This window comes from Meles meles, chromosome 9 (assembly GCF_922984935.1).
Source record: "Meles meles chromosome 9, mMelMel3.1 paternal haplotype, whole genome shotgun sequence".
Taxonomy (NCBI): domain Eukaryota; kingdom Metazoa; phylum Chordata; class Mammalia; order Carnivora; family Mustelidae; genus Meles; species Meles meles.
In genome coordinates this window covers 92,720,685-92,864,863 of record NC_060074.1, presented here as the reverse complement: position 1 = coordinate 92,864,863, position 144,179 = coordinate 92,720,685, and the positions used below count along the sequence as shown (strand labels likewise).

The 144,179-nt window shown below is 39.9% G+C and overlaps 1 protein-coding gene and 1 pseudogene across 1 annotated transcript; both read right to left on the bottom strand.

Moving 5' to 3' along the window:
- Positions 1–1,299: 1,299 nt before the first annotated feature.
- On the bottom strand, positions 1,300–1,768 carry LOC123950446 (annotated as a pseudogene).
- A 21,905-nt stretch (positions 1,769–23,673) lies between these two features.
- NXPH2 (neurexophilin 2) lies at positions 23,674–136,803 on the bottom strand. The gene is made up of 2 exons (XM_046018097.1): positions 136,654–136,803; positions 23,674–26,158 (listed from the first exon to the last, which is right to left on the bottom strand). Exons 1-2 carry the CDS (start codon positions 136,702–136,704, stop codon positions 25,415–25,417), a joined length of 795 nt encoding a protein of 264 aa, XP_045874053.1. The 5' UTR covers positions 136,705–136,803; the 3' UTR covers positions 23,674–25,414.
- Between the last annotated feature and the right edge of the window lie 7,376 nt (positions 136,804–144,179).

The window sequence follows — 144,179 nt, the reverse complement described above, 5'->3', positions numbered from 1 at the left end:
TTCTCTTTCTATCATAGCCAGATGTTCCCTCTCTCCATATATTTTGTGCTGTTGTAGCACTTCTCAAAGTGTGACTCACAGGCTACCTGCTTTAGCGTACGTGGGGAACTTTTAAACAATGTGGAGTTTGAGGTGACATTCTAGATGCCCTGAATCAGAAACTCTAGATGTCACTCTATTTTCAATTAGGTCTGTAAGTGATTTTTTTTTTTTTACTTTCTTTAATATTTATTTATTTATTTATTAACATGTAATGTATTATTTGGTTCAGGGGTACAGGTCTGTGAATCATCAGTCTTACACGATTCACAGCACTCACCAGAGCATATACCCTCCCCAATGGGGATTTTTGAATACTCCACAACATGGAAAATTCTTTGCTAAGACCACCTAATAGAAAAATTAAAATCGATTATTTAAAGGCATTTCTCATCCACTTCCATACCCCATTGGACCCTCATTGCATTGCTTTGAAGTCGTTTTGTGTGTGTGTGTGTGTGTGTGTGTGTGTGTGTGTGTGTGTGTGTTTAAGATTTTATTTATTTATTCGATGCAGAGAGAGAGATCACAAGTAGGCAGAGAGGCAGGCAGAAGGAGAGAGGGAAGCAGGCTCCCCACTGTGCAGAGAGCCTGATGGGGAACTCAATCTCAGGACCCTGAGATCATGACCTGGGCCGAAGCCACATCTTGTCTCTCGGTCCTCTTCAGGAACTCAACTTAAGGCAAAGACCCAGCTTTTAAACATGGCTTTTGAATTTCTAGTGACAGAAACACAAATCATGCAGTGATAAAAACAACAGAAACTAATGCACGTAGCTGAGAAGTCCAGGTACAGACCTGGCCTCTGACATGGTCAGCTGCTCACACGCAAAGGACGTTAACCTTTCTGTGGCTCTCTCTCTGGCTCTTCACCTCTCTCCCAGCCCTAACTTCTCTCTGTTTTGTTTTTCTTCATATCATTTTATTCTCAGGAAGAGAATTACCTGAGGCAAAAGGAAAAGTGTGCCCCCATTAATCCATATTTGTATACATTTTTAATGTCTAAATTTTTTTTCCAGAATTAGATTTTTATTTTTACTTTTTTATTGCTATTGTTTAGGTTTTTTTTCATAATCATAAATTTAACTCTGCAATCCAGCTAGAAGACTTGGAAGGGAATAAGGAAAATATGGAAGCCATAGAACGGTAGCAAGAGTACAAAGATTATAGGTTGTTTTGAGCAGATGGGGCTAAAGGGGTACTTTCCTGAGCAGCAGAAGGAATGGTTTTGTAGTTAAGATTAAACACAAGTCAAATTTGTTACATTTGTCCACAGTCAGCAATGGTGATCTTCTTGCTGATCTTCTTGCTATTCCTGGACCCAAACTGCTTCACGGCTTTGGTAATATTCATGTTGTCTTTCACTTTGCCAAAGACTACATGCTTTCCATGCAGCCACTCAGTCTTAGCAAGGCAGATGAAAAACTGGGAACTGTCTGTGTGGGGTTCAACACTTGTCACAGACAAGATGCCAGGACCATGGGCTTCAGGATGAAATCCTCATCATCAAACTTCTCCCCATTGATGGACTTGCCACTGGTGCCATGATGGCCTATGAAGTCACCACCCTGACACAGAGATCCCAGAATAATCCTGTGAAAGTAGGAACCTTTAAAACCAAATTCTTCTTGCCAATGCTTAGAGCATGAAAGTTCTCTGCTGTCTCTGGAACTTTATCCCAAGAGCTCACTGTCCACAATGATGTTGAAGAACATGGTGGGTTGACCATGGCTGGGAGGAGCAGGTGACTCTGGGATGGTGGTGTTTGCAAGGTCTGGAAGTAGATGTTTAAAATATTGATGAGGAGTTTGCTTCTGCTAGAGTTCAATTGTAATAAATTATCTTCAGAGCAAATAAAATACTTATACTTAAAATATTATTCTGAGTTTTAATACATATGCTTTTCAATTTTTTCAAGATTTTTCCAACTATTCTAATATTCTGGGGAAAAAATGGCCATTAAAAATATATAGAGAGGCACTTAGGTGGCTCAGTCAGTTAAGTGTCTGCCTTCAGCTCAGGTCGTGATCCCAGAGTTCTGGGATCGAGTCCCACATTGGGTTCTTTGCTCAGCAGGGAGCCTGCTTCTCCCTCTGCCTACCTCTCTCTTTCTGACAAATAAATAAATAAAATATTTAAAACATATATATCAAGGGAGAACATTTTTCCTTTTACCTGAAGCTCCAATAGAGCTCAATATGATATTATCTTCATTTAAAATTTTGATATTTTGTCCTAAGTTATTTTAATTAATTTTTATTTTTTAAATGTAAATTTAAATTATAATCTATATATCTGAATCTTTTTGGCACATCCTCAAATTTTGCAAACTGGTGCAGCCACTGTGGAAAACATCTGGAATTTCCTCAAAAACCTAAAAATAGAACTATCCTATGATCCGGTAATCACACTATTGGATATTTACCCAAAAAAATACAAAACACTATTCAAAGGGATACATGCACCCCTATGTTTATTGCAGCATTATTTACAATAGCCAAATTATGGAAGCAGCCCAAGTGTCTGTCGATAAATGAATATATAAGAAGTTATGAAAAAAAGAATGAAACCTTGTACCCCTGGGGCTAATAATACATTATATGTTAATAAAAAGATAAAATAAAATAAAAGAATGAAACCTTGTCATTGCAACAACATGGAGTGAGTTAAGAAATACGCTAAATGAAATAAGTCAATTAGAGAAAGAGAAACACCCTATGACTTCACTCATATACGGAATTTTAGAAACAAAACAAATAAGCAAAGGGAAAAAAACAAGAGAGACAGAAAGAGCAACTAAGAAATAGACTCTTAATTATAGAGAATCGACTGGTAGTTACCAGAGTGGAGGTGGGAGAGGGCGGTGAGGGAAATAGGTGATGGGGATTATGAGTACACTTATTGTGATGAGCACTGAGTAATGTATAAAATTGTTGAATCATATATTGTACACCTAAAATGAACAAAACTCTATATGCTAAGTATCTGGAGATTAAAAGATCAATATAAATTAAATTAAAGTAAATAAATAGGTGCTCTTTTCTTAGGACCACTTCAAGAGCATCAACCACATCTCTCCGATGGCATGATCTGTCCGGTGGTTGATCTTGCTGCTAATTTGGCCACATGGTTAGCAGCCCAGTCCTCTGCTGATGAGGACTGTTGTACCCTACCTGTAAGAGGCTTGCTCATAGCCTCCTCCATACTATCCAGGCACTCACAACTTGAGTATATTTGGGAACGGGGAACCGGGATCTCTTCTAATCAGAATGGTAGCTGAAGCTGCTCTCACTGAGCAGCTTATTTCAGCAAAAAGATTTCAACCTAGGACTCCCTCCTCTTGAGTTGTAGAATTCTCTACATGAGGGCCAGAATTGCTCAGATTGTCTCATCCCCTCAAGACCTCACTGCCCATCTTCTTCCTGCCTTTGAACTTAGTATGTAGCCCAGGGCTCCTCAGAAGACTCTGCACTGGTTCCTTTAAGAGGGATAATAACTGATACTTTGCATTAAGCTGATCTCTCCAGTGGAAGTAACCATCTCTTACCCATGGGATCACTTCTTACACATCCAGGGCCACCAGGCACCCCAGTGCCCTAGCCCACTCTCCTGAGCACAGGAAAAAGACTGTCAGTTACCTAGGGCTCTCCATAACAAGTCCTACTAACCATCTTCTTTCTCAAGGACTACTGCATTTCCTAGAATCTAACGTCTTTTCAGAACTCCATTTAGTTTTCTTGGACACATGGTGAGTGAGAATATTTTTTAAAAATAAATTGTATTTTTATATCCTAGTAGCCAACAGTCAAATTTAATTTAAGAAAATAATGCCATTTACAAAGAAGAATATGAAATCCTTAGGGATGACTCTGACAAAAGCTGAACAAGACCAATACCCTAAAATCTAAACATTATTGAGACAAAGTAAAGACTTAAAAACATGGAGATGTGGAGCGCACTTATGGATCAGAAGACTCACTGTTGAGGAGTCCATTCTCATATCTATAGATTCAGCACAGTCCTTTTCAAAACTCCAACAGGGTTTTCTTTTTCAGAAATTTAAAAGCTGATTCTAGGGCATCTGGGTGGCTCAGTTGGTTAAGTGTCTACCTTCAGCTCAGGTCATGATCCCAGGGTCCTGGGATCAAGTCCTTCATCAGGCTCCCTACTCAGCTGGGAGTCTGCTTCTCCATAAGCCCTTCCCCCTGCTTGTTCTTGCTCTCTCTCTCTCTCTTAAATAAATAAATAAATAAATAAATAAATAAATAAATAAAACCTATTTGCAAAATAGTTGAACCAAATATTAGCTTGGAAAAATATTTATAACTACAAAATAAAAAGAGCCTTTTTAAAAAAAACATATTGACCAGGAGGCCTAGGTGGCTGAGTCCGTTAAGCATCTGTCTTCGGCTGAGGTCATGATCCTGGAGTCCTAGAACAGGGTCCCACGTCAGGGTCCCTGCCCAGAACAGTGTTGGGAACATAGTATCTTCTGTTTTGTTTTGTTTTAAGATTTTATTTATTTATTTGCCAGAGAGAGAGAGAGCAAGAGAGCACAAGCTGGGGGAGTGGCACTCAGAGGGAAAGGAACAAGCAGACTCCCAGCTGAGCAAGGAGCCCAATAAGGGACCCCATCCCAGGATCCTGGGATCACGACCTGAGCTAAAGGCAGACGCTCAACCGACTGTGCCACCCAGCCCTCCCTTCTGTTCATTTTTTTAATATTGTATTTTAAGGATGTATCAATTCATAAGCGCTTGAAAATTAGAAAAACAAAAAGTGTTAGACAAAAAACTGGACCTTTACCACAGGTAGTTTGAGGGACACTGACTTAATGGGTCTTGTTTATCTTTTCCACACATGTATAAACTGAGCCATAGGAAAACTCAGCTAAGAGGTGGCTAGATCATAGGACTGGCAGATCCCTGCATCCCCTCCTTGTGTTCTCAGTCCCCTTCTGCTGTGCAATCTCTCGCTGTTAGCTTGCTAATACACGAAGCTTAGGTCGTTCAAGTGTGTGAGGTGTTAAACTGGCTCACAGGGGACCAACAGTGTGCCCTTACTCTGAACGTTTCCCCAGACCACTGTGACAGATGACACCCCAGAAGTTGTGCAGTGGGGTTCTCACCCTGACTGGCTGGCAAGCAAGGCCTGGAGTTTCATTAGTACTGGATTCGCCTTGCTAAGTAAACATGCTTATTTGGTTTTAATATATTAGGCTTTGCTATTCAGAGCTAGATTAAACTGTCAATCATCTCCCCCATATTTCATATTGTTTCCTCTGGGCAGGGGCATGCGTGATGTTACACATGTCTCGCCAATAAAACAGCCCTCTGGATTGAAATCTGTTCGGGACTTAGAGCAAGATGTCAAATTAATTGTACCGAAATAATGAGTTAGCACCAAATGCTAATTAAATATTGATGAAAGTCATACTTTCAATTATCTTCATTATGGCCCCATGTTTTATGTAGGCATTAAATGCTTGCAGAATGGCTACGTCTGGTAATTAGCTCAGCACTATTAAAAAAAAAGGAAGAAGACGCCTGTGTTATTGCCCTCCATATTAAAAGCACTTAGAAACCACTTGGAAAATGGAAACTCTGAAAAGAGGCAGTACTTTTTTTCTGAAAATGTTTGAAGTTCTATGAATTCTGTACTTCCTGTTCGTAGTAATGGATACTCTCTCTCTCTCTTTTTCATTTTTTCAGCTGGACGGATTAGAAGTCAGAAGGCTCCTCGGAGTCCCCACTGAGCTCTGCTGAATCATGGCTTTTTCCACTCTGGTTAACTTCTGGCAGCCTGTCCTTTTAAACACCTATCCGGCCTTTTACCCTTTTCCTGCCTGGAGGTACGATGGCTGCTTATGGCCAATACGACCGCTGCTTCCATGTATGGAATCGTGTTCAGATGTTCCTCAGAGCACAGTCCTGGCGCTACGGGCTTCAGAATCACCTGGGTTACTATTTAACGTGTAGACTCTCCAGCTCCCGCCCCCCCCCCCCCCGCCCCCAGGTGACCCGGCACAGGAGGAGGAGGCCAGGCCTGTGGATGGTACAGTTTGACAACTAATACGTCACGGCATTTTCCATCCTGGTTGCATAGTAGAACAGACCTGGGGTTTTTTAATAGAGACTTCCCCGATCTTACTAAGGGCCACGGTAAACATGGGTACGTGTGAACATACGAGCACACGCACAAACACGTGTTATGTGATTCTAATGTGTCATTAGGGTGGGGAACCAGTATCATGGGGCCTTAAACAGTATGTAAGCTCTGCCGTCCTTTCTGCTTAGAAAGTTCTTCCCACTTCTATGCTTGAAGATTTCCCTTTCCTTTCATTGTTAGTGATGCACCTTTCTTGGAAATGTGAACATACTCGTGCTGGTTGGTCATTTGTCTGTCTGTTTTCAGATCCACTCCTTTGAATAGAAAGCACCCTCAGGGGAGGAATTTAGTGCCACGGCGGCGACATCTTATCACGGAGCCATTGAAGCAAGCCTTGGGTACAGGTGGGGAATCCTGACTCTACCATTTATTGTCTGTGTGACTTTACATAAGATATTTAACTTCTCTGACCCTTAGTTTCCTCATCTGGGAAAGGGAGGTAAGAAAATCCACTTCCTTGGTTGACATGAACAGCAAATGAGATACTGTTAAACCAGGTGAGCCCAGTGATTGGTCTCCAGGCGAAGGTATAACGCAAAGAGACTGCCATCTGAACCGCTTGACATGTGGGAAAGGACTGGGAAGAGATTCATAGTAAATACTCCATAAATGCCACTTAAAAAAATTAATTGGATTCTACAGCTGTTCTACATTCATTCACTGAGTTGGGGTAGAAATGTAGAAATGGAAAAAAGAAAAAGGAGCATTAGAGAGAGCCGGTTCTGTTGATGAAGTTTCTTGCTAAGGGCACAGGCTAAAACATTCTGTCCTGTAGAACGTGGCTCTTTTCATCCCCAGCTCACAATCCTCCAGTAGCTTCCATGTGAAAGTCGAAGTCCTTACCTTATATGGTCCAGTCCTGGCCACTTGTTTAAATCAGCTTCACCAGGATCCCCTCACTCACTGGTTTCAAGCCACATAGGTCTTTGTGCTAGTCCTAGTACAAGCCAAGCAATGGCCTCTCAGGGTCTTCATGATTTCCCGCCCCTTCTGCCTGGACCCCTCTCCACCATCATTGCACTCATGGCTTCCTCAATTCACTCCAGTCGATGCTTAACTGTCACCGCCCCAGAGAGAATTCCTTGGCATCTCTCCTCCTCACCCTGCCTTGTTCATCTTCACAGCATTTCCCCAGAGTACTGTCTGCTTATATCATCATCAGTCTATCTTTCTAGAAAGTAAGCCCCATAACAACAGGGACTTTATGGGACTTTATGGGTTCATGCATGGATCTGGAAGACGGCTTGACAGGGATAGAATGAATTAATGACCGAAGGCTGGAAGTGAGAAGGGAAAGAGAAGTACTGTTGCTGAGCATTTTCAGGCTTTCTAGTCACTCTTCAGGACAGTCATGTTCTCACTATTCCTGTACTCACAGGCAGGAAGCGGCTGCCGCTGCAAAGTCGCAATGTCCAAAATCACAGTTATGATCTTTCCCCTCAGTAGGCCCTGCTCACTTTGAGTGGTGGACCTGCTGGGATTAGAACTTGGCTTTGAACCTAAGACTGTCCAACTCTTAACTACAGTAATTTCCTTCAACCAAGGGGCCAGAGAGGAGTAGGGGATAGAGAGTTCTGCCTGGAAGTACGAACTGGGAAGCATCTTCTGCAGGGGCCTGTCTCGGCCCAAGTGCTTGGAGGCTGCTGTGTTCCCGTTCGTCCCCGTCGACTCCCAGACCGCTTAGATTCTCACTCTTAGAGTTTACGTTTGTTGTTTTGCTTCTTTCAACTTCTAAAGCCATGACAGTATATCACTTTTCAGGAAGCATGCTGCCTCATTTGGAGCTGTTAAGATAAGGGAAGCGAAAGCTTAATTGTTGGAGAGTGACGAGGTAGGTGTTGCTGTGGATCTGAAAATGAGGTGTGCGATCCAAAATTGGATTTGTGAGCATAGTCGCAGCTGAAACAGGGCTACGCTGCTAAAGGGCAGCTAAAATTCGTTCATTCACTCACTCATTCATTCATTCTCTCCTTCAGGTAGTGATAGAGCTCCTGTTATGTGTGAGGCACTGATCTAGCATGAAATATATAACAACGAAAAAAAAAAAAGAAAAAACGGCTAACACTGTCCACATATCTGATATTGTAGTGTGAGAGGGCAACAAACACATAAAAATTAAATATCTAACAATATTAGGTGATGATAAGCACTTTGAAAAAAATTAGTTTAAGGTAAGGAGCTAAGAGGGAAATGGGACTAGGTTAATTTATGTTTTGTTTGTTTATTTGTTTTAGGTTAGTTTAAATGAGTAGTCAGAAAAGGGCTTTTGGAGGAGGTGACATTTAAACAAAGATCTAATGAAATGGGCCACATGGATACAAAAAGAAATTTCCAAGCAAATGAAGTAAGTAACATAGGAAGAAGTTTGGTTCACTGTTCAGTCAGCGGAGGCTAAATGTTTCAACAAATGTTGGAGGAGGTCACTGAGCTTATATGAACACTAGGTAACCTTGGAACTGGACCCCCCCAACAGTCAGACACTTCTCACTCCCTTCCCTATCCTTGAAATGTGCATTCTGTTTGCCCTCTCCAGTCCCAGAAACTGTCCAAGGACACAGCCTTAAGACAGCAATGTGGTGCTGAGACTATCTGGATGGTCTCCATCCAGACCATTAGTATACCATCCATTTAGTATACATGACTAAACCCAGTTAAGACTGCTAGATAAACTTCCAAGATTTGACAAGTGGAGGCAGAGATCTACTTGCGATGTGGGCTCCCAAGACAAACCTCGTAAGTAAGTTCCCTTGCTTATTAAACCTACCACCTACCAATCTGGAGTGGCCTGCCTCTCTCTTTGGCCTCTCCCTGTCCTACATATGAGCTGTTTAAGATTATTAACAGGGAAGTTCCTGAGGAGACTGGAAACCCATACCCGTACCACCTGTCCTCATCATGGAAACTCAGTAGTTTCACATAAAAAGACTTATATCTTGCTCACTGTGGAGGTCAGTGTGGGTCTAGTGGATGTGCTTTCCCAGACTGTTTCCAGGACCCAGGACCCTTCCCCTGGTGGCTCTACTGCCCTCCAGCATCCTGGCTCCTCTCTATCCTAATGGCAAGTGATAGAAATGCGTCATATGGCAGGTTTTTATTGGCCAGGTCCTGAAAATGGCACATATCGCTCATTTCCTTGTTTCATCAGCAAGAATCCAGTCACATGCCCATCCTACCAGCACAGGAGGCTGGAAAATGCAACTTAGCTGTGTGTTTGGGAAGAAGAGAATCCAGATTTGGGAAGCAGCTAGCCCGTCTCTTTCCAGCATACATAAAGGACATCCAGGAGGAGCCAGAGTGACTGTTCCTGAGGGAAGGTGACATTTGAGAGGTGGGCATGTGCCAGGGCAGGTAAGTCTTCGGGTCATAGAATGGACTTTGTGTTATTTTCCTGAGTATATTGGCATGCTACCGGAGGATTTTAAACAAGGGAATGATATGCTTGGATTTCAATTTTCAAAAAGAACTTGAAAGCTCCTTGGAGACTATAAAGTAGGGACAAGAAAGGCTATGATAATAATTCATGGGAGAGGTGATGAGAGCAGGGACTAACTCGTGGCTATGGTGAAGTGCTGAAAAGTGGTCTGACGAACATAGTTTTGAAGGAAAAGCAAACAGGAGTTACTGTTAAAATGGATGTGGAGCTTGACAGAAAGAGAGGAATCAATGATACTTGCTCAGTGTTTTGTCTGAGACACTTAGTAAATGGTTTTGCCCTTTACTGAGATGGCAGAGACCGGAGAAGGACAAAGGGTTAGAAATGGAGACTTCTCTTCCAGATGTTGTGTTTATAATGCCTGTTGAACAGCCAAGTGAAGCTATCAACCAGGCAATTTGTAGATAGGAAGCTCATGGTGGGAGGGAAGGAAGGAAGGATAGGGACTGGAGGTATAAAATTTGGGGTTATCATAGAGTTAGTATATGAAACCAAGAGATTTTCAGGAAGTCACTGATGTCAGTAAAGAAGAAAGAATTTTTACGACCACACTCAGGAGCAGTTATTAATATCCACACTCAGGAGACTCAAGGACTCAGAAATAGAAAGGCTGTAAGAAGTTATTAGGTCAAACCTCTCATTTTTCAGGGAAGACACTAAGCTTGTATGATTCCATTGTTTACCTAAGATCACATCATTTGTGTTCACTGAATTCAGCTGCAATCCAGATGCTAAAGGCGACTCACCCACAGCTTCCTCATCTATCTTATAATCAAAATACTAATTCCTGTGATTAAAGATAAGAGAGGGGGCTCAGTGAGAATCAAGAAAAAAGGAGGGAAAAAAACTGTGCTGGAGAATATGTTTGCCCCCCATCCTGCTCTTCATTGTTCTAATCATGGCAGAACACATTCTATGAAAGGGATAAAGTATTAGGTCACTTTCATATTCTTTCAACTCTGAAGAGACTGAACAGTAGCCAATCCTGAAACACATTTCAGATGAAAGGGGGGAAAATATGATGAACTACTGGAAGAAAAAAAGGGGGGGGGAACTGCATCCATTGTCCTTACATCAGAAAGCAGAAGTTAATCAGTTTTGCCTTTTTTTCTGGGAGCTCTGGATTTGGGCTGTGGCTGGGGATTTGGGCTGAAGGAAGGGAAAGCAGGCCAGACACATGGTGGAAGTAATGGGGGAGCCCAAAGGAGTAGCACAGTCTCAAGGGCAGGCCCCATTCAACCATACTGGGAAGGCATCAAATTGGGGGACTGAAAAATAATACAATGGTGGAAGTATAGATGATCTGAGAAGACGATATCCAGAATGATAAAGAAACTACATATAGTGAAGAAAAAGATGAACCTTGCCAAGAGAGTGTCCCTTTACCTTAGTGGTTGAAACACACCATGCTGAATGGTGGTTTTCTGACTCCATCATCCCTTCTAGACTTACTAATTGGCAATCTAGTATAAGGTAAAACTTTCCCTTATTCCTTTGTTTATTCATCTTTATCAGCATTATTTTACTTAAGGGGTTTCAGTATGTTAAAATGATAATTTTAACATTCAAACTGTCCTGAGTTATACCAATGGGAGCCCCTTTAAACTGATTTGGGTGGCCTTCTGATATCTCCTCTCCATCATTCTTGAGTGTTTCAGTACTTTCTGACACAAAAAATTTTAGCTTTATTTTGTATTTTTCTTGTCTTAGTCCTGGAGAAAGCCATTTCTTCAAGAACGCTGGTTCCTTTTAATGGAGAATGATAATAAGAAATCAAGATCTAACCTTCAGAGTGTTCTTGCTTCTAGAGCCTCTCATAGGACCTCACGAGGAAATCTATGTACATATGTAGACATATATATTTGCATCTCTTTATCTCTTTGTCTCTCTATCACAAGATGGTTCAGTCCAGCACTATTAATATTTATTAGCATTCCCCTCTCCTTAATTGTAACTCCTCTCTCTGGCAATAAAATACCTGGCTTCCATTATTCTCAATATATTTATTTTTATGCTCAATCTCCTGACCATATCAGGTGAAAATTTGACCCTGGACACATTGTTCCCTCCTATTATATCTCAAGCCCCACTGAGAACTCTAGCCCAAAACTTGGACTCAAAGAAGGGGAAGAAGGAAGTCCCCTATGTCTTCCAGGAGAGGAGTCATTGAAGAGGTTTCTCAGATTTGTTGTCAGCTATAGTGACAACATATAGTGAGCTATGCCCTAGTTACCATCTGTGGTTCCTCCTCTATTGTCTACTTTTGTTGCCTACAGAGCCACTTGCCAAGTCCTCACTGTTTACAATGACCACAAGGTGCATAAGAGCTTGTCTGTCAGCAGTCAGTGTTGCTCAGTGAGCCCCCTGCAGCCATGGGGCACAATGCCCACCAGTACTTCTCTGCCTTTGTCCACCACTTAACCCCAAGGCCATTCAGCTTAAGCTCAGAGGTGAAGGGGTCCATCAGTTTCTGGTTATCGCCAATGCCCTGATGACTTTTCAAAACTCTCATTAAATAACAAACACTAACAAAGACAGTTCTGTCTTTCCTGCCTTTACATTTTTATCATAGAGATGCAAGTATAGTTTTTGGCTGAATGGGGAGTGATGCCTTTCTGCTCCTTGTTTTCTGACTTCCCCCTCAGGTTTCCCCATCCACTCCCCACTTTTATAAAGTTCAAAGTCTCCTGTTTTTCTGAATAACAAGATATGTGCCAAGTATATTGATGAATGTGAACAGGTCCTGAAAGAAAGAGGTTGGAAAGACATCTGGTCTAGAGCTCAATCAATCCTCACACAGGTCCCCATCTCCTTAATCCGATGCTCTCTTCTATTATTTTTTTTAAAAGATTTTATTTATTTATTTATCAGAAAGAGAGAGAGAAAGGGCACAAGCAGGGGTTGCTGCAAGCAGAGGGAGAACCAGGCTCCCCGCTGAGCAGGGAGCCCAATTTAAGACTCAATCCCAGGATCATGACCTGAGCCAAAGGCAGACGCTTAACTGACTGAGCCATCCAGGTGTCTTTGATCTCTTTTACTTGTAATACTCAAAGAACAGGCTAACAACAGCTCCTAAAGAATGGGCTGGGTAGCTTCTTATAACTGGCTGGGCTCTGAGGAATTCTCAAGAGAAATGTTCTTCTCCAGAGCTGTGCCAGCCATATGGGACTCGCACTAGAACCAGGCTAAGTGGTACAACAACGGTGTGGGGATTGATGGATCATCCTTGGGTCATACGACAATGGTGGTCAGCTTCCATATCTTTTTCATTTAAAGCATAGCTCTGTGTATGTCCTACATTTCAGATAGTGCTAAGTAGTGAGGTTACAGAGTTGAATATTTTTACTACCACTATTAATAAATCATCCTTTTCCTCAATAATAATTCACTGCCTAGTTTAAGAGACAAACAAGTGAAGAAATGATTGCAACACATTATGCTTGGTCAGGTGCCAGGAGGATGATAGAAATGTAGAACAAATAGGAACTGTCAGAGATGGGTGAGGAAGACAAGGTCATGAGTATTAGGAGGACAGCAGAGTTAGCTAGCATATAAAAGAGATAAATAGAATACATATATACAATATAATAGAATATAAAGAATATAATAGAATATTATAATATAAGGAATATAAAGAAAAGAATATAAAGAATATAATAGAAATAAAGTCATTGAGGTGATAGAGAACTTAACACCTGGAGGCAGGGGTGTTAATTAGCAAGAATGTCAAGAAATAGCACCGTCATACACCAAGATTCTGTTGTACAGTATAAACTGGTACACTTTTCCTGGAGGGCTAGTCATATGTCAACACTCTTGGCCTGTGACCCATCAGTTCTACCATTATGAATATATCCTAGGAAAATAATCAGAGAGGTAGAAAAACATGCACAAGATGTTTATCTAATTCTTATTTTCAATAGCCATTTATAATAGATAAATGAAGTGCATAAATTGAAGAGAGTTGTTGGGGTATTTCTTTCCCTGTTTCCTTCTGCTCCAGGCTAAGTCTTTCGTGTGTCTTCATCCCAGTAGGGCTCCAGCTCTTATTCAACATCTCTTCTTCTGTAGTTCCAACTCACTGGGTTTGTGTAACACTGTTCCCTTTCCTTCCCCTTCAGGATGAGAAGTAGTAGGAATTTCCCACTGATGCCTTCCCTGGGTGCCTCAATATCCCTTGGTAGCTCCTCTCCCCTTGCAATACCTCCAAAAACAGCCCACTTAATAAATTTTCTTCAAAATACCTCTTTAGGGTATCTTCTGTTTCCTGCTAGAATACTGACTAATAGATACATCTCTTTAGCTTTTAAAGAACCATTTGAAAGCTAGAGTTTTAATAGTTCTACAATTATGGCCCTAAATGGATGGACCCAAAAGGTAGTCTCTCTTATTCTCAGTTGACTATAACACAAGTAAGTGAGCACACCAGGGTTTGGGAGCTTTGGTAAGTGATAGGGAAGAGCAACAAACAAGAACAACTAAGAAAAGGTCCGTGGTCTGAACAAGCTGTCGGTCTAGTCACAAGGACAGTGCTTTGCTTATACAAATTATTTATCCCTTCTTTATCATTGCATCCATATTGTACCCTGCCCAGATATCATGTAACGAAGGTTGCATCTCAAGACAACATCTATTAACAAGCACATGGTCTTTAGACACAGCTATTGTGCTATAGACTGTTATATTCATTATTGCCTCATAGAAAATCAAGTAAAAACAATATTTGATGATTTGTAGTTTCATGGGCCTGTCTTTGGACTAAGGTGCTCATATTCAGCATGGGGTTTTCTATGTTGATACTCAGACAGGATCTATGTATTTAAAGGAATTGAAAGCAATTATTTAGACAGATAATATTTTCTTTTGACCTCTTGCTTCTACTCAATAGGCTAGTGTTTGGGTATTCTAAGTGTTTGTGGAGGAGTCTGAACACCTGGGTATTCAGAACCATGCCAAACTCATGGGAGGATATAAAGGGGAGTTGAGTCTTTCTACATTATAGTTCAGAAATAGGAAGCAGTGATTCATGAATTTGCACAGTAAGTACAAATCTTCAGGAAGCAAAATGTTCTTCAGCAGAATTCGAGAAATTAAAGTAAAGGGAACATGGTCCATGGACCCTAGAAGTAAATTATCAGGATTACGGCCTTTGTGAGTTACAGAAATTTGTCTTCGACATTCAGTTTTGATCATTCTCTTCCTTCCTCTTGTAACCTACCAGCTTCCTATTTAACATACAATATGCTGATGCCTATTAAGATTTTCCTTCTTACTTTTCTTAGAATGGCAAACAAAGAAGCAAGGCAGATGTAGATAGACGTAAAATATAAAGGAAGTACTTTTTAAAAGTATACATTCTGTAGTCATTTTCAAGGTTTAATTTATATTATTGGGCCCTGAAAGGAAATGCCTAGAAAACCACTAAAGCTTCTCTCTAGCTAGTATCTGCCACTGTGCTGCTCCTCAAAGATGAGTGGCTGGCTGCTCTGATGTTATCGATGGTGATACCACAGCATAAAGTAGGAAGAAATAAATGGGACTGGGCCTCATTGGTTTAACCTCTAGAAGAATCATGGAGCTAAGAAGAGAGGTTGTGGGAGGGGATCAATAGTTGACAAATGAAAAGAGTCTCGGTCAGTTGGAAAGGACATTTATTTTCCCATGACGTAGCAGAATAAATCACTAGTAGAAGTCCACATCTCAGGATTGTCTTTTGCAAAAGAATGCTCTCTGTTTTTCTTCACCTAAAATCTTTGGGTACTACTCTACAAAGTTTTTTCTATGTTGAGTAATCAGAGAAAATAGAAAGACACCACCTAAACTGATGCTGGAAGGGAAGAACATCTGTCATCGAAGTCATTGTCCTGATCAAGTACTTACGTAACATATAAAGTATGTGGAACAATGGTGGCTATCATGGAATCTGCTTAATACAATGTGATTCCTGTTCCCATCAAGTTGCTTTCCCCCAGTAAGGTAGCTGATAGCTCAGTAGTAACCTGTGGTCTCTATGTTCTTTTTTATTGAGAGATTTATCTGAAATCATTGTTTCTCTCACTTACTCATTATGTAAGTCAAATTTATCTTTCACGTTAAGACGGCTCTTGGTCGGGGCGCCTGGGTGGCTCAGTGGGTTAAGCCTCTGCCTTCGGCTCAGGTCATGATCCCAGGGTCCTGGGATCGAGCCCCGCATCGGGCTCTCTGCTCAGCAGGGAGCCTGTTTCCTCCTCTCTCTGCCTGCCTCTCTGCCTACTTGTGATCTCTGTCTGTGAAATAAACAAATAAAATCTTAAAAAAAAAAAAGAGGGCTCTTCGTTGCATATAGAATAATCTATTTGAGCTATTTCTTGATTTATTCTACACTTGCCATTCCCACTCTCTATCAATCCAAAATCTTTTTGGTTAGTGGCTATTGTCTGCTACTGTGTTGCTCTATGCTCTGGGATGCTGAGCCCTGGGGACTCATTCTCTTGGACTATCTTGTTGATTGACTTCTGGTTGGGTTTGGCAATGGGAGGCACTGTCAGATATGAATGAGGGCAAGAAGAGAGTGAGAGCTGGTTGTCCATTTATTCCCTCTGTTCTTTGAGTGGTGGTTGCATTCTTTTGACCGCTGCTCCCACCAGGCTACAAGCCCTTTCTTTACTATTCCAGCTCTCTCTGGCTGTCAGCATACTCTGTCTTTCCTTATTTCTTTAGCCTAATGATGGTGATGGCTTCTAGCTGTTGTGCAGCTATGGGTGCATCACGGTCTTTGTCAGCTTAATGTGGCAACAGACAACTGCAAAATCTCAGCATCTTAATAGACTTCTGCTTTTTGCTCACGTAACATGAGGGCTCTAGATCAGCTGTGGCTTAGATGCTGGGTGTCTTTGCATTCTAAATCCTGGGCTTGATAGAATATGATCTTTTCATGATAGAGGGGAGAAACTCAAGGGAAAGCCCAACCCAAACTCCAGAATTACATGTAAAGCTTCTGCTTAGATAGGGCAAATGTCAAGTCCTTTCACATTTGAGTGGCCAATGCATATAACTTGACCATGTCTAAAGTCAAACTAGTCACGTTTTTCCCACAGGATTCTTGCACTGAGTGATTTCTGGTTTCTGCTGGGGCACTGACTAATACAGTTATCTCTACGGGAAAAAAAAAAGACATTTATTACAATGATATATAGAGTAGACTTACTGAACCCAAAGGCAGAGATTGCAGCCTTCCCCGGTAATAAACCAGAATGAGACCTGAGTATTCTCAGGACTTGCCTTTTCTCTTCTCTGTTCCCTTGTGTTTGCTTTTCTCTTTCTCTTTCTGTAGAATAGTTTCATTTGCTTCTTTCCTGTATGTTGGAAAACATCATGGCCAACAGTCTTTAAGTGTAGTATTACACAATGAACTGTCCCTTTGTCCTAACTCTAAATTCCTAGAGATGTTTTCTGACTGGCCTAGTGTGCAAGAGATGCTCATTCCCAGTGCTACTGAAACAATCCAACGGGCAAGGTCATATCATACAAAATAGTTGTTGGGATCCAGTGATCTCACTAGGTAGATTATGCCAAAATAACATTATTAGAAAAGAAGGTATTGGCAAGATCACCCACCAGGTGCCCACATCTGGACATCATTTCAGTTAAAAATTTTCTTTTGTGATGATAATTTTTTAAATAGCTTTTATTCATTAAGTAAAATTACTTCTGTTAAGGGCAATATTGATTCTCTATTTAAAAGAAATCTGGGCTTTATATTTATTGTGAAGACTATTATCTCCAGTTCTTAAAATCTTTGATTTTCTTTATGCAAGACACTATGTCTACATTTAATTTTTTTGCTAAAATAAAGAAAGAAAGAATACACCTTAAGTAGACATTGCTCTGAAGACACCTGAGAAGTCCAACTACCAGTCTAGGTGCATATACAGTTTCAAGCCTCAAAGTAAGGAGGTTCTCACTGATATGCCAGGTAAGTTTGGAAATAGATTTTGGAAAAAACAAAACAAAACAGTGAAGTCTAATTATTTGCACTGACTTTGATATATCCACAATGTATAAAAGTATTGTTTGCAAATAAAAAAAATCATAAAAAGTGTTGTCTTTTCTTGTCATCCCTTACTGTTCACAATCTATGAGATATTTACATTCACCTCAACACCACTTTGAGCCAGGCATGCAACTTCATTTTGCAGATAAAAACCCCCAAGCTCAGAGAGGTAGAGTAATTGGTTCAAGTTCACACAGCTGCGTGTGAATTTGCTAGTGGCAACTTCAAGTCATAAATCCAGGTTACACTAACTCAAAGCTCTGTGCTTATTTATAAATTATGTCAGATGGTACTGGACCCATAGTAGACATGGGTGGACATTAACTCTCGTTCTCTGTAAAGACTCTTTCACTTCCTTAATACTACGATTTGCATGGTTCTTTCAGAAAGGGAGTGGGGTGGAACTATGCTAATGACAAGCTCCACTTGCCATATTAGGTGTCACAGGGGCTCTGAGAGTGAGTTGGCTTCCTAGATTCTACTGTGAGTGGGATCCTCTTAAATAAGTTTTGTAATATAATCTTTGACATAGCAAGTTCTACAAAACTGTTCTATGATTCAGGGACTAGAATCATTCTATGCTCTATTTGTCATAGGGTAGATGACAAAAAGAGAGAAGGTGGAGGGCATCCCCTTACTCACATAGTTCCAGGGTATCCTATTTTTGAGTCCATATCAAGCCATACACTAAATCTTAGATGGTTTGCTCAGGAAATGTTCTAGGTGTCTTTTTATTCCAGCCAAGAGTTATGATTATACATAAGATATAATGCTTTATTTATTAATTAATATGCTGGACATAATTACAACTACATAAAAGTTATTCTTATATATACACACATACTCATATATGTGGATAAAGATGAGAAGGAAAATAGAAGAATAAATAGATTTATCAGTGATGGAATTATGGATAGCATTTTTAATTTTAAAAATTTGGGTATTTGAAAGTGAGTTATTAAATTAAAAAAAGAAACAATAACAAAGAAATGCATCATAATGCTTTAGCTAATCAAAATGAACACCAAAGGGAGCATCATGAAAAACTGTAGAAAACATTTGTAATCACTTAAAACATTCCAACACATATTAATATATCCCTGCCAGGATGCACAAGAAATTTATATTATGATTTTCCTTTTGAAATGGGAAAGGCTGCATATAGAAAAGGTGCAGGAGAGAGATCTTGCACTGTCTACTGTGTCGGTAGATTGGGAATTATAAATTCATGTAAGTGGATAACTAACAAAAAAAAAAATAGAAAAGAAAACCGATAGACTTCTTCCCTGTCTCGGTAGGTGAAGTAGAATTAGCATGACTCTTAAATTGTTGTTTCATTCTCTTTTAAGACTTTTCCATCACTATTTTATATGGGTCATTCTTTTTTTTTTTTCCATTTTATTTATTTTTTCAGCGTAACAGTATTCATTCTTTTTGCACAACACCCAGTGCTCCATGCAAAACGTGCCCTCCCCATTACCCACCACCTGTTCCCCCAACCTCCCACCCCTGACCCTTCAAAACCCTCAGGTTGTTTTTCAGAGTCCATAGTCTCTTATGGTTCATTCTTAAAGCTAGTTTTTCAAGTAAATAACTTCCTATGTTATCTTCCAATGCAACTTATCATGTGTATACCACTTAAAAGGCAATGGCTTTATCTGAGCGTTGTGGGACATTCAAATTAAGTACAAAATGTAATCTCTGGCTTTCCCAGAAAGATTTTCTTTCTAGGACACATGAAGAAGTATAAATAATAAGACACTCTAAAAATGTATGTATGGAATTATTACTGCAATGCCTAGCATAGACTGAAGACACGATTTAAACAGACGGAGATCAGAGTGGGCTCAAATCCACAGAGAAGATTTTATGCAACATTTGTATTCATTAGGCCAAGCAGTAATGAATCATTAATCATTCAGTTATCACTAAGAATTCAGTTACTTCAAGAGTGATATATTGGTTTCTTTCTTTTTTTTCTTTAAATATTTTATTTATTTGAGAGAGAGAATGTGAGAGAGAGAGAGAGAGCAAGCGAGCACACAAGAGGGGGAGAGGGGCAGAGGGAGAGGAAGAAGCAGGCTCCCCGCTGAGCAGGGAGCTGACACAGGGCCTGATGCCAGGGCCCTGCGATCATGACTCAAGCCGAAGACAGACGCTAAACCAACTGAGCCACCCAGGCACCCCTATGTTGGTTTATTTCTTATGTAGCCCTCCAGGGTGGGTTTTCTGTTGGCAGGGTTGCTCTGCTCCATGGTCGAAAATGCACTCGGACTGGCAGTTGCTTTGCCTCCTTCATTGTCCAGTATCTCAGGACCCTCAGGTCATTTCTCTGAGATAGCCAAAGGGCAGAGAATGCAGAGATCCCCGAGTGCACTTTTATTTGAGTCTACTCCTGGAATGAACACATTCCTTCCTCCCGTATTTCATTAACTGTAGCTCACTGCACGAGAGGCAGGGGCATGCAATCTAGTTGGCCAGCCACATATTGATCTTCTAGTGCAATGGGAGAAAGAAGAAAGTCCATTCTGGTGGGCAGCTGAGTCTCTGTAACAGACGTGGGTAACGTCAATGATTGGGAAGAATAAAAGAGAATGAATGCCTTTGCCCAGGCAGGAAGGACAATAACACCCATGTTGTTAAACTTCATCAGGCCTCCATTTCTTTATCTAAGAAACAAAACTTATTCCAGATGATTCTAAAATTGTTTCCAGCTTTTATGTTTCTGTGGTTCTGGGAACTAGCATTCAGTGGGCGTTGTGTTTAGCCGGAGCGACGTGTTCATGTTGGAAATGGTGCATGGTAACTCTTGTGTTATGTGGGTAGAGTGGGTCTAGACAAATCCTTGGATTGTGCTTGAAATTTTAAAAAAAATCAAATGACAGATATTGATCAAGTAACCACTCTATTCCAGACACTTTGAGCCGGGTGCTGTGGAGCATACAAAGGAATTGATTCATTCTTTTTGAGAACAGATTACATCCTATTTATGAAGGAGCTGAGCTGGATGAAGAAAGGGGAAGATTAAAAATGAAGTAGAAGAGGTTACATGCCTAGGATTCCAGACTTCACAGTATGGAGTAGGAGATGAAGGCAAGTATGAAATGACCCTTTATCTTCTGTAATATTTTTGTGAAGAAAATCATCTCCAATGAAACCTTGATTCCCTAGATTTGTCTCTTACAATTGGACACATTACATTTCCATTCACTGAAAGTTTTGATTAATTAAGCTGGGGTTAACTATAGCTTTACTGCAAGTAAAAATGCATGACTTCATTCTCTATTTTATAGACCAATTAATTTAAGATTCTTTGTAAGGTAAAATTGGACCTCCAGGCAATTAAAGTATTCCACACAATTTACCTAGTTCTATGAAAATATATTTTCAGGTGTTATAATCACTGGAAAATTCTGCCAAATGTGGTGTTTTACCGCTGTTAATTCTTAGCCAGTCATACCTCTAATATATCCCAGGGCTCTTATCTTTGGATATAATGACTCTATCTTGATTTTATTTTTCTATAGTGGTTAGTTTTTAAAAATTTTATGTTCATAGGGAAATTATAACCCCGAAGGTTTTGGAGGGAGAGCATTTCATGTTTGGTTTGCCTTCTGCATCATGTCTTGTTATACATCCACTGCAGTTTTTTTTTTTTTTAAGATTTTATTTATTTATTTGACAGAAAGAGATCACAAGTAGGCAGAGAGGCAGGCAGAGAGAGAGGAAGGGAAAGCAGGCTCCCTGCTGAGCAGAGAGCTCGATGCGGGGCTTGATCCCAGGACCCTGGGATCATAACCTGAGCCGAAGGTGGAGGCTCTAACCCACTGAGCCACCCAGGTGCCCCAACGGCAGTTATTTTTGTTTCGTCTTGAACATCTGTCCCAATTTACTTTTCTTATGTAACACAAAGCCTGAGATTAGGAATCGGGTGACATGCATTTCAGTTGGGTCTGCCGCGTATTCTTTTTTATGATGGTGCCTTGGTCTTCTTGTCTGTCCAATAGGGAGCTGAACTAGAAGATAGGTTGCACTCTCTTTGAAGTTCTACTACTCTTCTATATCTTAATATTAGGTTATCACTTTTTATTTGATTATCAATCTATTACTTTAATTTTTGTTGTTAAAAGGGCCTGTTACTTTTTTTTTGGAAAGTATTTTCAGAAGCTTACTTGAACCAGCATAACCTAGGATGCTTATTAAGATGTAGATTCCTCTAGTCAATGATACCGTAATAGCATTCCATGATGACAGATGGTAGCTACAGTCATAGTGAGCATAACATAATGTATAGAGAAGTTGAATCACTATGTTGTACATCTGAAACTAATGTAACACTGTGTGGCAACTATGCTTAAATTAAAAAAAAATTTAAAGGTTAAAAAAATGTAGATTTCCCATAAAAAGTATATGATCCCTGTAGCACATTCACTAAATCGGGCTTTCTAGGGAAATAGTTCTCTTAGTCGCTAAATGTGTATACGGGCCACATGGGGACCTTGTTAAAAAGGAAAACTCCTAATTCAGTGTGTCTGGGGGTAGGACCTGGGATTCTATTTCTAACAAACTTAGAGGTAACACTGCTGATCTGCCCACCACACTCTGAATGGCAGGGCTCTCAGAGCTGGGACTGCCGCGCCAACCCGGCAGAACCATGTCTTGAGTGAAGACAGAATTAGCCAGATTGTGGAATGTTTAAAATGTAGCACTCATGCCTAAAATGTAGCATGTAGCATCCAAGTCATATAAAGTAAAGAAGAAAGGTGTTGCAGAATAAAGATCAAAGACTATAATGCAATATGCATCAGGTGCTCTTATGGGTGGTCATTTCAGAGAACTATACCCTTTGTTGCTGTTATTGTAATCATGAGAATGCAATGAAATTCCAAGTACCCAGCAATAAGAAAGAAATTGTTTCCTTTTTACTGTTGTGGTTTTGCTGGATGCTGTCCACAGGCTCTTTCTCTCATTGCCCTTCCACAGATCTTACAGAGTCTGTGGCTGGTGTGATCACATTCTTAGTCATGGAAATATGGTTTCTTTCCTGATTCAGTGTGATGAGTAAAAAGATTGTTTATGCTGAGAGTGAAAAGGTCTTCAAACTAATTTGCTTTCTAGTAAGCAGCAAGCCTGCAGGGCCCCTGGAAAGACGCCTGACATCTCCCTGAAGATTAAATTTCTGCTAAGTTTTTTTTTTAACTTAAAAAATGTTTATTGAAGTATAATTGACATATAACATTATAGTAGTTTCAGGTGTACCATGATTACATTTTCATTTTTAAAAGTGTCTATTCTTTAACTTTTGAAGAATTTGTAATTGCCTGTAAAGTTAGCTTACATGAATGTCCTTTCTCTCAACTGCAATATTCAAAGGCAAAAATGGTTTTGTAGAAATGTATGCATTTGCATGTTTAAATGGGATCTGATTTATATTGTGCCAAGTATCATTACTGGCAATTATGTAGTCTTTGAAATGAAATTATGACTTAAAAATGTATGTGGCATATGTTCTACTCCAATTAAAAAAATATGCCTAGGGAAACTTTCTTTTCCTTTTTTTTTTTTTTTAAATTCCACAAATCCTGCTAAAATCTAAGAATTGTATAAACCGATCTCCATTTTTACCCTTTCCATGGATATGTTTATATTACTCAACATTTGAACATTAGAGTTCTTAATCATATTTCATGTTGTAATAATAATAAGAAGAAGAATAATTAATATCAATCATAACAGAACCTCACACTCGTAGAGGTCTCATCAGGTTTCAGGCTACATGCCAAGTGCTTTATATGAATTATCCTTTTATTCTACATTAATGTCTTCACAGTCAAGGTGCTTTGTTTAATATACATAAGGAAAATCTTAAAGCTCATTTGGGGCTGCGTGCACGTGCGCACGCACAAACACACACACACACACACAAAACCCTTGTGAGAACAAAACCAAGAAGAGTCTTAAAAAAAAAACAACAACCCTGAAGTCGTGTGACAGATTTAACAAATTCTTTTTATTTACATAGAAATGTGTACACATACTTTCTCTGTACACAGAAAATTCTAAGTATATATACATATATGGTTCCCACATATTTTACAATAAATAGTATTTTAATCCTGTCTATAGATGAAAATAAAAGGATGCCTCAAAATATTTCACACCAACCACAAAATTACGAAAGCACCTGATGAACTCAGAGCAAAAATTTCAAGCCTGTACTACCACACACTAAGCCTAGTACATTTTTTTTACAAAAGACAAAATCAAACACTGTACAGAGATCACCAGTAAACAGAAAGGAATGGAGATGCAAAATAGAGAAGAGAGCCGTTGGCTCTTCAAACAATGTAGAAAGAGCATTTTTGTTGGTGAGACTGGTCTTAAGTTTAATGTTTTACTTCAACTGGTATTTTACAGATAAGGGGGAAAAGTGAACACCTACTGTAAGAGTAACCATTCCATGAGTCTTACGAGTTCTAGAAACCTTATTGCTGGCCAGCCAGACCCTCTTTCTGTGTTGATGCAAAGATCATTCAGATCTATGTTGCAGGATGCCTGTCCACACCACCCGCCCCTCTCCCCGCCAGAGAAGATGGCAATGACTCCAACTGTGAAGCCGCTTTAATTTGGAAGTGATTTCAAAAGACTGGTGAGTCAGGTTGTTGACACTTAATAACAATCAGTCATGTTTAAATATACTCTTTATCTCCAGGTAGTGTTTGATCCCCCACCCAAATAATTAACTAAATGCAAAGAGGACTTAATCTGGGAGGCTAGAAATAATGAATCCATAATCCTGGAATTTTGTCAGTCCACTTCCAATTATTTTCTCTGTTCTTGCCTAGGGAACAAAATCACTTTCTCTCAATTTCAGAGTTGTTCTATGCGTGTATATAAACTCACACTATCACATGAATAGCATGAAGTTATAGGTTACAGGGTAGAATGCAGATTTTATGGTATTTTTGGCAATCTCGTGAGATTGAATTTGGCAAAAGAATCTAAAAACATCATGATCTTCATGATTGTGGGACTGACTTAAAATATATTCGGATTCGCTTTCCCAATGCCCCAATATTACTACCCAGATGAGAATCCTAAAGATGGTGACCAACCCAGGACTAAGTGCTTAACTCTCATCCCAGCCTAACTCAGATAATAATGTGTTTAGTTCCACTGTGGCACTGTAACCTCACACATGAGTTTTGAAACAAATTTTACCCCTTCATCTCTCATATCAATAACAGCACAGATGTGGGGGGAAAGACGGAGATAAGAAAAGAATTCAATGTCAGAAATGTGATTTATCTATCAAATGCAATCTTTTCAGTTACTTTACTGAATCTGCTATTTTTAAGGTAACCTTCCAAAACAAATTTCAAAGGCAGGCTCATTTCAAGAGCAATGTTTATCATGCATAATTCGGTTCTTTTTCGTTGCATGTTTCTACCATTGATGTTGATTTTAGAGAAACAACAATATTTCTAGGACTTAGCCATCCTACATGAAAGTGATGGCTTCATACACAGTTTGACTTTTCAGATTAAGGTACAAGCAAAACAAACACATTTCACATTTAAAAATGTTTCTTTTTCTTTTTTTTTTTAATTTGAAAACCTAATAGGAAACTAAGGTTCACTGCCAGAAACAAAAGGGATCCTTTACCACGAAGAGTTGGCCTTGGTTCTTGGTCATTCTAATGAAATATGTATTCACCCTCATTTATATCACTGTGGAAAGATTCAGCCAGAAGATAAATATGGAGTCTCACTATGGTAATTGTAGTCAGGACAAACTTTTTGCACAAGTTTATAATCAACACTGTAAAAGGCAATGTAAATGCAAATGACCTTGAAGGGTTTGGAACACAACCAAGACACATGGCTCTGAGTCTGCTCCTGGTAGCAGATCTTCGATGGGTCAAAGTTGCACAGGGCAGTCTTCTTCGCCCGGTCTGTTTTTTCATATTCAATGCGACAATTGAAAGATTTGGATTCCTTGGTCTCCAAGGTAGACTGCGGGGAAACTTCAAATTCCACCACTTTGGAGGGGGGTACCAAACTCACTGAAACGTTGCCTAGGCCTGTGGAATTATGTCGGAAATAAACACTGAAGGTTCCATTTCCATGGTCAACGATTTTTCCTGTGATGAGGAGATTGAGTTTAACAGTTTTAATGTTGGAATGGAAGTCGCCCCACCCAAACATCTTCTTAAATTTTCCCGTCTTTACTATTGGCCTCCGTTTAGTTCTTGCCAGTGGCTCCTGAACCTCCGTGACATTGGCCAGCCAATCCCAAAAGTTTTCCATGCTGTCCGCATATGCCAAGTGTCCAGGCTTTGGGACAGGAGACTGTTTAACAAACAGGCGCAGAGGATTGATGATCCTTGAGTGCACCACGTTTCCAACCAAGGTCCCGGGAGCATCTTTGTCTTCCCAGTCCAACCCCTCTGTGGCATGCACCGCCTTCTTACTGTCACAAAATAGCTGTTTGAAAAGAAGAAAGAGAAATAAACTTGAGGTTAGGCTTTGAGCACACACACTAAAGCCAAAGCAAAGGGGAAGTGCTTGCAGTATTATTTCAATTCTTGACAAATAGCATTTCACACACACAGCTGGGCTCAACAGCATAACAAGATGAGCATCTATTCAAGCAATGTAAAATTGTGAACACAAAATTTAAATTAGGAAGAAAGTATTTCATTTTAATGGGTTAATGTGGTTTTCATCCCTGCTTCCTCATATTTATAATACTATCTTTCCAGATTGGAGGAAGTAATATATTTTGGTATCTCATTTGATAAAAACATTCCATTTGTGAGGTCTTCTCTTTCAGGTAGAAGACGACTCCAGAATGCTGAAGGTTTCTACCAAGAAGCTAGAAGCCAACTGAATGCAAAATATTGATATGTCTTTTAAGTATACATGGAAATATTAAGGGTATTATATTCAAAGGCTTATGTCAAATAATTTCATAGTTTTTGATATAATTCCATCTCAAACTCTGAAATAAAAAAAAAAGAGTATGAATAGTAAGAGAAAGTTCTACAAAAGTTTTAGTTGAAAAAAATTTCAAATGTTGTGGTTCTTACAGAAACAAAAACAAGTTGGAAATGTCTATTTTGAATTAATAACAGACCATAGATTATCCAATAAATTTTATTATAACTGAATTCTATACCCTGAAAGAATTGCTAAGAAAGAATGCAAATTAGTTTTATGGATTCCACAGAATGTGGTTCAGATCACACCCACTGAAACATGGTACTGTATCTGGATCTGATGTTTCTTTTTATTCTTTTTGTACTGCAAGAGTCCCCATAATTTCTAAAAATCAATTAGTTAAGCCAATATTGATTTTGAGGGATGGAATCATAATATATGAAACTGTTGCCTGGAGTGAATATTTATGGATGAGTTATAAAGTCCGGAAAATAGAGGTTTCTAGTGGAAACACAGATAGCCTCTTATCTCTAATGACACAAACCACTCTGGTAATGATTCTCCAGAAAACTGTCAGCATGACGAAAAGGATGAGAGAGAAGTGAAGCTGTATTTATGAACTGTTTCCCCAATCCTTTCAAACTTGGCAAAGTACCTGGTAAAACTAGTCTCAGATTATTACAAAAATTATTGCTTTCAATCCAATTTTTGAGAAAAAAAAAAAAAGAAGACACAGCTTGGATTATAAATATTGTACTCCACATATGGTAGAGCTTAATAATAATATGAGGTTATCTTCTAACGATTTATGAGAGTTTAGAAGTTTAAGTTCTAATAGAGCTTCGTGAAAAGTGTTTTCACCTATACCCCAGCCCCTAAGATCACGTTAGAGTCAGAAACCAAGGACTTCAATGCATGGGTTTTTCCTTTTTGTGTACTTTGGGTGAGGAGGTGGGGTAGGGTGCATAATATATTTGCCTCTGATTAATTTCTTGACGGCTTTTCTTCTTCATGTCTAGTATTTTTAAAAATTCTTTTCCCTTAAAATTACTAAGGTTTGGCAGAAGGTCAAATTGAAACAATGCACCGTCTTACTATTTTGAGAATCTAAATCTGTGCTACCTTCTTAGGCGTTTAGGTATCCTGAGTTGATACTTCTTTCCTCTGCTGATGTTGAAAGGTGAGTATATTCACCAGGAAAAGAAGAATCCTTACTCTGGATTTCTGGCTCAAAATATTCTGGGTTATCTCTGACAGTGTGACTAGCTTTCTGATTTTGAATATTCTTTTTTTTTTTAAGTTTTTATTTATTTGTTTGTTTTAAAGATTTTTATTTATTTTGACAAAGAGAGATAGAGTGAGAGAAGGAACACAAGCAGGGGGAGTGGGAGAGGAAGAAGCAGGCCTCCCACAGAGCAGGGAGCCTGATGAGGAACTTGATCCCTGGACCTTGGAATCATGATCTGAGCTGAAGGAAGACGCTTACAACTGAGCCCCCCAAGTCCCTTATTTATTTATTTGAGAGAGAGAGAGAGCAGGAGTAGAGGAGGGGGAGGATAGAGGGAGAAGGAGAAGCAGACTCCCCGATGAGCAGGGAACTGGAGGTGGGTCTCAATCCCAGGACCCTGGGATTATGACCCAAGCACCCCCTATTTTGAATACTCTTAATAACGATGTATAAATCGCATTCAAATCCTTTGGTACTCGCCCATGGGGTTCAGTGGTGGCTTCAGTTATGACTTAAGTTCCTGAGAGCTGACTGAAGAAGCCTGGTCCAACTGACATGCCACTCTCTCCCCAGCAAGACGTCCGAGGACGTCTTGGATCAAGGTCCAATTTCTCTTTTCTGTGGTTGTGATTCTTGTTGCCCAGAGTCTACTATCTGTCTTTCATCCATTTCCAGTATTTCATGAGATGTGCTTTGCTTGGTCCATGCTGACAGACCAAGACACACCTTCCACTTACGGAGAAGCTTGTGCATAAGAACTTTACTTCCTGATCTCTACTCCCAGACTCGGTATAACTTACAAACTTCTTTTCTCACGCCTGCCTTCCTTTCTCTCTTTGATAGAGTAAATCCTTTCCAACACTTTCCCCTTATAAATTTTTTTTTTTTTTTTAAATCTCAGATCTTACCTTTATACACCATGCTGTCAATCAATGTTTTATTAGCAGGACTAAGACTGATTTTCCATTCAAAAAAATTTTTTATAATAATTTTTACTTGTTTTTCAGAAATGTCTGAGGATAGTCAAGAGGAAAATAAAATTCTTTTGAGCTCAAAAGAAAAAAAAATATTTTTTTTGCTCAGAAGTATGAGAACATTCTTTGCTCCCAGGGGTAACATGATCTTTTTTAGCTCCCTTAAAATGTTTGTTTTACATTATACATTTTCCTGAATTTTTTCTACCTGGATCATTTTTTCTCATTTAGTGCTTGGCCGGATTTTCTCCTTACTTTTCCATTATTGAAAACTTATAATAAAAGTGAATCCATCATTAAATGACAAGTAAGTTTGCAAGTTAACTGGTATTGGCCTTTTACTCATTATAGATGCCATTATGAGAGAGATGTTAAGAAATCCTCTTATCTCTAGGACTTCTGCTGTGCTGGTTCTGAGATTATTCAATAGTAATAAGAAAAACAAGAATAATAATACTAAAAAATCATTTACTGAGTGTCAAAAAAAAAAGAAAACTTTCTTTGTAATAATTTATGTCATAACAAACTGACTCAAACGTATGTGACTAACCCTAAGAAATGAAAGTGTAAAAACAAAAACTAAGTTTATCAAACAGATAACTTATATGCAATTATTTGGTTTTAGAAAGGCTCTTCAACCCTCCAGAAAAGATTTTTCATATGAAAATTTAAAATGTAATTTGACTTTTAAAAAGTATATTCTAACACAATACTCTATAGGTTCAAACCCATTCAAGGAGCTCATGATTTTAAGGTAGGCTTATATAAAAAAATAGTAAAATTTAACTAATAGCACAGGCCTGTAATTGGTCCCTGCTCTTGGGAAAATGCTAATAGTATTTTAGATAAAAAGTAGATATACATGTATTTTAATTTTTTTGCTTTGCCCTAGACCATCACATTACTTTGACAACAGTATTAAACAAGTTGAGCACACCTGTGTATAACTTCGTCTATTTATTACTTTATTTTCTTTTAAAGATTTCATTTATTTATTTAAAAGAGAGAGACAGAGAGTATGAGCAGGGGAGGAGGCAGAGGAACAAGCAGGCTCCCCACTGAGCAAGAAGCTCGATGCTGGGCTCAATCTCAGGACTCTGAGATCATGACCTGAACCAAAGTCAGACACTTAACCAAGTGAGCCACCCAGGCAGCCGTATCTTACTTCAAAATACATGACAGTTATCACAAATACTGATTTCCAAATCTAAATCCAAATCTCAAAAAGTTAATCAAATAATAAGAAAAGTGTAATTAAATCGGTAAATATATTGCTAATTGTCCTACAAAACCGACAATTGTACCTCCTCTCCCAACTCACTGTCCCTTTGGTATAACATGTTCAGCGTTCCCCCTGGAATATTTTGTTAAGATGAATGCATCACTGCTGAGAGGGTACCCCCTCCTAGACCAGGCCTGCAAAGATGGTTGTATGATCTAAGTCTCCAAGGCTCATGCTTAACCTCAAAGATCTAAAGAAGGATGACTAGGGGTTGGATGAACTATAACCCTGCCCCACACTCATCCATACACTCCCAGTATGGAAGCAGAACAGTGGAAAAGGCAGAGGCATCCGGTGCCTGACGACCTCACAGGCTTTACTTGAGTGTTTGATGTGAGCCCATTTTCTCACCTATATCTCCCTTGCTGATTGATTGTAAGGACCAAATTTAAAAAATGGATGGAAATTACTGAGCCCAATTTCTGGCAAAAGGCATCAATGACTGATGGGTCTCGCATGGTCCAATGGCTAGTACCATGTTTCTTATTCAAGAACTGTCTTCAAAGGGTTGTATGACTCTTGGGCCTTCAGGAAGCTGATTAATGTTTAATCAAGCAATTTGTTCAGTGCCATATAATAAATTAGTGACTGAGTAGAAAACACCTTTCTCAACCCCAGAACATGAATCAATCGTTTTCTCACGTTTCCACTTTCACTGGCGTCGGAGTCACAGCCAGGTCATAGGCACAGGTGAGCTCTCTTTGCCAACAGAACGTGTTTGTGGATCTTTGATTCCAGCCTACCGAATGAGTCAGCGAAAGGACATGCTGCGAGAATCTGGAGGTGGTTCTGAATCTGTTGGCAAACACTCTGTCCAAGTCAGTGTTGCTGGATGTTATCTGCAAAACACATGGCTGTATCCCTTTGCTTACTTTTATATTTGCTGTGGCTTTCTATGGCTATCACTGCTTCCTTTGGTCCCATTGTATTACAATAATAATGCAAAAACATTTAACCGCAAGCAAGCCCCAAATGGAGTTTCGAAAAAGGGAGAAAAAAGAGGAATTGCTGTGCTTTATCTGTTTGAACATTCTCTGATTTCCACACATTTATCAAAGTTTAAGTAATTTATGTCTTGGCAGGGTGTATCAATTTCACAAAGCACACACATTAGCGAGATACAATGATATCATATTAGCTTTTTCTGCATCTTACAGAGGAGCTCAAAAAGATTAATAAAAGCTCAAACCTTCATCAATTAAGTGAAGCAGGTGGAAGGAAGGGAGTAGAGAAAGAAGACTGTATTTCATTTCAGTTCTTTGTTTTTAGGGGGGAAAAAGCTGACAGGTTCAAATCATTCATCATAACAAGCTGGAGTTGAATTTTGCTGATAATTAAATGCATTTTTTCCCAAGAGACAAAGAAGCTGCAATGAATTTTATAGTAGCAGATGTGAGAACTGTCACGAATTATGGAAATAATTTATAAACTAAAAAGCATTTCCCTCTGCAAATACTATATCAGAAGATCCTTTTAAAAACTATATCTGTCATATACTTTTCAATAAACGGTTTAGAGTAATTTTAGTTTTATAGAAAAATTTTGTCATACAGAGAGTTACCATATACCCTGTATCCCATTGCCTGTACTGCTAACATCTTACATTATAGTGTGCTTGTAACAACTAATGAACCAACACTTGACACATGATTATGAAATGAAGTCTCTACTTGACTCGGATTTCCTTTGTTTTTCCTTAGTGTCCTTTATCTACTCGAGGATCCCGTCTAGAACCCCACATTATGGTCATCATGTATCCTTACGTTTGTCTTGGCTGTGACAGCTTCTTAGTCTTTCCTTTTTTTTTTTTTTTTTTTTAAGATTTATTTATTTATTTGAGAGATAGCAGGGGGAAGGGAGGGACAAAGAACCTCACGCAGGCTCCAGACCGAGCATGTAGCCTGACACAGGGCCACATCCCATGACCCTGAGATCAGGACCTTAGCTGAAACCAAGAGTCTGACACTTAACTGACTGAACCACCCAGGCGCCCCAGTCTTTTCTTATTTTTGATGAAATAGTATGTTTTGAAGAGTACTGGTTAGACATTTTGTAGAATGTTCTTCAATTTGAGTTTGTCTGATTTTTGTTCCATGATTACTCTGGGGTTATAGGTTGGGGAGGAAGTGCCATTTTCATCAGTTTATCTCAAGGGCACATGTTAGCAACATACTTCATTACTGTTGATGTTATTCTTTGTATTCTGGGAAAAAAGTTCCTTTTTTCAAAGTTTTCCTTTCAAAATTTTCGTAAGACTTGTTCATTTTTGTTATCATAAGCTTAGTTTAATTCACATCTAATTAGCGGCACTTGGCTTAGGATTATTATTATTTTTTAAATCAGGTATTCTCAAGCTTTTCAATTTATAACTATTGAATCACTGAATTATCTAAAATAACCTCAGAGTTGTTTAGGAAGTCATATGCTCCTTATAAAGTATTTCAGCAATACTGCATCCTATACATATGTCTGTCCTCGTTATTAGTTATTTTGTTTTTGTTTTTGTTTTTTTTTTTAAGATTTTATTTATTTATTTGACAGAGAGAGATTACAAGTAGATAGAGAGGCAGGCAGAAAGAGAGAGAGAGGGAAGCAGGCTCCCTGCTGAGCAGAGAGCCTGATGCAGGACTCGATCCCAGGACCCCAAGATCATGACCTGAGCTGAAGGCAGTGGCTTAACCCACTGAGCCACCCAGGCGCCCCAGTTATTTTGTTTTTATTTAATATTAATTTCTTAAAAACTTGGGTCCATTTCAGTAACTGAGAGCTCAGTCAGAAGAGCGTATTCTATCAATATCTTACATAGAATTAGATGCTGACTGTATCAGGGCCAACTGTCCCTTTTCTCAAGTCTGGAGCCGGCCCACCATACTTGACTCTAGACACCCCCAGTGAGTCTTATCAACTCTGAGATGAGGCTTTCTTGGTGTCTGTTTATCAAGGGGGCATGGAGCTAATGAAAGAAAGCCTCACAAAAGAGCATTCTATATTCATAGTACTCTGGGTGCTAAAGGATCATGAATGCTATGTGCTCTCACTTGGGATCTGGGGACAGTGAGACCTTTGGCATAATTATGAGATAACCCTTTTCTCTGTGTCCATCATTGTGACAGCTTTGCTTTTTCTCTGTAGCTCATGCTAAAGGGCTGAGAAAGGGAGATTTCTTTACACACAGTGCATAACAGAAAGGAAGTGAAGGGCATTTAAAGCTTTGAGCTTCTGGGGTTCAAATTCCATTCAATCTATACCACGCCACTATCTGTCCAGGTAGTTCTATCTTACAGCACTTTGAACAGATGGTGTTTTCATTTGAAGAAATGCCAGCAGAGGGGCGCCTGGGTGGCTCAGTGGATTAAGCCGCTGCCTTCGGCTCAGGTCATGATCTCAGGGTCCTGGTATCGAGCCCCGCATCGGGCTCTCTGCTCTGCAGGGAGACTGCTTCCTCCTCTCTCTCTGCCTGCCTCTCTGCCTATTTGTGATCTCTCTCTGTCAAATAAATAAATAAAATCTTTAAAAAAAAAAAAGAAATGCCAGCAGAAGAGATCTCTCCACCAGCCCTGCTGTCCTGGTCTAGAGTTTAACAGTTACAACTGACACATTTATTTTGTTCCCACTAACTCTTCACTGACATGACACCAGGGGAGTAGGACAGGCTTGAATTTCTTAAGTAATTGAAGCTTAGCACTTGAAGCTCACTGCTTCTATATATAGTTCTCCTGCCTTAGCAAGACCAGACTGGATGACATTAACATACCTTGCTTAAGAAAGTAGGAAGCCTGAAACAGCTTGGAAATATTTCCACAAAAATTATTTTACTTTTACAGGAGTAAATTAATTGCCTCACTGACTTTTGCCTATACCTGCAGCCAGATGAATGCGACTGGACTCCTTCCCACATTGCATTTGCAAATAACTGGACTGGGAGACAAAATGGGGAGTCCCAAACAAGTCCGTCCGTTGTAGAAAAGAATCTGTCGGCACATCCTCCAGCAGCTGAATTTGCCCAAACAGAAAAACTGTTCCAAGAGTGATGGAATGAATGAAAGAAGCAGACACAAGGAATTCAATCAGAATAGGTTAAACACTACAGCAGGAAAGAATGAGGCATGGAAACAGCAGTGCTTTGATTTGCTGGAAGGAGCTGGGGTCAGAGCCCTGGGATGGAAATCTGGCACCATCACTTATGGTCCCATCATCCTGGGCCAGTCATGACTGTTTTTTCAGTGGTAAAACAGTAGAGGCAGGGAGGGTTGGAGTTGAACTTGGGAGAGAAGGAGGTCCTGAGGCAGCTAGTGAATCAGAGTGAGGCCACTCTGTGGGCAGGACACTTGTAATGACATGAGTTCTATAGTCCAGAGGATTGAAGAGACACAGAACCGTGGCCAGAAATGCAAGCATTCATCTTTAATCACTGACTGAACACCTATTTACGGAATGCCTTCCAGACATAGCATTTATGCTCTAGGTATTGGGAGAACGTTGCTCAAGGGGCAGATAAAGTTTCTGCCTTCATGGGATTTGTAGAAGAGCAGGAAAAAGAAGAATAAATCATACATAAATCTCTCATTTATGCTTGTCATAAGGGTCAGGAAATTTATCTGTATATCCATATCTATATCTATATCTATATCTACATATATCAGCACAGCAGGAAGTCAAGAGCCCTAGTGCTCAACAGGGAGAGCAACAGCGCATAGAACCGTGTAATTAATACCTTTATTCTGATGAGAGAAATGAAATCCAAGATTTACCAGTTGATGATTGATAATGAATGAATCAGTGACAAGAAAACATATTGATCTTGGTATTTATACTCCTTTTTTCCTACTCTGAATTATGTATTGATTTGTTTATAATTACTAATGAGAGTATGATAACATTATAAGACAATAGTTATATTTCTTCTAGTGAAAGGTTAATTTTTTTTTCTTTTTCTTCTGCCCCCCTAACTTTATTGAGGTATAATTGACAAACAAAATTGTTATGTTTAAAGCATTCCACGTGAGGATTTGATACATGTTGACAGTGTGAAAGGATTCCCAGCACCCAGTTAATTAACACATCCCTCACCCCAGAGTTACCTTTTTGCGGGGAAGGCAAGTGAGAACCCTTAAGAATTCCAATTGTACACCACAGTACTATCAATTACAGTCACCAAGCCGTACATTAGATCTAAAGAACTTACCTGTCTTATAACTGAAAGTACATGACCACCTCTGTTAACCATAAGTGGACTCCAACGTTCTCAGAGCTGACTTTCTGATTAGGAAGTCTAGTGCTCTTAGGTAGCAACCCTAGCCAGCCTGGGTTTTCACCCTTAAACCTCCTACGAGATGCTGAAGGTTTATAATACCGTTGACCCTAGAACAATATGGGTTTGAACTCTGCGGGTCCATTTATATGCAGATATTTTTCAATAAATACCATAGGGTACTGTAAATGAACTTTCTCTTCCTTATGATTTTCTTAATAACATTTTCTTTCCTCTAGCTTACGTTATTTTAAGAATGTAGTATACAAGAATATATAACAGTATATAACATACAAAATATGTGTTAATCAGTTGTTTAGGTTATGGGTGGTAAGTCTTCCAGTCAATAGGTTACTAGTAGTTCAGTTTTAGGAGAGTTAAATGTTGTATGTGGATTTTTGATTGCGTGGAGGTCAGCACCCCTAACCCACTGTGTTGTTTAAGGATAACTGTATAAATTCTTGGGTTCTGGGAGAGTCAGACCTTTGCCATGATTATGTTATAGCTCTTTCCTATAATACTATATAATTAATACAATATATATTAATGCTGATTGATAATGAACTAAGTATGTTCTGGATAAGTAACAATATTCTGAAATAAGGTAGGTTTGTCTTTATGTGTCCAGGCATGTGAAAAGATGCTAGTAGACAATAAATTTGGATGGTATCTATGATTTTCACAAGAAATACTGATTGTTCTAAATAAAAGGAAGAACAAAACAAATATTTTTTTTCCCAATCATAGCACTGAAAAGACATCTATACCTCAAGAGGATGTTTTCAGTTTTCTGTGTTTACACTGAATATAAAGTATTTACAGCCCATACTGCTTTACCATGAAATACTTGCCATGATATATATAACACACAGTGCACAGATTAAATATATTCCTACCATTAACAAGGAAGGCCATACCCTTAATTGTTTTATACTGCACTAAAAACATGTAGTCCTCTGGGGGCACCTGCGTGGCTCAGTGGGTTAAGCCTCTGCCTTCGGGTCATGATCTCAGGGTCCTGGGATCGAGTCCCACGTCAGACTCTCTGCTCTGCAGGCAGCCTGCTTCCTCCTCTCTCTCTCTCTCTCTCTCTGCCTGCCTCTCTGCCTACTTGTGATCTCTCTCTGTCAAATAAATAAATAAAATCTTTAAAAAAAATGTGCTCCTCTGTCCATTAAAGGAAAAAAAAATCCAAATTTCCAGGATAAGGCAGAATGAACCAAATGCTCTAAACTTGTGGATTTGTACCAAGCTGGGAGAGTTGGCTTTTCCTTAATAACAGAAGTGGCATATGCTACAAGAGATAAATTGATACCGATCTGTACAAATATTTTTTAAAGGCAGCTGGCTTGCCCTCCCTTAGATATCCTGGAATCATTCATTAATGTTCTTTTTGAGTGACAATCACTGCAAAGTGCCAGTCTGGAAGGAGAACTGGTTTGTTTAATAGCTGTTTATAATGTTGTTCATGATGGAATCCATGTAGCTGGACATTAATTATTTTACTGAGGGTATGAGTTTACCCCAAGAACCCCCAGGGTGACCCTGCTATACAACCTACAAGTAGCCCACAGATGCCATTATAGAGCTGTATATTATAGAGCCAATAATGAAGGTGGTCTAAAGCCTTATCTTTGTTGCATATATATAGCTTATATAATTGCATTTCTTTAATTCTGTCCTGTATCTTGTAGTTAAAACTAAAATGATGACCAGCTCATCAGAAAGAAAAAAAAAATCCCTGTCATGATCAAACACAGCATCCCATTAAATTTTTTATTTTTAAAGGAATCTTGGAAAGCATTTTTTTCTGAGTAGAAATTTTACAGATTATAGTCATTGCCGACAAAATAGAAGCTCGTATCTGATGGACAACACACAATGCTATATTGATGATTAGTAGTATGGCTGGTCCTAAAGTCATATTTCTGGGGCTCTATTACTGAGCTGTCACAGCAGATTAAAAGAAGAATGACATAAAGGGAATGAAGGATGGTAGAATCAAACCTGTATCAATATATTAATTGTTCCTATTAATTTTTTGTGGCAATAAAGTGCATTGTTTCAAAATTCATTTTGCTTGTTGAAAAACAAATGATTGCTTAGGAGAAGAAAGCTAAACAGCGGACGTCCTTCCTTTCTGCTGAGTGTAGCAAATTCATTTTACCTTCCAGATATCTTTTAATAGCTACCCTTTACATTTTTCTAAATTGATACAGGAACTAACAGGAAACATAAATGTGAAGACAGAAATCTTAGCAGTAAGAGCCAAAAAGCTAGATTGCAATGCTTGGCAGTAGTTTTATTGCTAAGGTTAAATATGGCAATTCCTATTTTATCCTGATGACAGTAATCTGGAAAATCAATGACATAACTTCTGCAAAAAAATGTACACACACACACACACACACACACACAGATACACAGAAATATCATGTGTATAAACACATGTGTGCATGCACATACTATAATTTCTGTAAACGTTTAGGGGAAGGGGTGTGAAAGGAAACTTAGATTTCATTTTGTATTAGCAAGCTAAATAAAAGGGGCTCTTAAACAAGCATGAACAGGCTAGAAACAAATGTTGAGGATGTCCTGTGGAAGGGGGCTAAGTGTCACGACAAGACCATGCTTCCAGAGTGAAACGGGGTCAGATTGTAGTCTCCATTACTGCAAGTTTTGCAAAGTCAAACAAGGTATTTATTTATTTTTATTTTTTTGATAATCTAAGAGAAGAAAAATAGTCCCTTTGCAGTTAAGGAATCAATGCATCAGCATGTGAAGCGGTACTGTCTGCTTTCATCCATGTGTCCTTATAAACCCCATCCAAGTTTTTAATGAGAGAGAAAAGCTTCACGTGATAGGAACACATAAATACTTCTCAAATATAATGCCTGGGAGAAACAACATGAATCTGTGTGTGTGGGGGGGGGGTTGTTAAGATTTTATTTATTTATTTGACAGAGAGAGAGAGAATACAAGCAAGGGGAGCAGCGGGCAGAGGGAGAGGAAGAAACAGGTTCCCTGCTGAGCAGGGAGCCGGATGCGGGACTCAATCCTGGGATCCTGGGATCATGACCTGAACCTAAGGCAGCCAGTTAACCAATTGAGCCACCCAGATGCCCCGCGAATCTGTGTCTTGACCTCTAAATGTTGGCATTTGAAAGGGAAATTTATAACAAAGGGAAAAACAGTCAAATGAGGAGTGGAAATGCCAGATATCGCTATTTCTATCCCTTTAGGCAGAGTTTTGATGAGGGATGAGGAAACACAGTGTGGGGGGGGGGTACAGAGAGAGACAGGAGATGGGGGTTAGGAGAATTGCACACGTGCAGGGCTGTGTACTTTACCATCAAATCCTTTTGATATTTCAGTCTTGAGGTACAATTAGTCTGGCAATTAGCACGCACTGTCTGTGATGGTTAGTTTTAAAATTTCTTGTTTTTTTTTTTTTTTAAAGAATCTTTACACCGGTGTGGGGCTCCGACTCACAGCCTCAAAATGAAGAGTCCTATCCTCCACAGACTGAGCCCGCCAGGCACCCAGTGATGGTGAGTTTTAAGTGTCAACTCAGTGAGGTGACACTGTTCAGTTATTCAAACACTGATCGAGGTGTTGCTGTGAAGGTGTATTGTCAATGTGGTTGACATTCACAGTTAGTTGACCTTCTCTTTCTCAGTTCAACATGTTCGTGCTTATTGCTTACCTTCTCTCAACAAACATGACATTTATTCATTTAAAATAAATCTTCAAATGGTTTTAGATATATAGTTTGGTATTTCACTTAAATGTAAATGTTTACAATGTACTGGGAATGTTTACATGATCCTACATAAATGTGCTGCTTTATTATGACACAATATAAATGTTTTAGAAAATCAATGATAATTTCCATATGATAAAATATCTATTTCATAAAGAACACAAGTGTATTATTACTCATGTAAATGAAACTGATAACGGTGTTAAAATTATTTTTTGCCATAATCATTCCTAATATTTATACTGAGAATTACGGTCTTCATAAGTAATCTCATTTGATTCTTATACCTACTTTGTGAGGTGTGATGGGCAGGAGATAGCCTTGGAGAGCTTATGAGGGGTTGTCTAAGGTCCAAATATTGAAAGGCAGCAACAAATGTAGAAATCAGTTTTTTATCAAGTCACTGTTTTTTTCACACTAATACTCTAATGGGTCTGACACCAAACAACCAACTTGATCAACATAATACAAATAATATGACATAATATAAACTATTTACCTTACAAATAAAAAATTTCTTTTCACTACAAAATGTTTGTTCTAGAAAATAAAACTAAGAAAACGAAAGAAAATTAAAGTCAGGTAACTGAATATTTTAATGTATATTTATATTTTCTTCCTATGTAATACAAATGGTACATCTTTTGTATAGTATCTTTAATTACTTTTAAGAAAATACATTGTATTCAGTTGCATAACAGTTTAAATGCTTTAGAAGAAAAAATCTCGCTATTACTAAGAGTAAAAATCTGGGCCCATTTTCTCTAGACCTCCTCCTTAAACCTTCCACACTTTGTTGTTCCATCATTTGTCATCCAAGTCCAAATCAATTATTTGGATCATTTTGGGCAGAACCAAACTTGTTCTCTGGAATGACTCCATCCCTGAAGCTCACGGAGGTCTTCTGGGCTCTAGTTTTGTATCCATGGCTTTGCCTTCTTTCTTCATCTTGTCCCTTCTCTCTAAAGTGGCTTAGCCCAAGCTGGTGACATTTCTGGTGCTATGAATTTCTTAAAAACACATCAGTTTCCTGTGTTATTCACTGGGGTCCAAACCATTAACAAGAACGTCCTCCATACACCTTTTCTGGATAACTATCTTTATTCCTGGTTTTCTGCTGAGGTAGTTGATTGGATCCATGAGTCATAGACCTAAAGTCTTTAGCAAAAGCACTCATACCTTTGGTGTTCTCCCCAGAGCCCATCGTTTGACTCTAAGTAAAGGAGATTCTTCTTCTTGTTGTGGGTGGGCATTATCCAATCAGTTGAATGTCTTAAAAACAAAATTGTGGTTTGCCTGAGGAAGAAGAAATTCTGCCTCAAAATTGCAGCATTAACTCTTACCTGAAAGTTTCTGGGGCCTGCCCTACAAATGTCGAACTTGGCACCACCACAATTGCAAGAGGCAATCCCTTGAAATATGGCTTTTTAGGTTTCCATTTATCTACCCATCCACCTGTCTTTTATTTATCATCTCTCTAGCCTGTTGATTCTGTATCTCTGGTGAACTCCAATACACTACCCTTTAATTTTAATAATTATGTTCATGTTTAAATATCTTATTTCATGACTCATTTATGCCTCTTGCTTTCTTATATTGCCCATAGAACCCAACGGAGGGGATACGTGATTGTGATTTCATCATAAGTTCAGATTTAGGGTCAAGTGTCTCCATGGTCTCCCAAGAGTAACCTGTGCAAGTTCAAATCACTTCACCAGCCAGGTTTTTTGTTATTATCATTATTATTTATTTTTTACTTGACTCTTCCTCTTGTAGAGTCCTTGAAGGCAGCTGCTCTGTTTTGCTTGCCTTTTTGTCTCCAGTGCTTATCTGTGCTTGATTCACAGTAAGTGCCCAATGAAAGCTGAGTACATAAATCTGACTGGCAGTGTAACATCCTGGACCTTTCGCTACTTTTTATTTCCTTAGGCTTTCCTCTTAGGCCACTTTGGAAAATGTTCTAAATCCTAAATAAAATGGAGTCGATAAAGTAGTCAAATAGAAAAAGTAGTGGAGACAGGGAAAGAAGAGTTACACGTTGGGAGAACGGAACTGAATAAGCAGAAATGATGATGTGATAGAGGAAGAATGAAAATTAAATAGAAAAAAAATTCAAAATAATATTTGAAAGGTTTGGCAGGAATTAATGAAAAAATTTACAGAGTATTATAAAAAAAAAAAGACTGAATTCTATTACTCTCAAGGGGTACTTATTCCCGTGACTGTCTTCCCCCTAGAAGCTGAGATTTACTCACAGATCTCTACCGTTAGCCCCAACTTAACCCGGAGTTCAAGATTTATGGATCTAGCTTTCTAACAGACAGGTTCACTTTAAAGAAGGATAGTCAGGAGAAAAGCAGGCAGGGACAAGGGGCCCTGTCCTAAAAGGAAAACTACCCTTAAAAGGAAGAAGATCGCATCCTATTATTCTAGGCTTTACTCAGTGCTACAGCCTTAAGAGTTCCTACTAGGAGGCCTTACAACATGTATTTAAAATAATGGAAGGGAATGGTCTTGGGTGTTTTTACCCAGGCCCAGGGGCTTGCTGAATAGCCAGTGGGATGTTTAAACAAAGTGCTGGATTTGGTGGCCTATGGCAGGAAGATGAGCCTTAGGGCAGTGGAACCACCACCCCCTTGATCCCAGAGGCCACAGAAACACCACCCTGGAAGGAGCCCTCCACCTTTCCCACTTGAACAACCACCTGGTAAGTATGACAGGGACGTGGAGGGTTAATCAGATTAAAATAGCCCACATCAAAGAGCCCATAAAACATCCTAGATTTAAATACCAAATTGTCAATGTTTCAAGTCCCCTCCCTCTTCTGAACTTTGTACTCTCAATAAACTGCTTTGCTTCCCACCACCCTTCCTCTGCTCTACCTCTTTGTTCGTCTAAAGGGCGCAACCAAGAACCATGGGCACTAAAGGAAAAGAAATCTTGCAACAAGTTTAGCCATGGAAAGTACACACCAGTTTATAAAACTCTGTAAAACATAGTAGGATTCCTTTGTGATCGTGTAAGTAGCAATTAAAGATAATGAGGATAGGTTTTTTCAATGGGGGGAGGTCAAGGGAGCCCTTTGTTACAACTCAAATGATTACAACATTGCTTCAGATAGACTATCTGAATTCAGGTGGGCTGAATTTGTGCTCACAGGGCCCTGAGGGCTTTCGTACAATTGCAAATGGACAACTTTCAGTCACCTGATACTGGCTAAGGTCACTCACGCCTTCTTTGCGTCTGAAATCATCTGCAAATAGGTTCAAATCAAAGTCTTTTCTGTCTCTCTGGCAAACTCTTGAGTAGCCTTCCCTCAGTTCTCTCCACCTCCTTCTCCCAACATGTGGTTCAGAAGGCCTGGGGAAGGTCCAACAGGATTGTCCTGGGATCAGAAGCTGGTTGGGGCCCACAGAGAGTGGCCCTGGCTCTCTCTTGCCAACACTTTGGGTCAAGCCACACCCATCAGGTATCCCGCCCGGTACATTTTCTAAGATCTACTGGGATCTGATTGTGAGCCTTTAAAAAGCTCCCTGTTACCTAAATCATGCCTTCACAATCACAAAGCAGTGGAATGTGTTTTTGTTTTTTGTTTTGTTTTGTTTTGCCTCAAAGTAAGCTTCGGTAGAATTTTAATACATACAAGAGACACCAGTGTTATTTACTAATGCAATTATATGTGAGTTCAAATGTATAACAATTCTTACAAGCTTCATGAGAGAGAGTAATAAGGATCTTACACATATTACTTGAAATCAGAGGAAGTAGATGAGTACGACAGTCATATCAGCCTCAGAAGAGCTCAGGGCAACATCTCCACCATAGAGTATCTTCGACAATCTAGTGGACTTGGTCATTCCCCACCCCAATTAAGAAAAAAATTGAGAACTAAGTTATCTTCATTCTTTGTTGAGAGCCTTTTCTAGTATCCTTACAGACGATTAAGTATAAGTGAAGACCCAGAAGTAGTGTGGAGATGGGACTTGGTGGGCCCACCATTCTACTCCTATAATAGTGCCTGAGTTGGCTGGTGTCCCTTTGTTAGGCTGAATTATCTTAAGATACAGACATTTTCTTATCCTTCATTCTATTCTCAAAGCTTCACATTTATTTTATGTCTAAAGTGCACATGTAGTAAGCATACATTGCTGAAAAAGTGTAATCCTTCATATAAAGTGCCAATATAATTTCAATAGTAGCAGAATGACTCAGTTAAGTTTTCCCAGGAGACTTTGTATATTGTAAAATCATTCCTGGACTGTACCCAAATGACCATATAACATTTCTAGATAATTGGGGATCAAATTCAAAAAGTTTTAACTGTCTGTGGTTTTTGTAGGGAACCTGGAGAGAAAAGCCACACTTACAGAAGGAACAGAATGGGATGCTACAAACAATTTTTGATGGGATTCTGGCCACTCTGGCCCTTGGAGACTCAAGCATAATCCCAGCCTCTGGGATCCAGCAGAAGACAAGCATTGTCAGGCTTAGCTGAGGAGTATTATCAGATTAGGAAGGGATCTGGAAAAGGGATATTGTGGCTTACTCCATTTAATTAGGGAAAGGGAAAAGACTTCTGTGAAGAGTGTCCTCTAGTGACAAGGGGAGAATTAGTGCAGCATCCACTGAATTGCTAAGGAGAGAGTATACTTTTCTAGAAGTGTCCCTGCCAAATAAAGGACTAGAGAAAAAGATACTTAGGTAAGTTACAGTGTTGTGGAGAGATCCGATTTTTTTCAGACTAAAAGTGCTTTGGATCTGAACTACAGAGGTAAACGTTCCATTTCTCACTGTATTGCACTTGGCTTTTGTAGACACCTTTAACAATCTATTAAGTAAGCCAGAATACTTAATAACCAGTGGACACCTTCCCGATGTGTTATTGGGAAAGAGGAACAACCAGTGATTCACTGGGTCTTTACATACAAGTATTAAGAACTAATCAACCTGTTAATTAAACTTGGTTCAGATTGGTGCTTATTGAGCAACTATGATGTAAAGACCACTTGGGGAACATTGCCTCGTTAAGAACTTGAAGTGAAATGGATGGGTAGCCTGAGGTGGTAGCAGAGGGAGGAAGTGGTTAGAAAGCAAATATCCAGAGACTGAGAAACTTGAAATGTGAACCTATCCTCAACAGTGCCCATCCCTTATGCAATAACTGGATCATCGTACTCACTTCCTTTCTGATTTCCTTCTTCAAACATATTCTCCTCCCTTTGCTGCCTTATCTTTCCCACCTGGTGCATCTCCCTCCCTCCAAAATTCAACCCAGATTCTTGTGTTATGCTTGAAGCCTTCCCGTTTCCACCTTTCCCCATCGAATTCATCACTAATTCCTGTATTCTGTTCTCAAATCTATTTTATTTTATTTTGAAAGAGAGAGAGAGAGGGAGAGAAAGCAAGTGCACAGTTGGGGGAGCAGAGGGGAGGGAGAGAGAGAATCTCAAGCAGACTCCCCACAGAGCGTGGAGCCTGACTCAGGGCTTGATTTCACCACCCTGAGATCATGACCTGAGCGACGTCATGATTTGGGACACTTACCTGGCAGAGCCCCCTGGTCCCCCCCAAATCTATTTTAAATATGTATCCTTCTCTTCACTTCGGCTGTCTCCTCCATCAACAAAGTGATCTCTCTCCTGGACACCTTCAGAATCGCCAGTGTCCAATCTTGACCTTTCACTCCTTCTCTGCATGGTGACAATTTTACAACAAGGCCATATTCCTCCACAGTACAAACTTGTCAGCATATTCCACTGCATTAAGAATAAAATTCAGACTTCTCAAATGGTGAGCAAAGTCCTTTGGTTATGGCTCCTTTTGCCTTTCCAATGTGCATTCCACTTTCTCCTGGGCAGATGCCTTCTGTCTACTTCTCTTGAAAACCAACAGAGAACTTTGCTCATGGTCCTTATTGTAAGACATATTAATACTCTGACTCATGTTGCCTTCTCTCACTAGACTGCAAGTTTACTTTGGGTCTCCTATTACATGTATTCTACACACATTTCAGGAGCACCTGCACTGCAGGCACTCGGTTGGGCAATGAGGTGCAGTGGTGAGTAAGACAGTCACGGCTCCTACTTTCTGGAGGGTGGTGTCCAGTCGGGGAAGACTGAGATGAAATTTGTAAAGTAAATGCAAGCTGTGGGGGGGCAGGGAGTGGAGAGAAGAAAACCAACAGAAGATGCACCAGAGAATAGGGTAAGTGTCTTTAGAGGGGGTGGCATTTAAGTTCACATGGACAGAATTACAGGGACAGTGCAGAAGGGTCCAGAGTCCAGCTTGTGAAAGGCCTATGACCAGATAAAGCTTGGAGAATTCCAGGAATTATATGGAGTCAGCTAGCGGCAGGAGAAAGGGCATGAGGTGATTTTGGAGAAACAGGCAAGGGAAGGGTCAAGTCATTTGGGCATCAAGTTGAGCATCTTGCTTGTAGGAAGCGTTTAGTAAATATTTGTTGAGTTTTCATGAAGTGACTATACACCAACTACAAAATTCTACAGGTTAAGAAACTGAGATCCTTAAAATTAAGAAAAAAATTGAGAACTAAGTTCTCTTCATTCTTCGTTAAGAGCCTTTTCTAGTATCCTTATAGACTATTACGTATAAATGAAGACCCAGAAGTAGTGTGGAGATGGGACTACTCAGCATCTGCAGAGGACAACGCCAGCTTCTATCAGGCACACACTGAACGTGACTGACATGCGTGAATCAACAGTCTTTTATCAGAATGTGTGACAGCGAGTGACAGTTTCCCAGAGTCTATCCACACTCTTAACGCAAATGCTGTTCTCTGCTGAAAGCTCCCTCATCCCTAAATTCCTCTGGGCTCTTTATGCCCTGTGTTTTCTCTATCAGGGAAACCTTTCCCCACTCCTGGGACCAAATTATAACTCTCTAATATACGCACTCTTAGAACAGGCGGGTATCAAGTCAAACTACTCTGCTTGAGAGACTGTGTGTAGACACTCTGAAATTACGTGGTGAGGGCAAAGAGCCCACTGGAGGCCAAACTTCCAAGGCCCTTTCATGTGAGTAAAGCCATCCTGAGCTCTTCAGAGCTGTTCAAGTGCTACAGGGTACCTCCAAGGGATCCCAGTAATTGCCACTCAAAGCAAGATACTCCATCAACTAAGCCCTGCCCAAATCTTGGATCCACGATATCATGAGATGTAATAAAATGGCCGTTGCCTTAAGATTTCCACAAATTTTGAGGATTTTTAAAAAACAAATTATTCATTTATTTGACAGAGATCACAAGTAGGCAGAAAGGCAGGCATAGAGAGAGAGGGGGAAGCAGCCTCCCCGTTGAGCAGAGAGCCCGATGTAGGGCTCTGAGATTATGACCTGAGCTGAAGGCAGGCGCCCTTCAGCTGAGCCACCCAGCTCAGCTTCACTGAGCCACCCAGGCGCCCCAGGATGGTTTTTTATGTAGTTAATAAGGGAAACATGGAGGGCGTGTCTAAGTCTGTGAGGGGAAAGAGTAAGAGTCACAGGTGCAAGCGCTAAAAAGATAATCGGAGCTTTGTCCTGCAGATGAGGTTGTCTCTGTGTGGAGCGACCCGCAGCATTAGCCTGGCTGATTCAGCTGGAGTCAGTCTGATTTATGGATCCCACACAGAGCCTGAGGGCCTTCCAAAACTCTGCTTCCAGGATTTCACAGTCATCATTGGGACGGTTCCGGAAAAGTCCAGACTCAACCTGGGGCTCACCTAAATATGACCACCTGAGTCCAGACTGCTGGTATGACTTCCATAAGACATGTGCCTACTGCCAAGGAACCGATGCTAGCTCCCGCCAGCCAGTGCAGTTTTGGTCAATTTACATATTTCATGTAAGACAAACTCCAATGTTAAGTAACCATCCCTCTGTTTTCTTTTGCTTATGAATTCCTAGGTAGCTTGGGTCTAATCAGTCACCTTTTTGCCCTGAAAAGGATTCATAAAGGCTCATTCTGCATGGATATCTAAACAGAAGAAAATGATCAAGTATATACTGTTAAGCCAGGTCAGCAGAAACCAGGTAAAATTAAGGATCGTTGGTTTTTATTTATTTAATATATACTTACAACAGACATCACTTTTTACAGGGTTTATTTGATCTTTAATAGATCTCACTCCTCATCTTGTTATGACCTAATTCTGAAAAGTGGGTGCTTTGCAATATTTGCAGTATTTGCAATATTTATAAAGGAATCATATTTATAGAGGGTGCCAGCAGAGGAAAAAACAATTAGAAGAGGCCTGGTTTCCTAAGTCAGTTGTCAGAGTCCCAAGAAAGTCTTTTTCAAATAAGTTCAATTTTTCCCCCTCTTAACAAAGTGTATGTAGGTTGCATTTCCATTTCAGGCATATTTCTTAAAAGGTGATTCAAACAAGGAATTAATGATTAATAACATTTAAAAACCTGCCTGTTTCTTTCCCGTGGTATCTCCTTTTTACTCTTTGCTTGATTTGGTTTCATGGTTTGCCCCATGAATGTACTTATGCTTCTCATACTTTGTCTCTCAACATAGCTCAAGCACGTATGGGAAGTTACCTGCTCTGTCACCACGGTCAACAAAAAGGGGGCTAAAAAAAATAGAAATCGCCTACTTCTTCACCACCTGGGCACCTGTAGGAGAGAATTCACTGTTACAAAAGTGTGAGTGTTTCTCTATTACTAGCTTTTGGTCAAGTTAAAAATTTAAGGTAAGGGTTATGCTCGCGAGTACACTGGGTCAAATGCTGAAGATTAATTCAGATCTCCAAGAGCATGAAAATCAGAATTTGAGATTATGCTCTGAGATAACTGGTGAGGATCCAGAAAAGCATATTCAAAACTCACAAGTCCTATCACATAGCTTATTATGTGCACCTCTGAAGTATCTTCTACAACTAGTGAGAAGGTGTTTCCATATAATTTATAAATTCTTGATTGTGGCCAATTCTTGATTTCTCTCTCCCTCTCTCTCTCTCTTTTTTGCATCAAAGGTGTGACTATCTCTAAACAATGAGCTATGTATGAGGTTTTGGTATATCTCAAGGGCTGTCCAACAGAAGCCAGGTGAGATTTACAGTGGTTTGCCCTAGGTCTAAGTATGGAGACAAGAGGTAGGTAGGCAAATCATGGTTTGGTAAAAGGAAGGCATTTCTAACCAGAGGACTGCCCACCAATAGAACAGCCTGCTCCTATGAGTGTTATGGGTTGGATTGTGTCCATGGGTTATGGATTATGGGTTCAGCATGTCCAACCCATGCTGAAGTCCTAACTTCCGGTACCTGTGAATGGGATTTTATTGCAAACAGGGTCTTTGCAGATATAATCAAGTTAAAATGAGGTCACTAGGGTACACCCTAACCCAACATGACTGGAGTCTTTATGAGAAGGAAGAAAAAACACACAGGTAAAACTTGGGCAGGCAGAGACACACAGATGCAATCTCTCAATGTGGAGGCAGAATTGGAGTTCTGCTGCCACTGGCCAAGGAACACCTGAAGCTACCAGAAGAAGAAGCAGGCAAAGAAGCATCCTCCCGCAGAGGCTTCCAAGGGAGCTTGCTCTTGCCAACGCCCTGATTTCAGACCTGGAGGCTGCAAAGCCCTACATAGTCCATTTCCGTTGTTCTAAGCTACCCAGTTTGTAGCACTTTTTTTATGGCAGCCCTAGAAAACCAATGCAGACAGTGAATTCCTCTGTCCTCATCACTCCAGATATTACAGCAGAATATCTGAGGTTGTAAGGGAAATCCATAAATTAACTAAGCCTTACCTAAAACAAACTTTATGATTTTTCCAGTCTCTAATTATCTTCATTTTTAATATGCTTTCCTATGGTCTGTCAATGATACTGGAGGCTCTGAGATTATAGAGCTACTATTACTGTTATTATTTAAAATGGTTGCCAAAGTTCTGGCCAATTCAATAAGGCATAAGGGAGGTAACTGGAAAAAATCCTGGCAATGAAATGACTACATTATCACTAGTTGCTGAAAAAAATAACTTGCATAAGTAAGGAATCCAAGGGAATCAAATAAAAAGGATTCAAAATTGATACTAGTCCAACAAAGTAGCTAGATAAATGATTAATAACAAAAATAAATAATTTTCTATATTTTAGTATTAAAAGTACTAGAGTGTAATTTGAAAAAGATGCTGATCATGGTAGCAACATCAGGTTTGACACATGTAGAAATGGCTTTAACAGGAAATACCTAGGACTTCTATGGGTAAATTTACAGAACTCTACCAAGAGAAATGAGTTCTCTTGTTTCTCTGTGTGTCCAAACAAGTGGACACATAACATGTGCTTGACTGGGAAGAATGAATTGTGTGAGGACATCACTTCTGGCCAAGTAAATGTATATATTTTATGTGATTTGTTCTACAAATCCTAATGGGATTTTTTGGGAGAACATGAAAAAATGATTTTAAAGTCCACTCAGAAAAAATTACTATACACCTCTTGATATATATAAAAACACAGATTAATGAAGCTAAAATACAAACACAAACTGATAAATTGCTTTGAATAAGTATGGTAGAAAAGAGATTCATATCTTACCAAATGAAGAGATTTTAGATATCATTAAGAAAAGAGCTAAGAATCACGATGGAAACACAAAAGATAAAAACATAAATTTCACAAGAAAAGATACACAAATAGCCAATGAATATTGGGGTAAACAGGTAAATATCTACTTAAAAGTAATGACAATATTTTCCGAAAGTTAAGTTGGCATGGAGTTTTTAAGGTGACACAATCAACGTTGAAGGTTGGGAACATGCCTGGAAAAATAAATAAGATGCTATCTTTCTAGAGAGAAATTTGGGCACATAAACTAATAGCCTTAAAAGCTGTGATACCCTCAAGCCCAATATTTCATGTTTAGGAATTCAGTCCAAGGCAAAATAATGCCAAAACAATGGGCCAAAATAGGGAGCTCTGAAATAAACCCATATATATATATATATATATATGGGTTGCCTGATATATATGTATATATGTATATTTGATTTATAATAGAAGCACCAAAGTAAGTGAATCAGAAAAGAGTAGTCTTTTCAACAAAAAGTGCTGAAATATCTGGATATCCACATGGGAAAAATGAGTCTCTTACACCAAACACAATAATTAGATGAATCCAATAATTATTGGATCTAATGGATCTTAGATATAAATGTAAAAGTTAAAACTATAAGACCTCAAAAAAAGGGAAATAATCTTCAGCCAAGGTTTCTTAGGATATAAAAGCCAAGGTTTCTTAGGATATAAAAAACAAAAAGTATAAAAGAAAAAAATGTAAATTATATGTCACCAAAATTCATATGATCTGTTCTTTGGAAGATGCTTTTAAGAAAGTGAAAGACAAGCCACAGAGTAGGAAAACATATTCGCAATACATTTAACTTACGAAGGGTTCGTATCTAGAATGTAGTAAAGAATCCATTCAACTCAATAATAAGACAAACATTCCATTTTTTACAAAGGGAAATGGTTGAGCAAAAGAAGATGTATTTCACTACAGAGACACAAATGGACAATATGCTCTTTTCAAAATGTTCCACCTCCTTAGTCTTCAGGGAAATTAAAATGAAATCCACAAGAGATAGCACTACATATCCACAAGAATGATCAAAATGAAAAAGACTGACAGTATCAGATGGTAGCATTAATATCAGATGTGGACTCACTAAAATTCCTGTACATTGCTGTCGGGAATGTAAAATGTAGAATGCAACTTTGGAAGGCAATCTGAGAGTTTCAGATAAAGTTAAGGACATACCTACACTAAGGCTCAGCAATTTTACTCCTAGGTATTTATCCAAGAGAAATGAGTATGCAGGCATACCTCGAATACATCGTGGGTCCCGTTCCATACCACTGCAATAAAGCAAATACCGCAATAAAACAAGTCAAATGGGGGCACCTGGGTGGCTCAGTGGGTTGAGCCACTGCCTTTGGCTCAGGTCATGATCTCGGGGTCCTGGGATCGAGTCCCGCATCGGGCTCTCTGCTCGGCGGGGAGCCTGCTTCCCCCTCTCTCTCTCTCTGCCTGCCTCTCTGTCTGCTTGTGATCTCTGTCTGTCAAATAAATAAATGAAATCTTAAAAAAAAAAAAAAACAAGTCAAATGAGTTTTTTGGTTTTCTAGTGCATATAAAAGTTATGTTTGAAAAAAAAAGTAATTTTTATCCTCTACTGTAATCTATCAAGTGTGCAAAAGCATTATGTCCAAAAAAGGTATATGCCTTAATTTAAAAACACTTAATGGGTAAAAAATGGTAACCATCATGTGAACTTTCAGCGAGTTGTAATCTTTTTGCTGGTGGAGGGAGGGTCTTGCCTCAATATTGAGAGCTGCTAACTGATCAGGTTGTGGTTGCTGAAGGTGGGGCTGTCTGTGGCCATTTCTTAAATTAAGACAACAGTGAAGTTGGCCGTATTGATTGATTATTCCATGAGCAATTTCTGCATAGCATGCAAGCTGCTTGATGGTATTTTACCCACTGTAGAATTTCTTTCAAAATCGGAGTCGATCCTCTTAACCTCTGCCACTCCTTTAGCAACTAAGTTTACGTCATATTCTAAATCCTTCGTTGTCATCTCAGCAACTGTCGCAGCATCTTCCCCAGGAGTAGATTCCATCTCAAGAAACCACTTTCTTTTCACATCCATAAGAAGCAATTCCTTACCTGTTAAAGGTTTATCATGAGTTTGCAGCAATTCAAATATAATAATAATGAAAAGTTTTGAAATACTGCAAGAATTACCAAAATGTGACACAGAGACACAAAATGAGCAAATACTGTTGGAAAAATGATGCTGAGAGATTCGCTCAACACAGGGTTGCGTAAGCCTTCAACTTGTTAAAAAATAAATAAAATAAATAAATGCAAGTGTCTGTAAAGTGCAATAAACTGAAGTACAATAAAACGTGGTATGCCTGTGTATATCCAGACAAAGGCTTTAATACAAATATTTATAGCAACTTTACTCACAATAGCCCCAAAGTGAAAACAATCCAAATGTCTAAATAATGGACAAATATGAATAATTAAGTAGTGGATCATCAAATGGAAAATAAAACCATTAGATAAAAAAGTAATTCTCCAAGGAGGAATATAAATGGATAATTTCATACCACTTAGCATTAAAAAAACAAAATACTGGGGCGCCTGGGTGGCTCAGTGAGTTAAAGCCTCTGCCTTCGGCTCAGGTCATGATCTCAGGGTCCTGGGATCAAGCCCCACATCGGGCTCTCTGCTCAGTGGGTAGCCTGCTTCCTCCTCTCTCTGCCTGCCTCTCTGCTGACTTGTGATCTCTGTCTGTCAAACGAATAAATAAAATCTTAAAAAAAAATAACGAGAAAAATGAAATGCTAGTAAGTGGGGAAAAATGGAAAAATGACCCATTTTTGGAAGAAACCAGTTTATATACACATTAAAAAATTATTGGCAGGACCAAACAAGACATAGAGATGGCCAACAGACACATGAAAAGACACTCCACATCACTAATCATCAGGGAAATGCAGATCAAAACCACAAAGAGATCTTACTTCACACCTATTAGAATGGCTAGTATCAACAAGTCAAGAAGGAACAAAAGCTAGCATGAACATAGAGAAAAGGGAACCTTCATGTACCATCAGTGGGAATGTAAATTGGTGCAGACGCTGTGGAAAACAGTATGGTGGTTCCTCAAAAAATTAAAAATAGAAATACAGTATGATCCAGTGATTGCACTGCTGGATATTTACCAAAAGAAAACAAAACCAGTAAGTCGAAAGACATAATGTGCCTCTCTGCTTATTGCGGCATTATTTACAATAGCCAAGGTATGAAAGCAACAGAAATGCCCACTGATAGATGAATAGATACAGAAGATGTGGTATATATGTGCCATAGAATATTACTCAGCCATATAAAAAAGAATGAAATCTGTCCATTCACGACAAAATGGATGGACCTAGAGTGTATCATGCTAAGTGACGTAAGTCAGAGAGAGAAAAATACCAGATAATTTCACTTACATATGGTATCTAAAAAACAGAACAAATGAACAAATAAAAAAAAAGAGAAATAGATTCATAAATACAGAGAACAAACTGGAGGGGGCAGGGGATGGGTGAAATAGGTGAAGGGGATTAAGAGGCATAAACATCTAGTGATAAATAAGTCATGAGGATGAAATGTGCAGCATAGGGAATATAGTCAATATATTGACATAAGAACTGTATGGTGACAGATGGTAAGGACACTTAGCACGGTAAGCACTGAATAATGTACAGAATTGTCAATTCACTATATTGTATGCATTGGACACATACAACATTATATGTCAACTATACTTCAATTTAAAAAATTGGCACGAGTAGAAAAAAAAATATTGGCAGGACATGTACCAAGTCGCTAATTGGTTGTCTCAGGATAATGAATTCTTGGTGCTTCTTCTATGTAGTTGCACTATGTTTCATTTTCTACATTAAATTTGTACTACTTTTCTAATTCAGAAAAAAACTAAAAATGCAAGTATTGAAGAAAAACAAAATAAAAATTATAAACTGACAAAATAATTCTCTTTGGATTAAGTATAAATGGATAATATTAACAATTTAATAAAACATTCAACCTTATTACTAACCAAACAAGTACAAATTAAAGAACAGATGCTTTTGTGACTGACAAATCAACAAATAGAAAATGTATGAAAACAAATTGTGTTTTTAGAATGAGACTATCTACTGCTGGAAAGGATATTTTCCCTACTTTGTTATGGCAATATACATTAACAGAGTATTTCTGGAAAGTGATTTACAATATGAACAAAAAGCCTTAAAATTCCTCATTCCTTTTGATGTAATAATTGCACTTCTGAAGTACTAGCCTTAGGAAATTCTTTCAAAATACAACTGTGATGTATGTACAATGATGTTCACTACAGTGTTATTTATACTATGATAAACTACACACAACCAAAATCTCTAAAAATATATGAAAATTGCTAAGCGATTTTGATACATTTATTTAAAAGCTTATTAACTGATATTTAAAAATGATATGGATTTTAGTAATGTGAGGGAATGCTTACTTCTATAATGTTAAGTTAAAATGGCTACAAAATTGTCTATAAGGTATTATTTCAACTTTATTATATTAAAAATAAAGGGACAGAGGTTAGAATAAATATCCTAAAATACTTAGAGGTTACAACTAGGCAGAAAGGTCACTGATGATCCCCCCCCCCTTTTAAAAGATTTTATTTATTTATATTTGCACGCACGCACACAAGAGAGAGCGCGAGTGGGGCCAGGGGGTGGGGAAAGGGAGAAGCAGAAGCCCAGCTGAGCAGAGAGCCCAATGTGGGATGGATCCCAGGACTCTGGGATCATGACCTGAGCCAAAGGCAGAAGCTTAACTGACGGAGCCAACCAGGCACCCAATTATCCCCTTATTTTTAATGTATTTGTATATTTTGAAAATATTCAACAATATATATAGGTATAAATACAACTACTCCCAAATAAAATTCTGAAGTTAAAATATATCCAGACCAAGATTAACACATTCAGGCAGTTTGCTATCAAATGTAGAATCCTTTAGTCTTCTAGTGTCTGGTGAAATAGAAAAGGGCAATACATTTTGGGAATCAAACTACTTTAGTGTCTGGACAGAAAACAATAAGGCATTAAATAAATTTAGAATTGTATCTATGATGCTTAGCATAATATTTAGGACAAGATGGCTAAATAAGTGCAACTTACAATGAACAGAAATGAAAAATATATTGAAGATGTATAGGAATGTGTATGTACATAAATACACGCACATGATATCAAGCAATCTCCCATATCACTCAACAATATACAAAAGGTTTAAACCATATGTGTAGAAAACATTGGATAGAACACAACCCCTTCTGCAGTTGTCAATGAAGTGCAAGTTTAATCTTTTGTGGGCAGAAAGACGAAGTGTCTACTGAAATGCCAGTGCTGCCCCATAGTCCTGGGAGGGAGGGAGGAAGGTGCTTTTCCTCATCCAATCAGCTGGCCCACCAGGGAGCTGTTGAAAGTAGAGGAAGTCAAGGAAAAATACAACCTGGGTTACCAGTTGACACCTTGTGAACAGTTCATTAGGAAGACTCATCCTTAGCAGAGCAGAGGAAGAGGGGGCAAATATTCCCCTCTTTGCTTTGTGCTTTATCTAATCTAGAAAGTACTTCCTGTTCCAGCAGCATCAAGTCCATGGGATGAGAGCTGGCCTAGAAACATGGAGGTGAGAACAGGTGAATAGGGTTCAAGATTGAAGTAGGCTAAGGGAGCTAGCCTATGGTGGGGTGAGAATGAGGGCAGATATTGCTGTGTCCAGCTTCTGAGAAGGCAGATGACGGAAGATGGATGTCAGCACGAGGGGGCACTTTTCTGCAGGGATTAGACAGAGCTTTGGGGGAGCAAGTATCCAACTGATCCCAGTCAGTCTCCTGCTGAGGTACAGAGCAGGAGCTGTGGAAATAAGTCCATGTATTTTCTTGTTCATGGCAACCTTTAGTCCAAAATTCTACAGGAGGCCAAAATATATTCAAAGACAAACTGAAGCTTTTGTGGTAGGTCTTGTCAGTGCACACTTTGTGCAATAATCCAGACTGTTCCATGCATGTGTGGGGGTGTCCTCATGTGGGCTGGTGCTGTTGGAGGGCATTACTGAATTCCATCTTCCCTGCTTCCCAGTAAGCCACGTAGGCAAATGGTAATAGCCTAATTTTTTTAAAAAATTTATTTACTTTTTTTTCAGTATTCCAACATTCATTGCTTATGCACCACACCCAGTGCTCCATGCAACATGTGCCTTCCTTAATACCCAGCACCAACCTCACCCCACCCCCTCAACCCCCACCTTGTGTTCACACACAAGGTGTGAACAGTTGAGGTGTTGAGGGTCCACCTTTGGACCCTGAGGGTCCAAAGAAACAAACCCTCAGTTTGTTTCTCAGAGTCCACCGTCTCTTATGGTTTGTCTCCCCCTCTGATCTCCCCCAACTCACTTCTCCTCTCCATCTCCCCATGTCCTCCGTGTTATTCCTTATGCTCCACAAGTGAAACCATATGACACTTGACTCTTTCTGCCTGATCTATTTCACTCAGCATAATCTCCTCCAGTCCCGTCCATGTTGATACAAAAGTTGGGTATTCGTCCTTTCTGATGGAGGCATAATACCCCATAGTGTATATGGACCACATCTTCTTTATCTATTCATCCGTTGAAGGGCATCTTGGTTCTTTCCACAGTTTGGCGACTGTAGACATTGCTGCTATGAACATTGGGGTACAGGTGGCCCTTCTTTTCACTATGTCTGTATCTTTGGGGTAAATACCCAGTAGTGCAATTGCAGGGTCATAGGGAAGCTCTCTTTTTAATTTCTTATGGAATCTCCACACTGTTTTCCAAAGTGGGGTAACAGCCTCATTTTGAAGATGAGAGATCAAGGTGCATAGAGTTTAAGCAACTAATCCAAGTTCTGTAAGCAAGTGAGCCCCCGAAAACAAACAGAACCCTGCTCCTTTCATTGCCCCAAGGGATGCATCTAATAGTCCATTCTAATCCAGCATTCAAACCAGTTTGAACATGATTTATGCCTTTTCTTTTATTTGACTAGGTGGTCTAACACCCAAGCCTTTAGTAAAATACATATTTAGCACTATAGACATTTAAACCTTAACAATTCGATCATCTGTTCACCTACCAACATCTGGTTTCTCCTATTTCTATTTTGCTGAAATGGTTTATAATACTGCTAACAATTACTGCTGGGTATCAGGACACATAAATATTTAATGATGTCATTAATTTCTGAAAGAGACAAAGAGAACCTTGACATTAGGCTTAAATGAAGAAGGAATTTATTTCCCTAGATTTTGCACTGATATTTAATTTGAATTTCTTGGACTGAAGCCTCAGATGTATGATTGATTTGACTTTGACACTGCTCCTTAGGTATTTCCATTCACCTTTAAACATGGGCTTTTCCCTGCCTTGTGCAGCACATAAAAACTGGAACGTTCAACACTCTATCAGACCAGCACCTGCTGACCATCCGTCTGTTGTACTTCTTAGTTAATGTCCTCCCTCCTGCTCGTTTCTTGAAAGCCTGGGAGATTTCACTTTACATTTGCTAAGACTGGTTCATTAAAATACTAATTTTAAACTGTAATTATCTGTTGGTTCATATCGGCGATTGAAACGCAGTGGTGCTATCTCCTAACTGCAGGAGAATTTCACATCTGTTCTCATCCCCTGGAGCCTCGAGCAAGAGTTACCTTGGCTCTCAAAGAAGGAGGCAGTTTGAAAGAAATGTAGAGAACTGTGCTTTAAGAAAAGCAGCAAAGGCAGGCAGGAAGAATTGTAAATATGGTAAATAGGCTCAACTGTACAACTTTTCATGATCATCCCTTCTTGGGGGAAAAAACACAACAAAACAAAAGCAATCAAATAGGAAGCATAGCAGGTAATAGTCCTGTTGTCAAGTTGGGAGGATTTTAACTGTTGTTTATCAGCTGATCTAACTCCTGAAGGATTTGCGGTCTGCTGGCCCACATGGGTGGGAAGTGGGGTGAGGTGGGCTATTCCTTGTTTTGGATAGAGGTCAATGATATCTTTATATTGGGATGGCATTAGCTGGTCTAGGAAATGCCCACGGCTTGGTAGAACTGAGTGCAATTCTCAGACGTGAGGTATAAAATACATGAGGAAGGGCCAAAAAAAAAGGCAAACTAAGGAAAACAGAACAGGTTTAAGACAACGGACCGGGAACAAAAGATGGACAGCACAGGGGATGACTGCAAGGGGAAGGAGCAGCACGTCCCGAGGAGCTGCTAGTCTTCCGAGCACCCAGTACTTGCAACTCACTGCCGGAGTCAGAGCAGTGAGAAGGAGCATTTCTTGAATGTTTATTGTGAGCCTGATTAGGGTCTTTAGGTTGGATAAGACTTGGCTGCATGGTGCTGATGAGGAAACTGAGGTTTGGAGAGATGAGAATCTGCATTTAAGACCCTGGTTGTTCAATGCCACACTCTATGTGTTTTCCTTTATGTGATACTGATTTTCAATATTTCAGAGAGAAAGAGATGAGTAAGACACAGATCCTCCCTTAAAGATGTCTCAGCCTCCAGTACACATCAATTTTTTTTCTAAGATTTATTTACTTATTTTATGGGGTCGCCTGGGTGGCTCAGTCGGTTAAGTGGCTGCCTTCTGTTCAGGTCATGATTTCTCAGAGGCAGTTTCTTTATCTTTTAATATATTCCAGACTCAGGTCCTGACTTGAGTAAAATGAAAAATATAGCCTTAGCATCATATCATCTCGTGGTTCCTACCCACAGCATCCACTCCCAGAAGAATTACAGATGATTCAAAATTTTTCTTGAGTTTCCTTTCTACTCCACCCCCATGCACCCCCGAATAACCTGAATGAATGAATGAACTTGGGGAGTGAAAACTTATGATGGAAGTACAGCAATGATGGGGCCAGAGGGATAGATGACTTTCTCAGAGAATATTCAAGGCTTCAGATACAGTATAAAATGCTGCTGCTTTTGTCCACATGTGAGAAGCAAGTTCCCAGGTGCCCAGAACAAGAAATGTAAAAGATTTTTGCACAGACAAATAGGAGCTTTAACAATGGCCAACGAAAGGTAGGACAGAAAAGACTAGGAGGGCAAAAGAACCTCTCCTCTGTCGTGAGCATAGAATGTAAAGCAAGTGAAAGCTAAATCAGGCTTAATGAGAGCTAAATCAAGGAATGTTCCTTTGACAAATTAATTTGGAAATCATTTAAGAAAAACTATGCCTCAGCTCTTATTTATATCTGCCGGAGAGAATGGGCCATGTTCTCTCCCCTGTGTTAAATAACAAGTATTTAACCCAGGAACTAAAAGTCCATTTTTCTTTTATATCTCCAGGACCCAGGGACTTGGTTGTTAATAATTTAGCTAATTGAGTAAAACCTAATGCTTCAAATCTTGAAGCAGGGAAATAAAAATTCAAGATTTCCTGTAGATATGGGATGCATAATATTTAATGCTTCAGAGATCATTAGTAAAAGAAAATATTACAGCCGTACACACCCTCTGAGAGTCTAACTAATGAACGTCTCCCAGCTGCTGTTGGAAAATCAGCAGCAGCATCGGTACCAATTTCAAGACAAAGCCCAGCTGACAGATGTTGGGAGGCATACATCAGGCTGCACAGGATTAAAATAGTAAGTACCCGGCCACTTGAGTACAACAGAAAGTCGGATCCTGGGGGTCATTATCAAGCCGCCTGGTGGGTGTGTGAGCGGTATGTGACCAAAACCTAGCACAGGTTCTAACCACACCAAGTTTTCAGTGAGAGCAGCTTTTACTGTTACTCCTGTTTTAAGGGAGTCTCAAGGATTCTCCTTCAGTTACAGTGTTTGGGATCTGACATGACAAATGTGAATAGGGCCGACAGGACAGGACACACATGACAGCGATCCTTCACATGCATCGTAACGGGTGCTTGGCAGGGTGAGGCAGCCGGTGTCCAAAGGGTGGCAGACAACCTCATAACTGAGAAACACGTACTTACGGGAGATCTGTTATGTGCCTGTTCCTATTTATCATTTAACAAGGGTAGGGAGACTTTTGAAAAAAATACGCATGGGTAGGCTTCATTCCAAACATGCAGAAGCCTTGGGAGCTACGGGCCTCTCCTACCGCACCACCCTGGATAGGACTTCACTGCAACGAGTACTGCCTTGTGCTGCAACGGTGTGAAAGATGCTAGCTGTTTCCCTCGAGCACACCCCGTGAACTGACTGCGGGTGAAACGCGATCTGAGGCACCTGTGTCCCTCAGAGACTTAGACAATACCTGTGATGTAGCATATTTAATAAAGGGCTAGCATTTTCCTATGTGTCACAGTATGATGGTTCATTTTATGGTCAACTTGACTGAGCCACAGGGAGCTTAGATATATGGTCAAACATTCTGGGCATTTCTGTAAGAGGGTTTTGGGATAAGATTAGAATTTAAATTAGTAGACTGAGTAAAGCAGATGTCTCTCCCGAATGCGAGTGCACCTCATTCAGTCCACCCAAGGGCTGAATGAAACAAAAGGCTGACCCTCCCATGAGTAAGAGAGAATTCTTTCTGGCTGATACCCTTTGAACCGGAACACTGGCTTTTTTCCTGCCTTCAGACTTAGACTGGAATGTTGGCTCTTGCTGGGTCTCTTGGGTGCTGGCCTTTGGACTGGAAAGACATCTTTGGCTCTCCTGGGTCTCCAGCTTGCCGCCTCACCCTGTAGACCTTGGGGCTTACCAGCGTCCATAAAGATGTAAGCCAATTCCTTATAATAAATGGTCCTGACTAGAACATTTCTTTGGGCTATTGGAGTGTAAAATACAAGTAGATACGTAAGAAGTTACATAGAAGGCAATGGCCGGCCCGCAAGGCAGGCTCTCTAAAACCTGTGGTTCCTTATTCCAGCCTTGGTTAGAATCAGCGCTTCTTAAAGTAGGAGCCACAAACTTACTGTCCAAGATAAACATTTCAGTGTTTAGAAATTTTCATAGCCAAGATGGTGCAACAACATTCAATCACAACATTCAGTCCTGTGGTTTTTCATTTTACACAACTATTGGAACTTAAAACAAGCAAGCAAAAATCACCACTGGCCATTTACAGAGATGGTCTGAGAAAACTGACCTAGAAAGCTTGGTCACCTCAGACCAGTTAAATCAGAATGAGGGAGATGCGGAGCCAGAGCATCACCTGGGTTTTACGACCCTCGGGATTCTCAGGTGGTGCCGCTAAATAGACCTAATGGCTGGTCCCGCACCGTTCCTAACGGACCAGAGTGGAAGCTAGTCAGCGCCCACCGATCAGAACAGAGCGGGCTGTCCACAATCCTACCACCGTACCAGTAACAACTGAGGGGCAGCCTTTCCTATTACAAGATCCAAACGTCATGAAGAGCTCTGAGTTAGTATGACAGGTGTAGTCACGTGTGATGGGAAGATATTTTCCAGTCCATATAGATATGCTTTAAAGGGGTTCAAAATTGGAAATTTATAGGTACACACTGGCCGTGAGGTAGAGTAAAAGTCCATTATGGAATGGAGCGAAGATATACTGGGGCTCAAATCATATCCCTCAAAATGTGACAACCGTCCAGAGTTAGAGACTACCATAATGCTGCTGTTGTGTCTTGTCTCCTAATAACAAAATAAAGGGATGCCTATGCTTTTAAAATTCTATACTCTGGCAGCTGTAACTCTATCAAGTGGATTTTATTCAACAGAGTAGGACCCATCATAGTTTTCAAAGTAAGCATGATTAAGTTTTATTAGACTTTCATATGTCTTTTCAGATTTGTAAGTCATTTAAATTCATACGACAAATTCACTTAATGTATCTTCATGTAGTGGAGGTATAAAATTACCCTGTTCCAGGAAGCAATTATTGTTAATAATATTAAGAAGACCGGTGTTTCTTTGTTTCTTGTGCTTTGATTTGAGATATGGAATTCTCATACTGGAAGAGAATATATACACAGGTAGACTCATACATATGTGTGTATACATATAGGCATGTATATTCTTAGTTATGTTTCCGGCATCTTGACACAATAATCATTCTTTCGAAGAGAAATTTGTTTTTTAAAATTAAGCTGAAGCAAGAACAGCTGAGACTGCCCTTATTTTGGTAATGTAAAAGCTCAAGGAGAGTCTTCTGCTTAATCCTTTTTAGTAGATTGTCCTGAGTTTTGACTTCCTGGCATTGCCATTATGATTTGAGAAGCTACCATCATCTAATTGAATTTCCCACACTATCCTGTATTTGTTCTATATCATCGCTGCCAAGATGGTCATCCTGTCTGTGTTTGAACATGTCCAGTGACAGGTATCTCCTAGACAGCCTGTGTCATCTTTAAACTCTCTATTAAAATTCATACCGGTATGAGCTGAAATTTGTCTGCCTATAATGTTATTTGTGTTCATTCTTTCTTTCTCTCTTTCTCTCTCACTCTCTCTCTGGAGTCCTAGAGAAGAATCCTCCATGTAATAAACATTCCAACAGCCCCTGCGAATCAGCCCCTTTATAATTTTATTTATTTATTTATTTATTAGGGAGAAAGAAAGAGAGAGAGTGAGAAAGCACAAACGGGGAGCAGCAAAAGGAGAAGAAGTAGACTCCCCACTGAGAAGGGAGCATGATATGGGGCTTGATCTCAGGACCCTGAGATCATGACCTGAGCTGAAGGCAGAGGCTTAACCCACTGAACCACCCAGGCGCCCCATTCAGCCCCTTTTTAGACTAAATGCCTCCACTTGATCAATCATAAGCCGCCCTTCGATTCCCATACCCATCCTGGAGGCTTCCCTCTGATTACGGTCCTATTTCAAAGCACACTGACTGCTTACCTCTCGTGGACTCTTCTTGGGCACCCACCTACTTCTCTTGAGTTGTAGGGGAGACAGCTATTTGTCTCCATCTTGTTTATGTCAGTCATATTGGTCATTTTAATTATGTAATAAAATATTACATAAACCGATGAAATATGAGTGAGGAAAGAAAATCATGTAAAAATTAAGTCGACTGCTTGGAGAAATTTTTGCAGATGAGTCTCTTAAAATATTGCTGCTAAAATAAGTGAAAGCAAGAGAACTGTAAGAGGAAAAAAGGTAAAAATTTTAGAATGATTTGAATTGATTGAAAGATATCTTTAGGTATGTGCTCCATCAAAAAAAAAAAAAAAGCAGGAGTTAGGAATCTTAGATATTTCATTAAGAATGGGGTTTATTTATAATGAGAAAATGAAAACTCCAGTGACAGGACCCATGTTTAAGGGGATGATGTTGCAAATGTTGTTAAAACCAATGAGAACGCACACTGAGCCTGTGAGGATGGGAGTCCGCCACCAGCCACAGGCATGGCCATAGCTGTGTGCACTGGCTGAAGGTACGAGCCACCCCCCAAAGGAAGAGGTTTGACCCTACATCAAAAAAATCTGTGGAAGAATGAACATTCATAGTGTCATTTAAAAAGTTTAATGCACATTTGACATTTTTATGAATCACTCCTGAAGAGCTTCTACTACAGCATGAGCCAGAGATGGTATCTGAGAAAACGGTTGTCTGATCCCAAAGAGCATTTGCTTGACATCTGTGTATACTGCCTGCAAATGCTTTATGCTATCGCTGTTCTCTTACTAAATACCAGAGTCTATTAATATAGTCTAGGATTGCATAAGCATTCTGGAAAGCTCATGCACATTTGAAAAGCGCTCACCATATTGATGACTCACAACTTCAGTTTATTTCAGCTAAAACTTCTCCATACTTGCTCACCATACATCCTTCGTCCTCTGGTGGTGGTTCTTTCTGTATCCAAGTATCCGACTTCAAAATGGTCCCTCTTAACTTTCTTCCTTGTGGATTTGGCCCATCATTCTAACCTGCTGAGCTCCATTGGAATCCTGTCAGCCAACACCCTCCTGCCCCCACCCCCCAGGCCTCATGTCATCAGCTAATTTAATAAGTAAGACTTGCTTCTCCTCTGCCCTTTTAAAATCTGACCTTGTCTGAAGGCTCCCTGGTCAGTCAAGCTGATAACTACAGATACTTCCTCCATTTTCCATTTCTTCCTCACTGAAATAATTTGTGATTACAGTCACCACGCTGTCTGTCCCAAGATGCCAGGATTGTCTCGAGCACGAGTGCATGTGGTCTAAACACAGGACATTTAATAAGTGTGTTTAAAGCAGAGAATTTAACTCTTTTTCTGGCATAGGATGACAAGGAGGGCCTATTTGGGGGGGGAAAAAAAAAGAAAAAACAAAAACAAAAACAGCTGCTAACTTCCCCAGCTGTCAACCACACAAACCACTTTGCGACGATCACCTAAGCCGTGAACCTGAACATGGGAGAAGAATGAGCACAGACTAATTAAGATGCTTTAACAAGTATCTGAGCATGCAGTTCAGCCAGCGCTATTTCTTGCACCATGATTTGAATATCGGAGAAGACTGTATTGATTGCTTAAATCTAAAAATAATTTCATTAATGGAGGCAGATGTAATGTGATTTAATATGCAAATTAATGCTGCACTCACTGAAAAATACTAAACCACCCCATTTAGCAATTTGACTGAAATTAACTTATAAAATTCGAGACAACTTTGTTTTCCTTCACAATCTTACTGAAAACTCTTGAAAGACAATAAATGTCTTTGAGTGCTGAATATTTGACACAGCAGTCTAGAAATAGGCCCAAACTAATGTGAGGTATAGTGCTCATTATTCTTTGAATGTTGTCCTAAATTAAGGAGACAAGTTGTAGAAAAGTTAACTGCTGTGAACTGGAAAACCTCCAATTAAGTGGTTGGGTTCCAACCTCTCCTTGACTCTTTTTTTTTTTTTCCCCTTTTTATTTATTTTTTCAGCGTAACAGTATTCATTCTTTTTGCACAACACCCAGTGCTCCATGCAAAACGTGCCCTCCCCATCACCCACCACCTGTTCCCCCAACCTCCCACCCCTGACCCTTCAAAACCCTCAGGTTGTTTTTCAGAGTCCATAGTCTCTTATGGTTCGTCTCCCCTCCCCAATGTCCATCCTTGACTCAAAGGCTGGAGGACATTTATCAAGGCACAGGGAAATCAAGACTGAAAACAAAGGCTGGTCTGGATAACAAAAACCCCTGATTCACTCTCTCCATGTTGACAAAATAGACTTTATGCCCACAAACCTAGGCTGTGTCCACGCACCCACAAACCAATTTGAAACAAAAACAAGTATTTAAATTTAGACCAATTATGACAGCAAAAGCTGTGTTCTCTGGCATTCTACCAAACAAAAGCTGCGGAAACAGGCACTTACAATATTCCACTGGTCCCCATGTGTATTCTAGCAGCAGGGACTGGCAGTGGCGTTAACTGTAATCAATGATGAAGCTATTGAGACCCCACAGGACTGACTCTGGGAGCCACTGGAGGGAGGCCGAAATGAGGGCTGTCAGTTCCCATTGTAGGTTATGGTGGGACAGAGGGCGCCTCCCATTGTCTCAGGCAATAGGGGCAACTGTGGGGTCCGGCATTCCTGAGGCGGGCCCCTCAAGAACTGACAAGTTCAAACTGCATTTCTCTCTCACTCTTCACCCTACCAGCAGTCTTTGCAGCTTCTTTAAAAAGAAAAAAAGTTTTTAAATTGTGGTAAAATATACACAACATAGAGCTCGCCATTTAATGATATTTAAGTGTATATAATTTAGTTGCATTAAGTACATTCACGTTGTTGGGCATGCAACCATCACCAGTATGTCCAAAATCTCTTCATCACCCCGAAGAGAAGTGTTGTAACCATTAAGCAATAAATCTATTCATCTCAAGGCCTGGCAACCTACTTTCTGGCTCAAAGAATTTGCCTCTTCTAGATATTTTTTATAAGTGGATGCATACGATATTTGTCCTTTTGGGCCTGGCTTATCTTACTTAGCATAATGCTTTCAAGAATCATCCATGTGGTAGCATATATCAGAACTGTATTCATTTCTATGGCTGAAGAACATTCAATTGTACCGATGTACCATGTGTTGTTTATCCATTCATCTGGTGGCAGACACTTTAGTTATTTCCACCCTTGGCTACCATGAATCAATTTTTCAATGAACATTGGTGTACAAGTATCCGTTTGAGTTCCTGTTCTCAATTCTTTTCAATTTTCCTATTTTTCAGTATCTCGAAGTGGAATGCTGGGTCACATGGCAATTCTATGTTTAGCTGTCTGAGGAACCGCCAAACTGTTTCCACAGCGAATGCACCATTTCACATTCTCACTAGCAATGTACAAGAGTTCCAACTTGCTGCTGATCATGGGACCCAAGCAGAGGGGTTAGTTTACCCACGGGTTACTCTCAAGTTACCTGGCAAGCTTACTCCACCTTAGATTCTGGAAGATACATTTTTCTTTCTTTCTTTCTTTTTTTTTTAAATTTATTTGACAGACAGAGATCACAACTAAGTAGGCAGAGAGGCAGGCAGAGAGAAAGGAAGGGAAGCAGGCTCCCTGCCGAGCAGAGAGCCTGATGTGGGGCTCGATCCTAGGACCCTGAGATCATGACCCGAGCCGAAGGCAGAGGCTTAACCCACTGAGCCACCCAGGGGGCCCTGTAAGATACATTTTTCTATAAATTATTATCGTTTACCAGCCCCTCACCTACAGTTCTCCCCTGGAAGTCCACTCACTGAGACCTCCTTTTCTGTGTCTCAGGTGAATCACTGCCCCATGAACACAGCCTTTACTCCCTCACTCTCCATTTGAAGCGTCTAATCCACCTCAAATGCATCTAAACGGCCAGGGTTAACACTGATCCAACTTGGCACCCATCACCCCCAACCCCTCCTCAGGCTTTACCTGATCTCCCTTGGGCCACTCAGCACTTTTTGCTGAAATGCTGCCTGCTCCTTAGTTCCATTCCTCTTGCTGCCCTCTCCCTAGAGCCAGCTTCTCACTTACTAAACTGAAGTGAGATGCTCCTTTGGACTCTGATACTGCACAATGCTCCCTTATGACTGGCATAATTCTATTTAAAAATTTTAGCCAGAGAAAGGAGGCTGACTAAATTAACGAGCCCTTCCAGAGGAATTTCCTTGGTTTCTTCTAGCGTTTAGGCTTTCCTTTCAGTCATCCATCTGCCTCCATCCTACTTGAGGCCATAGTTACCTCATGACAACAGCTTCCAAACTTGTCCCAACTTGTCCCTTGACCTCTAAACTGCACCTCTGTCAGATACACCTGACCTGAGCTCAGGGAGCCGGTGCGTGTGTGTAGGTATGTGCACTGCAGAATGTCATTACACGAGTTAATTCCGTTGAATCCATCTTGTGGACGGCAATCATAGCATATCTTTTACAGCACAAATTCTTTTACTCAAACTCTTTAATTGTTCCTTAGTTCCTACTCAGTATGATTCAAACACCTAGTTCTAGCGGTTCAGTCCTCCCACAGTGGCCCAACCCACCTTTCCCACACCAGCTCCCACTATTTCCTAGCAGCTCTGATCTGCACAGCCCATGCATGTCCCTCTGCATCTGGCTCATGACATGGCCTTTGGGTTTCCATTCACCAAAGCCCTTTGCTTAATGAACCTCTACATTTGTTCAAGGGTTGAGTTACTGTGGTCATTCCAGTTAGAAGAGAAATGAGTATCATTTGCTAGTCTTGTGTCATTTGTAGCATTTCGTTTATGTTTTAGCTTGATCTGAAGCTTGATCCAGTGAGCTTGGGGTGTCACTACGGGAGAGCAGATGGCTGTCTGTCAAATGGTTTCAATCAGGAGATCTTGGGGCATTCACCAATGTCAGGGTCTAATTGTTAGTATGGTAGGTGGAGAACCTGATATTGAGCAGTGCATGCTGGGCAGAATTGTTTCTTAGGAATGGATGCACATTACCTGAGCTCACGAACCGGTGTGTGTGTGTGTGTGTGTGTGTGTGTGTGTGTGTGTGTGTGTAGGTGTGTGCGCACTGCAGAATACTATTATATTATAACCTACATGGATAGAAGCACAAGTCACATAGGTAGGAAGATTCTCCCCCTGATGGATAGAACTAAACTGGAAGCCAATTTATAATCGAATATTAAGTGAGTACAGAATCATAACAAGGTGCTGGTTCTCACGAGCCTAAATACAGTTCACCACAGTATCACCCCACCTGTCCTCCTCCCACCCTCCCTCCTCCATCTTGATATTCAGGCACCTGTGAGTCTGGTTTTACTTTCCCCAAATCCAAAGCAACATCCTATCTTTGGTTTATCCTCAAATCAAGTTCAACCCTGTGAATGTAGCTGAGTGTATCCTCCTAGGTTAACTCTGAGAAAGCAAAGCCTATTTCCCCCATTCTTTACGTTCTTAGGTATTAGTTTACTTTTCTGTTATGCATTGACTACTCTGTGCCACCGAGCAGAAAATCCATTGCACTGTAAGTACTTGGTTTCAGCCCTTATTTCCATGTATGAATGGAAAACTCCTTGAAGACAAGGTCAATGTCTCCTATATCTGTCTATACCCTACACAGCTTACCACACAGAAGGTATCCAGCCAGTACTACTGAGTAAAGAAACAACCAGAGACCATCATAGTAAACACTCTGTGATAAATTCCCTCTAATTTTTCCTTCTCGCAGCTATGTCTACCATTACTAACTGTTTGGAGACAGTTTTATATGCTGGTTGTTTAAAAAAAAATGCTCTGAATGAAAAATTAAATTAATTATCCAATGCTTCCAAGCCATACATACTTTTGATTACATACATTATCGCTGCTAATTCCAAAGCGGTTTTCTGCTGGGAGAAGACTTGGGAGGACACTCAGGATTTGCCCCCACCCTGCAAGTGTGCTCTTCCTGGGAGCTGCCGCTGACCTTGACTGCTGCCCTTCTTCTTCTTCTTTTTTTTAAAGATTTTATTTATTTATTTATTTATTTATTTATTTATTTATTTATCTGAGACAGAGAAGAGAGAGAAAGAGAGAGTGGGGAGGAGCACAGGGAGAGGGATAAGCAGACTGTGCTAAGACTGATGCTGGGTTTGATCCCATGACCCTGAGATAAGGACCTGGGCTGCTATCAAGAGTTGGACATCCAACCCACTAAGCCACACAGGCGCCCCTTCTAAGATTGAGGTCTAACCTGCCTCCATTCAAGTAGCAAGCCTCAGAAAGTGACAGGAGAGGTTGCTGAATGTTCTTGGCTCTGTGGCTGACCCAGTCTGAAGAGGAACCCTTATCCACTGGGAGTAACAGATTAAGGTTTTTTTGTTTTGTTTTGTTTTGTTTTCCTTCTGCCATCTTTAGAAGCCTGCAAATGAAGGGAGACAAAATAAAAATGGAGCAAACTCTGGTTACAGCTTTGCTGCCTAGTACTGGGTTATCCGGTGTGTTCAGTGCTCATCTCCTGATTTCAGTAAGGGAAACAGAATGAATAAGAAATGAGGGGGCACCTGGGTGGCTCAGTGGGTTAAGCCACTGCCTTTGGCTCGGGTCATGATCTCAGGGTCCTGGGATTGAGCCCCATGTCGGGCTCTCTGCTCAGCGGGGAGCCTGCTTCCCCCCCGCCTCTCTGCCTCCTTGTGATCTCTCTCTCTCTTTCTCTTTCAAATGAATAAAATCTTAAAAAAAAAAAATGAGAACATGAGAAATTTAAGAAACCCCTTCTAGAGGGTGGTTTAACTGCAGTTAAAGTCAACTATAGAAGCCTTTTTTTAAAACTTGCAAAATTAGAGCAAGCAAAATCTCCATTTGCCCAGGATCCCAAGAGAGATGGCGTCATGACGTGTGACGTATTCTGAGATGAGGCTGTGGGTCTGGCAATAGACTGGGACAGGATGGTGGGCCCAAGGGATCCTTCCCAGCCTTTTGTTTCGCAGGGACTCACAATGTACTCGCCAGGGGAATCCAATGTGTTTCTTATCAAAGCTTTCTGTTTTCAGTGTGAATTACCAAACAATCCTCCAGATACTGATTTTTATCTCCTCACAAGATAAATTTTAGTTCCTACTGGCACATTCCTAGTCAGTGCACCACTCTCGAATTATGTAAATTATGTAAAATCAAAACAGAACAAAACAAAAAAGCTACAGTCAGTAAGAACAAAATAGGCCAGGAAAATTAGTGAAAAGAGTTTCTTTCTTTTTCGTTGTTTTTATAAAAGTATAGGAGCTTAAATATACGTCCCAATGCAATAGGTCACTCATTTGGACTATAATAATTGGTTATTTCCAGCCTCAAAATTCACACTGGAATAAATTAAATTTATTTTCTATCCCTGCTTCTCTCTCTTGCTGTGTGTGTATGTAGGCATGTGGGGTGATGGGGTATACTGAATAAAAGATCTAATAAAACCTCACCATGAGATCCCTACTAGTAGGATAGTTTTAGATTATTGGTTCCCTATTTTAAAAGACTCATTTATTCATTTTTTTTTATTCATTCATTCAACAAATAATAAATGTTAAGTGTCTGTCAGGTACCCTACTCCATGCTGAATATACTCTCATTTAGTAAAATTCATATCTTTTTTTTTTTAAATTTTATTTATTTATTTGACAGAGAGAAATCACGAGAGAGGCAGGCAGAGAGAGAGGAAGGGCTCTTCGTGGAGCAGAGAGCCCGATGCGGGACTCGATCCCAGGACCCTGAGATCATGACCTGAGCCAAAGACAGCAGCTTAACCCACTGAGCCACCCAGGCACCCGTAAAATTCATATCTTGAATTTCTTTGGCTTCCTAGAAATGGAGCAACCCTTCTCACATTAATATAAGACTCCCCTATTCCCAGCACCTTAGGAAGAAATTTCAAGTCTTTTTGAAGATCATATGCTAGGAGAATGCCGGACTTTTCTAAATGCAGAGGCAGGAAGCAGGCTATGTTTGCTTCTCCACAAACTGGAAATGGCACACTTTGCTGTTAATGGCCTGATAAAAAGCAAGAGATGAGGTGCTGAAGAACTAGATCCACCTCTGAGACAATGGTGTTAAGTCATTTGGATTACTTTACTTCCACCACGTGCAAAATAGCACAAAGACAAAGGTCTAGCTCTTAGGAGAAATTAGACCATGTACTAAAAGAACCTGACTTCATGCCACATATTATAACATCTGAAGGCATACACATATACAATATAGACAGATACAAATGTGGATACTGATACTTTTCTCTTTTCAAATTGTTGATGTCCATTAGCATAACCTCTATGGTTTCTTTAACCAAAAAGACACAAAAAATCAGAGGAAGCATTACATATGTACCATAAAGTTACTTGCCAAGTCAGTTGAAAGGCTTATTAGCACATTTTTGTCACAGTTTTTAATGAAAATCCATAAGACACTGTGGCCAAACAAATTAATTTAGGAATTAATTAGAGATGTTAGAAAAAGAAATGTTGGACTGATACAAAGACATCAGACAGAAAGTTATTTTCACTATATTAATATGATAACCAACTGATTACAGATTATCCTAATCACCAAACACATTCTCCCTTGCTGCGCTGATTTACTTTTGATACAATCATGCTTGGCTCCCCAGAACAGTGCTGAAAATATTTCATCACGATAACTGCTTCCAGCAATATGGTGGACCATAATTGTTGGGAGGGACCCTCCTGCTATAGAAACGACCCTCGCTGAGGCATGCTTCCTGGTGGTCACAGAACCCCAAACCACAAGCAATTTGGGAGTGGGAATGGCAGGGAGGGGCAGGGCTGCCCTGAGGTCTCATGCCATATATTAGATCTTAGGCCAACATCGTAGACAAGCTGAGCCTGAGAATCCTGCTTTGAACTCTGACTCTCAGAGGGACCAAATGGTTCCAGGTTGGTGCAGACCCTTAGTTCACAGCAGAAGCAGATATGGATACTCTCTTGGCCAAAAGCATCCCCATAGGATCCCAACAGAGGAAGTGCAAACAAAAAGCTTAAAATCAAAGGACTCCAAGCATAAGAAAAGGCAAGCTCCAAGAAAGAGTTAGAGCAAATGACAAGGAACAGAGGTGACCCTCCAGGACCACAGAGACTAGAACTGTCAGATAAAGAATGTAGAACAGTTATGTGTGAACAATTTAAAGAATTAATATGGGAATTTAAAAAAAAAAAAAAGGCAAGAAAAAAGGAATTACCAGGAATGACTTGGTAGACTTGTAAAGGAATCAAACAGAAACTCTAAAAATGGTAAGAATTTTTGGGAAGAAAAAGGCAAAAGTGCCATTTGGATAGAGCTAAAGAGAGAAACAGGAAGAGACATCTGAAGGAAGTATCAGCATAGAGAGAAAAAAGATAGAAATATGAAAGAAAAGTTTAAAAATATGAAGTGAATAAAAAGTTCTACTGTAAGTCTAAGTAGAATTTCAGAAGGGGAGAACAGAAAGAATGGGAGAGAAGAAATATTTGAAAAGGTAATGACCGAGAATTTCCCAGACCAAATGAAAGACACTAATTTACAGATAATAACTGAAAGGAAATGAGTAAAACAATTCCAGGAGTAGACCCATCATAGTGGAATTCCCAAATCAATGACAAGGACATGAAATTTGAAGCAACAAGACTGTTCTCTCAACTCTAGGTATGCTCATCTGAACACGCTGAAAATCGTATTTCATTGTAAGTCCACTACAATCACTTTATTTTTAACTAGAGTCTCTGTATTTTGATTATAATTGACTATAAGCTAATAGCTCTCTTGGCACAAAAACACTTACCTATTAAGTAGATTTAGGATTTGATTTTTCACTCTAAACTCAATTTCAAAAGAGCAGAGAATATTTTATATTAAACACATTCAACTATTGCATTCAGTTGTTTAGAGCAGGGTTTCTCAGTCCTGGATACAACTTAGAATCACTCGGGGAGGTTTTATGAAGTAGACAATATTGCACAAATTCCTGTGCATATGAAGTGGATGAAGTGTAACAAAGCTGGATGAAGTGTAACAAAGCAACACAGTCCTGGTGCAGGCTGACTTACCAAATGCTTTCTGATCAGAGGGCAGAATTCACCTGTGACAGTGTTCAGGCTTCTGACAGGCTTCCCAGTAGGAAATGCTGGCTTGGAGTAGGAAGGAGGCTGGGCATCCCATAACAGTCAAGGAATAAAGGCCTTATTTGGATGGTTAGAGGGTTTTCCTGTTTTTCCTCTTTGTTCTCTGAAGTAGATAGACACGTAGGGTTGTCCAAATCTCCATTTCTGTTCTCTCTCAGGTCCAGTACATATATTAACACCCTTTCCCAATCCATCAGCCACTTGTTCATTAGAGAATAGGGCTTCAGTCCCTGACCAGATCGCCCTGAACGTATCCAATCTTGTCTGATACTGGAAGCTAAGCAGGGTTGAGTCTAGTTAGTACTCGGATGGTCTTCAATATTAAGGGCAAAACATCTTACGCCAGCTCTGGAGGAGCCTCTGTATATTGGCGTAGTGTGAAAGCCGGCAAGGAAGCTGATTTGGCTCTTCTAAATTTAGTTCTTAATCTAAAAATCTTGGTGTTTTTCTGATGATCTACTCTTGCCATTGTCCTAATTAGCTTAGACTTTCCTTGGAAGCTATCTTCCCTTTTTTTTTTTGAAACATTTCGCAGCATTCTTCTTCTTCTTCTTTTTTTTTAAAGATTTTATTTATTTATTTGACAGAGAGACAGAGAGATCAAAAGTAGGCAGAGAGGCAGGCAGAGAGAGAGGAGGAAGCAGGCTCCCTGCTGAGCAGAGAGTCTGATGCAGGGCTCGATCCCAGGACCTTGAGACCATGACCTGAGCCGAAGGCAGAGACTTAACCCACTGAGCCACCCAGGTGCCCCCCTTGGAAGCCATCTTGAGAAGAACTTTCGTCTCTCGTGTTTCTGGCTATAGTTCTTCCTGTCCTGCTTCCTTGCTCCAAAATTTCCTTAAACTTTCCGGTCCACTGTTAACTCCACTTTTATTTTGCTTCGCTTTCTTTTCATATCATTTTGCCTTGTTGCATTGTCTTCATATGCATATATCTGTTTTATTATTTCTGTGAGGCTATGGGGAATGGGTGGCAGGTATTTAGTGCTTTTCCAGGTACTGATTCATGATCTCTTGGCTAGCACCTGATGATCAATCAGTTCCACCAAATTACCTGACATAGCTATAGTCCCTGGTTATAGAACATAGTGAAGGAAATGTTACACAGTGAAACAAATACTGGACCAAATGTCACGAGGTAATGGTTCTATTCCCTACACGACCTTAAATTTGCTATGTACCTATTTTTAAGTCACCTCATCTTTCTGGGGAGGATTTCTCATGTTTGTTCGTTTTTTAAAATTTTTTTGAGGATTTATTTATTTATTTGAGAAAGAGAGAGCTCACAGGGGAGAGGGATTGAGGGAGAAGGAGAGAGTTAAGCACACTCCTCAATGAATTGGAACCTGCTATGGGGCTCAGTCTCAGGATCCTGAGATCACGACCCGAGCCAAAACCAAGAGTTGGAGGCTTAACTGACTGAGTCACCCAGGTGCCCCTGTTTCCTCATGTTTAAAACTGAAAGGCAATTTGTCAATACTTTTGAAAACTAAAAATATATTGTTTTAATGCAGATTCTGCCTTTAGGGGATTGATTTTGCAGGTATAACTGCACAGGTAGCAAATGACAGTTAGATAAGATTACTCATTGCAGCATTAAGGAAAGAATTCCTTCCGCCAATATTTGAAAGAACTCAAGTGCTTCAGATCGATAGGGAAATAATTAAATAACTATGGTATATCCACACAGTGGAATACCATGAAGCCTTCCCAAAGCAGGGATCTTTCTAAACATTGATAAGGAAAAATCTGCAGGCCATATTGTTAGATGAAAGAAGAACAAGTGAAGCAGCATGTACACCATCTTACACCTTTCACCTGGCAGAGATCCTCTTAGGTCTTTACCCCAGATGAGAACTGCCTGAAGAACTTCTACAGTACTCACCGCACGGCCCCTGAGGTCAACCTAAAAGATTCACAAATATGAGGAGACAGCAGAAGAGCAGCAGAAATGTGAGGAAACAAAAGAGATCCCAAGTGTCCTTAAAAATTCTAAATATTATCCTCGGAAAAATTAGGGAGGCTACTCTGCCTATGAAACAAGAATTTTTGGAAATCATAGTTTGATGGCTCAAATTTAAAAATCAATGGACCACCGCATTCTAATGGTGTTAGAAAGCATGTTATTGATTTGGAAGCACAAGCAAAGAAGTTTTCAACAACCTAAAACAACAAACAAACAAAAAGACAAGAAAAAAAGAGAAATTTGACTAAAAGAAGTTCCGAGAGAAGACAGAATAAAGAGGAGATAATGAAAGAAATAATGTAATAAAAATATTCCAGACTGAAGAAGGATAAGACCTCTCACATTGAAAGTCTCACTGAGGTAAGGCAGACGGAAAAAAATCCATGCTTCAATATATCCTGTTGAAATCTCTGCAAAGAAAATGTTAAATATTTCCAGAGGGAGGGGCGCCTGGGTGGCTCAGTGGGTTAAAACCTCTGCCTTCGGCTCAGGTCATGATCTCAGGGTCCTGGGATTGAGCCCCATATCGGGCTCTCTGCTCAGCAGAGAGCCTGCTTCCTCCTCTCTCTCTGCCTGCCTCTTTGCCTACTTGTGATCTCTGTCTGTCAAATAAATACATAAAATCTTAAAAAAAAATTTCCAGAGGGAAAAACAAATGATGTTATTTATAAAGGAAGGAGAGTTAGATTAGTAGCAGATTTTTCTATTACCCACACTGGACACTAAAGCTCGAAGGAACAAAGACTGTCCAAATCCTCATTGGGATAATGACTATGAATTTAGAATTCCATATCTAAACTATTATTTATGTAACATTCTCAGTCATACAAATTCCCACAAAGTTTGTCACTCTCAAAAGCTTTCTAAAAGCATTACTCAATAAGGCCCTCCAACAGATCAAGCAAAAGACAATGAAGAAAGAGTATGCGATGAGCCATAAGCGTAACAGTTGACACGACTTAGAAGAAGAGAAAAAACTCAAAAGAAATGAAAAGAAACCATTAGACCTTCAGGTTTGGGGCATCATCCTTTGAGTGGCTGGTGATTAGTATCTTAACATTATATCTCTCTCTCTCTAAATCCAACAACATAATTTGTTCTGTAATAAATATCGATAGGCACATGATCTCATTAATGTCTCTTAAATCTAGGTTAAAAGCTTTGCACTGACTGATAGACTAAACAAGTAATACATAATCATGGTCACAGAATGCAGACGTAAGGAAGTGGAGGAAGTTGGAGACTGAGCAGAGACTCACTAGATGGTGTAATTTCTGTATCAGGAAGGCAATTGCTACTCTCTAAAGTCAAAACAATAATAACAATAAACACACACAAAAAAAACCCAAAAAGCAAAGAAAGAAGAAAATGTCATTTAAGCTGCAATGGTAACCCCAGAACTATGACACAGATCCATTTTGTGTTTATCCCTGGGGAAGAATGTTAGAAATAGAGCCACAGGGAACTTGACTTTTCATTTTTGTTCCTTCAGTATGATTTGACTTCTAACTATATATTAAAGACATCCCTATCGATAAAGGGCTACTTAAATAAATTGAAGTTAGAATCATATAACGAAATACTGTGTGTAGCCTTTGGAAAGATTGAGATTTGTCAATATATATTTTTGCAGAATGTCATCCATAATGATATATTTAATGTAAAAAATATATAATTTGCAAAATAATATCATGTCATCCCCTTTAAGGTAAAAAAAATTCATTTACATGTGTATAGGTAAATGCACATCAAAGTATTAGGGAGGAGAAATTATAAACTGAAATTATAAACTTCAGCCTCCATAAAGAGGAAGGAGTCTTTCAGTATTTACTTTTATGATCTCTGAATTGTTTTAATGTTAGGAACATGTAATATACAATATGCAGTATATAAATATTACTTTTAAGATAAATTCTAATTCTTTTAAATTACAAAGGTAATATGTGTTGTAACAAGTCAAAAATATAAATTTATAGGGCACCTGGGTGGCTCAGTGGATTAAGCCACTGCCTTCGGCTCAGGTCATGATCTCAGGGTCCTGGGATCGAGCCCTGCGTCGGGCTCTCTGCTGAGCGGGGAGCCTGTTTCCTCCTCTCGCTCTGCCTGCCTCTCTGCCTACTTGTGATGGCTCTCTCTCTCTCTCTGTATCAAATAAAAAAAGAAAAATCTTTAAAAAAATATATAAATTTATAAACATATAGTGCTATTCTTCCTTTCTTCAATTAAAACAAAATTATTAAAATTCAACTATTTTTTATTTTGATAACAGAATAATGCCAATATTATTTATTAAATCGACTCTCTATTCCCCGGAATGGAAATGCTCTCATTATCATATAGTAACTTCCCACATTTACTTATACACGTTTCTTGATTTGATCCTATTCCATTGCTCTATTTGCTCTATTTACTTTTTCTTGTGTAAATAGCATTTTTTTTATTACATTAGCTTTAAAGTAAATTCCAATATCCGGTACTACCTGAACCATCTCATTATTCTCTCTCTCTCTTACATTCTTGAGAATTCTTGCTTTTATTTTTCCATACGAACTTTCAAATCACCTAGTCCCACACAAAAAATAAATCTATTGAATTTTGGGGGAATCACATGAAACACACTATCAGTTATAAAAAAATTTCCAACAAAAAAAGCAGTATGTTTAAATCAACAGAGGTCATTTGAAAGGACAATGCAAAGCAGGTATGCTGTTGAGTGTATGAAGAACACCAGCAATAAGTATTAGAAAACCTATCTTCTTACATAAAACAAAACCCTCAGTAACAGAAAAAGGTATGCCTATGAACTTCCTCACAGGCAGACCGGAGCAAGCATGAGTCTTCATGGATGGCTGTGTTCATAGACTTGTGGTCATCATAAACCAAATGAGCAAATTTCCTTGAAGTGTGTGCATTTGTTAGCCATGACTGTGTGGTGAGGGACAAGGCCACACAGTCAAGATGAGGGCTGACTGCCCCAAAGCTGTTGGTGTTCACACGTAATTCCTAGTCTTTTTCAATCCTATTTATGCAACTGCAAAATTGATGACCCGGGTCACTGAGGCACTGTAGCTACAAAGAGAACGAGATGACTCTGCCAGAAGGTGCCTGCCGTCTTAGCAGGAGACGGGATGACAGGCGCAGACGCATGGCAGCCAGCATGGTAGAAAGACAGAACGCACTGGGGTCGTGGCAAGAAAGCAGGGCTCGGATCCCTGTTCTCCCATTGTTTAGTCATGGGGTTTTGGGCTCTCTGAGCTGCACTTCCTTTATCTGTAAAATATGGGCTAAACATGCTTGCGAGCAGAGCTGCTGTGAGCATGAAGCAATGTGTTTTATTTATGTTTATGGACAAACACCACCTGACAGGTTGCAGGCTCTCCATAGACGCCGGTGTTAATGACAACAGAGAGGAAATCAGGCAGAGAAGGTAGTGGTTCGGAGTGTCCAGAATAGAAGAAAGTGTTTAAATGTGACATTGCGTGATGTATGCAGGGCCTTATGAATACTTTTTCATTGTAAAATTGAAAGTTGCCGAAGGGGGCAAGCCTGGGCAGAGGGCTATGAGGGACACAGGGTTTCAATTAGCAAGGGCCTCATGTGCTAGTGTGCTAGGTCAAGGAATCATGATTGTAGATGACAGAAGTTGTTTTTTTTTTCAAAATGGAATAAAATACTAAGATTCGTGTCTTATAAAGACCTTTCTGGGGGCGCCTGGGTGGCTCAGTGGGTTAAGCCGCTGCCTTCGGCTCAGGTCATGATCTCAGGGTCCTGGGATCGAGTCCCGCATCGGGCTCTCTGCTCGGCAGGGAGCCTGCTTCCCCCCTCTCTCTCTCTCTCTGCCTGCCTCTCTGCCTACTTGTGATCTCTCTCTGTCAAATAAATAAATAAAATCTTTTTTTTAAAAAAAAAAAAGACCTTTCTGGCAACAGTACAAAGGATTTGCTGCAATATTGCAGGCAGAAGATCATTTTATTTCAAAAGAAGCATTTAGACCTGTTTTGTTTTGTTTTGTTTTGTTTTTTAAATTGCAATGGGTGAGATATGATGTGTGCAGGAAAAAAGCAACTAAAAAAAGAGTATGCTGAATAGCTAGATCGGTGACGGACACAGGCTCTGGGAACTAAGGAATCCTGTGTTGTGTTCAGTCTTGTTCCCTTATCCTTCTTTCCTCTCCTGAAAACCCAAGACTGACAAAGGCGTAAACCTACCCAGGCTGAGTAACCTCGTCAGCAAGTGGGTAATGCTGGAGGTCTGCAGGACGTAGATGCAGCAGGTAGGTACACACGTGTAGTATGCTCTGAGCATCCTGCCTTTGTTGAATGTGCAGACCCACAAGAGCGATGGATGGCGCGTGGCTATTTTGCTTCAAAGTCAGCATCTTGGTGTTGCAAGGAGCACACGAGCTGCAGAGACGGCCAGACAGGAGGCTGTGGTCTAGCTGCTCCATGCACACTATGGGTAAGTTCATGGCTCTCAAACTTAATCCCATTTGTTGAGATTAATATCTTTCATGAAATTTACATAAGCGTGGACGTGGACAGACACAGTAAACAAATATCCACCAAAGATGACATGTGTTGTAAAGAGGAGCAAAGCAGCACGAGGGGCTAGAGGGTAACTGAGAACTGCTTTTTGCAGAAGGTGGTCAACGAAGGCATCCTTCGGTAAGTTTCCACCTGAGCACACGCTTGCAGGAAGCAAAGAAGTGAGTGTTGAGGCTATTTGGAAAAAAAAGAATTCTGGGTCTAAAAAACAGCAAGTGCAAAGGCCTTGGTGTGGAAGCAAGCTGGGCATGGGGGCAGGAATGCCGAGGAGGTGAGTATGATCGGAGTACAAAACCGTGGACATGGAGCAAGCAGGTGGGTTGTGTGGGCTGCGTGGAGGCTCGGCCAGTCAGCACAGATAGACGTCCAGCCAGCCCCCCCCTGAGTGGTCAGAGACAGGGGATGCCATCCTGAGCAGAGCAGGGGCATCAACTCACTTTGAGCATCACGAGGCTGCCGGGCTGAGTACTGACTCCAAGCGTGTCAGGAGGAGAGACCATTCCAACCACCAGGAGATCTGTGATGGACCACACAATGAAGATGGGGAAGGGGTGGTAGAGTGCTTATATTCCACTTTTAGAAGTGGAATTTTCTAGAACCACTTTTAGAAGGTAGTCCTGGCAGGATTTGCTGACAGGTGGTTAAGGTGTGATCTTCGGCTCAAGAAATTTTGGCTGGTCTTATAAGAATAAAACAAAGTTAAAAAAAAAATCCTAAAATTTGATAGTTGCTCAAGAACTCGAGCTCACTTTCATCTTCCTTGGAAGTTCTTTAGCATCTCCAGCTGTTCGTAGGCAGAACATAGTTAAGAGAGTCACAAGTCGGTGGGGGGAGGGGGAGGAAGAAAGAACACTATGAAACCCCACATGAATTAGATTTGAGTTTGGATTTTTCACTAGAAGTTCCCTCCTCATCAGTAGATGTTCAAATTAAAAATGGCACAGAGAAGGAAGAATATAAGAAAAGGGGGGCAGGGGAGCACTGTACGGCCCTTCTTCACTTCTTTAGCTCCTACCTACTGCCTCCTGTGTCTCTGACTGCTTGTTTTCTGGGTGAAGAAAAATGAAGACGTAAAACACCACATTACTTAATATCTATCACTAGGACAAGCAGAGACAAGAACTGCTCGACGCAAGATATTTTCTTTTTCAGAACAACACTGAGGAAATTCATTACAGGCTTTCACATTAAAGCACAGCCAAGCCAAGCCAACAAACAGTGTTTCTCAAGGCTCAAAGCCTTAATCCAAGTAGCTTTAATGAAGCCTTGAATAGCAACAATTGACAGTGGTAGTTGATTTCGTTCCAGAAGGAACAGATGAAAAAAAGGAACCCATTGAACATTATTAGAAATACTGGAAAATGGATGGAAAAGCCATGGCTAAGTACTTAGCAGAATACCCGGCATTCAAAAAGAAACCAAACCATTTGGCTCCAGCCTGTCCCTAAAATCTAGTTTTTAGCCATTGTACCATAAGGCTTCTCTTCTCCGAGTGAGGTTTTCATGTTAATCCAAGTGATAGGGGCACAGCCTTGGTATTTCTTAGCGTCCTAGCTTTTTCTAGCTGCATCTCAGTAGAAAACACTGAGCCTGACCCTTTCCTAAGGCGTCTAAAAGGCCCCTAGGTTTAATAACCAAATAAGAAACCTATATTTACTGGGCATCTGCCTCCTGTCAGGTCCCGGCATTGCGCTCAGCTCTCACAGTGAGGCTCTGGGCTGACTTTCACTGTCCCCAGTTTTCAGAGGGGACACTTGAGCCTCGCCCCAAGCCTCGCAGCTCTTACCCCATGAAGCTGCACGTGGCTGAGCCGACACGGACCCCACAGTCTCTCCTCTTTGGCCTCACATGTCTTTCTCTACCCATGGCTGGTACCTACACTTCCCGAGCCCCTGCATGCTTTCACCATCCCTCCTAAACCAACATTTCCTGGTTTACTAATATTTTTATCAAGCACGACTTCAGGTATAGAAGACATTTTATCAACTGTAGGGAGCACTGCCTCACATGTTGCATGACTGTTTTCCCTCACGTCTTCAGTTTGTGGCGTGTGACGTGGCTACAGCAAGTCACGCACGCATGCTGACCCCAACCGCACCAACCTCCCTCTGTCCGATGGGATGAGTGTAGGTGTGTGTCCTTCTGGATGTTGGATATGGCAGTGTCCTTCTGGATGTGGCGGCACAATGGGACAGAGCTCAGCAGGCCATCGTGGGCTGTTCCATACCTTTCCCTTCCATCCTGATTGTTTTCCCCCCAAAACTATTCAGTTATTTCTACCTTTTAGAAAAGCATAGCCTCCCCAGAGAAAGTGGGGGATACCCTGAATTGCTCCTAATATATGACTGCTTCAATACTAAAGGGATTTGGTGAAATGACAAAACGCCACTCCTGATACTTGTTTGGGGGTATGCGTGTCTGTTTCTTGTCTGAATGAGTCTGTTAGTGGCTCAAGAAGACCAAGATTGTAACTGATGAATTAAACAAACAGCAATGGAGAGCTTATTATGCATCAGGCATTATGCTATGTGCTCTCTAGGGAATCAGGCGCTCATAACACAATAGGATTACACATAGCTGAAAATCAGTCTGAATGGGAGAAATGACACCAGGGACAGCCTGTTGCCTTGCTTGCTGTCGCTACTACTGCCCCCTCCCTGCTGTGTCCCACATTGTGGAGGCTTCACTACTTTTTTGTGCTAACAAGTGGGAGCAGCGAAAAATGAGCTAAGACATACTGTGGTTAAAATACAATTGGTATTTGCTTTGAAAATGCAGTCTGAAAGATAAACACGGATTAGGTCTATTCCATAACAAAAGAGTGGAGAGGACAGTTAATTACTGAATATTTTATCCTACTGTTTTAAACCTCTGCAAGTTTTTTAAATGCACAGGTCTCTGAGGCAACTCACTACAAATATTTACTAAGTGGTTGCTTTTTAAATTTTTAATCTGATGCTGTGTTAAATGGGCTCTGCCTCCCCAAAGGGAAGACTAACCCATATATCTACCCATCTTCTACACTCAGATTTTATAGTAGTTTACTAATGTTCTCATCTGGGAGAGAGAGGTCTGTGAGAGGGGATAGAGAAAGGAGATGAATCCAAAAAGCTACAGTTTCTCATCTGAGGGCCTGAGTCAGTAAATGTGTGTTGACCCGAAAGCAAATAATTATTAATAGACGTTAAATTGTGACTCTTTGTTTTAGATAAATTTCATGAAAGCAAGCTCTTTTACATAGATAGTTTTAATTCCAGATTGAGGCAAAAGGATATTCTAGGCTTATGTTACATAATATTTGGCATTGTAGATACACTGCTTTCTGTTCTTAAATTTATCCCACATTTGTTCCACCAAGCTATGTATATAGTCGTTCTTTGTATTTCAAAATAGTCTTCCGACAATGAATTGTATTTTCCAGCTTCAATGATCAGTGGCTTTCTCTGACAGTCTCTGTGCTTTTTTTTTTTATTTTCTTGCATTAAAAAACCCATTTACTGTGTGTAAAGAATTTTCAAGTGCACAGGTAAGAAGTATTATCATTGTTCCAGTATGCCTGCTTCTAGTGTTTACTGCCATTCACATTATCTACATTTATATTCTTTCATGCATGTATGAGTTTGTCTCAGCTGTGCCACAATTTCCTGACTATAGCTTGATACTGTGACTATTTGCATACTGACTCTCTCTCCTCAGGACCATTCATAACATCTCCCAAGGTATGGCCAACTGAGAGTTTAATTAACATAATGTTGATATATTTCCCTCTAGATTATTAACCTAGATACAGAAATTGTGTTACTGAAATGGACTATTATTATTACTGCTATACTTAGGACTTCTGGAGATTAAAAAAATTCAATCTATACTGAAGTAAGTTCTTTTTTTGCATCAATTGGAAAAAAATAAAAAAGAAACACACACACACACACACACACACACACACACACACTCTTCAACACAGAATGAAAGACCAACTTTATTGGTTGAGTACATGAAACATGTTTTCATGTTATTTGACCTAAATAAATTTCTGCTGACTACATTGCTTCTAATTTTTGTGTACCTGCCAAGGTTTCTGGAAGATAGAGGCAGAGGTTAATATATAAGGCAGAATGAGTGAACATGTAAAGTAGAGCTCTACAGTCAGACTGCCTGGGTTCTAAACCTGGCTCCAGTATTTGCTGGGTATGTGATCTTGGGTGAGTTTCTTAATATTTCTGTATGGATTGTATTGGGTTCTTCAAAAAACTCATATGTTGAAGCCCTAACCCCTGATGTGATTATATTTGAAGATAGGGTTTTCAAAGAGGCAATTAAGATTAAATGAGGTCATAAGGATAGGGTTCTACTATGAGGGAAATGGTGTCCTTACAAGGGGAAGGGACTCTAGAGTTCTCTGTAAGCTCACCTTCTGAGGAAAGGCCACATGAGGACAGAGAGAGAAGACGGCTGTCTGCAAGGCCATCTGGAAGAGAGGTCTCCCCAGAAACCAACCCCACCTACCTTGATCTAGGACTTCTGGCCTCCAGAACTGTGAGAAGTTAATTTCTGTTGTTTAAACCACCCAGTCTGTGGTATTTTCCTATAGCGGCCCTAGCACACTAACATAATCTCTGAGATGGAGTTTTTAATCCTCTGGATACAAAAATAGCACATACCTGATACAAAGTATTTGGATGAAAAAGAAAGTCATTTCAGTTACTTAGCATAGTATCTGACATATAGAAAGGTCTCAAGAAACATTATTATTTTTTTTAATGAGCAGGTGCTTAATCTAGCAGAAGTCAAACAGAAGTCTTTTAACAGAAATACATTTTTCCTTAAGACATAAAGAATGTTTATAAACAATGTATAAATAAAAACTCTTATGTGAAAATACGGCTGTAACAACAATGTGGACATACTTAGTCCCTCATAAAAAATGTTTGCCTTTATTTAGACATCAAGCTGTGCATAGTGAACAAAGCCAAAAATATAGATGATTAAAATTGGAAAAAAAATTAGTAAAAAAAATTCAGGTGTGGCTTTATAAAACATTTTAATCACTTCTGTTCTCATTTTTCAGTCTGAGTGTAGGGAATCAGGTAGACACAAAGTTTCTCTAAAGGGTTTAAGTCATTTCCTCATAGTTATTATTAAGGTATTTTATGACTCTGATTAGTTTTCTAAGGTTAAAAAGATCAGAACTTTATTTATATTTCTTTTTTATATTTCCTTTAATGTATATTGGCCCAAATATCATACTAAATTACCTGCTTTCCAAAGAAAGCCATAGACTGTGTCTGGGTCCGTTCTTCTCCCAACGTTCAGAACTCTGCTTATGTTTTGCTAAATATTTCATTATAGAACAGGTGATACCTGTTGTTCTTAAGAAGAAAACATGTTAGGGCGCCTGGGTGGCTCAGTGGGTTAAAGCCTCTGTCTTTGGCTCAGGTCATGATTCCAGGGTCCTGGGATCGAGCCCCACATCGGGCTTTCTGCTCAGCAAGGAGTCTGCTTCCCCCTCTCTCTCTGCCTGTATCTCTGCCTATTTGTGATCTCTCTCCTTCTGTCAAAATGAATAAATTAAAAAAAAAATCTTGAAAAAAAAAAGAAGAAACATGTTATTTCCTCTTTAAAAAATGAGATCAATACTGAATTCTGCTTGGAGTTTTATTCTTTTCTAGATGTATAGAGAGTTCTAATATATTCTGATTATTTTCCTGGACAAATTGGATTTACTTGTTTCTTAAAAAGTAGTATTCCTTCTTTTATAAAGTAAGACTGATATTTTTCTACAGGTCTAATTTTTTACTTTTTTTTTTTAATTAAAAGCACAGTTTTTAGTACATGCTTACATTCTTGAAGTCTACCTTCAACTGGGGATGAGGGCGGGAAGGGCGCTTGGAAGCTAGAGGTGACATTTGTCTTGGGTAGTTCTAGCTAATTTCTTTCCACTCTACTTTTGTTAAAAGAGCGAAACATGAGTAAAATTATAGGGGCTTTTTCATTTCTGGATTATTGTTTCCGGGAAGATTTGCTAAATTCCATTTGAAGAAGTTCAAAAGATGCTTTATGTATCCAAAATAAGCCTTTGATTTGCATTCATCTTCCCACCCGATCTGTCTCTCTCTTTTTTCCCATCCCAGAAAATAGCATCATTAGTTTTCAAGCTGGAAATCTGGTAGTTATCCCTCGTGCCTTCAGGTCCCTGCAAACTCACATTCAGTTCTTCATCAAGTCTTGCCAGTTTTATCTTCAAACCCTATTTGGTACCTACCTGTCCCTCTCTATCTTCACCACCAGTCCCTTCCTCTAAGCCAATGACTTTGTTCCTCTGAATCTCTCAGTCCATGTAATAATCAGTCACTCTGCTTCCAGTTGTCCTCTTCCTCACAGCTGTGTTAGTGCTTTTAAAAAATATAAATCAAAACATCATTCTCTGGATTAACCTTCAAAAATCCTACTGCACTTAGAGCACAATTTGAATTCTTTGCTGGGACAAAAAAGTCCTTGAATAGTCAATCCCCCTGGTGTTTACTTCTTCCCACGTGACACCTTGCCCACCATGTCCAAGCCACATTGGCCTTTAGGTCCTCCAATTGCCAAGTTCTTTCCAACACACTGCAGTTTTAAAACACTGCCCCACATCTTTCAACACTCCTGTCATGAAGAAATCATGAGGTCCATGTCTCTCTTGTTTGAATCTGGGTGGCTTTGAGACTGCTCTGACCAAGAGAGTAACATAAGAAGTAATTGTAACGAAGACCAAAGACTGGGTGGCTTAATCAATGGAAATTGATTTCCTTGCAGTTCTGGACGCAGGAAGGAAGTCCAAGATCAAGGTGCTGGCAGGGGTGGTTTCTTCAGAGGACCCTCTCCTTGGCTTATAGCTAGACATCATCTCATTGTGTCCTCATATGGTTTGTCCCTTAGTTGATGTTGTCTGTGTCCTAATCTCCCCTCATAAGGACACCATTCATAGTGGAAGGGCCAATCACACGGTCTCATTTAACCTTAATTATGTCTTGAAAAGCTTTATCTACAAATACAGTTTCATCTGAGGTACTGGAACCCAGGATTCAATATATGAATTTGGAGTGATGTAAGTCAGCCGAAAACACTTCTGAGGCTAGGTTATAGAAGGCTAGACATTGTCTGTTGTTTACTCTGAAGCCCTAAGCCTCTATGTAAGAAATATGGGGCACCATACTGTGTAGCAGTCCAAGCCAATGGACAGGCCACCTGCAGATGCTTGGGTTCATGGCCCCAGCTCTGCCCAGTTTTCACGTTATGCCCACACAAGAGCCAGTCATGGGAATAAAGTCCTAGTAACTCCAGCTGATTTCAGTCCCTAGTCATCCAAGTCACCCAGATATTTTGGTTTTCCCAGATGAGCCCCATACTTCGTGGAGCAGGGAGAAGCTATCCTGGTTGCAGCCTCTCCAAATTCCTGACCCACAGGACCTATGAGCACAGTAAATTTTTTTTTTTAAGATTTTATTTATTTATTTGACAGAGATCACAAGTAGGCAGAGAGGCAGGTGGGGGGTGGGGGGAAGCAGGCTCCCTGCTGAGCAGAGAGCCAGATGCGGGACTCGATCGCAGGACCCTGGGATCATGACCTGATCCAAAGGCAGCTGCTTAACCGACTTAACCACCCATAAATAAAGGTGCCCTAAATTGGTTGTTTTATGTCACTAAATTTGGGGTAGGTTTGTTACCCAGCAATAGATAACAATAACACCATCTCCAGCTTCACCTGTGTTCTCTTTTCTCCCTGGAATGTTCTTCCCTCTGCTCTTGGTCATCCTCTCTCTCACTTTGAACTTCACCTCCTTAGAAAGGTCTTTTCTGATGGCCAGTATAAAGTGTCCCCCTCTTTCATTTGTCTTAGAGTTCCTTATTGTTCCCCTTCAGAGCATCCATAGACACTTAAATGGCATTTAATCATTTATATTTATCATTCAGTTTCTGCCTTCTCCATAATACTACTTGCTTTTTAAGAGCAGGAACCACTTTCCATTTGTTTGCCTGGATCAGATATGCTGTATGTGCTCATAATCAGAGGCTGCATGGTACTTGTTGAATAGACAGATGACTATCGTGTCAGCATTACTCTGTTCTCGTTGGGAAAAAAATCATTGAAAGTAAACTGATGGGATTTCGGAAGAGGCTTGGTTAAATGTAAGCAGCGCACTTTGATTGAGTACCTGTTCTTGCTGGCTCTAATCTAGGAGCTGACAATGTGAGGGTGACCAAGGAAACCCAAAAGCCAAATAAAGCCACCAGTGGACAGCACTGTGGCAACTCACAAATAGTCTGCTCTTTGGCACAGTCTCCCCAGAGTTTAGGCAACTTAACACGGGGATCAAAGTGATGAGAGTACTGGCTCAAAATGCCCATGACATTCTGTCATTGGTGGGTGAGATGACATTCTGTCATTGGTGGGTGAGGCTGTTTCCAAGTTCTTCCATAAATACTAGGCTGAGTCTTTAGAAGTCAATGCACACATGGATGAACGATTTAAGCAAGTCCGTAGGTAGATCTGTTAGAAATCACAGAGGTCACCCCAAGGAGAGGGCTGGAGTGTTAGGGCCCAAGGTCAGCATTCTGGTCTTACAGTGAGCAGCACCACTAAAACCATCACAAGGAGGAGGCAGGAGCGTGGCCTTGACAAGCCCAGCTTCACAATTCTTAAAACTCACTTCTTTTTGTAATAGTACCTCTTTGTTGTTTTTGCTCAAAAGTTTTGCATTGTTTCTAGTTATGCTTCTCAGTTCTCATGATTTATACATCGCCTCAACCTCTGATCTGTGTGTATGCACCTCAGCCAAAATCTGAAAATGATGTCTGTGTAGGCTGCAATGAGTAGGCAGGTGTGGATGGATGTGTGGATAAAGAGGAAACAGAAATGAGAAAAATGTGACTAATGTGGCAAAGAAGGTTAAGGAACTAGCTGATTGTTCTCAGACATCTTGGTTTACATCCAAAGTATGTCAAATTAGAAATAAATCATGGCTTTCCAAGTCTGCTGATCTCGTATGTGCTGTGTCAGAAGGGGAGCTCTGTGATTAGGGATACAATCATCTCAGGCAATCAAAAATGTTTCAAGAATCCTGTAGAGAAATTTGGCCCATGAAAGTCCTAGAGAAGAGGAGGGGGTTGAGAAGCTTCTTAGGTGACCTGTTATATACATATGGGCCTGGAGGAGAGTCAGATGTATAATTGGACTTTTTAAAAGGCAGCTGCATGGTTAGGTAATGAGAAAAAGTTGAAAAAGTAACTCTGTTCAACTGTCAAGGTGGGAGCTCCTTTCAGGAGAAGGTCTCATCTAGAGTTCTGTCAGTGTCAGACCTGAGGATGTGGACTTCTTTCTAATGAGGGGAGATCCTCAGGTCTGCTGGCCCAGCCTTTGAGTCATGTACCTCAAGCTTCACTAGCAGGCTCTGTCCTTCTGCCTTGTCATGTTGGTTTCCCGAGCCTGTGCTGTGATCTCTTTGACCTATCATTCTGAGTCTACGGTCTTCTCAGTGTTCCTTCTGCTGGCATTCTGGTTTTAGTCTCTGCCCTTAATCTTTTATGTGAAGTCCTAATAACTGGCTCTTCGTGATTCTGAAAAATATGGCTCTTCCTACTTCCATTGTTTATTCTTTCTATTCCACTTTTAAAAGTTTGCTCACTGTCATTGATTGTATGCCTCATGGCATATTTGACATAAAGCCTCGATTAAATAAAAAAAAAACCTGAGGCAAATCACGAATATTTGGTATTGTGCAAAATAGACTTTCAAGCAATTGACTACATTTCCTCCTTTTCAAAATGCAGCTTCTGTGCTCTTAAATAATTTCTCGTCCTGTTTAACATACACAAATGCTTCAAATACCTTACAGGACTTGTTTCTTTTCTTTCTTTCTTTAAGAATTTGAGAAAAGTGAATTTATTGAAGGAAGCTGTGTTGTATCTTCTAAAAATTCTTTCTCGTTCTATGTATCAACATGGCCTATAATGAAATGATTTGAAGGAGAAATTTCCTTCAAGATGATTTTTCTGTTGACTGAAAAATTCTATGAAATTGGCTAGTATGAGTAATCCAGTGATAAGTGTATTTAAAGAAATCAAGATAAACAGAAGGCCATTTTGTTAACCGGAGGTACCTTAGAAAGACAGAATAGAACATTACAGAGATTTAGAGAGAATATCTGACTTAAAACGGGGGCTAGGTAAATATCTAGATATTTTATTTCTGTGTGAATCAAGGGGGGAACCACTTATCAAATCTTCAGTGACTCCAAGCTGGGAAAGATTATTTACCTGTCAGATTACAGAACCGAGAATCTGAAAGATCTTGAAAGGCAAAAAGGAAAGAATATGAAATTAATGGAGAAAAATGGAAGTCTTTGCACTTAAACCTGGAAAAACTTTCTGTGGAAATTGTTGTTTCATGTGAAAAAAATATCTGTATGCTTAGTTGTCCTCTAGCTATACTTAAGCAAGAAGGGAATATAACACCTAAGAAAAGGCTCCCAAGTTTTGGTCGCATTATAGAAGGACATTATATGGGGCGATCAAAGGAGGCCACTGCACTCAGGAACTTCAGATCATGTCGTGATATTCACACCTGGTTCTAAAAGGAGCATTAAGTAATGAACAGTCTCCAGAAGATGGGTGGACCAGGATCTGGAAGTTTCCAGAACATAAAGACAGTGGCAATGGAAAGATTTGCAGTTATAGAGCAGGAAGCAAGAAAATTTCAGAATCAATCGGAATGTTTTTTGTGAATATTAGATAAAATGCCAAATAAAAGGAGACACTTTGGGTAGTTGTAAAGGGTAGGTCTAAAAGAATGCATGGAAGTTACTGTGAAGCAGAACTCAGCTTGGGGATATTTGATTTAATAAAAACGTAACTACTTATTATAGTCTGAGCATCGGGAACACAAAGATCAATAGGGCTCCATCTTTGTTCTCAACTTTGTGTTTTAGAAGGGGAGTACAGTTCTGAGCACCAATCTCAATGTGTGGGGGGTTGTTTTCTCCCCACCAAAAAGCAATGCTCTTGTACCAGCTGGGAGTCTTTCACTTTAACTCAAAATCTGACATTATTGTGGAATTATATAAAATTTCAGGGCATGAGAGACTCCATTTAGAGAAAAATCTCCATTTTCTTTTTAATGAACTCATTGTGAACTGGGCAAAAAGACCTTTGGACTGGGCCAGAAACAGCAAGCAAATATTTTACAAGCAATTGTTTATAAAGTCAACAGGAAAATGGACATCCTGATCATAAGACAATGGGTTGTGGACTTTTCAAAGACATAATAGCTAAACTAATTAAGGTACCCCAGGAGTAGTTTCATTTGTTAACATCAATAGAAGAGTTGATCAATGTGTTACCAAAAGCAGCTCTGCCTGTTAGTACCAATGAATAATTTTTTTGTCCTCATTTATTCGAGTCATTAATTGCTCCCCTTCTTTTTTTACTCATAAACCCCCCTGAATTCACCTTGTAGGCAGGACACTTTTCTGGTTACTGCTGGAATCTGCCCTCCCTGAATTACAATTCTGAGAGCCCCAGATAAATGCCTTTGTTCTTTTTCATTTTTGCCTCCTTTATAGGTTGACACTATCTATCCAGAGATAGCATCATATCCCACAGGTTAAGGAGTCAGTCCCATGAGACTGTTCCCATCCCCAATATGGGATGTCAACTGCAAGTCCAGGTCACTGCCTGTGCTTCTGACCAACCACCTACAGGTTGGAGGTTCCAATGACCTTTTTGGGTTTGATTAATTTGCTAGTGACTCACATAACTCAGAAACATTTTGCTTACTAATCACAGATTTATTATAAAAGAATGTCACTCAGGATGGCCAGAAGGAAGAGATACATAGGGGAAAGTATGGTGAAGAGGTGTAGAGCTTCCATGCCCTCTTCAAATGGGCCACTCTCCCCAAATCTCCATGTGTTCACCCAACCTGGAAGCTCTCTGAACCCCTTCCTTTTGGGCTTTTATGGAGGTTTCCTTACATAGGCAAGATTCATTAAATCACCGGCCATTGGTGATTGATTCAACCTCTAGTTCCTCCCTACTTCCTAGAGGTCAGGGGCATGGGACAGAAATTTCCAACCCTCTAATCACAGGGTTGATTCCCCTGGCAACGTCCCTATCCTTAGGTCCTACACAAAAGTCATCTCATTACCATAAACCCAGTTATGGTGCAAAGGGGCTTGTTGTAAACACGAGATACCCATTACACCTGTATGGCTCTGAAGTGGTATTAGGAACTGAAGACAAGAGACCAAATAATACAACAAAAGATGCTTACTATTCAGGATATTCCAAGGATTTGGTGTGTTGTGAGTCAAGAACCAAATAGACCAAATATGTAAAAGAAATATATTTTGGTCATCTGAATGACCAAATATATACTCCTTGTAACTCAAAATATCACAGGGAGGCAATGAGATAAAGTAACTATTCAATGTGATTGGTGACAGAGAGGAAGAAATGTCCAAGCTAGGGAAAGCTTTACAAACATGGTTGTGTTTGAGCTAAATCTTGAAAAGTGAATGTGTGCTTGTAGACGAATGGAATATGGAGTAGAGGGAGTGAACACAAGTTAGAAAGGGGACAATAAAAAGCCAGAGGGAGATTCCAGGAGTGGGAGGAGATTTGGACAGGGCAGAGTGAATAGGACCTAGTGTTGGTGGGGGTGGCTAAGGGGGGTGAAGGAGAAATGCACTCAGGATGATTCTAGGGATTTGTGTTTGGATGCTTGGATGGCTGATGGTACCACTGTGAAGAGAAGCAATACGGTGAGCAGGGGATGTTCAGGGACAGGAAGAGAAAATAGGGAATTCAGTGAGCTTGTAGTAGCTCAGAGGCATCTTGGTAAAAACGTAGACTCAAAAGATGAAAACAAGAAAAATGATCAAGGTCAGAGGTATAGATCTAGGAGCCATCAGTTTGTAAGTGGTAATTAGTCTTGATAGTGGGAGATATTATCAGGGGTGTGGTAGAGAAGATTTTACTAAGCGAGAAAGCCAAGAATAAAATCTTGAGGAAGTCAGTTTTTTGAGGTCAGGTGGGAAAGAAGTTTGTGGCAGGCAAAAAGCTGTGCTTAAACATAAATATGGTACTAGTCTGGAAAACCCATGATATTGGATGTCTGGACTTGTTTTTTATTGATCTAAAAGGTCATAAATCTCATAGGTACTATAAAAAATAGCTGATGGTTGAGACTGATTTTTGTAGGTTTTAGAGTTAGGATCCCATTATGGTATTCTTCTTTCTTACTTTCCCATATCACCAATTCCCACACATTTTACTACATATTTCAGAGCCAATCTGTCTCTGGAATGTCTCGGCCATCCAGGGATATTCTCTCTCAAGTCAAGAGCAATGTGTTGGAATTCGTCAGCACTGGATGCCCACCCCTGCCAAACTGCTGGTATCCTAATCAGTATCTATAAAATACACAACACACAACTTTCAGGCCACTGATAAGGAGAGTGCTTCTTTGAGACGTGATGCAGTGTGTCATCCTTTCAAAGTCACCACCAGTCTAATTGGTGGTTAATAATCCAGTGACCAACACAAAAGAGTTGTTCCATTGTCCAGTTAAGCTGTACATCTTCATTCTCATATGTAGATGAAATCCAGTGTAGTAGAAAGACAGCAGAGTTTGGATGAGGTTTTGGACTCCAAACCACTTTGCTGCTTTCTAAATTTATTTTCTTAAACTGGAAAATGGTAACAATATGGGGTTTATGGGCTTGTTTTTATAATTAAATAAAACGATGAAAGGAAAAAAACACTGCGAATAGTGTGTGACAGTTAATGGACTCACCCCCAAATGGTAATCTCTATTTCTAATTTTATTTTGGAAAACATATTTTCATCTTCTCTCATTGTGTGCAAAAATCTTTATCTAACGTTTAGAGATATACCCATTACCTCAGACGACAAGGGATAAAAGACTTTAAAGAAAAAAAAAAAAAAAACCACTGTGGTTATTCAAAGGATTTTCATGGCACAGATAAATGGGTCTTTTGTTCAATATAGATTTCCTCGATCACTTCAATGCTCATTATAGAAGCACCTCTGTTCTATTCTCTCTTTTACAGTTTTGTTCCTACAACAAAAGAAATCAAAGCACCCAAGTTCAATGCAATGCAGTGCAACCCTAATCTCACTTCACTGAAACAAAGAGGCAGAACCGAAGGGACTGCCTGAATTTGCTTCCCTTGTTCTGCCTGGTTAGTGCCTCTTGTGGGAAACATGTTATCACACATGCCACATGTGTGGCAGCATCAAAGGGGGCAGAAGCAGGCGAACTGGGGATTTTGTCTCTCATCAGCTTCTTTGGGTATGGACACACCTGTGACACCATCCTCAGAGACCTTATCTGCCTGCAACCCACAGACTACCCAGTACGATGGGAGCCAGAAAAACCCTCAAAGCCTTCAAAGGCTTTAAAAATTAACAAACTCGTAGGAAATGGGTCTTATTTTTTAAGAGGAAAAACTTCTTAAGCAATAGATTAAAGTTCACACTGGATACAAGATGGTGAATAAGTTAGCAATGATTGCTTCCATGGGCGATGTTTTATAGCCCGAAGAGGAGTAGAAACTACAAAGCACTGTTTAGGCATAGCTCATTTTTTTTGCCTTCAGTTTTTTGCATTTTGCAGATATTCTTTTTTTTCTTTCTTCCTTCCTTCCTTCCTTTCTTTCTTTTTTTTCTTTTTAACAAACTGAAAGTTTGTGGCAACCCTCATTTTTCCAATAGCATTTGCTCATGTCTGTCTCTGTGTCACTCTGGTAATTCTCGCAATATTTCATACTTTCTCTTTATTACTGTATTTGTTATGGGGATCTGTCTTCAGTGATCCTGTGTGTTACTACTGTAACTCTTTTGGGGCACCATCAACCATGCCCATGTAAGATAGCAAACAACATATAAATGTGTGTTCTGACTCTTCCACCAACAATCCAGTCCCTTTTCTTTCTTTCCCTTTGGGCCTCCCTATTCCCTAAGACACAACAATATTGATATTAGACCAGTCCGTAACTATACCATGGCCTCTAAGTGTTCAAGTGAAAGGAAGAGTCACATACCTTTTGTTTTCAAGCAAAGGCCAGAAAGGCTTAAGCTCAGTGAGGGAGGTGTATTGAAAACCATGACAGGCTGAAAGCAAGGCCTCCGGTACCAAACAGCCAGCCAAGTTGCAAATGCAAAAGAGAAGTTCCTGAAGGAAGCCAAAATTGCTACTCCAGTGAACATACGAATAACAAAGGGGAACGGCCTTATTGCTAAAATGGAGGTTTCCTTGGTTTGGATAGAAGATCAAACAAGCCACAACATTCCCTTAACCAAAGTCTGATCCAGGAAAAGTTCGTAGCTCTCCTCATTTCTATGAAGGCTGAGAGAGGTTGGGAAGTTGCACAAGAAAAGTTTGAAGCTAGCCAGGTTTGGATCATCAAATTTAAGGAAAGAAGCCATTTCTGTAATTTAGAAGTAGAAGGTGAAGCAGGAAGTGCTGACAGAGAAGCTGTAACACATTATCCAGAAGATCTAGCTGAGATCTAGATCCAGAAGATCTCAAATCTGAGACCTGAGAATGAAGGTGGCTACACTCAACAACAGATTTTCAATTTCGTCAAAGCAGCCTTCTACTGGAAGATGTCATCTCAGACTTTCATAGCTAGAGAGGAGAAGTCAATGTCTGGCTTGAAAGCTTCCAAAGACAGGTTGACTCTCTTGGTGGGGCGAATGCAGCTAGTGACTTGAAGTTAAAGCCAATGTTTATTTACCATTCTGAATATCCTAGGGCCTTTACGAATTGTGCCAGATCTACCTGGCCTGTGCTCTATAAATGGAACAATAAAGCCTAGATGACAGCCTATCTACTTACAACACTGTTTATTGCATATCGTAACCCCATTATTGAGAGAGCTTCTGTTCAGAAAAATAAGATTCCTTTCAAAATATTACTGCTCGGTGACAACGCACCTGGTCGCCCAAGAGCTCTGATGGAGAGGGACAATGAGATTAAGGTTGTTTTCATGCCTGCTAACACAACATCCATTCTGCAGTCTATGGGTCAGGGAGTAATTTTGACTTTCAAGTCTTATTATTAAAAAATGTATATTTGCAAAGCTATGGCCGCCCTAAATAATCATTCCTTGGATGGATCTGGGCAGAGTCCATTGAAAACCTTCTGAAAAGGATTCACCTTCCCAGATACCATCCAGAACATTCATGATTCATGGGAAGAGGTCAAAACATCAGGCATCCACTGGGTTTGGAAGAAGTTGATTCTAACTGTCCTGGATGACTTTGAGGGGTTCAAGAATTCAGTGGAAGAAATGACTGCAGATGGGGTGGAAACAGCAAGAGAACTAAAATTAGAGTGGAGCCGGAAAATGTGACTGAATTGCAATCTCATGATAAAGTTTTCACGGATGAGGGATTGCTTCTTATGGATGTGCAAAGAAAGTGGTTTCTTGAGATGGAATCTATTCCTGGTAAAGATGCTGTGAAGATTGTTGAAATGACAACAAAGGATTTAGAATATTACATAAACTTGGTTGATAAAACAGTGCCAGGGTTGGAGAAGACTGACTCCGACTTTAAAAGAAGTTCTATTGTGGGTAAAATGCTATCAAACAAACAGTGTCACATGCTACAAAGAAATTGTTCATGAAAGGAAGAGCCATTCAATGTGGCAAACTTCTCTGTTGCCTTATTTTAAGAAATTGCCATAACCATCCCAACCTTCAGCAACCACCTCCCTGATCATTGAGTAGCCATCAACATCTTGCTGAAAGTTCAGATATGGTTAGCAATTTCTTACCAACAAAGTTTTGCATAGTTAAGGTATGTACATTTTTTTAGACATAACTAAATGTCTAGTACACACCACTAGTACACACTCAACAGACCACAGTAGAGTATAAACATAACATTTTTTCCCCAAGATTTCAAGTTTTCAGTCATCTCTATACCCAGCATGGGGTCAAACTCACAACCTGGAGATCAAGAATTGCACACTCTACTGACTGAGCCAGTCAGGCACCCTGAAACATAACTTTTATAGACGCTGGAAAACTAAAAAATCATTTGACTTGCTTTAATATGATATTTGCTTTACCGCAGTGGTCTGGAACCGAACCCGCAGGATCTCTGAGGTATGTCTGTATCAGTGATAAAAATAAAGTAGCAACAATGATAGGCAACACCACAAGCACAATCACAGTAGTGTGCTTTCATTTATGCAACAAGTAATCATTGAGTGCCATCTCAGGTTCCAGATCTGACTGTCGCACCAGGAGGCGTCGGGGAGAGAAGAAGGACACAGCTCTCGTGTAAACAAGACTAGTAGACACAAACAAACATTCACAATATTTATCCCCTCAAATTTTTTTTTTTTTAAGATTTTTATTTATCTGTCAGAGAGAGAGAGAGAGAGAGAGAGACAGCACCAGCAGGCAGAGGCAGAGAGAGCAGCAGGCTCCCCACCAAGCAAGGAGCCTGACGCAGGACTCGATCCCAGGACCCTGGGATCATGACCTGAGCTGAATGCAGCAGCTTAACCAACTGAGCCACCCAGGCATCCCTATCCCCTCAAATTTTACACACACACACACACACACACACGCACACATTCAGAAGAGGGAGAAGTATTGACCCCAACGATCAGAAAAGGTTTCCTGTGGTAAACAGCAATGAAATGTGGTGAGGAGCTACTGTGGAAAGAGAATACGGAATGAGCTAAGGTATGCAGGGCACAAAGGAGGAGGAAGGGAGTGGCTGGGAGGAAAGGGCAAGAAGTCCCAAGTTCCTGTCACCCGCAGTGGGGTCACATTAGGCGAGGCCAGAGGACTATGGTGGGAGCAGGTTACAGAGGGACATGAACACCAGGTTGAAGAACGGTGATTTTCTTCCTCTGCAGTTTAGCTGATGAAAAGCCATCTGCTCTCAAGTAGGGAAATGACATATGATCAAAGATGCAGTGTAAGATTAACCCAGCAGTAGTGAATCTGCCTCAGGAATGAGACAGGAACAGTACATACGTATAAAGAAACAAAAAGATATATAATATTTTGTCTATTGGCACTGTATGGAACAGATTAGAATACGAAGGGGAGGGGCACGAGCCGGGAGAACAGACCAGAAGCAGGTGAGAAGATACAGTTCTTGACTCTAGAATTATTTGGATATGCACACTTTGAGTTGCTGTTGTAACAGCTATGGCAATTTTTCCCTAATCCCTCCATATCTGCTCCCTAAAATCTTCTTTTGCTGAAATGGTACAAATTGGCACACTGCTAGTCTCAGTCCACAAAAAGAACCATGCACACTGGCTCATACTGGACTCAAGTTCATGCTCAGTTCTTCACCTTAGCGCCCGGGGGGCACAAAAGGCCTGCCCAGCTGGAGATCATGAGTGTGATCTGCAGCAGAAAAAGGAAGGACAAGTCAGGAGTAGACTTTAGTAACTAGGTCCTGGTTAACTTAGGAAGAGAGGGTCCTAGGACTGCAGACGTCTTTGAGAAAATCTGTCCATTGGAAGAAAAAGAGTTAAGGGCTTGAGGTAAAGTATTATTTTTCAACTCTCTGGCAATAGGTACTCCGCTACTCTATTTCCCCCCCCATTTTCTCTCTTAATCAACATACCACATAGGTATCTGATTGTTCTTGAACTTTGCTTGTTTGCCCACACACCTTTTCAGAAGATTATCAAAGTGTGATGAGGGGTTCTAGTCATCCTGAAATGAATCAGCTAATTAAATTAATTTTATCTCGGGTATATTGCTTTAGTCCAATTAAGTTACTAAGCCAATCACATCAGAATAAATCAACCATACTGTTACATAATTCTTTTTAATAAACAGAGTTATAATTATATGAAGGCAATTCTGAGGATACCATATGCTACAAAGCAGGGAACCTAATTTATTTCCCTGATTCGGAGAGACAAACTCACTCATGTGTAATAACTTTTATCATCCAAATTTTAATTCTTATTGCATTATAAAGTTTAGAGTCTCTTGCTTCCTTTATAGATCACAGTAAGAATGTGTTCACGATGGGGCTCTTGAGGGGGGAAAGGGAGGCCTCACCACAGATCTGAAAGGATAAGTATGAAGCCATACCGCAAATTCGCTAAGGCAGCATCAGAAACCAGAGCTGGTGCCTCCTGTACTTTCGAACAGTCAGTGTAAGGAGAGATGTGAGTGGGGGTTGGGTGGGGAAAAATACATTGTGAAACAGATCCTTAGAGAGAAGAGCCATGTTGGGACAATCCCCTTGCTTCCCACTCCCCCTCCGCACTTTCCTGGCAAGTCAGAGGCGTCATATCAACTCCTGGTGAAAATGACTTATTTTAAAATACAACAAAACAGAAATCCACTTAACAGATCTGAGAACAGGAATGAAAACACCTTTGTCTGACAAGTTGGCCTGATTCTCTGTGAACGCTGTTGATGGTTCGGCTTTGTTGTGGATGGGAACGAGGGAAATCGGTCCATGGTAGCATAATGTTCAGACACAGCTACCGTCTCCAGCTGAGATGGTGTTGGCAGAGCTGCGGAGGCCACTGGCCCAAGGGATGGATGGCCTGCAGAGCCATGCACACCCTCATTCGTGCAGCTACTCAGGGATGAGAGCTGGGGAGCTCAGAAATAATAAAGAAACGTTAGGTCAGGGTCTCTGAGAGCTACCTTTGCTTACCTTCTGTTTGAAGTGACTTTTGAGAATGTTAGAAAAACAGGAAATCATCCCTCACTTTTTGGTTCATATTTCTCACTATTGAAGTTCTGAAATTATATGATCCAAATCCCACTTATTTCTGGAAGAGATAAACGAAAAACCTAATTTCTCAACTGGGGATGGCACCTCTTGTCATTTAATTTCCCTCTATGCGGAAGTTGTACCACTTGTAAATTACTCAGGGTCCTGAAATGAAATAACCTCAACACAAATATCTTAATTTCACAAGAAAAAAATCCAAGTTAAATGAACAAAAGCAGCAGCAATTGATGTGAAAGCAAGGTGTTTAGTGTATTATATACTTTCCACAGTGGTTACATCTAATTCCATTCTGGATTGCTACTAGAACTGTTCGGATATTAACTACATTTGTTTCTGCTTCCCCAGCCCTTATATAATTACCGAGATGCAGAACAGAGAGAGGCAGAGGATCCCCAAAGCACAGAAAGCCCTGTATTGCACTCGATTTAGGCATTAATGGGTAGAATGTTACCATGGTAAAATGCACTATTGCTAATTCATGGTTACACGTTCTGCAGAAGCTAGCATATTGCTCTCCATTTATGAGCCTGAAAAGTCAATCCCATGCCATCATTAGCCCATAATTCCAGCCAACTGTCAGCATTCCGAATGAAAGGGAGAAACACAAAATTTGGCTCGAATTGAACCAGTTCATTACCAAGGTATTAATCCCAGGAATAATGAGTCTTGGGCTCAAAATTCAGATTGTTTTATTTATCCTCCACAACTTCTGAGTTAGGTGTCTCACATATCAGAGACACGTGAGATGTCTCTGAGCTAACACTTGAATCTGTCTTCAAGTAATCCTCCGGGATGAAGGGCTAGAGCCTGAAGGAGGTGTAGATGTTTTTCTGGAACCTACGTAGGTTAAATACTGAGGAATCCTGGAAGAAAGTGAGTGATCTCCAATAGAGCACAGTGAGAAGAAAAACAAAACAAAAACAAAAACAGGTTTTTTTTTTTTTTTTAATAATGAAGAGATGAATTTGGATCTTATGGGAAAGTAGTGATGCACTTTTGACAGGATTTTTCTTACTAATATTTTTGCTGAATATTCATTTTAAAAACACTCTGGTATGGTATTGTAACAGCAATGTAGGGTGACAAGTGGTAGCTATGCTTGTGGTGAGCTGTGCCTAGCATAACCTGTAGAAATTCAGATCACTATATTGTATACCTGAAACTAATGGAACATTGTGTGTTACCTGTATTTCAATTAAAAAAAAAACTCAGACATTAATATATAATCATATAAAACAAGATTAAAGATTTCTTCCCAAGATTCCCCAAACACCATAATGTGGATGTCACAATGTATGAATGCGACAGGAGTGTGTGTAAAACACCAGCAGGACACACCAATGAGCAATGCAGATCCCTCACTTGGCTGAAACTGTATTCACTCCCACTGCCTCCCCGTCCCCCAACCTTTCCTGGGTCCAGAGCAAGCCAGCTTTATTTACTTATTTATTTATTCCATGAGCTCAAAGAAAATGAAATAGTGACTTAATTTCAATCTTGACTCAAGTTTTGCCATGTCGACAAAGTGTTTTTGAAGTTCAGTTTCCAAAGGTATCTGGGAGATATACAGACTGACCTGGAACATTACTACTACTACTACTACTACTACTACTATTATTATTATTATTATTATCTACATCATAATAGAGCCTAGAGATATGGTAGTGATTAAATGTAACAAATATTGCTTGACCACAGATATGGCAAACACAAACAGCAACAATATTTTTATCATGACTTTTCACTTCTAATGCAACATGTATTGGTGTAAGTCTATGAGATCATTTCTTATTTGCAAGACTATTTCTTCTGGCTAATACAGGTAATTCACATTTCAAAGAGCTGGCCAAAACAAAGAATTCTCAAATATATTTCAAGAGAGTTAACATTGCAACCAAGTAGTTCTTTTGGTTGCTTGTGACTAAGGCCGTGAGTCTGCACCGAGCACAGGAAGAAATGGATTTACATGCACCATGAGGTATCTCTTTAAGGTCATGGTTTTCCAGACATGAACCACGTCTAGTTGAAAAAGACAAACTAATGTCCATCAACTGGTAAGTGGGTAAACAAATTTGGTGTATCTTGATAATGGAATATTATTTGGTCATGCAAGGGGATGAAGTACTGATATCTGCTATAACATAGATGAACCTTGAAAACATTATGCTAAGTGAAAAAAGACAGTCATAAATGACCAGATATTATGTGATTCCATTTGTATGAAAAGCCCAGAATAGTCACTCCATAACAAAATGACTTGAATTGTCTATGGCTGGAGGAAGTAGGAGATGAGAGTGACTGCTAATGGGTATAGGATATCTTTTGGGGATAAAATGAAAATATTCTAAAATTAGACAGTGATAATTTCACAACTCTGTGAATATACTAAAAACCACTGAACTGTACATTTTTGAAAGGGTCAATTTTATGGTCTGTGAATTACATATTAATGCAACTTATAAAAATGACTAAAGCTAGGAGCACCTGAGTGGCTCAGTTGGTTGGGCGTCTGACACTTGATTTTGGTTCAGATCATGATCTCAGGATGGTGGGACTGAGCCCTGTGTCATAAGCTCAGTTCAGCTGGGGAGTCTGCTGGAGATTCTCTCTCTCTCTCTGCCTCTGCCCCTCCCCCACCCGCTCTGCCCTCTCATAGTAAGTAAGTAAGTAAGAAAATAAATAAATAATAAAATCTTTAAAAAATGACTGAAGCTACCCTGTTATTTTATTTTTAAATCTATATCTTTAAACATCTTACTCTCTCTTTATGATCATTACTAGTAGAGGAGTGGCTTGACCATTAAAAACAAAACAAAACAAAACAAAACAAAACAAAAAAAACCAGTGTGTTTTCTGCAGGCATATAATGTGGTTTGGCTGTGACTATCAGAATATATGGTTCTAAGAATTTTGTCTCCACATATAAAATATATGATAGCATTTTCCCCCTAACAAGTACAGACAAATAATATGTGAATTGATGACTGGCTTAAGAATGGATGTCTTTTCTGTCCAAAGAAAAGAAAGTGAAGAAAAGAAAAGGACAAAAGAAAGGCTCTCAGAGGAGAGGAGGACAGTAATTCACTGTTATCCTTGGCACTGGTCCTACTATGTCACGTCAGTCTTTAGAGGCCTGTATGAACAGGCTATCCCAGCAATGTCTACCACCACCTCTTAGACCAAGCTTTGCTTTGATTAGCTCAATGATTTGACATCGGGTAGGTGTCCATCTGATCCTCCCTGCAGTTACCGATTCCCTCAATCTGCTACCCCGCCATCATCTTCCCTTGGTCTCCCTCCTTCTGGTGTCCAGACCTCCATCCTCTTCATAAGTCTCCCTTCCTTTATGGACCACCTTGGATCTGCTTCCTGGTCACAACTCTGGTCCTTTCCGTCTGGCTTTTTCCACTGCTGTGAAGGGAGTAGTTCTTCCTGGCTCTAGCCTCACTGTGCAAGGACCGAGTCAGACTCATTCTTCCCAGGTTGGGTGGGGATCTCTGAGTGAAGACTGCTGCTTCCAGAGACTTCCTCCCATCTCCATGTCCATGTACAGTGGACAGGCTAGTGGTCACCTGTTCCTCAAGAGTCCAGGACCTCAGCCATGCAACCTTTAGGGTGCAAATGCAGACATGTGCCTCGGGCTGTCACTTTTCCTTGTGTGGTTGGCAAAGCTACTGAAACTGCTACATCTGCTTACTGTCTTCCTCTGTCCTGACTTAGACTCAATTTTGCCTCCACACCCCTAGCCGTTATTGCTCTCACTCCCAGGCTCTCCTTGCTCCTCTCATTGTTTCTAGGTGATGTTAACAGCCTCCTTCTGACATGGTATCCTTGAGGTTAGGTGACTGGGTTTGGAATCAGAGGCCATGGATTCCTTTTGGCCTTGACACTGACCAGGGCAAGTGACTTCATGAAGTCATTCGTGCAATGTTGCAGGGATGTTGCTAGGTGCCTGCTCCAGAGCTACGTGCTAGTGACACTGCCGTGTGTCAGGAAGGATGAGGAATGACAAACAATTAGTCTGTTTAACCTCACCAGCCCGCTTCCTCCTCTGTGACATGGGAACAAAAGAGTTATATCAATCTCAGAGGACTGCTGAGAGGACTGCCAGGAAGTTCTGACTTAGCTTAGTGTTTCAGAGTGGGCGCTCATTAAAAGCTAGCTCAGAGTCATCATTTATAGCCTTTACAGGTCTGCATGGCATGAGTGTCCTGCGGCCCAGCAGGGCCACTCCCCATCGTGGTCCAACCCAAAGCTGGGCAAGAATGACAGAACAAACAACACAAAGGTGTGCAAACGTTATGGTGTCCGCTAGAAAGATTACTATAATGGACAGAAATGATCTGGAAATGGAAAATGTCTGCCTTTGAGATATATGCTCACATGCGTGCGCACACACGGTAATATACTGTGGAAAATGTATTAGGAGAGGAAGAAGAAATTGACATATCTAAATAGCGGAAATGAAACTTCTACTTACTATCAGATTTGCTTTTAGAAACCAAAGATGGCATGTTACTGCAACCCTATGAATAAGGGGAGTCAATATACAAAACAGAGCACTTGGAGAAAGACATTTTTTTTTAGAAAAGGAAAGTATGCATTGTGGTCAGCAAACTTCAGGATTCCTCTGTGATTATGTAATAAAATGGAATAAAAGAAATGTAGGTTTGCATTCTTGCTCCTGCTTCTTCTCCTACCAAAAGGCTGAAATGCATGACTTCATTCATTCAGTCCTCAATCTTCAGATTTGATTTAGTAAAGTTATTATTAATGATAATAATTTATATGTTCCTTTATTTTTATTAAATTACTTTCATATCTTTGCCTTATGTTATCAATATGCTTTTGTATTTTCTAATGATGGATCCTGCAAAGAATAAACTCTTTATTAAGAAAACAGAAAATCTAAAACAAATTCAAGAATTCAATGTTTCTCTATGCCTTACCTTTCATCTGCCTCTTTATCCCAAGCTGAATTCTTAATTTAAAAAGTAAAACAGCAAAAACATTCAAAGTTTTGAGGACAGTTGCTTGAACTACAGAGGTAAAAAATGATAATTTTAAATCACAAATAGTTAAGAGTACAGTTTATAATGTCAGGATGCAACAATAAATTTTACTGACATGAAAGATTTCTCTTATGAAAACACTACATTTAAGTTTTGTTCCTCATAAGGATGAATTTAAATGAGCAAACATTCCTCTACCAACTTAATTTAAGACCAGTGCAAGCGTTTTCTGGTATCGTAAATCAAACCAATAGCAGGGACTGTGTTGCTTCTACAAAAGACTTGTTTTGTTTTTTCATTTCAAAAGAAGCTTACATGTCAGGTTGAAGCCAGAAACCTAGGGGGCAGGTGCCCATTCCCTTTGAATCTCAGGGAAGATAGGGAAATGGTAGGCATTTTAGCTCCAACATTTTTTTCCTTGTGATCTTAACCAGAAAACACAAGTGATCCACACACAATGGGGTGATGTGAGGCTCCTACAGGATGAAAATAATAATGCAGTCTTTTGTTGCATCCAAAATATAGGTCTTATTTTATTCTCCTCTATGGTGAGGACTGAAATGTTTCTTTTTATAGTTCACCATTTACTATTTTCAAAAGAAACATTTTGTGAATGTGAAAGTCATCCATGTATTCTGCTGTTAGTATCTCCCACGGAATAAAGATTTTAAAAGCCCCAAACTTGGAATGTATGCAAATGATTTAATTCTAAACATTAATATACAGTCCAAATTCAGCCAATGACATAAGCAAACAAAGAATTAAATAATTCAATGTAGGCATTAAAATAAAAGAAGCTCATGAAGTAAGGAAAAAATCTATTTGGAATACAGTCTAGATGCCACCAACATCATGGCTCTAGCCCAGCCAGCAGAGCGGTAGCTGGGTAGCGGCGTAATGGAAGCTCATCCTTGTGTCCGTTCATTCATTCACCAAACATTTACCAAGAACTGCTACAAGTCCAGGAGCTATGCTTAGGTACTAGTGACACAAAGGTGAGTAAGAGCCAGTCTTTACCCACGAAGGCCTTCCAGACAAGTGAATGAAGATACTGTCCCCAAAATCTATTGAGCAATAGTATGACTTCAAAAATGAAATTAAAAGTAGGGGCACCTGGGTGGCTCAGTGGATTGAGCCTCTGCCTTCAGCTCAGGTCATGATCTTAGGGTCCTGGGATCGAGCCCCGCATCGGGCTCTCTGCTCGGTGGGGAGCCTGCCCTCTCTCTGCCTGTCTCTCTGCCTGCTTGTGATCCCTCTCTCTGTGTCAAATAATTAAAAAAATTTTTTAAATGAAATTAAAAGGAAAGAGAGATGTATGCATAGCCCCAGCCATGTTAAGACAGCCAAAATTAAAAACCTAAATATTACAAGCTATAGTAAAATCAGAAATGTTGAGGCACTCATTCCAAGTTACAAATGACAGCTGTGGTTTCTAGTACCAGAGGCTATTTTGCGACTTCTCACGTGGTGTGGTATAGGACAGATCTTTCTCGGCTGAAGGATCTGGCAAGCCTGAATGAGAACATTCTGTGGCCAAATGCACTACCCGAACATGATCATACATTTGTAGGTTATTTAAAAAGCATTCAGAAGAAACGAAACAAAAGTGAGTTGACTGTACTGAGTTAAACTAAACAAAGAATTTATTTTATTCAGTATTTTCTTTCAAATAGTTTGTTACTTTAAAAAAGTATAAAATAAACCCCCATGGGAAGCCCTAGGCTTAATGCTTAGAATTGTAATAAGTTTGGGAATGTATTTACTTGGTGAATGGTGTGTAACATAACCTTAAAATAATGACATAAAGCTCTTTAGTGCCTGGAAATATGCTTCAAAATCCATAGTCCTAAGCTTCTCGGTAGATTAGGCAAGAAGACCTCGTTAAATACTTCTTTCTGCCAACACCTACACTCTTCTGTTGGCCACTGGCAGATTATTTTCCCCATTTTAACCTTTAGTTCAGAGATAATTCCTTGACATAAGTTAAAATTATAATTAAAATGACCATACAATTGGTGTTTACAATGGTAGGCCCATCAAGTTACTAGATTCTTTCAATACTACATTTCAGTATTATTCCTAGTTTTAAAAATTTTATTTTTAATAAGCAGCAAATTCATGTCTCTTGATCCAGTATTCTTTTTTTTTTTTTTTTTTTTTTTTAGAAGAAGCAAGTCTGTCCTCATTAAAATCTTCCTCATCTTATGGAAAAATATTCCAAGAAAAATTTAGGTCTATTTACATCTTTCTTTTTTTTTCTTTTTTTTATAGATTTAATTTATTTATTTGACAGACAGAGATCACAAGTAGGCAGAGAGGCAGGCAGAGAGAGGAAGGGAAGCAGGCTCCTCGCTGAGCAGAGAGCCCGATGTGGGGCTCGATCCCAGAATCCTGGGATCGTGACCTGAACCGAAAGCAGAGGCTTTAACCCACTGAGCCACCCAGGCGCCCCCTATTTACATCTTTCAAAGACACAGTCTCCTGTTTTATTAAACTTTTTCAAAAGGTGCCTTGTGATACCACCACCATCATGGGAGGCAAAAAGGCTTCCTGCTGAACCAGATAATGTGAAAAGGTGCCAATGTCAGAAGGAGCCTTCATTTAACATTTATAATTTACTATTTAAACCTTGTTGTTATGTAACCTATTAATGCCTACAATGGGCAAAAATGAGCCAAATGGGCATCACTGCATCTTCTGTTCCCTCTTTCTGGAAACAGATACTCTTTCCTCAGGTATTCCATGTCTGGCTTCTTTATTTCCCCTCTGCCCTCAGGTCTACTGTTGAGCCAGAGAGGCCTTGGCTTACTACCCTCTATAAAACTTTGCCACCTGCTCAACCCTACATGTGTCCCCACCACTACCCCTCATCCCACCTCTGTCTCATTACCCTGGGTTTTTTTCTCCCATAGCACCCCTTACTGTCTGTCCTTCTCCTGATGGTTTATTTCCTTGCTCTCTTGGGTCTCTCTCACTAGAGCACATGCTCAGGAGACAGGTGTCTGTTGTCAAATGAACCAGGATATCTTGGGACACAGAAGCTCCCCAGAAAGAAATATTTGTGCAAGAAATCAATGAACAGTACAGATCACATACTAGAGAATATACCATGCTCTCTCTGATACCCAGCTACTCCCAGAAACCCAGATGAGAAGGATAATATTTAGAGAAGATAATTTTAGGAACAAGCTATGTACATACACTCTTACTTGTCTAACATATTCTCAAACTGAATTAGAATTTGGAATTTCCTACAATATACATGGACTACATCACAATATCCTCTCAAATAACTATGAGCATTGAATTGCTTTTTATTGTTATGACTTCAATCTTTTAGTCAGTTTTTATGAGAAACAATTATATAAATTTTATTTTCATAATGGCTGTGAAACTATTGCGAACAATTCTTTTGTTTCACCCCCTCGAAATATCCTAAATAATAAATTCTTTCAGAATCCGAACTAAGGGAAAGTTTTGCTGAAAATCTGGTATGTTCCCTCTTCAAAGGAGAAATATAACTTAATCATATTTCCTTCTTTTTCTTGGCTACCAGATAAAACAGTGGCAACTTTCATGATGAATTTTAACAACTCTATTAACTTTTATGGTTAAAGTATTTGTTTATCCCCCTCATAACTCTGTTTAGATTTTTCTTAAATTAATTTTACTATATTCTTCTTTCTAGGGTAACTTCAATTCTTATTTTAAAGGTTATGGGGAATACTGAATTTGAATTGTAATGCTAAATATTAAATTTAATACTCAACACTAAATACTCCGTACTAAATTGAGTAACAGACATCATTGAGATTATAGGGCGATAACTTCAGGAATATTTGAGATGCCTAAATTACTTTGTGTTTGGTCTCAAAGACACATTAATGAAATGAAGGCCTGAAGGGATTAAAAAATAAATTTTGAGAATAGAGCAATAAAGAATGATTTAATTCTAGCTAACAACATGGTTTTAAAAGCTTCTTGTATCTAACAGTGTGAAAAAGGAAATGCAAAGCGGAAAAGCCCACATATGAATTCTTTTCCACTCAAATCTTATTTGTTAGAAATAGAATTCTGATAAGCCCCCCATTTCCTCTCAGCATCAGACTCCTTATTCATAGATCTGACGAAAAACACTATCCCCGCAGTATTGTGGTAGGGACTGAATAAAATAAAAAAGAAAGGCCTCTAGTGGAATTCCAGGTCCTGAATTAATGGCTTTCTGGAGAATGCCTCTGATCTGATGAGATTAGCCCAGCCCTTGGGCCTTGGCCAGCTGAAAAGGGATGGATATGTACATTACACATCACACACACCTTAAACGTGTTTTAAAGAAACTTCGGTTTATAAGTTTTTAATTTACAGAAAATCATGAATATAATACAGCGCTCCCATTTACCCTATCCCTGATTTCCCCTATTATTAACATCTTCCATCAGTATGGCATACTTGTTGTAATTAAGAAACCAATACTGATACACTATTATTAACGAAAGCCCACACTTCACTCAGATTTCTCCACAAATTAGTTTTTCCCCTTTCTACAGTACTACTTCGAAGGAAGTCACTATGCGCAGAACAAGCTTAAGGAGCAGAGCCACACCACTCCTCCTTGAAGGCGCCGTATCTATATAAAATCATTTGGTATCCTTCTGCGTGGGAGATTTGCTTATTTGGTAATTTGTATCAATAAAGACCCACTTATTTTAAGCCTTGGGTTACAATTCATCCCATAGTGATTTATCTTGCTGCTCACATGACCCAGCTTTGACCACTGGAAGCTCTTTCAGTTGGCTCTTGTATCCTTTCGACACATGTCATCCTTGAGGATTTCATTTTTTTTTCCTCTTTTTGAGCAATTTCTTATTCTCTGACACTGCAAGATGCTCCAGACATGAACTGTGTATCTCTTGCCTTAGTTCTAGAATTGGTTGTTTTTCTAAGGAGCTCTGGTTCCTTTTATTGAAAAAATGGTGTTAGAAACTAAGATGTGGTTGATGGGTGTGCTCACTGCTACTGGAGTGTTGTTGCTGCAAGGTCCTCTCAGCAGGCAGAGCAAGGAAATACATGTGTGTGTGCTAACCTGCGTATATACACACATCTATAAATATTTCTAAGTGCAACCATCTATATGTATCTTAAACATGAGCTTGTATTGATGACTCCAAGTCTAACCCATTACCACACGGATCATTGTAGTCTCCCCTCTTCCTTATCTGTAGATTCCAGCTCCAAAGTAAGTCTAGCTTACTTGATTGATTGATTCCAGTGTACATGTATAGTGATGTAAGGACTAGTGACTTGGACTTCCAGGGGAAAATTTTATCAACGCGAGTACTGTGCTTATGTACAGATTTTTGCCTTTAGTTTTGCAGACCCCACTCATTTACAGTTGCTTAGGTCAGCAACTCCCCCTGACCCCTAGCCTCTTCAGTGAGGTCACTTCATACATTTGTAGGGCAGTTAGACTGTTTTCTCATATTCTGCATTCCAACCTAGAATCCCCTGAGCTCCTAAACTCTTTTTTTTTTTTAACATGCATGAAGATTCGCTTTTTGTGCAACAAAATTGTATGCATTGTAACAAATGCCTGGTGTCATATATCCACCATTATGGTATCATGCAGAATAGCTTCAATACCTTAAAATTTCTCCTATGCTTTGCCATTCATATCCTTCCCTGCCCCCTGAACCCTTAGCGATCACTAATCCATTCAGTCTCTACAGTCCTGCCTTTTCCAGACTGTCATGCAACCACCAAATGTGTGGCCATTTAGTCTGGCTTCTTTCACTTAGCAATATACATTTCAGATTCATCCATATATTTTCCTAGCTTGACCACTCATGCTTTTTTTTAAATTACTGAATAATATTCTATTATACATATGTACCAATATCTGTTATCTGTTCACCTATTAAAGGACATCTTGTGTGCTTCCAGTTTTTGGTGATTAAGAATAAAGATGTCATAAACATTTGCATGCAGGGATTTGTGTATAAATACAAGTTTTTAATTCTATTGGATAAACATGTAAAAGCTCAATTGCTGAATCTTGTGATACAACTATGTTTAGCTTTATAAGAAACTGCCAAACTGTCTTCCAAAGTGTCTGTACCATTTTACATTCTCATCATCAATGAAGGAGAGTTCTTGTTGCTCCACATCCTTGCCAGCAATTGGTATTGGAAGTTACTTGGAGTTTAGGTATTTTAACAGGTGTGTAGCGGTATCTCATAATTGTTTTAATGCTCCATTTATCTATGACAAATGATACTGAGCATCTTTCCATATGCTTGCCACTTATATATCTTCTATGATGAGATTCACATCTTTTACCCATTTTAAAATTGTTTTTATTGTTACGTTTTAAGAATTCCTTGTATATTCTGGATTCAATTCCCTTATCAGATACACACTCAGCATACGTTTTCTTTCAGTCTGTGGTCTTTCTTTTCATCCTTTTACTACTGTTTTCACCAAGAAGTTTTACATTTTAATGAAGACCATATTATCACTTTTTTCTTTCTTGGATTGTGCTTTTGGTTTTCTATTTAAAAATTCATCAATAGACCCAAGATCACTGAGATTGTCTCCTGTTTTCTTCTAGAAGTTCTATAGGTTTGCAATTTATATTTAGGTTTATAATTTTGAGTTAGTTCTTATGAAAGATGTAAACTCTGTGTCTAGTTACATATTTTCCATATGTATATCCAATTGCTTCAGCATCATTTGTTGAAGACCGTCCTTTCTCTGTTAAATTGCCTTTGCTCCTTTGTTAAAGATCCGATGACTAGATTTGTGCAGATCTATTTCTAGTCCCTCTATTCTATTCTATTGATCAATGTGTCTATTCTTTTACCAACTCCACACTGTCTTGATTACTATGGCCTAATAATAAGTCCCCAAGTTAGGGTAGTCTTTCAACTTTGTTCTTCTTCTTCAGTGTTATACTGGTTTTCTGGGTCTTTGCTTTCCATATAAACTTTAGGGCCAGTTTGTCAATATCTACAAAATGGCTTTCTGTTTTGTTTTTTTTTTAATGCTATTGCATTAATCTGTATATCAAGCTAGTAAGAAATGACATCTTAACAATACTGAGACTTCCAAACCATGAACACAGCATACCTCTCCATTTATTTAGCTCTTCTTTTTTTCTTTCATCAGTGTTTTGTAGTTTTTCACAGATAGATCCTGACATATTTTTTTCAGATTTTTTACATAAGTACCTCATTAATTTTGGTGTTGTTCTAATGATATTATTTTTCAAATTTTCAAGTCCAGTTGTTCTTTGTCAGTATATAAGACAGAAATTCACTTTCGTATATTAACCTTGTGTCCTGAGACTTTGCTAAGCTCACTTATTAGTTCCAGGATTTTTTGCTGTTACTGATTTTGGGGGGTTTTCTAGCTAAACAATCAAATCACCCATTTTATTCATCCTTTTCTAATATGAACACTACTTATTTTCCTTGTATTAATGTGTTAGCAAGGACTTCTAATATAAATATTTTTTTATTTTGATCAAAATGCAAATATGTCAATTTTTGTAGGATCAAAAGCTTCTCTCTGAGCATGGGCCCATGATTGCAGTTACATGTCATATTTCTTATGAAAACCATACTTTCTCTAAGATTTACAGTATCAATTCCTTTCAGTACCTCCCAAATGAACATACTTGCAAAGTAATCTGGATACAAAATCTGCCCAGAGTTTCAGAAAAGTGTTTGCCTTTTTTTCCAGTTGTCTTGCCCATGCCTAATTTTCCAGCAATTAGAAAAATAATTAGCCCTTATTTACTCTTTCAAAGACACCTAACTGAAGTTTTATAAATGAAATTATCTTTCTCTTCAGAAATCATTTTTATTAATTCAAAATAATAACTACGTTCCAGAATCACAGTAACAATTGAAGGTGGCATGAATAAAGTGGGTGCGAAAGAAAATGGGCTCAACAACAGAAACTCCGTCTCATCATCACTTTCTACTTAGAAAGTGCTCAGAAAGGTATCTAATGGATTCAAACGCTCACTGTTCCCTAGGATTTGTCAGTATGACAGAGAGAGTTAAAGCCACTAGTCTGACTGGCAAACCACTTAAGTGCGTTAAAAGGTAATTTATTAAATTATAGCCTTAATTTAGGATCAGTGGATAGTGAACAATGTGTGTGTTCACACACATACACGGCTAGATCGATATATATGTATGCATGCATGTATGTGTGTGTCCCTATCTATCTATCTATCTATCCTCTCTCTATTCACCTATCTAATCTCCCACTGGTTCTGCTTGCCTACTTGAAGCCTGACTAAGGCACACACCAAGGAACTTTCTCCCAGCGTCATACTTCTGAGTGACAAGAGTGGTGGTCCAAGGGACACCACTGTTATGATGTAGTTTTCAACAAGATGTGTGATGAGAGAAGGGAGAGGCACAGGATGAATCAAGGATGACTCTCAGACACAACTTCTTAAGGAAATTTCTATCTCTTATATTCCACAGACTAGATCTCAGAAAAGAGGCCAAAGCTCTTTTAACACGGAGAACTCCAGAAAAATGAAAAATCATAGTTGAGTAAGACTGCACTTCTTCTGAAAAAACTGATCACTGAATTTTTAATATTATCACCTGGGTATTTTGGCCAAGGAACTATTCAGGCATGTAGGGGGCCTGTGCTTGAAATCTGCTCTGACATGAAGGACCTGTTCCCTCTGTCCTTGTGAAATTACTGTAGAGTCATAGAATTTTTTTTTAAGATTTTTATTTATTTATTTGACAGAGAGAGATCACAAGTAAGCAGAGAGGCAGGCAGAGAGAGCGAGAGAGAGAGGAGGAAGCAGTCTCCCGGCCGAGCAGAGAGCCCGATGCGGGACTCGATCCCAGGACCCTGAGATCATGACCTGAGCCGAAGGCAGAGGCTTAACCCACTGAGCCACCCAGGAGCCCGAATCATAGAATTTTAAGCCTAAGCATAACTTTTAAGTGCATATAATATTTTCAGGGAAAAATACCGAGGTTGAGTGATAAGACTTACTCTGAGTCAAACAGCTAGTCAACAAGAATTTAATTTTCAAGTTCAAATTCATGTCCCCAGTCCAGAGTTCCTTACACAATACTGTTTTTGTGCTTGACTCATGTCTCTACTTGATTGAGCCCCATGAACTCCTACATAAGTTTTCTGGTTGAAACATGCCCCATCTCACTACGAAACATCTCAAGTTTGTTAAGTCACATGTTAACCTTTCCAAATTCCAGTTCTCAAAATTGAAAGACTCATAATTAGAGATGTGGCCTTGCAGATCTAATTCTCTGACTGGTTTACCAAGTCTGGAGAATTCTTAAGTACTCAGGTTTTATTTAACGCCCACTGTCCCTCACCAAGAAACCCAGCAAAAAGTTCACTGAAGAGCTGTTGTTTTGAAACATTCCATTTTCAGTCTCTGATTTTGAGAGGATGAGAGCTGGTCCAGTTCTTACATCATAATATGCTTATGTTATGAAAGTGTTTCCTCTGGATACTTTATAAGATGCAGAACTCAACATCTCAGATCCTGAGACATTCTGTAGCCACTACGTCAAGTTACATAGTAATTTGCCATCATGTATGCTGTTAAGAGGAACAGACTGTCATTCGAAACTCCTTGTAATTCTTTCTGAATCCCACCAGGCTCTAATGAATGATCTGTAAGACATTTTTCTTTCTTCCTTTCTTTTTAACTAAGATATCCTATTCATAATGGTTTGCAACTATCTTAGATAATGGGTATTTTAATTTTTAAAAAAATTTTAAAAAGGTTTTATTTATTTAAGAGAGAGCGCGAGACCGTGCACGTGAGCTAGGGGCAGAAGCAGTGGGAATGGGGAGAGGCAGACTCCTACGCTGAGCGTAGACAAGGAGCCCAAAGTGGGGCTCTATCCAGGATCCCAAGATCATGACCTGAGCTGAAATAAAATGCTTAACTGACTGAGCCACCCAGGTGCCCCAATAATGGGTATTTTTATTAAGGTGGAACATGTCACAAAATATTTTAGCATCCTGTATCAATTAGGACAATATGTGGCTTACATAGTCAGGTACTCAAGAAACAAGAAGCCCTAAGACAGGCAAGCAACTGCTGACGCAGATGTTCCACAAAGCTATAAGAGACCCAGGCTTTGTCATCATTCCTATCTGTTGTCCTCAAGATGGAGCTCTCTGCCTGCGTTTGCTGCCTCATGTTCACAGGATGGCTGCTGCACCCCCTAGCTACAATTCTACAATCCAAGTGGAAAGGGGGTAAAGAGCCAAAGGGCAAAAGGCATTCCAACCAAATTTATCCTTATTTTAATCAAAAGCAAAAGTTTTCCTGGCAAATTTTTACTTGTATGCCACTGGCCCTAGCAATATCTTCTAAGAACTGTAAGAATTTTACAATTCTACTTGTGCCAGAATTTTACAAAGGACAGAGATTGTAGATGGTGATTATGACAGCCAGCCAGTAGTATCTGTCACAGACACTTACACCACTATTCTTCTATAAAGTATTTAAATTAACAATCATTCCGAAAAAGGTTTCAAAATCATAAGCCATTCTGAACTTATTTTTTTCCAAATTGAAAAGCTAAAATTTACCTGCAATTTGTTCATTCTGAAAGACAAGTGAGGAAATTAACAAAGCCAACCCTAAATTGGATAAATACCATATGTCTAAGAGACACAACAGTAAAATAAATGGGCGACCAGTTCCCCAATTACCAGTGAATGATCAATCTATCTGCAAGCCACTCTCCTATTTGCTCCGTTGCATATTCAGAGTCTGTCCACATACTCAATATCTGCTTAAATTTTAAGATGACTCAACCTGACCCTTCAAAATGAAAAAGGCTGTGTGTTAGAAACACGCTTACCAATTGTGAAATCCTGGGAAGTTATAATGAGTAAGGAGAACTACATCTTATCTGTTGCAGAGGGTCCCTGCTTTGGAGAACAAATTCAGTCAGGATACTTAGATAATGCTCGGTCATTAATGGCCCTAGAGCAACATCTTTTCTAAAATGAAGTAGAACCAGCATCCTGTAGGCTAGTATTTCTCCAATTATCTCTAAATCTAAAGGGCTTAGAAACCCTTTAGATGCTGCTTAAAATCCAGGCTCCTGGGCCTCACCTTACACACCTGGTATCTATCTCCTTGAGCAGCAGCTAAGAACCTGCAGTTTTAGGCAGCTTCCCAGGTGGTTGCAAATTAAAAGTTGAGGACCACTCTCTTAGATTAATATGCCAGCCTCAGGGCAGAGTGGACAGGCTGGCAAAACTGTCAGTCAGACCAGACATGGACCTTCCTTCTGAAAGAACAATAATTTCACTTTTTTACAGGAACAAAGCTGAGGATAAAGTCCTGAGCTCCCTTTGCTAAGCAAATATCAGGGCATGAGCAGCCACCAGATGAAACAGGCCTGTGGCACATACAAGCCTCCAACCGAATAACACTGCCACCAAGTAGATGCCTGTCCTACAGAGATGTTCAGGGTACCAGAGCTAACTCTACCTGAAACTTAGAGACCCATAATGGACCAAATCTTCTGTCTTTGTGCCTGACCTACTGCTGCTACCTGCTCTAACCCTTCCCTCTATTTGAACCTCTCCAGATCATTCTAGTCTTCCATGCCTATGCCCTGCCTAACCTCAGTCATTTTGCCAGTCTCAAAAACATTCTGTGGGCGCCCATGGCTATCCCTCATGCCTCACATTTTTTCTGGGCTGTAGTACCTGATCTCACCCCTCACCTATGGCTGATTGTCCTAGCAATGGGACAACCTTAACACCCAGTTTCTTGGCCAGGTCCCCAACAGTCAGGGGCCACAATACAGTCCCAGTCACATTTATGCATCAGAGCTTTTCAGTGTCCCATGGCTATATTTCTTAGTAGTTTTGTAATTTCTGTGATTTACTAATACATCTGCTGTACCTCCTGTTGGCTCTCAGCAAGAAGCCAAAGCATGTTCTGTGGCAACAGAAATGAGTGCTATTCTGAGAGAGTATGCTGGAAATCTGAAGGGGGTTTCCTGTGCCATTTGAAGCTGAGAAAGGAGGATCCTGGCTTGGGCTTTAGTACCCAACTACATCTTCCTCCATCCCCTTTATGTCACTAAAATAAAGTTGGGAGAGTGGTTTTCTGGCCACCTGCAGATACAAGAACATTTAACTTTCAAAGTTTCTGATTGAAGTACCTATCTAAAGCAAAATACGTTTCATCGTGTGCATTCAAATGTATGGATTATCTGAAGATAAAAAGGAAGGTTGGCAGATTCAGCTAAAGAGAAACCTAGGGGCTCTGAGATTTAGAAAATTAAAAGCCAGGCATCTGAAGCTAACCATTTAAGATGCTTGTAGGTGTTCATGAGGGTGACATGGGAGTAGAGCTAACCACACCAAACGTCGTCCTATTTCACAGTATAGGGTTACAAAGGTTGAAATCCTAGATTAGGCTTATTAAAATCCAGAGTAGTGTACAGGTTAGGCACAATTGATATTTAGAGAGCTTTTTTTCCTGTCTTAGAGAATTACGGTATATACAGAATTGGGAAATAGCCAGGACCGCATGGATCCCCAGAGAAAGAGCTTAGTAGAAGTTTCTGTTAGAAAGCATATTAAGTAGATTCAAAGCTGGGTGTATGTGAGGAGAGAAGAGGCAACAGATGTAAAGTGAAAAGGCATGACTTTTGCTTCTGTTATAAGCACACTCTGTAACCTCTCTCTGACACGTCTGGAGACAAGAGCGTTGAACTACACTGCGTTATGTCATCAACAAGGTCAGCTCAAGATAAGGCGAGTCCGCAAGCTATGACATGTATTACATCACTAAAGGAACCAGATTTCACACCAATACTGGCACATCTCCCCCCATGGTTCACACTTTACCCAGCAGTCTCTAGCGCCCCAGAATTCTTAACAAAAACTTTTAAGTCTCTCATTAATAACATTCAAAGATGACAGCTTTTGCTCACTGCAGGCACTGGTGAACTACTGTTCTTCGGCTGCAGGCATGTCATTTCATAACCACTTGGATACATTTGATTTCGTTCTACCTCTCTCCAGTATAAACCCAAAGACAAACAAATCAAAACTAAATATTACAAAAGGAATTTGCTTAATGATCTGGTCATATGCCTTCGTTGAGTCAATTTTGATGTGCTAACTTAAGTGTGGTACAACGTATTTAAAGGGCTTCTTATACCATAATATTTTGTTGTTCAGAACCCAGAAGAAAAGCTGGTCCCCAATGAAAATGCAAAAACCTTCCCTGACAGCCTGTGTTGCTGTGGATAAACAGAGGATGCCTTTATCACCCGGAGCTGCTGAGCTGTGTCCTGCTTAAACCATAACTGTCTACACATAATAATCTTCAACTGAAAGTAGACCTGCTCCCTTATCTGCTAGAAATATGCTTGTTTAGTATAATGAGAAGAGGCATCATTCCCTACAGAGCCGTGCTTGGCTCCTCGGGTCAGGCCATGCTTACTTACATGCGCCATTGTGTTACATTACATCTACTTATACATAAGGTGGGAGAATTGGGGCATAGCTCATTGTTACAAGGAGGTTACGGTGCTTACTCATAGGTAAGGTGATGATTATTAAAACCATATGTGGCCTTTGAAATTTTTTAAAGATTCAATGAGGAAATAATCACCTTAATTAACACTAAATAAAAACCGATACATGGTGATTACAATCTGAAAAGGAGGTAAATTAAGCTATACTAAGAAAGAGGCCTTAGTATATAAATATCAACAGATTAAACCTGCAATCTCATAAAATAATAAATAGGTGAAATAAGGAGATTTGTGTGGAAAAGCACTAAAGTATCAGAATTTAAAACCAGATCAGAAAACTTGATCATAAATTTAAAACTGTTGGATGGGGGTGCCTGGGTGGCTCAGTGGGTTAAGCCTCTGCCTTTGGCTCGGATCATGATTTCAGGGTCCTGAGATTGAGCCCCACATCGGGCTCTCTGCTCAGCGGGGAGCCTGCTTCCCCCTCTCTTTCCACCTAACTCTCCTAATTGTGATCTCCCTCTCTCTGTCAAATAAATAAATAAAATCTTTAAAAAAAAAATAAAACTGTTGGATGTCTAAATCCTTATTTTCATATATCTTTTTCTATCAAACTATTGACTCTAACCTTTAGAAATATGTGAATTGTGTAAGACTGATGATTCACAGATCTGTACCCCTGAAACAAATAATGTATTATATGTTAATAAAATTTTAAAAATTTCCTATATTATGTATTTCTCTAATTATTTAAATATTATTATATTAAGAAGAACAACAGCAAAGCATATTTTACTAAAAACATGAGTCAATGATAATGTTGGGAAGAGATTATAAAGAGTTATGAAGTGCATATTTGCGAATGAACATCAAATTTTAATTGAGCTTATCTATATTGCCTTACAAAAGAGTAAACAATGGAATCAATCAGTTCCTTGACTATTGAGAATACCCTTTCTTCATTCTAGTAGAAGATAACAGACAGAACAAATAAATCTATTTTTGTATGATGGTGTAACCTAGGTGTAAAAGTTCTGTCCCAAAGGATTCTTATGATAATACTGTTAAGAAAAGTTAAGAGCCCTCTCCTATAGAAATCCAGAGCTCCAAAACAAAGGGGGTTCAGGTACATTTTGAAGGAGGTCAGTGACGCTGACATCTAAGGGCTTAGATTTAATTCGCCACTCAAATTTCTTCCTTGTGATCTGTCACCCAGGTGGTTTTCCATTAGCTTTGAAGCACAGCTTAGCAGGGGGTTCCTGGCTGATTTCTCTCAAAAGCTCATTCAGTCACCTGAGCATTTACTGGATGCCTACCGGTGGTTGGCTGTGGCGTTAGAGATGGACAGCAGCGCTCTCTGTGTTAGCGGACTGCACTTGAGTTCAGTGGGATATACAAAGGTGCACATCTGTAAATACCATCACATAAATGCTCCAACGCAGGTGTGCCCTGTGTGCAGGAGCCCAGAGAGAAGCACTTCACGTGCCTCGGGAGGAAAGGTCTGCAAAAGCTGGGAAGACCCCTGTTGTGTGACCTGAGGGTCTCCTTCCTGTAACGGTGGCAGTGTAATCAGGAGAGTTGGGCTCCTTCCCTGGGGCTGGCTTATATTCCACCCACCCGGGGCCAGAGCTCCCAACAGCACTGTAAATTCATAAACCCAAAGAACTTCTAGGCGACCATCTGGTCTGGGGTTCCTAAACCTGGTTGGGCCCCAGCAACACCTGGTGCCTTGGCCCCAACCCAGAGACGCTGAGGTAACACGCCCAAAGGCCCTGAACACGCTCTCTCGCTGTGGCTGTAACAGCGTCTGGCATACAAGGACAGCGGAATCCAACCACTTCAGTTCTCACAGGGCAAACTTTTGAGGAAATTCATACCTACAGGAGTAAAAAGACTCCCCCAAATTTCAAGAGCATTAGAACAGCAATGGAGAAAATCTGGCAAAGAAAATTTCAGCTCAAATACTTTCAAAAAGTATTTTCATGGCATGTGACATAAGCTATACATAATAGGACTGTATGTAAAAGAATAGAAGGTCAAGAACTATATAGTGGGAGAGAAAAACTTGAAGAAAATTGGGTTTAGTAAAGATACTTGTTGCAATGAGCTGTAAATTAGCTCTGCTCTTCCTGGTAGAAAAAGTTTATAGGAAACACTGAGTTGAAAACTGTCATTCTTTAAGTAAGGATCCTTGACTTACCAGGAAAAATACTTTTGTCCCTAGAAATATATTCTAAAGAAAAGTTTGGGAGAATACTATGCCTACAGTAGACCCTTAAACTGGCGAACAAAGCGGTGAATGAAAATATGAATATATGTGTTACCAAAAAAATGTTTTTCTGTGGCTATTTCCCACGCTAACCTTCGAGGGAAGCTAAGAGTGTACTAGTAAATCATGGCTTATTTGGGCATTTGCAGAGAGTGACGTTAGCACAATATAAGCAGGTCTCTAACTGCCGAAGTAGAGACTAAATATCCTCCCTGCCAATCAAAAGATACCACTTTTGATGCGGTGGGAAAAGTTCAGTAGGAGAGTTTATCTGTGTGCATGTGTGTGTGTGTGTATAAGGGCAGAAACAAGGACGTACTGGCTTGTCCAGGGTGTGAGCAACACACTCACTCCAGTGGCTATGGGAGCCTATACAGAGGCTCATCCACCATAGAAAAGCATCAGCGCATAGTCCACTGTGGTTCCCAGACTTTATCCCAATAAGGAAAGTCACCATTTATACATATCTGTAATTTCATGAAAATATACTATATTTCAAATTTTAACACCAGCCAGGGTCTGTTTACTTGTTTATTACCATGTTTATCTCTAGGGGAGAAGATGCAACTTCTAGTATACCTTCATAGATACATTTTATTTTATTTTTTTTAAGAATTGCCTTAAAGAAGAAATTTAATTAAAAATGCATTCCAATGTAGAAGAAAGTGATTCATACTATTTATAAAAATAGAGTACCTCAGAGTTTACATTTCAGCAAATTTGAAAGCCCCCAATTTTTCAATAAAAAGGAAACACAGTCTAGCTCCTAAGAGCTGAGTTTAATAGTTTTAAGCTACTTTTTAAAAATTTCAAGAACACTGAATCAAATTTTCCATTCAAAAGTGCTACTCTCGGGATGTATGGGTGGCTCAGTCGGTTGGGCCGCTGCCTTCCGCTTGGGTCACGATTCCAGAGTCCTGGGATCGAGTCCAGCATCGGGCTCCTTGCTCGGCGGGGAGCCTGCTTCTCTGCCTGCTTATGCACATGCGCTCTCTCTCTCTGAGACGCATAAATAGATAAATAAAATCTTTAAAAAAAAAGTGCTACTCTCTAGTTCTGATATGCATAATGTAATCTGGGTTTGTGATAAACTCTTTGAAGACTAATCCCACTACATTTTTTTTTTTAAAGATTTATTTATTTGACAGAGAGAAATCACAAGAGAGGCAGGCAGAGAGAGAGGAAGGGAAGCAGGCTCTCCGCTGAGCAGAGAGCCCGATGCAGGACTCGATCCCAGGACCCCGAGATCATGACCTGAGCTGAAGGCAGCGGCTTAACCCACTGAGCCACCCAGGCGCCCCATCCCACTACATTTTAATTGTTACAAATACATACATCAAGTGTGATTTAGTTCACATTTTTATTAGCCAACTATCATTGATGATCATCATTTTCAGTTTTATTTGCTATCTTTAAACTTCTTATTACATTTTAAAATATGGAAATTCAAAGCCTTTTCTAAAACTCTCTGAGCCAGTCCTAACAACTGGTAAGAGCTGTATCTGAGGCAAAATGAGGCGTGTGAATTTCTACTAAGAAAGAAATCTTATCCAGGAGGACAATATCATGGGGATCACTCATCCATTTGCCTTAAAAATGAAAATTTGTTAAATAGAGGTGGGTACCCTGGGCAGAGTGTCTGACAGAGCTGCATTCAAAAGCACTGTTTGAATTGAATTGAAGGAAGCTGAGATGAGGTTAAAAAAAAAAAAAAAAGTCACGAAACTAGGTCTATGCAAAATGTTGATCCCTTCCCAGTAGCGCAAAGATAGAGTGTTTAATTGGCAGAGGCCAAAGAGGTCACGTGGCTCAGCTTTTCACAGCCAGGAATCTCCTACAGTGGTGGGCCTCAGTCCGGGTGTGTCTGTTCTCCAGGACACATTGGTCAATGTCTGGAGATATTCTTGGTTGTCACAACTGGGAGAGTGTGCTACTGGCATCTAGTGGGTAGAGGCTAGGGATGCTGCTGAACATCCTAGAATGCCCAGAGCAGCCCCATTTTCACTACCCCAACCCTTCACTCAAGTAATTACTTGGCCCAAAATGTCAATAGTGCTGAAGTTGGGAAACCCTGTCCTATGGCACGACCCAAGAGATGACCTCTGCTTACCCTTTTCAAATCCTTTACTGAGGCATGATGGACATACAAAAAGCTATACATTTATCATGTATACACTTGGAGATAAGTATTCATTCATGAAAATATCAGCACAGTGTATGCCGTTAACATACTCGTCACATCCCAGTGAAGGCACACATTACCTCACATGCATGTCTTTACAACTGCTGGGAAGCTCCCTTTACAAAGAAGACCTCCCTTATTTTGAAATTCATAGTGATAATATTTTTCAAAAACACTACACAAAAAGAAGTGCACTCATACAATCACATTTGAAGGTCAAAATGCCATCTCCAGATGTTACTATTAAATTTAGTATTCTAATCTGTTTATATGACAGGAAAAAATAAAAGCGCACTATAAATAAATTTACGTGAGAATTTTTGTTGGTTGTGTTATTTTTAATTCTTCTATTGTTTGGTAGCTTTTAACACTTGAAGTCTATTTCTTAAATTTTTTTTTAAGATTTATTTATTTATTTGACAAAGAGAGAGAGCGAGAGAGAGATCACAAGTAGGCAGAGAGGCAGGCAGAGAGAGGGGAGGAAGCAGTTTCCCCGCTGAGCAGAGAGCCCGATGTGGGGCTTCATCCCAGGACCCTGGGATCATGACCTGAGAAAGCAGAGGCTTTAACCCACTGAGCCACCCAGGCGCCCCATATTTCTTAATTTTTTTTAACATGAGACAGCTCCTCTTAACTTCTTCCTATGAAATATAAGGAAACTAGCATGCTTGCTTATCTTCATCTGTGTATTCCATTTACCTCCAAATTTTTAAAATATTCTGTTACTTAAGTTCATTAATATTCATTACGGTTACATTCCATTCTTAGACTATATTTAAATCATTCATGTTTTGTGTGTAAATCCATTCTAAACACTAATAAATAGCATTTATAGAACTGAAAGGGTTGAAATGGAAATCCCTGTAGAGCCACAGTGTGACTGAACTAGAAAAGGAAACGGAATCCCATACCTTTCCAAGGACAGAGGCTAACAGATCCTTTTCCAGCTTCCTTCACTTCTGGCTCATACTCAGACACCACTACATCCCACATCATCCCCCTGTTTTATATTTCTACTTGCTTGGCTGAGGTATTTCTTTGAATATTGTTCCATATGGAGTGAGTAGTAATTTTCCTGAGATCCTTGCATGCCCAAGTCATTTTTTGTTTTCTCTGATTTTCTCTGCTTTTTCTTCCTCCTTTTTCCTTCAAACTTTATAGTTTTGCTATTGGTTCAATATCCCTTTCTTCTCAGAACTATGAAAGCATTATTCCTTTGCTTCCAACATCCAGTGTGGTTAATGAGACGTGTGTGTGTGTGTGTGTGTGTAATCTCTTGTTTCTCTGAAAACTCTTTAAGGATTTTCTATTTTTTCCTTCAAGTTCAGAAATTTCACCAGATTTTTTTTTTCTTTTTAAATCAGCCCCTTCAACACTGTTTTTGTTTTATTTTTTATTAGCCCCCCCCACCCACCGTCTCTGTTTCTGGAGCATCTTACTGGATTTTCTGAATTTGTCTTCTGTGTCTCTTCACTGTTAACTCCTATTTCCTATTTTGGTCTTTTGATTCTATTGTGGCTGACTTCCTCTTAAGAGTTCACCAGCATGGGTGCCTGAGTGGCTCAGTCATTAAGCGTCTGCCTTCAGCTCAGGTCATGATTGCAGGGCCCTGGGATAGAGTCCTGCATCAGGCACCCTGCTCAGCAGGGAGTCTGCTTCTCCTACTCCTACTCTCCCTGCTTGTGTTCCCTCTCTCTCTCCATCAAATAAATAAGTAAATAAATAAAATCTTAAAAAAAAAAAAAAAGAAAGAAAAAAGAGTTCACCAGCATGAACTTTAGCCCTGTTCTTTTCAATCTTCTCCTCAACTTCTAAATTTCATTAGTTATACATTTCATTTCCAGGAATTCTTTCTCATTGCATAATTGATCTTTCTCCATAGCAGTCTATTCTTATTTTCAGGATGCAATAACCTCTTGAGTTTCTGAGAATACTAATTAGGAATCCTTCAAATTGAAATCTATCCCCTATATTATTTGTTTCCTGCAAGGTAGCTCCTCTTCCTCCTCCTCCTCCTTTTTGTCAATGATTTCTCTTAAATGTCTGGTGATCTGTGGTTATTTAAATCTATGAGTCCAAAAAATCGCACTAATCAAGATGAAGAGCTGGAAGGGTTTGGGTCTCTTCCTCTGATAGAATTCTTCCTTTAGCGGGAGTTCTGATCACAAGTTGTCTCTAATGGGAACACGGAGTGTTGATTCCCTCGGATGTGTAGCAGTCCACCTTTTTCAAGTCTACCAGACGTTCTCAACCTGAACATGACATCTTAAATGAAGCAAAAGAAGGACTGGAGGGAAAAAAAAAAAAAAAAAGAGTTGGCATTTATTCATCCTCTTGCCTAAATGATACTTTCCTGATACCCAGATCCTTGATTCTGCTCTAGACATGCCTGATTCTCCAAATTTTCCCATGAGTCGCCCTGTTCTCATGAATTTCTTCTCTGCTTAAGTTTGTAAGAGTCAGCTTCCATTGCTTGCATACCAAGAAGCTAAGATGTTGCAGATGGAAAGGAATGCTGATCTTTTTTAAGCTAATACTAGGTACTAGGCATTTTACATTTTTCAGACAATCATCACAACTTTATGAAATAGCTATAATTGACATTATTTTATGAAGAAACTGACATTGAGTAGACGTATTGGCTTGTCCAAGATGCCAAAGAAAGCACTGAATCCAAATCATTCTGCCATCAAAACCTATGCTTTCCCTCTACTCTAAAGTATCCGTAGAGAAGTAAGGATACAGACCTGGCTGCAGTTTGTAGCATGTGATGAATATTGGACAAGAGATTAAAGGCTAAAAACCCAGGCAAAAAAAAAAAAGCTTAGATACCACGTGTTAGGAAAACGGGAATCACAATCTCATTCTTAAAAGTAGAGTGACAGGGGCACCTGGGTGGGTCCATTGGTTAAGTGTCTGCCGTTGGCTTGGATCCTGATCCCAGGGCCCTGGGATCAAGCCCCATGTTGGGCCCCCTCTTCAGCAAGGAGTCTGCTTCTCCCTCTCCCTCTGCCCCCTGCTCGTGCGCTCTCTCTCTCTCTCTCACTCATTCTCTCTCTCAAATAAACAAATAAAATCTTCAAAAAAAAAAAGTTGAGTGACACAGTAAATCAAAAGAGGATTTAAGAAAGCTGATTCTATGGCATGTGGAGTGAATTTAGAAGGCTTGTTTTGGAATAAAGTAGACCAGCTAGGAGGCTGCTGTAGTGATGAAATGGCACCAGGTGGAGAGGAAGAGACAGTTTACAGAAGGATTTGGAAGGAAATTTCATAGGATTTTGTGACTGAATGGATATTCTAGGGGATGAAGAAAAATGAGCCAAAAACGACTAAAAGATTTCCAGTTGCAATCGGGAAAGCTGAGTGAATGTATTTACCTTGCCTCCCTCCCAAATTTCCCATGACATGAACTAGAAATGCAAAAACAAGAATGAATGCCTAGTGGTGCTAGAAAGAGGAAAGGAGGCCAAGAGACCACAAGATGTGAGAACCTGGAGAGGAAGGAAAGAAGAGTGAATCGGAATGATGCAACAGCCAGATGTGCTGAGCAGCCCCTGATCAAAGACAAAGGGGAACAACACCTGAGCAGTAAGCTGTGGTTTACTCCCAACCACACCCCTTCCCCGCCACCACCAACTGAATACCCTCTTCCCACCACCAACCTCAGCCCAGGGGAAGCTGGGAGTGCACACAGGTACCAGGGCTGTTCCCAGAAGGCTGCAGTGTCCTCCAGTGAGCAGAAAGAGGGCTGAGTCTCTAGATGCTCACCCTTTAATGTGAGGCTTTATTCATCTTGGACAGCTTACAGAATTAACTCTGGAATCTGCCACAGAAAGTTTCTAGCTACAGCCATAGATCTACAAAAAGATGAAGGCCGTCCCCCAGCAACTAGTGTTTCAAAACACACAAACTTGGTTGGGGCGGTGGGGGGGGGGTGTAAATTCACAGATGTGAAGTAAATTATTAAAAATTAAAGTAATAGCATATATGATATTATACTAAATAAATTTGAAGATGTGCAAAGATGCATACTTTTCTTTTAAAATTAACAAAAGGTTGGGTGCAGGTTGAAGCCTCTGCCTTCGGCTCGGGTCATGGTCTCAGGGTCCTGGGATTGGGACCCACATCGGGTTCTCTGCTCGGTGGGGAGCCTGCTTCCTCCTCTCTCTCTGCCTGCCTCTGCCTGCTTGTCATCTCTGTCTGTCAGATAAATAAATAAAATCTTTAAAAAAAATTAACAAAAGGGACTCAATGAAGTTTTTAAGAAAAAAATCTGAGGGGATAAGTAGTCATAACGGCAATTAAATGTTTACAATAGATCTCTCCTGAAACAAAAAGGCTCAAGTGGATTAAAATGATTCCCCACAAACTTCCAAGGCAGAAGCAATTCTCATCATAATTTCTCCCAGAACTAAGGAAAAAAAATTAGAAGTATTTCTAATTATGATCTTAGAATAATCTGATGTAAAACCAGTTTTGCTATATTCTACTTATGTATTTTCAATGTTCCTAAATAAAATACTAAGAAGATAAAAACACATGTACCAGTGTATCAAAATACAGATTATTTAACTTGGTTTAAACAGTTTAATATTGGGAAAATTTTAGGAAAATTATGTTATATAAATAAGAAATATATAGAGGATAGCATTTTAAAAATATATGATCATATTGAAGGATGCTAAAAACATATCTGAAATCAACCTCTGAGATCAACAAATTTATTTTAATATACAATATAAAAGTATATTCTTAACTTGATAGATTACCAGAAGCTAAAAGTAAACATATTGAGTGAAGTGTTCACTGAAGTTGGAAATACAAGAACTCTGTCTTTCCCAGTGCTAGTCAACAGTATTCTGAAGGTTTTACTCAGTACACTAGGAGAATAGATTTTAATTCAAGAGGCATCAATGTTTACTAAAGAGACAAATATAAGATTATTTATAGGTAATATAATTATCTATATGTAAAATCCAGGAGAATCAAATTAAAGGATTATTAAAAATAATCTAGTTCAGAAATAGAACTCATACAAACATAAATACACTAAAATAAATATCTTTCCTTGTATGCCAGCAAAAAAATAATTTTAAAATGTCAGGCATAGAAACAGTATCCACAACAACCCCATAATGTATAAAATATCCAAGGAATAATAAAATAAACAACAAGGGCGCCTGGGTGGCTCAGTCCTTAAGTGTCTGCCTTCAGCTCAGGTCATGATCCCGGGGTCCTGGGATCAAGTCCCACATCGGGCTCCCTGCTCAGTGAGAGCCTGCTTCTTCCTCTCCCACTCCCCCTGCTTGTGTTCCCTCTCTCCATGTGTCTCTCTCTGTCAGATAAATAAATAAAATCTTTTAAAATAAACATATAAATAAAATAAAATAAACAACAATTGTGCAAGAGCAATATAAAAGATATAGAAATTTAAAGCTGTAGAAAAAAAAGAATGGAAAAATTAAGAAAATTAATAACAATAAGAAATACAAATGGTTAAATATGAAAACACACTTCACCTTCCCTATAAATAATGAGGTACTTTCCTCTAATAGATTGGAAAAGTTAAAAAAAAGCAATAACACTATCCAGATAAGAACACAGATGTGCAAATACACTGTGTGTGGTACTCTATTTTGGTATTGTCAATTAGGGAACAATTTATATTTATCAAAAATCGTATTGTACATTCCCAGCATTGAACCAGAATTTTCAACTCTAGGAATTCATTTTACATATTTACAAGTATATTCAAAAACTTCAAAACAGTCAAAATATTAATAAGGGATTAATCAAATACATTATGGTATGTCAATGCTATGAAATACTATGAATCCTCAAAAATATAAGCTGTTCTATATTACATAAAAATGGCCATAATATATATTCTATACCAAAAAACGTTATAGAACATTATGTTGTGTTGATATAATTATGATAAAAGCATACATATCCGTAATTTCTGGAAAAATACACATTAAATTATTCATAGTGATTATCTCTTACTGTGAGATGGCAGAAAGCAGAAAGGGGTGAGAATACCTATTTTAAAAGTTTCTGAATATTTAAAAAAAAAACATTTAAACAGAAATCGTAGGTCGGTTTCCCCAGAAGCAGACCCGAAGCAAGTGTTTGAATGCGAGCGATTTCCAATGAAGAGGTTCCAGGGACGCCTGATAAGAGCGTGGAGCCGCAGGTCAGAGAGTGGAACGAAGCCATGGAAATGTATGATCTCAGGCAAAATCCACTTGAGGTAGATTCAACCTGCTGCCTCAAAGGAAACTCTGGAATATTCCGCCAAGTCTCAGAGCAAGACAACCCTGGCACCTGTGAGTCATTTGTTAAAAGCCGGATGAAGGAGGAGGGAAGGGAACAGAAGGACATTCTGACTCTGAGTGCTTCCTGGCAAGGTGCATCCAACACCAGCACCTGGGGGTACTAGGGGAGGGGGTTGTCCATAGAAATGTTAAAAAGAGATCCAAAGAGACCAGGATGGAGAGTCAGTGATATATACTAACTTTACAACTGTAAGAAAGGGAAGAGAGAACAAGAGGAAGTTTGTTACTGCTAAAGAACAATCACATAAGGATGCTCCCAAGTTCTGCACAAGGGTAAGTACCTACTACATACGTAGCCCGGCTCCATCCCCCAGGCTCCTTCTACATTCCGACCTTCCCCTTAGACAGACCTTCCCCTTAGACAACCGGGATTAAGTGGCCCTTAACAGAAATTAAAACCTTTTGCTCTCTTCCTGTTCATCTTTTTCATCTCAAGTGGTGCAGGTTGAGATCTTGAGAAATTAGAGGAACTCTCAGATCCTCCGTTGATCCTAACTGGAGCTACATTCACCAGGGCAAAGTACTTGGCAAACTGGACTCTGGGAGGTTAAATTCTAAATAGAACTGCTGACCAAAGGACATGATCCAAGAACCTGTTTGTTGTGTTTACCTTCTTTGACTTTATGACAAACTTGTTTAAAACTTTCCTAAAATGAATGAGTTGAGGTTTCTACCTTAGCATGGATACTGAACAGAGTGAGGCGTTCTGGAGGTCAAAGTCAGATCTCATGATCTTCTGCTGTGAGTGGATACTGCCCTGACTTTAGAGCTGAACTATCTTTTTCTGGTCTACAGCCCATTTCTGAAACCTTCAACGCTTTCGTTTCTTCATCTGCAAAGTGGATGCACTAAAGTCATTACTGTTCTGCTTACCTTTCAGAGCTGATGTGAAGATAAAACATGAGATCACATATGGGAAAAGAATCTAGTAAACCATGTAGCACTTTATACCGAGTCACTCATCTGAACACAAAGATAGCAGACATTAAAAATGGGGAGGTTGTGACTTGAAGATCTGAACCCATGAATATTAACTTGTTCAGGAAAGATGTGTGTGACTTTGAACATGGGGAGTGGGTGTGAGTTGGTAATAAAACATCTGAGTCAAAATGAACAGGGAGCTATGGAGATATGGTCTTGGAGTCTGAAAAGCAGTGCAGGGACTGAGGTGCAAATTTGGGAGTCACTGACAAGGGATTAACGGGTGAATTCACAGTTACAGAAAACACACCTTTGAAAACTTTGTCTCCCTTTTTTTAATCTCCGTAGCAATATTCTTTATACTGATCCCAATTGTCTTCTGTTTGGGTTATCAAAATGTAAGACTTTGTTAATAAAAATGATTGTTATCACTACTGCAAAAGGTTAAATAGTTCTTTAGAGTTCCTATTCTCTTATTGTATACATTATCCATTCAAAATGTCATGCGATTGTCATACTCAATCAAACACTTTCAATGGTTAAGTCTGCACACACAAATGAGGGGTAGAATTCTGGAATGGAAATCACATGGATTTTATAGAACCATATAAATTAAACATGCGGTCTCTCTCTGCAAATAATCTAGACTATTTCTTAAGTTACTATTGTGAATGAATAAATATACATCTATGTCACTTAAGGTAAAACTGATAAGATTTTTATATTGTCAGTATTATACTACAATGCTTGAAAGTCATAATCTTGCATATTCTTGCACGAAGAGAATTAAACAACTGTTTTTATGACCATAGACTTACCTTATGTGGTCCATACAGTAATATCACAATGTCAGGGTTCATTTATTTTTTTTTTAATTTTTATTTATTTGATAGAGAGAGATCACAAGTAGACAGAGAGGCAGGCAGAGAGAGAGGGGGAAGCAGGCTCCCTGCTGAGCAGAGAGCCTGATGTGGGGCTCAATAGATCCCTGAACCCCAGGATCATGACCTGAGCCAAAGGCAGAGGCTTAACCCACTGAGCCACTCAGGTGCCCTTGTCAGGGTTCATTTTTAAAGACATTTACATTGCTTAATGTGTAATTGGAGTGAACCCCAGGACTAGTAGGTCTGTTTCAGATGGCTCCTTTCCTAATGTTAAGACCATTGACATTTTCTCCACCTTTGATAGGGTCTCACATGCCAGCTCTTTGTTGGTTTTCTTTTAAAATTTCCATACCATTTACATCTAAACTCCTGAAACCTTTTTAGTTAGTTAAAACTATTTCTGATTTAAATAGGCTGGATTCTACTGAGGTGTACAAAAGTCACATGATCATTTTCTGGTTGAAGTACAGCATTACATCATTATGCTGTTTATCTTAATTACTAGAATTTAACCGAGCGTCAATTTACTTTTATTTAAATTAAAGCAATGACTAGATTTTAGTAGTTTACAATTTAAAAATAGTATAGACCAGGAAAAGCCTGAACACACCATTTTAATTTAAATTTTATTGATTTTGTTGATTATATGGGTTAAATAAATGTTCATCAATTCCCTTTGCCTACTTTCACTAATTTTCTCTTCCCATAAACAGTGATAACATTAATCAATCTTGCAGTGTTTTAAATCTACTTCTAAATACACATATCATTTGTGCTGTGGTTACACAGCATAAACTCCACATAAAACTTATCTTTAAAACAATTATGTTTGTATTAAGACATACTTTAAATTGTACAGTAATTAAAGATGTAATTCATAAAAAGAAAAATCCAGAAACACTGTTACCATATGATAAAAAGGAAAGTGATGCAAGAAAGCACTTTTCATCCACTTTATCATTAATGACTTCATTTATAGACGAGGGGTTGAGGTTGTTAAGGGACTTGTCCAAGACCCATACACACAAATATATGTGCACACATCCACACACTCACACTCTCAGACCAGTCCTACTCTGCTTACTGGTATGTCCTCAATGTCTGCTGTCGTCTTGGTGCGGTTGTCTGGTTCAAAAGAGCCAGTCAGTCAATATTTGTTGAATGTGCAGTTTATTTAGAAATGGAACACCAAATGCATTGTTCATTCCAATATACAAATGAAGACATTTAAAATGTCCCTCTTGATCTTATAGTTTTATTGGGAGAACAGAACGTGGTAAACTGTATGGAAGAAACTTGAAAATAGTAAGCATGTGCAACTTTAAGACAGAATTATTATTGTAATTTAAGTATACAAAACTTCCCTTGTCCCTTACTGTACGTCCATAAATCTAGGACAGACAAAATTGATAAGAACGGCAAGTTTAAAGACATTATTTTAACTTCTTAAATGATCTGGCTAGGAAAAAAGGAAAATATGATTTGTAGCTTTTGGGTTAGATAATGACATTTTAATTTTTAGTGGTCATTCTACAAAGAAACAGAATCCCTTATTATATATTGATCTTATAGCACAATGAACCAAACAGTTGTACGAAGGTTTTTATCTAGATTTTCATAAATTAAAAATAACCTAAAATGGGCGTTTTCAATCATATCTTAGAATTCCTTCTATAATATGAAAATCTATGCTGTAAATTGCTTTAAATCCTTTTTTTTAATGGAACAGGGTTTTGAAATAAGGAATGGAGTTGTATTAACACCATTGGTCATTTCAAAAATAGTAAAAAAAAATCAAGTAGATTGTTAGCAAATAAAAACTCATAAAAATAATCATTGGGGCATCTGATTTCGGCACGGTAAAAAACACTTATGATGAAATAGTGTTTCAAAGTCTTACAACAGTGCAATAAATGGGTTAATTGGGAAAGGATTATATAAAATAATTTAAACATTATAATGTCGATGCCAGACTAATACAGAAATTAGGTTGTTAAATCATGGTCTTCTGTACTGTACGAATATTGCGAGAGTAACCTCACATGGATGAGTGCTCAAGATCATTTGGACCAATTTTTTAAAGCAGCTTTAAAATAATTGACTCCCAGATCAAGATATTAAATGCCAACTTCTTACCAGCAATAATGCTTATGGCTAAGATAGAAATGAGATTCTCTACAGAAACGCTGACACAGCCCTAACTGTAGGCACTTGAGTGTGCAGCTGTAATTCTTTTTTCAAATCTTACCCAGCAATGCTTCAGGTAAAGGAGTCCGCAGAATATGTAAACAGTAAGAGACAGTCTTGGAGCTTTTACAAAATCACGAACCTGTGACACATTTATATTCACCTTTGATTGCTACTACCAAATGTCTAAATCATTCAAAGTGTATTGATTAGCTCTTTACTAGGTAAAAGGTGGGCAACATATTATAAAATCAACATTTCTTAATTCATTCGATTTGCAAGAGCTACACATTTTAAGCTGACAATGTAAAACCTCTAAAAGGTTTTCCAAAAAGCCATCTGCCTTATTTAGCATTTGATCATTAATCAAAAACAATACCAAAAGAATATTTAAAAAAAACAAACAACAACGAAGATTAAGAAAGCTTTTCTTTTCCATTTGGAAATCTATTAAGCTACAAAATAAGTTCCCAGGGGAGTCAATTTCCTATGTGGAAGGCATTTAAAACTGAACCAGATAACATAAATCTCAGAATAGGCCAAGAGAACACAACAACACTGAGAGGTGAATGGCGAGAATAGAGGATTTAGCTGTCTAATCCTAATTCTCATTTTTAAAAACATCTAAGATAATGGTGTTTTTAATGAGGAATTAATTGTAATGCCCCGTCAACTCTTAAGTCGTAGCCATGATATGGCAGTATTTTTACGCCTGTGCGTTATCATCATCTCACCAAAAGACTATTGATCCTACACTAGAAAATACTGTTTTGATGTTTATTGATCAGAACTCTATGAGGGAAATTATGATTTTTGAATGGAAGACAGTCATGAGTTACCACTTTTTGTACATACGGAGCTGAGAATGATATATGTTATGAATATCATAGTAAACAAATCCTAAAATTATTAATTTATTAAAAGATAAAGGGAGTTCATTTGGGAAGATACTACACAATGGAGATAAACTTAAAATTGTAACACCTTGCCTCACAAGTGTTCTGATTTTATAGAATTCTAAAAATTCGCTACCCTACGTCACTTCTAATTTATATTTTACTTTATAAAATCATTATAACACAGAAAAACAAGTTGAAATGTATGACAAACTTATTTTAAAAATTATCACTGAATTTTATCTTAAACTCAAGCTAATAATCTATTTAAATTCAAATTTAATCTTTTTACAATCTGCATTTTACTTAAAGGCAAAAATCACACTTATTAAGAGTCCTAAATTATCATGTAAATCTCTAAGAAGTTGTCATCTGGAGAAGTCTTTACTTTGCATCATGACAGGAAATAACACTCATTATATTATAATATTAATTTCAAATGCTAATTTTCTCATCATCAGATGGCAGAAAAGAAATAATGTGTTGCTAATACTATAATAAAGAATAATTGCTGAATAAGGATTTCGGAGAAAATAATACATGCAGGATTGATATTTAAATTTTGCAACTGCCTAGCAATCCTATTAATTAGGTAAGCAATCTATCTTTTAAAACACTGGACGCAGGAAGGAGAACTGGACAAGGGCAGGTAACACGCACGCACTTCATAGGCTACCTGCAATATCTACCAATTCAGCCGACTGCTTTCTTACAAATTTTAAGTATTACAAAAACAAGTAAAAACATTCTAGTTATTGTACCAGTATCATGTGGTTAGTGACTTATTTGGACCCAATTCCTTGTGACTGTTTTCGATGAAACAGACCATTTTCTTAAAATTAAATTTCAAAATCCTCAAATGAGTCCACTACTGGTTTAAAATACTTAGCATGTTTTAAAAAGTACATTCTTCAGGTTGTCCAGGTGGTTGAACAAATAAAATCCAATTCCAGCAATAATCCAACCTTGCCACCACTTCTGCCCACCCGCCCCCATGGCAGATCTGCTAAATACAACTATTTCTAGTTCCTAGAAAATGGAAAGTCCAGTTTTCAAATCTAGAAAACACTTTATCCACTTGCTGTTGGGACTGAGCCAGTAAGTCCAATATCAGCTTGGAAAAGGTAGAATAAAACTGTGAGCCATCCAAAGGGTCCAGCTGTGACCTGCCCTCCTTGATACCTGCCAGGGTGGGGTACATGGTGGGACTGCGGAATGTTTCATTTAGGTCTACCTTCCTCAGTCACGCTGTTTTCAGCTCACATCCTAAGCCCCTTGTGTTGTGTGGCTGGAAACAGCTCTAAGAATGTGGAGAATGTAAACAGCCTTTTATTGTCCAGAAGGATGGCAGAGTAAGGAACGTGTGCTTATCATACAGCTGCAGCTCACACCTCACTTACCATGATAAAGTGCTCCAGGAAAAAAACATTACAACCCCAGCACAATCCAAAAACGGATTAGAATTTGACATAAGCTTCCTTAAAAATGAATCAATCAATCCATGCTGTAATATTAGAATCTAGCTCTTAAGGAGGGTATATAATCCCTTCAAGATGTATTTCCTATTTCTTATTGACTATGGTGGTGTGAAAAAAAAAATGTAACATTTCCAATACGGTGGCTGATAGGAGAACTTTTTCCCATCATAGGCCCAAATATATTTCCTCATCTTTAAGAGTCTAACACAGTGGAACAGATACACAGTTCATGATCACTGAATGCAAAAGTAAATTAGTAAAAAAGTAAAGAGATTCTTGAAGATATCCTGAAAAATCTTACCTAAGTACCTGATTTCTCTAGGCCTTTGGAGTTTTATTTATATACACCATACACATGCTGCTGGTTAGACCATCTTTTATTGGACTCTAGCTTAAACATTTTTAAAAAAGCAAGTGATACTAAAGTCTAATGTGGCATACATGTTGCATGGACAATATCTTAGATGTAAAATTTATTTTAACATGCAATATTGCATATAGGCAGGATGTGATGGCTCCACGAAGGACATCTGGGAACATCACTGCATTTTCCTCTTGATGTCACTGAAGAATTTCTTATCTAATGCTGTGCAAGTAAAGCTAATCTCTGTTGTAACCAGAATGGACAGGCCTTTCCTTATCCTCTCCCCTTTCACTAAGACCTTTTAGAATCCCTTCCATCCTCAAAATTTGCAAGTACCTCGGCATCTACAGTATCATACATCTCACAGAGAAACTTTCTTAAGTTAGTTGATCTTTCCCTCTAAAAGGAAATAATAGAAAGGAGAGAAAGAGAAAAGTGAAAGAAAGAGGAAGAGAAGAGAAGAGAAGAGAAGACAAGACAAGACAAAGGGAGAGATCATCTTTCTCTGAGAGCTTGGTTTCCTTAACCTTGTTTTAACAGCCCAGAGCTAACTGAGCAAAATCTTAAGTATAAGGACCAAAGAAACCGTGGAACCTGGAGAGAACCCTTAACAGCACTGTATGAAGGTTAAGTGCCTGGAGAACAACTGAAATCCACAGGCGAAAGCAGTCCCTTTCTCTATTTTACTTTAAAGTTGTCTTCTGGAAGGTTTTACTTGGGATCTCCCTTAAGTATAATTAACTAACAATACATACATTATGGAGGCATATTTCGGAAGGAGGAGAGCCCGGCGCCACGCGGGAAAAGCAGGGAGAGAAGATAGTTAAAGGACTAACAGTCACCCAAAGCCTCGCCGGAGAACCCTGAACCACCTTCTAAGGGCCTTCATATTCCTCAGAGCCCCCTCAGCCAGACGAGGCGGGAGAGGTCTTTGGCAGCATACTGCTTAAGAGACTCCCGAGAGGGGCTCCAGCGTGGAGTTGGGCGTGAAAGTTACATCCCGCATCCCCACCGGCACAAAACCCCATCCCAGTCCCCTGTGCCAGACGGAAAATGAAGACAAATCCAATCTCCTCCCGATTCCCAAATCGGTCTTTTGCCTAAGTTTCCCCTAGCAAGGAGCTACTAACTGACCCTGAGAACAAGGATGCACGATGCCTGGTTCGAAAGGCGTGTCTGCCGGCATCCGGGCAAAATACCAAGTGAAACACAAAAACCACCAAGCCCCTCAAACTCTGGCCTGGAGGCAAATCTTTCAGACCATTCTCATCGTACCCCTCTACTCTCATCCCTTCTCGCATCTTCTTCCCAGGCCACTTTCTGCCTTCTTCACCCCAGCCCTCAAGTCCCAATCCTTGCTAAACCCTCCATCCGCCTCAGGGTCCCCTCTGTTAAATTCCGTGATTCTTCCCCTCCAACCCCTAAAGCAACCCCAAACTCCTTCCACTCTGCGTGCTCCCAGCCCCGAGGTCCCGTGCAACCCCAGTCTCCGCTTCTGAGTCGGCCACTGACGCGGTTTTCCCGCCGAAACGCGTCCCCCGCGCGCTAGGCGCGCGGCTGGCCGGACACTCACCAGCTGCAGCAAGCCGGGGACCACGACGAGGGGCAGCGGCCGCAGGCGCATGGTGCCGGCTGGCGCGGCGTCTCACGAGCTGCGCGCCCTCGCCTGCCTCTCGCGCATCTCCACTTCGAGGGGCAGGACTGAGGACGCCAGGGACACCGCGCGGCGCTTTCCTCCCGGAATCCGAGCGCAGCGCCGCGCCGCGCCGCGCGGACCCGGTGCGCGGGCGGGGAAGGGGGAGGGCGGGCTGGCGGGAGGTGCTTCTGGGACCCCCCGCGCGCCCCTCCTTGTTGGGAGCCTGGAAAAGAGCGTGCGGTGCCGCTCGAGACCCGCACGCTGAGCGGGGCTTCAGGGGCGCCCGAGGCTCCCGCGTTCCGGAGTCGGGGTGAGCGCGGGGGACGCCCGCGGGCTGGAGGCGGCGGCTCGGGCGCTTTGGTGCCGGGTTCCCGAGCGAGGCTGCTCTAGTGACCCGGCCCCGCGGTGCGGCTGCCCGACAGAGTTCAGCGCTCTCTGGAGCCGGGAGAAGGCCCGCAGCCTTCTCTATCCCCGTCCCCGCCCAGCAGAGAGCCGGTCCGGTGACTCCGCTGGGCCAGTCGCCCTGCCCACTGACCCGCTCCCGTTTTACTGGGGAGGTAAGGGCGAGGAGGAGTCTTCTTACACGGATACAAGAAAAAGGGCTCCGGGAGAACACCCAAGGAGTTTGGAGGGAAGGCAGCAGGGGTCTGGGCGGGGCGTGGGGGGCAGCGAACAAGAAAGGCTGATGCGGGGAGGTAGAGGTGGAGCTGGAGCCCGGGACGCCCCGGGAGAGCGCCCCACTTCACCTCCGAGCCTAGCTCCAGAGCCCCTAGCGAGGGGTGCAAAGTGTGGCTGGTGTGGATGAGGGGATTTCTGGAAGTGGGAAATAGTGGGAACGGAGAGGCACCTGGAGGAGAGGGTTAGTGGCAGAACCGTGAGAAAAGGAGCTAGGTGTGTGGTCCCGGCTCGACTGGGTTTAAAGATGGTATAGACAGCTGGGTGGCCCGGAGACCGACAGAGCTGGGCCACACAAACCTTCCGCCAGGACGCGGGAAAGAATGGAGAAGACCCCTAAGCAGCTTCACACTCGAGAAATCTTGGAGAGGGGTGGCCTTGAGCCGGGGAGAGGCTGCAAACCTGAAGCCAGTGAGCCTCACCCCCATGTTAACCACTTGGCATTGGAGAGATCCTTAATCTTCAGCTACTTCTGTGCTGGACATTCCAGGAGAAAAGTCAAAGGGCAGTGGGCCTCAGACTCCTCCACTGTTTATGGTGAATGAGAATTTAACCATTGCTCATCAACCCTTTTATTGAGCAGGTGGGAAATTTAAGATCCAGAGAGGTAAAACTACTTTTCCAGGGATGAGTCTCTAGGCAGCTGCTTCAAAAAGAATGAGCAAAATAAGGTTATTTCCTGCTTCCAGAAACGCAAAACTCTTACGTATGGAAGAAAAACATGTTGAGGCAAGGGAGAAGAATTGCAATTGATTTCCAGTCTTCAAAAAATAAAACAAGAAAAAATGAAGTTTAGGCTGAAATGTTAGGGGAAATTCCTAGGGGAATTTTAGGAAAACCTTTCTTCTCCTCTTACAACCCACCTCCCTTCCTACAATAGAAATAGAAGGGGGATTCTAAAAGTTTTTGAATGGTCCAGGACCGCGTGTGAAGCAGGTGGGGTCTTGCAGGTAGGTCCCAAGAATAGTAGGATTAACTTGGGTGCGGCAAGGTCCCACCTTTTCACTGAGTGTGCCAAGATTGTACAGACCAAGAGAGAGTATTCTGGGATCCCAGTGTGACTTTAAAAGCATGTTGTTTCTGAGGCTGCAGGTGGGGTATCTCTCTAACACAACTCCATTCTGTGTATGGAGGGAGGAAGGTAAAGGAGGGCCATGTGTTCTTCCTAACCCCTTGCCAAGCCTGACTGGGAGTTCCAGAACCCAGCCGCAAAGGATGCACCGGCTCTGTCCCACTTCTGCTTGTCCTCAGACTCTTACTATTCCATGCAACTGTCTCTTAGACACACTCATTATTTACATATCTAAATCTATAACTCACCTCTTACAGCTAGCCCTCAGGTCCATAAAAATTCTCTCTTCACCAAGGTTTACAGGCTGCTTCTAGAAAGCTTTTCTATCCTAGAAGCATAAATAAGATCACTTCAAAAATTGGAAGCGATCTCTATGGGTTGATCCTCTTGTCCAACTTTAGGTCCCTGTGTAAGGCTGCATGCTATTTATAGACAGTCTTTGGGAAACAAAAAGGACTAAATGGAGAAGGGTTTGGCAGACATAGAGGAACCCCTTTTTAGAGATGCTGCTAGAAGAGGAAGGGGAGGGCAAAGGACTTTGCAAGATTTAGATTCATTTAGACTTGGTGTCTGAGCCTCAGCTGACTCATCTATAAAACCAGAAGGTGGGCTCCCTTCCTGACTTAGTAGTTTCTAATTATGTTATCCTTAACTCTCTAAATGATAAGTGGTTGACTTAACACTCAACTGAAATAAATAATTAAGTGATTTAATTACTGGAATACTTAACTTTTCAAAGTGGTTCATATTTCTTGGGCCATTTCTATAACTTTGTGGACACAAAATTTTAAAGGGACCTAAACTTGGACATGTGTCTGAGTAGTGCAAAGTACACTCACAAAGGAACACGCTGAAAGGTGTCGAATTCCAAGCTAAAAGCTAAGGGACACAAGTGAACTTTTGTGTTCCATTGATAAGGCTGTGTAAGAGAGAAGCACCAAGGACCTCATTGATTAAGGTCTGGTATTGCAGTGTTGTTGTTGTTGTTGTTTTTTAATAAGGTGACTACTGGTAATTTACTCTATTCTGCTGTACATACTATGGGAAAGTAAGAGAAAGGAAGGAAGGAAAGAAGGAAGGAAAAGAAGGTAGAAAGGAAAGAAGAAAGGAGGAGAAACAGGCAGAAAGTAGCATTTAATGTGTTCCTTTGTCCTTCAGAATATACAGTCTAATCAGGAAACACGTAATAAACAGAACACAGTAGACATTACAGGAAAGTGTAAGCTTAAGGGCTGCCTCGTACAATTCGAGGGGAGAAAGATCATTCTAAAACAACACAAAGACTTCATGGCAGAGATGAAATGAGAGCTGGCTCAGTTGCCAAGAATGCCCAAGATGAGTCTCTGTGGGAGAAAATGGGAAGAGCCATTCCATGTGGGAGGAAGAGCTTGAGCAAGGCAAAGTGCAGGGACTTCATATGACATCACTGATAGATGGACAATAAGTAGAGCAAAGTGGCTGGAGGAAATATGTTGAGGAAAAGTGAGAGGAAAACTAGGTTATGGGCTAGACAGTGGAGACCTGAGAATGTCAAGCTGAACAGTTTAGCTTGATCTGCAGGAAATAAGGAGTCTTACAACTTTTTGGAAGAGGAAAGTCTCTTATCAAGCGGCAAAGATGTACATGAAGTGTGGTCTTGAGGAAGAGGTCACATGATGAGATGGTCATGGTCACTGGAAAGACAAGAATGCAGAGATGTGGGTGCATGAGCTGCTGTAAAGGAACAGTGAACTGAGCTTGGGGTTGGAATATTTTTAAACTTTCCTGGCATATTGGAGGAATTTTTTTTTTCTTCACTTTAAACATCACCACTTTCTCTCCTATAGGCAATTTAACAGCTAGAGAATCAGATCATTGCCTTTTCATTTTGCAAGGGTGGTTTTCACAGTGTGAGGGGAGTGAAAATTGTCTTTTCATACAGACAAGTGGCAGAAAGTGGAACCTAACCAATTTTACTGCCATATGACTCCATTGTAGCCTTTCAAACAGGCAACTTATAGGGATGCCAATGCTTTGAGAGCAAATTTGTCAACTTGTTGCTCATCTGGACCATTAGCTTTCTTCTTAGGCTTCCCTGTACTTACTTTCTCGCTCTGTTGTTCATTGGCACCATCACCAGCACATGGATAAGAACATTCTATGCAAAGTAGCATTTCAGAGTCACAATAGATAGTGGACATTATAATACCAACTTTCTCACTTTATGTTTAAGGAAACAGACACTCCAAGTGTTACATGACTTGCTGCAGGTCATCAGGAGACGGATCTGAAGCTTGATTCAAGGCCTTCAGCTTCCTGTGTGGTGGTGCTCTTTCCAATTCATCACTCTGCCTCAGGTAGTTTTCAACTGGCAGGCAGTTATAAAAGTTTTGATGTAGTGAATGAATGAACCTTTAGTTAATAAGAGTTGTGGGAATGATCTATGGATGCTAAAAGCCCCGGAGTCTGTCTTATTATTAGGAAAAGATGTTTGACTGGACTGAGCCTGAAGCATCGATCTGGCAACAATTTTAGACGAGTGAGACATGAGGAAAATTAGATGGAGTGGGGCTCCTCTGCAGCCCTCAGGGAAGTGGGGTTTGGGACTCAGGAATATGGCAGTACTTACCCCAAGGAAAGAGGTAATGCCCAGAGAGCCTTTGGAACTCCTAACCCCTGTAATAAGCTGGTGGGCTTTTAGTAGCAATTCTTAACAACTTAAAATCCGTTTTAGTTGCCACTCTTGTTGAGTAATTGAATATTATTGAGTCACTATTTAATAAAATATGATGCCAATTACATTGATTTTAAACCCTGCATGCACATGGAATCACTGGGGAATTTAACATCTCTAACATGGGCACTGATATTTTTCACCCAGTTTTCATTATATAGTCATGGCTGAGAAGTACTAGTCTACCAGAAATGTGTTTTTTCCTTCCTTCCTTCTCCCCTTTCTCCTTCCGTTTTTCTTCCCTTCCCTTTCCTTCCTTCCTTCTCTCCCCTACAGAATTGTAGCCCCCCCCAACTTTGGAATGCATTGAGGTTTTAATGGAATATTGTTTGAACCTATTTACATTCTTAGTTACATAGGACATGTCAGGAGAGAGCTAGAGATCTTCTGTGTAGATATTTGCACCATGACTGGGGACTTTATAAAAGTTTTATCACATAAGCATCTCGGTGGCTCCTGGTTCAGATACAAATCAAAGATTCCTCTGTAGTGAAATGTTTTTTTCTTCACAGTTGGTGGCCACAACAGTATGTCTTCACCACCTTGTCCATGGATGTTAGAAGGTGCTACCAGGAGTGAGCTGCTGGTTGATGCCACTGTCGGTAGTCAAAAGGAGAGGTAGTGGGGATATAGGCGGCTTGGGGTTCCCAGTGGGTCCTATGATGGGAGGGCTGCTGGGTAAAGAGAACAGCAAGTCTTACAAGGCAGGAGAGAGCTTCTCCCTGAGTGCTACATCTCACTGCATCTCTACAAATCGGAATGATTTTTTTTTTTATAAACCTTTCATTATTGTTCCATGTATGTTTCCATGCATTGTCCATATACGTGTGATTATTGGACTGAATAATCACTTTTTCCACTTATACATCAAATATGATGGGTATCACAACTGGAAATCATTTAGCCCATTTTGGATGTTGCTTCCTAGGTGGTGAGAAGGCAGAAGAACAGAGCATAGAAAGTTAAAATTATAACATCTTGCTTAACCCCTCAGTTTATAGATAAAGAAACTGAGGCTCAGAGAGGGAAAGCAATATTCCCAAGGTCACACAGCCAGGCCATGGCTGGAGAACACCAGACTCCAGGTCAGTTGTTCTTCTGACCAACTGTGCTAGGCTTATTTTGGGATGGGATGGAGTGCCTAGCCGATCCACAATGATTAAGAAAGAGACAGCAAAGGAAAAACACACTTACACAATACTATGTTGGGTAATCAAATGGAAATTTTCCAATTTGAATTGAATGCTTAGGGTTCAGAAATCTGGGATGCAGAAAGTTTGGAAAGGACTTGCCTTTCCCCCCTCCATATTAACGAGGCACTCTTGGTTGCTCATGCCCAAACCCAGACTTAAATCAAACAATGACAACAGAAGCACGTAATGGCTCCCCTGAATGGAAGTTCAGAGGTTGAAGAAGTTTCACTCAATTTGAGACTAGATTTAGAAATTTTTGAGCAGAGTATTGGGTTGGCCAACTTGTGTGTGTAAGTGCATTAAAGTGGGCTGGGGGTAGCAGTTGCAGACAGCTTGAGGTCTGACCCCCGAGAACAGGGAATAAAACCAGTCCTCCCAGGAGCTGACTTTTGTAATAGCCTGACACTTCCAACCACCTCCAATTTTCTGCAGAAGGAAGCTGAAGTTGTTTCTTTAGTTTCCTCACTGATTCTTTTCAGATGTCTTTTTTTTTTTTTTCCCCTGACATGGTATTTTCTTGCCCAAAAGTGCTTCCAGTTTTCTTTGATAGATATCTGAATGACTCTCATCTCCTAACTGCTCACACTCCGGGTTTTCTGTGTCGGCCTGGACAGAACCTCAGTACCCATCACCTCCTTTGTGAGCACAGACCCACACTTGCTGTATCCAAAGAACTGCGCGTGCAAAATCACAGCTGCAGCTAGCTTTACCGCTTCCTGCCTCTAAAGAACAAGAGCTCCTCCTTATGCACCACGGAGGCCGCTCTCACTTATCAAGGCGTAGCCGCAGCCACATTAACCAGTAGGTGTAACCACACCAAGGCACTGTGCACGGGCTTCCAGCAATTATGACTCAGTTTTTTGTTTATAGCCAGGTTCTTAGTTATTCAAACGTTGCATTCGGAAACACACGTCGCTTTTGAACCGTGCTCTTTGGCAGGATGCATGTCTACTACATTTTGAGTCTTTTTTGTGAAATGCAACTGCCGTATTGCACTCTGTGGTCCCTCTGGACCTCAGCATTGCTATTCAAGTGCTGCCTTCCTGTTTTATTTCAAGCTGTGTCAAATGAATGGTAGTCTCCTTGCCTTCAAACAACAATTGTCTTAGGAAACAAGTGGGCGAATTTTCCTACCCTAATGAAGTACAGATTTACATTAAAAGGCTACTGGGATTTGGTACAAAAATCCCAATTTCTAAGCATTTGGAGGCCTCTATATTGCCCCTTCGCTGATCTAAAATGAACTTGTCTGATGTTTCCCTGGCAGGGTTCATAATCTCACCGAGACTGTCTCTTCATTTATTGAAATATCTTGAGTGCTATCTACTGGCCAAATGTGGCATTGCCTCATAAAGCATGAGCTTTTGGCAAACTGTCATGACTCTTAAGTGTGACTTTGTTTAGGGACTGAATACGGACCATACGCTTTAGCACATATTGACACACACTGAGGACCTGCATTCTTGAGTGATTTCATTGCTAGGGATCACTCATTGTCTTCTAGATCAGGAGATCCCTCAATTGGGAGTCATACAGGTGTAACGTAAGTGAAATGTAACAGACGGGCCCCCACCTGCTTGTCCCTCCTTTAAATGGATGACTATCAGTAGCCTAAATCTGATTCTCACTTTCCTGAGTAATGTGAATGGATAAATATAAGGCATTAATTTCAAATGAGGTATACGGAATCAATCAGTGTTTCCATGAAGAGAGAAGTTAATAAAAAATCCTTTCCAGTTAATTTGCACTGTTACTAGGTAAAAAGCACATGCCAATACTAATAGTTTTGATCAGAACACTTGAAAGTTAA

Coding starts and splice junctions, on each gene's coding strand:
- NXPH2 (XM_046018097.1), bottom strand. CDS start 136,704: ATGCGCCTGCGGCCGCTGCCCCTCGTCGTGGTCCCCGGCTTGCTGCAG. Junction 26,159..136,653: donor TCCCCGGCTTGCTGCAGCTG/GTGAGTGTCCGG, acceptor CTTTTCAAACAG/CTATTTTGTGACAGTAAGAA.